The sequence below is a fragment of the Pimephales promelas genome, chromosome 15 (assembly GCF_988280905.1).
Source record: "Pimephales promelas chromosome 15, fPimPro1.hap1.1, whole genome shotgun sequence".
Classification (NCBI taxonomy): Eukaryota; Metazoa; Chordata; class Actinopteri; order Cypriniformes; family Leuciscidae; genus Pimephales; species Pimephales promelas.
The window spans coordinates 8,559,649-8,703,827 of record NC_142783.1 but is presented as its reverse complement, the minus strand read 5'-3'; the positions used below and the strand labels follow the sequence as shown (position 1 = coordinate 8,703,827).

Here is a 144,179-nt window from a genome sequence, read left to right as displayed (position 1 = left end):
CCAGCAGTGTGGGAATTATACCACGGCCACGCGGCCATTGCCGCCGTTGCCCTACACTTTGGCCATCATGCCCCATGAAAAAAAATCATCGTACGGCCACAGTGGCCTGTGTGCCCTAGCCCTGTCCAAGTTCCATGTATAAAGCGCGAGTGCGGCATAGAGGGCTTGCTTTGAATTACAGCGAGCCACCCAAGAAGTCTCTGAACTTCAATTAGTTCGTGGATTCACACAGGTGCAGTGTCATAATCATATTGATGATCTCACGTCTAGAAGAGCAGCAGTGCAAGACAGCAGTGCAAGAAGCACGTATTGTCAGCACCAACAGAAGAATGACACTCAGGTAAATATTAGCATAGCAAACGAGCTAAGCCGGTTTGATATGATACGTAACTGATTAATGTGGTAAGGTTAGGATTTGACTGAACGTAACACGGTATCTTAAACCTGTTAACCATCGGCGCACAAGCGTTTTTTTTTTTAATAGTTCAAAGTTACTATAAGATTTAATGTTTTTACCTTGACAAACTATACATCATTAAAAAGATATAAGACTCACGTTTTAGTATTTGACCACTATTGTGTTCAGATAAATTTATATTGACAGACAGTTATGTCTTAATTTGCGTCAGACGTCCCATTCATAAAAAAACGTCTCGGGTTATGACTATAACCCTTGTTCCCTGAGAAGGGAACGAGACACTGCGTCGATAAAATCGACTCTTTGGGGACGCTCCCTAAGCGTGCGCCTCTGAAGTATGAATGAAACTAATCCAATCCTGATTGGTGTTGCGTCGTGACGTAACATGTGACGGCATACCTGGAAGTATAAAAGTGACGCTGTCACAACACACACTAGCCTCGCGATGAAGCAAGGCGCTCAAGGGTCTAAAAAGGGGCGTGGCAACACGACGCAGTGTCTCGTTCCCTTCTCAGGGAACAAGGGTTATAGTCATAACCCGAGACGTTCCCTATCGAGGGAACTCAACACTGCGTCGATAAAATCGACTCTTTGGGGAATGAGTACCCACTAGGCCACGCACCGAACAGACCCGCCCCAGAGTGAAACTGATTAGGCACTCAGCAAGGGCCGAGTACGTGTGCACCGGGCGTATTGGGAAGGTTGAGACTATAAAACCTGATGAAAGTATGTGGGGTAGCCCAGCCGGCTGCCTCACAAATCTCCTGCAGAGGTACCCCCGACAGAAGGGCCCTAGAGGAAGCCATGCCTCTAGTCGAGTGAGCCCTTAAGGCCAAAGGTGAAGGAACCCCGCGCACCTTGTAAGCCTTAGTAATAGCCTGGACAATCCAGTTACTTATAGTTTGTTTGGTCGCCGGGAGCCCCCTCTTAGGTGACCCAAAGCATACTAACAACTGGTCAGATCTTCTCCAAGAAGCGGACCTTTCCAGGTATACACTCAAAGCTCTGACGGGGCAGAGCAAGTGAAGCCTCTCTTCTTCCGCCGACACATGAGGTGGAGGATGGAATGCCTGAAGGACTAAAGAACGAGCCGTATTCGAAGGAACTTTAGGCACGTAGCCCGGACTCGGGTGCAAAAAGGCCTTTACTTTGCCAGGGGCAAACTCCAAGCAAGCTGGCGTTACCGCCAGGGCCTGGAGATCTCCCACCCTCTTAAGAGAGGTAATCGCTAAGAGAAAGACCATTTTTAGCGTTAAGTCCTTAGGCGAAGCCGACTCTAAAGGTTCGAAGGGAGCGAGGGACAACCCTTCCAGAACTATCGCCAGGTCCCAGGCAGGAACCCTGGACCTGGTCGCCGGCCTTATCCTCCAAGCACCACGGAGAAACCTAATGACCAATTGGTGCCTCCCCAGAGGTCCACCATCTACTGGCGCGTGGAAAGCCGAAACGGCAGCCACGTACACCTTAAGAGTGGACGGGGAGAGACCCGCAGAGAAACGATCCTGAAGGAATTCCAGAACTGAGGCCACTGGGCAGTTTACTGAATCCAACCTTCGTTCTCTACACCAAGTGAGAAACACCTTCCACTTGAGGCCATATAATCTCCTGGTAGATGGAGCCCTAGAGCTAAGTATGGTTTCAACCACCTCAGCTGATAAGCCAGCATTCAGGTACTGAACCCCCTCAGAGGCCAGACCCACAGCTTCCACAACTCTGGGCGAGGGTGGAAGATTGTGCCCTCCGCCTGAGACAATAGATCCCTCCTCAGAGGAATCGGCCACGGCGGAGCTATGAGGAGTGATATTATATCCGAGAACCATACTCGTGTCGGCCATCTTGGGGCAACCAGAAGTAGACTGATGCCCTCTTGACGGACCCTCTCCAGGACCCCTGGGAGCAGAGCGATCGGGGGAAATGCGTACAGGCGAAGCTTCGGCCAAGCCTTTACCATGGCATCCAACCCCAGCGGGGCTGGATGTGAGAGGGAGAACCAAAGTGGACAGTGGGACGTCTCTTGAGACGCAAACAGATCCACTTCCATCGGTCCGACTCCGAACCTCTCCCATATCGACTTCACCACCTCCGGATGAAGTCTCCATTCCCCGGGCCTCAGCCCCTGCCTCGACAGGATGTCTGCTCCCCGATTCTGAACCCCTGGGATATACATTGGTCTTATTGACAATATCTTCCCCTGGGACCAAAGGATAATCTGATGCGCCAGTTTGCACAGAGGGCGCGATCTGAGTCCCCCTTGTCGGTTCAGATAGGCCACCACTGACGTATTGTCTGTCCGTATTAGGACGTGGCGACCCTCGATGTCTGGGAGGAAGCTCCTCAAAGCCCTGAACACAGCCATCATCTCCAGGCAATTTATATGCCAAGTGCGATGATGGTCCTGCCACAGACCCCTGGCAAAGCGGCCGTCCATGACCGCGCCCCAGCCAGTAAGGGAGGCGTCTGTCGAAACGGTTTCCCGGCGACATGACACCCCCAACACTGGCCTTTGGGATAGGAACCAAGGCTTCTTCCATATCTGCAGAGACTGAAGGCACCTGCGCGTTACTCTGATCATACGGAACGGATTTCCTTTGGGTGAGAACCCCTTGGTCTTCAACCACCACTGGAGGGGCCTCATGTGAAGGAGGCCCAGAGGAATAATGTTGGATGCCGCTGCCATGAGGCCCAGCATCCTTTGAAAGTGTTTCACAGTGACGGCTTGGCCTAGCTTCACCCTGGATACCATCGCCAGAATTGACTCGATACGTGAGGGAGACATACGTGCCTGCATTGTAGTCGAGTTCCACACGACTCCCAAGAAGGTCGTACCCTGGGACGGTTCTAGCACACTCTTCCTCAAATTGAGTCTTAACCCCAATTTTTGAATATGGCCAAGAACGACATCTTGTCCCGAGAAAAATGGCGTTCGTCAGGTCCAGTTTTGTGTCCAGCCTCTCACGGGGATTTCGGATGCCCCAACGCCTGTGATGAGACGACTCAACGCCTGTGATGAGACGACTCAACGCCTGCGATATGTTATGGCGCCGTTTGATTCATAAACAATATTTATATTTAATATTTATATTTAAACAATATGAATGTAAGCCAGAGGAGAACTGGCCCCCGACTGAGCCTGGGTTCTCCCAAGGTTTTTTCTCCATCCAATCTGATGGAGTTTGGTTCCTTGCCACTGTCGCCTTGCTTTTGGCTTGCTTTGAGCTTGCTCAGTTGGGGTTATTTATTTAGTGTTTAGCAATGTTGTTGATCTGTGTTGTGCTACTTACATGTTATCACTGTGAAGCTGCTTTGATACAATCTGTATTGTGAAAAGCGCTATATAAATAAATGTGACTTGACTTGACTTGACATCTCGATGCCGAACTGCCATCTCCCGAGACTGGGCCAGAATAAGCCAGTCGTCGAGATAATTCAATACCCGAATCCCCTGAAGTCTCAGTGGAGCAAGGGCCACATCCATACACTTGGTAAATGTGCGGGGAGAGAGTGCTAGGCCGAACGGAAGAACCCGATATTGGTATGCTTCGCCCCCAAAAGCGAACCTCAGGTACCTCCTGTGACATGGAAGGATGGAGATGTGAAAATAGGCGTCTTTCAGATCTATCGTGACAAACCAGTCCTCGGACCTGATTTGACTCACGATTGTTGGAATGGTCAACATTCTGAATGTGAACCTTCTCAGAGACTGATTCAACACCCTGAGATCCAAAATTGGCCTTAACCCCCCATCCTTCTTTGGAACTATAAAGTACCGGCTGTAAAACCCGGACTCCCTGTCTACCGGAAGAACACGTTCTATGGCTCCTTTCGACAGCAGAGTCTGTACTTCTTGTTCCAGCACCTGAGCCTGCTCTGGGACCACCGCAGTGAGCACCACCCCAGAAAACTTGGGGGGGCGGTGCGCGAACTGCAGTCTGTACCCAACTCGTATTATCTGCAGGACCCATGGAGATATGTTGGGAAGATGATACCATCCCTCTACAAAATCTACTAAGGGTACCAGCCTCTCGAGGCTGGCCTCTGGTGTCTTCAGGGTATTCTTTTCGACTACCTGAAGCTGAATATTGGCTGGCTGTAGTCGATTCGGTCCCTGCGACCATAACCGACGTTTTAAAATCGTCTTTTCGCTGGAAATTGATGCGGCCCGAAACGCTGTTAACGGCGGACCTGCATCTTTTCCTAGAGGGCCCCGCTGTGAGAACAACCTCGGTTGTCTCACTGCGGAGGGGGCAGCCCTCTGAAGTCCTGCCGTGGCTAGGACCTCTTTTCCGAAGTCCTCCTAGCCTGAATGACGTCCCTCAGGTCGCCCCTCTGGCCGGAGGACTTCGGTTTTTGGGAGCGTTTCCTCTGTTGCCAAGACCCCGGAGGGGGGGCTCTAGAGGAAACACTCTCCTTCTGCTCTGCCCTGTGGGAGGAGCTGGCTGATGGCTGGGGCTGATCGCTTTGCCCCACCCTACTAGATTTGGCCTTCGCTTTCCGGGGGAGGTACTGCTGGAACGCCGCAGAACACTGCTGTTTTCTCGACTCCTGAAACCTGTTGACAACCGAATTAACGGCGTCGCCGAACAGGCCAGAAGCCGAAAGCGGCGCATCCAGCAGGAAGGACCTATCCTTCTCCTTAATCCCAGATAAGTTCAGCCACAGATGCCTCTCCGTGGCCACCAATAGCGCAGGCTGCTTCCCTAGTGGCCCGGAGAGACAAATCTGCGGCCTTCCTCAACTCTGAGATGTCTTCAGGAGTAGGCCCCTCCCTCTCATCCAAATCCTTCAGGAGGTCGGCCTGGTATGCCTGCAAAATCGCCATCGAGTGCAGGCATGAACCAGCCCGACCCGCCGCCATGTAAGCCCTGCCCACTAACGCAGATGTTTCCCTGCAGGGCTTACTAGGCAACACCGGGGTCTTTAGGGAAGACGCCGATTCGGGAGAGAGATAGCTCGCTAAAGGCTACTCCACCTTCGGCATATCCCATATCTCGAGCCCCCAAAACATTACTGTAATCTATTATACTGGGACTCGAAACACGGGATGAATGCGGTCTTTCCCACGTTCTCGTGATCTCTTTATGGAGAACGGCAGACCCCGGCGGTGAGGCTGTGACCTGCGCTGCAGGTAACGCTCGTCCATTTTACTTGTGACTTGCGTTTCCTGCTCATGTTGTGGCCAGCTGATGTTTAGTCTGGCCACAGCGCGCGTCACAACCTCCACCAGCTCCTCATAATTCCGGCCGCCAATTCCTCATAATTCCGGCTGAGATCACGGTCGTCCGCATCAATGCTGAGCACGTCCACTTCCTCAGAAGCAGACAGCTCAAGCATCGGGACCTGATCGCGGGCAGGAGAAACCGCAGCGCGGGCTCCCACACCACTCTCAGAGGCCGCGGGATCAGCCGATGGAGAGCGAGAAAATGCCTCAGCATTCTCACTCTCCTCCGCCTGATCCCGCTGCGAACCCCAGGATCTCAGTCGCCGCATCGCCTCGACAAATGCGGGACCGGAACCCTGGGGAACGCGAGCCTGACCGTGCTCGTCAAAGCACGCCAGCCGGGAGCGCAGCACTCTAATAGGCATAGCCTCACACATTTCACAAGCAGCCCCTTTTTCGAGAGCTGCCCGTGCGTGCTGCACTCCCAAACAATTCACACAGAGAGAGTGTGCGTCCCCACCCGTGATGTAACGAGGGCAGGGATGCACACACTTCTTGAACTGCTCACTGGCCATTCTTCTCAATAATAAGACAAACAACACCAAATAAGACAGACAGTTTCAACATAAAGCGCTTGCTGAAGAGCGAAAGCTAGTGTGTGTTGTGACAGCGTCACTTTTATACTTCCGGGTATGCCGTCACATGTTACGTCACGACGCAACACCAATCAGGATTGGATTAGTTTCATTCATACTTCAGAGGCGCACGCTTAGGGAGCGTCCCCAAAGAGTCGATTTTATCGACGCAGTGTTGAGTTCCCTCGATAGGGAACTCCTGTGCTGTCGTCATGACAGCGATTCACAAAACAACGTCCCTCACGGCTTTTAGCTCAAAAGTGTTCAGATTTGGCAAAATATTGATTCTCAGTTTACATCAGATTTTTATTGACAGGAATAATATTTTATTGAATTTATAGCCAAATGCGTCGATGTAATCATTATGAGCGCTGTAGGCTACTGATGTGCGGGCGCTCTTCTGAACATTATAGTCCATATTTGAAACACATGAAGAAGAGCATTTGACAATGCATGAAAACAAAACATAGCTAACAGATCACTGTAACATGGAGATTGCTGTTTTGAAGACAATAAACATTTTTGCCATGATATTTGTCTTACCTGTGTTCGAGCCATGTCAGACATTTTCATAATAATAGATTATATGTATTATGTTATGATAATCGATAGACTTTATCATCGTTGCATTATACATAAAATATAATATTTTCTGTCTGATTTTTTTACCTTCTAGAATGTAATGTCGCGCTCTCTCTCTCTTTAAATTTTTTTTTTATTTATTTTTATTCAAAAAGTCATAATTCATGTCTTATTCCAAATTAATAATAATAAATAATAATACGTTTAATTTATAACGCACTTTTCATCCAAGGATCTCAAAGTGCTACAGGTTAAAAACAATAAAAGATAAACAGTTCTTTAAAAAGAGAGGGAGAAAAAAAAAAAGAAAAAAAGAGAAAAAAAAAACAACAAAAAAAAAAAACATCTAAAGGGTATCAAAAGCTTTGCTAAAAAGGAATGTCTTAAGGCCTTTTTTAAAACATTCAGTGGATTGAGGTGCCCTCAAGGTGTCAGGGAGTGCATTCCACAGTTTTGGGGCAGCAGCACAAAAGGCCCTATCTCCCATTGTCGTAAGTCTGGTTCTGGGTATGTGGAGGAGGTTTGAGTGAGTGGAGCGGACAGAACGTGTTGTGTTATGTGGGTTGATAAGTTCTTTGAGGTAGGGGGGGGCATGACCATAGATGCACTGATGTGTGAGAAGAGAAACCTTGTACTCAATCCTGGTGGAGATGGGAAGCCAGTGGAGTGAGTGGAGAATGGGGGTAATGTGCTCATGTTTCCGGACTCTCATCAGGATCCTAGCTGCAGAGTTTTGGATGTACTGAAGCCTCTGCAGACTCTTTCTAGGAATCCCAATGAGAAGTGCGTTGCAGTAATCCAGTCTGGAGGAGACAAAGGCATGAACCAGCTTTTCAGCATCTGAGAGGGAGAGAATGGACCGGACTTTGGAGATGTTACGGAGATGGTAGAAAGAAGTCTTACACAGGTGATTTATATGGGCTTCGAAAGTAAGTTGGGGGTCCATTTTTACACCAAGATTAGTGACTGTTTGTGAGAGGGGGATGATGGTGCCAGAAAAAGTGATGCTGGTTGTGAGTGATGATTTAACCTGGTGAGGAGTGCCAACCAGGATGGCTTCGGTTTTGGAGCTATTTAGTTGAAGGAAGTTGTGTTCCATCCATACCTTTATCTCCTCCAGACAAGTGATGAGTTTTGATGTGGATGACTGTGAGCCGGGGGGGTCAGCTGTGGCATTTACATAGAGCTGTGTATCATCGGCATAGCAGTGAAATGAAATTTTGTGACGGCTGATGATTTGGCCAAGTGGGGTGAGGTAGAGGATAAAGAGGATGGGCCCAAGGACTGACCCCTGGGGGACACCACAAGTAACCGTGTGTGGTTTCGATTTGGAGTGGCCCAGGGAGATGTATTCTGTCCGGTTTGTGAGGTATGATCTGAACCAACTGAGGGCAGTGTCATTTAGTCCAGTAGTGAGGTGGAGCCGGTTTAAAAGAATGCCATGGTCGACAGTATCAAATGCAGCAGAAAGGTCAAGGAGGATGAGAAGGGAGGGAGAGCCAGCATCGGATGATATGAGGAGGTCGTTTGTGACTCTGACTAGGGCAGTCTCTGTGCTGTGTGCAGAGCGAAAACCTGACTGGGATTTTTCAAAGAGGTGATTATGTTTGAGGTGATTTTGAAGGTGGGTGGCAACTGCTTTCTCAAGTACTTTTGATATGAAAGGAAGATTGGAGATGGGCCTATAGTTGGATAGGACTTCAGAATCAAGAGTGGGTTTTTTGAGCAGTGGTGTGATAATGGCATTTTTTAAAACAGGGGGAACGTGACCAGTTTGGAGAGAATTATTTATAACAGAGGTGATCAGGGGACTTAGGACAGTGATATGGGTTTTTACCAGAAAGGTTGGGAGAGGGTCCAGGGGACAGGTGGAGGATTTCATTTTCCTAATGATGTTCTGCAACTCTTCAGATGAAATCTCAGGAAAGCAGTTTAAGGGTTTGGAGACGGTAGATTTTGGGGGGACAGTTTGGGTGGGAGGACCAGAAAGGGCTGAGCGAATATGTGCAGTTTTTGATGTGAAGAAATCCATGAATTTATTGCACTGCTCTTCTGTAGTGGTGGTAAGTGATGGAGATTGTGGTTTGAGAAGATGGTTTATAGTGGAAAAAAGCTGTTTGGAATTTCCTGGGCTATTTCTGATGGCATCGGAGTAAAACTGTGACCTTGCCTCATTGAGGGACTGTGCATATTTTTTTTGTTGTTGCTCCCGGTAAATTTCTTTGTGGACAGTGAGGCCAGAGGCTCTGAAACGGCGCTCAAGGACCCGCCCTGCTGCCTTCATTTTACGAAGCCTGTCTGTGAACCAGGGTGCTGAGCGGGTGAAGGTGACTGTTCTTGTTTTAACAGGGGCATGGAGGTTCAGGAGGCTGCTCAGATGGCTGTTGTAGTAGTCCACTGCTTCGTCGGCTGATGAAAAGTGAGTGGAAAGATGCTGAAGGTCTGCTTCCAAAAGTTCTTGGTTAATGTTTTTTAGTTTTCTGAAACAGATATTCCGCTTAGGCTTGGAGAGGCTGGATGGAGATGGCAAAACCATAGAAATGGCCTTGTGATCAGACACACCCAAGTCATACGCATGCAGGTTGGTGAGAGGGGCAGAGTTAGTAATGACCAGATCCAAGGTATGCCCCCTGGTGTGTGTGGGAACACCAACAAGTTGTTTTAAATTAAAACAGTCCAGTAGTTGTAGAAATTCAGCCGCAAAACGGCAGGAGGGGGTGTCAACATGAATGTTCATATCACCTAAAATTATAAGATCAGCAGAGGATGTGCAAAATGTTGTGAGTAGATTTGACATCTCAGTGATAAATAGTGGGTTTGGTTTTGGTGGTCGGTACATGAGGAGAAACAGCACAGGGGAAAGGGACTTGCATTTAAATGCAAGGCATTAGGATGTTATGGTATTAATCTGAATGGGAAAACCATCGAATTGTACTCAATGGCCTTTGTGCCCTGTCATATGCCCTTGGTTCCCCTAAAAAAAAAAAGAAAAGGTGGAGGCCAAATGGCCATGCCCCTAAAATTACATAATTTTCACCCTGGTTGCCAGGTCAACGTCAGATCCATCACTGAGAGATGTACCAGTGACTATGACGGCTCCCTCTACTGCCACTGTTGGAGTCTGCACCGGTTCCACCAGATCGCCATCTCTGGAATGAAAAAAACTTCAACATATTTACATGACATAGGCGTGTCTTCTGTCTACGGTCAGGTGTACGGATGATATAATTGGTCTCTGAAAGCTTCCTTGCCACAACATATGGCCCTGAGAATTTTGCAGTGAGGGCAGACCCCGGGACAGGCAGCAAGACTAACACTATGTCACCTGCCTTGAACTCTCGTTCCACTGCCTTTTTGTCAAACCGCAGTTTCATACGCTTTTACGTGGAAGACAGGGATTCCCTTGCCAGCTCCACAGGACGATGTAATCGCTCCCTGCACCAGGAAACAAAATCCAACACATTAGTTTTGGAAGACTTATCATGCATCATTCTCTCTCTCGGCATCTTTAACGGTCCCCGCACATTATGGCCAAACACAAGCTCGGCTGGGATAAAACCTAAAGACTCTTGCTTTGTGTCACGAGCAGCAAAAAGTACAAAAGGCACCCCTTCATCCCAGTCTTTACATGTTTCATGGCAATATTTCTTGAGCATGGATTTCAATTTTTGGTACCAATGCTCCAACGCTCCCTGGACTCGGGATGATAGGCACTAGACACTGAGTGAGCGATTCCCAATGAGCTGAAAGTTTGTTTAAACACCTTCGAGAGGAAATTAGTTCCCTGATCAGTTTGAACCATCTTGGGCAAACCATAGGTAGTAAAAAACTAGATCAGGGCCCTAGATACTGACACAGCAGTGATTCTACGCAGGGGAATGACTTCGGGAAATCGGGTGGCCACACACATCATGGTGAGTAGGAACTGATTACCTGCTTTGGTTTTAGGTAACGGACCCACACAATCAACCATGACGTGTTCGAATGGTTCACCAACCACAGGAATGGGCCGCAACGGGGCCAGGGGGACAGGCTGGTTTGGTTTTCCGACAACCTGGCAGGTCTTACAGGTTTTACAAAAATGGGTTAAATCACTTCTTAAACCTTGCCAAAAGAACTCCTGTAGTACACGGTGGTAAGTTTTACTAATACCCAAATGACCTGCCCATACGTGCTCATGTGCTAATGACAGAATTTGCTGCTGACAGTCAACAGGTGCAACTACCTGGTAAACTACTTTCCAATCACCATCCGACTCCATCCCTGCCTCATCTGCCTGAGAAACCCGTCGGCGCATCAGTACTCCGTTATCCACAAAGAAAGGTTGCTTACTGTTACACTCTGTTTTATCTGTTTTTACTGATGCCAAACATTTAATCAATGACGGATCACACCTTTGAGCTTTTACCAGCGCATCCGTAGTGAGCGGTAAAAGTGCAGGATTTTACTCACCCACGGATTCCACTACCCTCTCCGTTCCGTCCACCTTGTAACTCACCGGATCATCATGGGGCAACCCTTTTTCAGAGAAAATGGGGGCAAAAAGTGAGTCAGACAGGTTAATTTCCTGGGTCCGCTTACGAGACTGTGCTCTCGTAGTCACGCTGGCTACAAAAATATGAGGATGGTCTTTCCCCAACTCATCCTTTTCAGACTCGGGTATAGGCTTGTTGACTACTTTAGGTATAGGAAACACTTTTCCCCCAGCAATGTCGTTCCCCATTATTATTTCAATGCCCTCCATCGGAAACTCTGCACGTACCCCCACCGTGAAAAATCCAGTCACTAAATCAGAATGGAGAAAAATCTGGTGTTGTGGCACTGGTACAAATCCCATCTCAATACCTCTCACAACTGCACTTACATCTGAACTATCAGGGAGAGTGCCAGATAGCAGGAATTGCGAACAGGCTGTGTCCCGCAGTATCCTCACTCGCTGCTGATCTTCTGCTTTCCCTGTCAGAGAGACGAAACCTTCAAAGATAAAAGGTTTAAAACAATCACCTGCTGCCTCACGCATATTTGATCGGGGAGAAGTTTTGATTAACCCCACACCCTTTGGTTGCTTTTGACTTGCATTAGGTTGCTGTCCCTTCCAAGCCCTGCAGTCAGTAATTAAGTGTCCAGCCTTGCGACAAAGCTAACCGCCGTCACTCTCTCACTTTCCCTTGCTCTCCTACCACACAGTCCCACACACACACTTGCCAGCTCGACGCACACACCAGCGCAAATGTATAATCAGGCCACCTGACAACTTCATGCGTTTTCACTGATCGGATCTGATTTATCAAAATACGACCTTCAATTCCCGCACTATATGCAGATTTAATGGAGTGCACATCACCGAAAGCAACAGTTATGAGCTGCATTTTACGATCATCAGGTAAAATAAGATCAGTTCGTTTATTTACTTTTAATGAAGAACTGTGAAAAGCGCTGTGACTTACTTTCACTTTGATTTGCGATAGTTTGCACGTTGGCTTGATGAAGAGATGTTCAGCTGTTCAGCTGCTCATCTGCGGTGATGCATGTTGCAGTCGCACGCGTCATCATATCTGGCCATAACATGACAAGCCTGTAACGTTCTCATTTTTAGCGTTTTTGAAAGGAGTACATTTTACATATGTGGTTTCAACAACGAGATGCATTTACATTTGTCCAGTTTCGACTGAAATGCGGCCCAGACCACCTCCTGAAGTGGTTTGGATTCAAATACGTCACAAATGCGTTTCACAGGGCATTTACACCTTGTCTTTTCACGATCAGATAGCTAGCTATCCGGTCAAAGAAAACGCATATAGTGGCGTTTATTTTGCATAGTGTGTTCTGTAGACTTGCTATTTATTTATTATCTTTTACACTGTAGCCTAGTGTACAGTAACATGTCCTGTTCTGTAGACATGGTTATCATTTATTTATTCATGCTGTACCAGTCCAATATGACTGTCAGTTGAAATAAATCTTATGTTGTAAGAAAACTTGTTTTATTTATTAATCTTTTTGATGCATTTTCCAATAACTTTTGTAGTTCCCTATCGAGGGAACTCAACACTGCGTCGATAAAATCGACTCTTTGGGGACGCTCCCTAAGCGTGCGCCTCTGAAGTATGAATGAAACTAATCCAATCCTGATTGGTGTTGCGTCGTGACGTAACATGTGACGGCATACCCGGAAGTATAAAAGTGACGCTGTCACAACACACACTAGCTTTCGCTCTTCAGCAAGCGCTTTATGTTGAAACTGTCTGTCTTATTTGGTGTTGTTTGTCTTATTATTGAAAGAAAGTATGGCCAGTGAACAATTCAAGAGGTGTGTGCATCCCTGTCCTCGTTACATCACGGGTGGGGACGCACACTCTCTCTGTGTGTATTGTTTGGGAGTGCAGCACGCACGGGCAGCTCTCGAGGGGGCTGCTTGTGAAATGTGTGAGGCTTTGCCTATTAGAGTGCTGCGCTCCCGGCTGGCGTGCTTTGACGAGCACGGTCAGGCTCGCGTTCCCCAGGGTTCCGGTCCCGCATATGTCGAGGCGATGCGGCGACTGAGATCCTGGGGTTCGCAGCGGGATCTGGCGGAGGAGAGTGAGAATGCTGAGGCATTTTCTCGCTCGCCATCGGCTGATCCCGCAGCCTCTGAGAGTGGTGTGGGAGCCCGCGCTGCGGTTTCTCCTACCCGCGATCAGGTCCCGGTGCTTGAGCTGTCTACTTCTGAGGAAGGGGACGTGCTCAGCATCGATGCGGACGACCGTGATCTCAGCACGCCATCACGCGGCCTGGGTTATGAGGAGCTGGTGGAGGTTGTGACACGCGCTGTGGCCAGACTAAACATCAGCTGGCCACAACATGAGCAGGAAACGCAAGTCACCAGTAAAATGGACGAGCGTTACCTGCAGCGCAGGTCACAGCCTCACCGCCGGGGTCTGCCGTTTTTCCCTGATCTCCATAAAGAGATCTCGAGAACGTGGGAAAGACCGCATTCGTCCCGTATTTCGAGTCCCAATGTAATAGATTACAGCAATGTTATGGGGGCTCGAGATATGGGATATGGGAAGATGCCGAAGGTGGAGGAGGCTTTAGCGAGCTATCTCTCTCCCGAATCGGCGTCTTCCCTAAAGACCCCAGTGTTGCCTAGTAAGCCCTGCAGAGAGACATCTGCATTGGTGGGCAGGGCTTACATGGCGGCGGGTCGGGCTGGTTCGTGTCTGCACTCAATGGCGATTTTGCAGGCATACCAGGCCGACCTCCTGAAAGATTTGGATGAGGGGGAGGGGCCTACTCCTGAAGATGTCGCGGAGTTGAGGAAGGCCGCAGATTTGTCTCTCCGGGCCACTAGGGAAGCGGCCAGCGCTATTGGCCGCTCTATGGCGGCCATGGTGGCCACGGAGAGGCATCTGTGGCTGAACTTATCCGGTATTAAAGAAAAGGATAGGTCCTTCCTGCTGGATGCGCCGCTTTCGGCTTCTGGCCTGTTCGGCGACGCCGTTAATTCGGTTGTCGACAGGTTTCAGGAGTCGAGAAAACAATCTGCGGCGTTCCAGCAGTACCTCCCCCGGAAAGCGAAGGCAAAATCTAGTAGGGGGGGGCAAAGCAATCAGCCCCAGCCATCAGCCAGCTCCTCCCACAGGGCAGAGCAGAAGGAGAGCGTTTCCTCTAGAGCCCCCCCTCCGGGGTCTTGGCAACAGAGGAAACGCTCCCAAAAACCGAAGTCCTCCAGCCAGAGGGGCGACCTGAGGGACGTCATTCAGGCTAAGAGAACTTCGGAAAAGAGGTCCTAGCCAAGGCAGGACTTCAGAGGGCTGCCCCCTCCGCAGTGAGACAACCGAGGTTGTTCTCGCAACGGGGCCCTCTAGGAAAAGATGAAGGTCCGCCGTTAACAGCGCTTCGGGCCGCATCAATTTCCAGCGAAAAGACACCAGAGGCCAGCCTCGAGAGGCTGGTACCCTTAGCAGATTTTGTAGAGGGATGGTATCATCTTCCCAACATATCTCCATGGGTCCTGCAGATAATACGAGTTGGGTACAGACTGCAGTTCGCGCACCGCCCCCCCAAGTTCTCTGGGGTGGTGCTCACTGCGGTGGTCCCAGAGCAGGCTCAGGTGCTGGAACAAGAAGTACAGACTCTGCTGTCGAAAGGAGCCATAGAACGTGTTCTTCCGGTAGACAGGGAGTCCGGGTTTTACAGCCGGTACTTTATAGTTCCAAAGAAGGATGGGGGGTTAAGGCCAATTTTGGATCTCAGGGTGTTGAACCGGTCTCTGAGAAAGTTCAAATTCAGAATGTTGACCATTCCAACAATCGTGAGTCAAATCAGATCCGAGGACTGGTTTGTCACGATAGATCTGAAAGACGCCTATTTTCACATCTCCATCCTTCCTTGTCACAGGAGGTACCTGAGGTTCGCTTTCGGGGGCGAAGCATACCAATATCGGGTTCTTCCGTTCGGCCTAGCACTCTCTCCCCGCACATTTACCAAGTGTATGGACGTGGCCCTTGCTCCACTGAGACTTCAGGGGATTCGCGTATTGAATTATCTCGACGACTGGCTTATTTTGGCCCAGTCTCGGGAGATGGCAGTTCGGCATCGAGATGTCGTTCTTGGCCATATTCAAAAATTGGGGTTAAGACTCAATTTGAAGAAGAGTGTGCTAGAACCGTCCCAGGGCACGACCTTTTTGGGAGTCGTGTGGAACTCGATTACAATGCAGGCACGTATGTCTCCTGCACGTATCGAGTCAATTCTGGCGATGGTGTCCAGGGTGAGGCTAGGTCAGGCCGTCACTGTGAAACAATCCCAAGGGCCAGTGTTGGGGGTGTCATGTCGCCGGGAAACCGTTTCGACAGACGCCTCCCTTACGGGCTGGGGCGCGGTCATGGACGGCCGCTTTACCAGGGGTCTGTGGCAGGACCATCATCGCACTTGGCATATAAATTGCCTGGAGATGATGGCGGTATTCAAGGCTTTGAGGAGCTTCCTCCCAGACATCGAGGGTCGCCACGTCCTTATACGGACGGACAATACGTCAGTGGTGGCCTATCTGAACCGACAGGGGGGACTCAGATCGCGCCCTCTGTGCAAACTGGCGCATCAGATTATCCTTTGGTCCCAGGGAAAGATATTGTCAATAAGGGCAATGTATATCCCAGGGGTTCAGAATCGGGGAGCAGACGTCCTGTCGAGGCAGGGGCTGAGGCCCGGGGAATGGAGACTTCATCCGGATGTGGTGAAGTCGATATGGGAGAGGTTCGGACCGATGGAAGTGGATCTGTTTGCGTCTCGAGAGACGTCCCACTGTCCACTTTGGTTCTCCCTCTCACATCCAGCCCCGCTGGGGTTGGATGCCATGGTACAGGCTTGGCCGAGGCTTCGCCTGTATGCTTTCCCCCCGATCGCTCTGCTCCCAGGGGTCCTGGAGAGGGTCCGTCAAGAGGGCATCAGTCTACTTCTGGTTGCCCCGAGATGGCCGACACGAGTATGGTTCTCGGATATAATATCACTCCTCATAGCTCCGCCATGGCCGATTCCTCTGAGGAGGGATCTATTGTCTCAGGCGGAGGGCACAATCTTCCACCCTCGCCCAGAGTTGTGGAAGCTGTGGGTCTGGCCTCTGAGGGGGTTCAGTACCTAAATGCTGGCTTATCAGCTGAGGTGGTTGAAACCATATTTAGCTCTAGAGCCCCATCTACCAGGAGATTATATGGCCTCAAGTGGAAGGTGTTTCACACTTGGTGTGGAGAACGAAGGTTGGATCCAGTAAACTGCCCAGTGGCTTCAGTTCTGGAATTCCTTCAGGATCGTTTCTCTGCGGGTCTCTCCCCGTCCACTCTTAAGGTGTACGTGGCTGCCGTTTCGGCTTTCCACGCGCCAGTAGATGGTGGACCTCTGGGGAGGCACCAATTGGTCATTAGGTTTCTCCGTGGTGCTTGGAGGATGAGGCCGGCGATCAGGTCCAGGGTGCCTGCCTGGGATCTGGCAATAGTTCTGGAAGGGTTGTCCCTCGCTCCCTTCGAACCTTTAGAGTCGGCTTCGCCTAAGGACTTAACGCTGAAAATGGTCTTTCTCTTAGCGATTACCTCTCTTAAGAGGGTGGGAGATCTCCAGGCCCTGGCGGTAACGCCAGCTTGCTTGGAGTTTGCCCCTGGCAAAGTAAAGGCCTTTTTGCACCCGAGTCCGGGCTACGTGCCTAAAGTTCCTTCGAGTACGGCTCGCTCTGTAGTCCTTCAGGCATTCCATCCTCCACCTCATGTGTCGGCGGGAGAAGAGAGGCTTCACTTGCTCTGCCCCGTCAGAGCTTTGAGTGTATACTTGGAAAAGTCTGCTTCTTGGAGAAGATCTGACCAGTTGTTAGTATGCTTTGGGTCACCTAAGAGGGGGCTCCCGGCGACCAAACAAACTATAAGTAACTGGATTGTCCAGGCTATTACTGAGGCTTACAAGGTGCGTGGGGTTCCTTCACCTTTGGCCTTAAGGGCTCACTCGACTAGAGGCATGGCTTCCTCTAGGGCCCTTCTGTCGGGAGTACCTCTGCAGGAGATTTGTGAGGCAGCCGGCTGGGCTACCCCGCATACTTTCATCAGGTTTTACAGTCTCAGCCTTCCCAGTACGCCCGGTGCACACGTACTCGGCCCTTGCTGAGTGCCTAATCAGTTTCACTCTGGGGCGGGTCTGTTCGGTGCGTGGCCTAGTGGGTACTCGTTCCCCAAAGAGTCGATTTTATCGACGCAGTGTTGAGTTCCCTCGATAGGGAACGTCTCGGGTTATGACTATAACCCTTGTTCCCTGAGAAGGGAACGAGACACTGCGTCGTGTTGCCACGCCCCCTTTTCAGACCCTTGAGCGTCTTGCTTCATCGCGAGGCTAGTGTGTGTTGTGACAGCGTCACTTTTATACTTCCGGGTATGCCGTCACATGTTACGTCACGACGCAACACCAATCAGGATTGGATTAGTTTCATTCATACTTCAGAGGCGCACGCTTAGGGAGCGTCCCCAAAGAGTCGATTTTATCGACGCAGTGTCTCGTTCCCTTCTCAGGGAACAAGGGTTATAGTCATAACCCGAGACGTTTTACATCCATTTAAAAATATCGAAATTAATATCGATATCGCAATATTCATTATCGATATCGGCATATCGCAATATCACATTTTTGTCAATATTGTGCACCCCTAGACTATACGCACCAGCTGCTCAGTCCTTTGAAACCCTACTCGTGACGAAACCTCACGCTTAGAAAAAGTGGTCTTATGCAAAAGCGCAAACTCATCTGCAAATATGGCTGCCTGCTGTAGAAAAACGATCTTTTGTTCCCCTAGATATACAGCAGTACGTTCAGGCAAACTGTTCTTAAATTCCTTGAGCAAAATTAGCTCACGTAAAGCAGCCACATCATCTGTGTGACGGCCCGAGTGGAGCCCGCACAAGAGCGGTAGTGTTGATGTCAACACATGCACACACACACATACATTTACATGGACATTCATTTAAGAATAATTAAGTTTCTTTCTTTTGTCATTTACATTTTAGTATAATAACCACACAGAACAAAAATTTTCATAATTCTTTATTGTTAGGTTAACATTTATCACACATTTTTATATACATTGTTACTGATTTGAAGTGCACACAAATTAGTTACATTGTATCTGTTATCTGTTACTTTGTTTCTATTTTGAGTTTAAGTTTACCGGGATGAATTCAGACATGGGGTGCTTTTCATTTCTTATTTGTGCATCCTCGTTTCCTTTCCTTGCTTCCTTTCCTTGCGTCTCAGCTCCACCCCCTGTAGGACGTGAGGGAAGGAAGCGAGGAAAGGAAAGGAGGACAGAGGAATCGAATAAAAGCTTTTTTTATATCCATTGGAATTCTTGATCACTCGAGCGTCACCAGCAGCGCTAAAAGGATCTGCCCTTATGTTGTTGAAGTTTGGTAATTCATAATAAATAATAATAAAGATAGACTATACTGTTGAAATATCTGAGATGTGTGGTTTATATAAACTGCAAAGGTAAAGTATAAATTAAAATGATTGTGACCGATGTGAAGGGGGAGGAGAATTGACACGTGCGTCACATTTAGTCAATATAACAGTTCCGCGTAGGATGTGTATCCTCGCTTATGACTCCTCAGGAAGCCTCCTCGATCCTCGACTCCTCACGGTGCAATTAGAGAATTGAGATGTCCTTCAAGATGGCTGAGCTCGATCGGTTTCCGGGTCATGGGAGGGAGGACGGAGGAGCGAGGAGACGAGGAGGGATATTGAGAAGCACCCATGGTCCACAGCAGCCGCATGGTGTGACGGAGATTAGAGTCCGGGCAGGAGCAGAGTATTTATGTTATTGGTTCCGCCTGGCTATACCATTCGATGGGAATTGCCCGGGGAGGAAGAAACATCAATGTATTGTTAATTGATTACTTTAATTGTACATTTATGTTATTGACTATTTTGCTTTGCTTTGATTATCTTTATTTACTATACATCTTTGTTTGGTTTGATTTTGATTTGCTTAAGGTTGTACTGTATGTTAAATTTGTAGTTAAATTGTTTCCTCTCTTAATTTGTAATGGACCCATCCTTTCCTTTAAAAGCTGTTGCTTTATTCATTTGAGCAGGTCAGTTTTAGTTTGGTTTGGCTGGTTTTTGTATAACTGTTTTGATCTCATTTTCTGTTCATTTGTTTTATATTTGTTGCAAATTTATGAGTTTGTAAAGTTGATTCCTTTTGGGTTCAAATAAAGACCCATTTTCAGTTAAAGCTTGTGTTCCTTGTTCCTGACTTCTCGGTCCTTCACAATCCGCTTTACACGATGCACACCATCGATCAAAAAGGACCCCCTTTTCACGAGCAAAATCTATAAAGGTTTGATCGGGACTTTTCCGAAGACCGAGAAACCGCTGTCGGTAGGCTTCCGGGCTCCGGCACTTACTCGTAAGTAGAGACGCGCAAAGTCATTTTTGGTAGGGGGTGTGTTGGGTGCTGACGATCGGGGGGGGGGGGGGGTGGGGTTGGGTTGATGGGTGGAGGTTAGGGGGGTCGGGGGGTCATTGCGACGCCGCGCGTGCTGTTACAATCCACAAGTTTCCTACGCCCCATGAGGCCTTGCGTCAAAAGTGGGCGTGACTTACGGTTGGAAGTAAACAAAGCGCGACTTGACATTGACACTCGTTCATTCAACAGTTGACAGTCATTCAAGTTATAGCGATCCAAACTTGCTAACGATGTGGGAACACAACCTCAACGAAATTAAAAAGGGTGAAATAACAGTACCTTTACCCTCCACAGTAGTTGATTGGGAGTATTATAACATTATTAATAATCAATACTCATCAAGGCATGGTGACAGACAGTTGTGCGAGCTGACAAACAATTAAAATAAAAAATACACACTTAGTCATTGTGCTTGGAGTTTATTCAAAATTATAAATGAATGTGCTACTTGAATACATTAACTGGCACATTTGGTATTCTGTCAACACAGGCTTTGATCCTGAGTTTAGGTGTAACATCAGTAGCGAACAGCCAATCACATGCTGATAGAGTTTATAGAATATTAAGAATTTAAACAAATGTACACAGGAAGATTCATCGTCTTTTGGGAGGTGATGGAAACTACAGTCGTTGGCAGGATCAGAGACGGGCTCTGGCAGGATCACTCTGATTTCGTTTTCAGCTTATGTTCAAAACAATCACGTTTAAGCCACTGAATTAGTTTAGTCTGGTTATACATACAACCGCGAACAGTACATGTTGTCCCTGAGCTCCGTAACGACATCTCTCATAAAGATTTGCGTCTTTAAATAGTAAAATAATTATCCGAAAAACAGCTAGCCTCTTCGCTAACTAACACACAAAATACCATTGGAATGCTATTTCCACCGGATGTTTCACCCACTTTATTTTTTACAGGAGCGCCCCTCGGAAACTTGTGGATAAAGCTGTGCACAGAGCCAAGCACGAGGTCATGTCGGTCGAGTTGTCATAGTCGAGTACTATAAAGCATAAAGGCTTTACTCCGTGTCAGCGTGCGCTCTGCTAGCGCACAGATGACCTCTCCCAATCAATTCCAGCAGAAGCAGCCTCCGATCGCACCACTCTCCGCCTCGGTTTCCCTTGTAATCTGATATTAGTATTTAAACATTCTCTATGATATTTTTGTTTTTTAAATGACAATGTCTCTTTCTCTCGCATACACACACACATACACACATACACTGTCTTTTTCTCTCTCACACATAGGCTTGTAGTTATACACTCTTTAGACTTTTAATGATTAGTGCTTATTTTATACACTCTTTAGACTTTTAATGATTAGTGCTTTAATTTAAAAGTTTGTGGGTAAGAATCGTGTAAAAAAAATCCCTTATTTTGGGGATGGATGTGAAATCTCCCTTATTTTCAATGTTGACAGCTATGCACTCGAAACGCATGCTTGCTCAGGCGTATAGGGGCTGTAACGTTACCTCTTGTCTGGATGAGGAGTCAGTGAGAATTCTTGCTAGTCCTCGGCCTCAGGTTTTGGGGGTTGGATTGAAAAAAATCCAAAATTCTCTTTAGAGTCATTGCTAACTAATTATAGTGATATACAGTAGCGCTGATATTGATATAGACTAACTTTACGATTAGCAATCAAGTGTCTTGATGCGAATCACGCAATTACTAAAAAACAGTAATTGCGTGATTTACGTCAAGACACCTGATTGCCTAATACACACTGAAGATAAATTAAATAATTTTTAATTAAATAATTACTAAATGAACCCTCTTCATTCCACACCCAAAACATGACATACAAAATGTTGTGGAACCGAAACAACACCCAGATTTATATCTATAAGCTATCATTTTTTGAAGTCACTGTTTGCCAACAGGGGGTGCACCCCTACTTCCCGCGTCCATGCTCGTAAGCTCTCCGAATGGCATTTTTAACTCATAATCATAATTCAAGCCTTCCTCTACAGACTAGGCTGCGCACGCTTCCTGGGCCTTACCGGTCAATTTACACTGGAGTAAGATGGCCCACACCTCTTTAGGCCAGCGTAGAGCACCAGCAACACGCTCAAATGCACCAAATTTAGACCTCCACTTCAGCCTCACGAAACACAGACACCAGAGAAATATATTTACTCACATTATACTCACTGGCAGGCTGGGGAGATATTTTATCAGCAGCGGGAACAGGACGAGCAGCGTCAACAGTGGTTTGTAACTACAATTGTCTCATTTTAAAAGCTGTATCTGCCTCTAGTTTTTTAAGTTCCAGCTCTCTGTGGAGTTGTAAATCTCTCTCTTTCTCTCACTTCTCCATCTGAAGCCACACCACTACGCCGCGACTTTTAATTGGCTATCCTGCTTAAGAGCCAGGAGATGACTCAACTGAAAATGGCAAAAACTGAGGTATCGTAATAGGCTTCCTAGTTGGTATTGCCTGCCGGCCAGCAGGAGTTCCTCCTCAAGTAGCCCCTCCCCCTCTTTCAGTTCTGGCCCAGGACTGCCCATAGTCACCGGTATTATGATAACCCCTTTTTTAACGAGTCCATCTAAAACGTCTCGGATACGGATGTAACCCTCGTTCCCTGAGTAGGGAACGGAGACGTTACGTCAGAAGTGACAGAGAATGGGGGTTTCGCATAGAAAGCCAATCCTCTTCGAGTATTTAACAACGAGCCAATGGCATGAAAATGCCTTGGGGCTGTGGAATTTGCATAGCGTATCTCCGCCCCACGCAGTGGGTATAAAAGGAGGAAGTGAACGCAACCGCAGTATGTCTTCGCTGAGGAGCCAAGGCTGAACTCCGGCGTCTACCCAGCGATACAGCTGAAGTGGCAGGGAGACGTAACGTCTCCGTTCCCTACTCAGGGAACGAGGGTTACATCCGTAACCGAGACGTTCCCTTTCGTAGTCACTTCGAGTTACGTCAGAAGTGACGGAGAATGGGGGTCAGTGCCATCACGCCATCTTCAAGCTGCCCAGTGGACCCCTGAACCTTACCTTTTTTTTTTTTACAGGGATCCCACTTTGACACAGGATTACCAAGGTACACTGGGAAACATATCCCGGGAGGGACATGCTACCAGATGCCTACCGAAGGAGGATTAAAAAATACACATATGGCCGCAAGGAACGCATATGGAGATCACTGGAGCACCAACCGCAGGTGGCTACTAGAATTTAACTCCAGGGGTGGCAGATGGCTTGCCAAGGGAAGACACATGCTCAGAGAGGCTTACAGTGGATAAAACACATAAGACAGTTACCATAGGGAACCGTGCACATGGAGGCACCTAGCCGGCATCCAGAGCAACAGCAGTGGTGCCCGCATCGTCGGTGCTGGAGGACTCAAGGCTTCAACGGAAGACACTGAGGAAATATCACACTTATCCAATCCGAGGAGTGGAATGGCGAGCAAGCGAAGACACCTAAGCGGGTCCAGTACTGGCGGAAGCGAGTACGTGAGAGGACACCGGCTGAATTCGCAGATTAAGAATGTCGCGAAGGTGTTTGGTGTCGCCCAGCCTGCAGCTCTGCAAATGTCTTTTAGCGAGGCGCCGTGCGCAAGAGCCCAAGAGGAGGCCACACTCCGAGTGGAATGGGCCGTCACACCAAGGGGGCACGGACGGCCTTGCTGCTGGTAAGACAAAGCAATGGCGTCCACTATCCAGTGAGACAGCCGTTGCTTTGAGAGAGCCCTTCCCTTCTGGCTCCCCCCATGACAGACAAGAGCTGGTCTGAGGTCCTGAACACCACGTTCTGTCGACGTAGGTGCGGAGTGCGCGTACTGGACAGAGCAGTGCAAGGCTGGGAGTGCCTCCTCCAGGGGCAGCGCTTGCAGGTTCACCACCTGGTCCTGGAAGGGATTGGTAGGAACCTTGGGCATATATCCAGGCCGGGGTCTCAAGAACACGTGAGAGTAAGCCGGCCCGAACTCCAGGCACGCTTCGTCAACGGAGAATGCGTCCAGGTCCCTTACTCTCCTGATGGAGGCCAATGCAATCAGGAGTGCTGTCTACATAGGACAGGGCAAAAACTCTACCGACTGCAAAGGCTCCAGGGGAGGCCTCTGCAGAGCACTTAGATTTAGACTGAGAGGTCCCCAGAGGGAACGAGGGGAAGGAGGCGGTTTTAGCCTCCTCGCTCCCCTCAGGAACCTGATGACCAGGTCATGCTTCCCTTAGACTTACCTTTCACTGCATCATGAGACGCGGCAATGGCCGCGACATGAACCCTAAGGGTGGAGGGCGACAGCCTACACTCCAACCCTTCTTGCAGGAAGGAAAGCACGACCCCGATCAAACATCTCCGGGGGTCTTCTCCGCGAGAAGAGCACCAGTTGACGAAGAGGTTCCACTTAAACGCGTACAGGTGTCACGTGGACGACGCTCTAGCGGAAGTGATGGTTGCCGCCACCGCAGGTGGCAGCGAACTCAAACCTGCCCCGTCCCGTCCCGGAGCCACACGTGTAGCCTCCAGGATCGGGACGAGGGTGCCACAGAGTGCCCCGTCTCTGAGTGAGTAGATCTAGTCTCAGAGGAATAGGCCAAGGAGGTGCTGTCGCGAGGAGCATGAGTTCGGAGAACCACGTCTTGGTGGGCCAATAGGGGGCTACCAGCAAGACCTGCTCCTCATCCTCCTTGATCTTGCACAACACCCGTGCAAGAAGGCTCACTGGGGAAAACGCATAGGCCCCGCGGCCAGCTGTGCGCCAGTGCATCTGTGCCGAGTGAGCCCTCGGACAGGGAATAAAACTGGGCGCAGTGGGATGAGTCCCGGGAGGCGAACAGAAGTATCTGTGCCTCCCCGAACTGGTCCCAAATCAGCTGGGCCGTCTGGGGATGGAGACGCCATTCGCCGGAGATAGGGCGGACCCGTGACCGCTCGTCGGCCGCCAGGTTCCGGTCTCCTGGAATGTACACTGCACGAAGGGACCTCAGGTGCTTCTGACTCCATATCAGGAGGTGGCGGGCGAGCTGCGACAACCGGCGTGAGCGTAGAGCAACCTGGTGGTTGATGTACGCTACTGCAGTGGTGTTGTCTAAACGGACAAGTACGTGTTGACCCTGAGCAGTGCTCGAAAGCGGTGCAGGGCCAGGCGTACTGCCAGCAGCTCGAGGCAATTGATGTGCATGAGGCGCTGGGGTCCTGTCCAGGAACCCGCGGCTGGATGCCCATTGCACATGGCACCCCAACCCGTGGTAGATGCATCCGTGGAGACAACGAGATGCCTGGAAACTCGCTGAAGAGGGACACCGGCCCGTAAAAAGCTGAGGTTCGACCACGGAGAAGGTTAGGTGGCACGCTGGAGTCACTGGAACTCGGAGCGAGCCGCGATGCCATGCCCACCTCGGGACTCGATCGCGAAGCCACAGCTGAAGCGGTCTCATATGAAGCAATCCGAGCGGTGCTGCCGCGGCTGCAGATGCCATATGCCCCAGGAGCCTCTGAAAGTTTCAGTGGAACCGCACTCTTGCCCTCGAACAGTCGAAGACAAGTCAGCAGTGAGTGCGTGTGCTCATTCGTGAGTGCGCGTGCTCATTCGTGAGCCGCGCGGACATGGCGACCGAGTCTATCTCCATGCCGAGAAAAGAGATCCTCTGCACGGGGCAAAGTTTGCTCTTCTCCCGGTTGACCCGAAGGCCCAGACAGGCTAGGTGCCGGAGCACCAGGTCTCTGTGTTCGCAAACCTGTTCTCGAGAGTGTGCCAGTATCAGCCAATCGTCAAGATAAATCAGGATGCGAACCCCGTGTTCGCGAAGGGGAACAAGGGCTGCCTCGACGATCTTCGTGAAGACGCGAGGTGACAGAGCTAACCCGAAAGGGAGAACCGTGTACTGATGCCTGGCCTCGAGGCAAACCGAGAACGGTCTGTGTCGAGGCAATATGGAGACATGAAAGTACGCGTCCTTCAGGTCAATCGCTGCAAACCAATCCTGAGGCCGAACGCATTCGAAAATGCGTTTGGCTGTGAGCATTTTGACGGTAGTCGATGGAGAGAACGGTTCAAAATGCGCAGATCCAGGATCGGTCGTAACCCACCGGTCTTCTTGGGGACAGTGAAGTATGGGCTGTAAACCCGGACCTCACCTCGGCTGGAGGGACCGTCTCGATTGCACCCTTCGCCAGCAGGGTCGCAATCTCCGCTCTCATGACCGGGGCATAGCCACCGACCACCGTGGAGCGAACTCCCCTGAAACGGGGAGGAGACCTCGCGAACTGAGTCACGTAGCCGAATCCGATCGTTCTGATGACGCAGCGGGACAGGTCGAGGAGCTCTAGCCAGGCTCCCAGGAACTGAACCAGCGGAGTCATGCGAACCACAGACGTCCCCCCGGAGGGGCAGCGGTACAGGGAGACCGGCATGCACACAGGAGTTACCCTGTGCGGATGCCCAGTCGAGCCCCGTTCCCCGACAGAAGAGACCAGGGAAGGACCAGCGTTCCACGGGGGTCTGTTCTGCCGGGGGTCTGGCGATAGAGGGGGAGGGGAGTGGTGTAGTTGAGGGACGACACATGCTCCCATCCGCACCCTCAGAGACAGAGAGGAATGAGCGGGGCGACGCACTGGACATCGTGTGCGTGCATTCCAGTCTGTGTGCTCAATGATAGTGTCAGTTTTTCTTCAACCAGGCTGCTGCTTGGGCCGCGTGGGAGGGAAGGGAGCCGCAGGGGGGCGTCCTCGGCGGCGAGTGGGCGGAGGCGTCTGAGCCAACGGCTGGGTGGAGGCAGCAGCTGGCCGTCGGGGCAGAAGTGTAAACCCGCCTCAGTCTGCTCCTAGGCGGTCGAGAAGTGCTGGCCAAAGTCCTGGGCCGCACCGCCGAAACATTTAGATGATGCTCCTGGACCACAGCGGTGGGCATCACCTGACCAAGGGAGCGAGCGGCCGCTTCCGTCGCCCGTTTGAGAGCAAGGTAGGCGGCAGGCTCGCAGCTCGCTTGGTCCGTCCCCTCCTCGTGCACATTCCTGAGCAGCTAGCAGGTGCTCATCATATGCAGGGCGGAGGCTGCCTGTCCCGCCGCTCTACAGGATCGCGCCGCCATAGACGACGAAAACCCATAGGCTTTGGATGGGCATCCGGGAGCACCGCGGGAGGACGCGCCCTGCGGACGCAGCTGCATCGCAACAGAGCGCTCCACCGGAGGAGTCCCAGCGTACCCACAGGCAACCGCGTCGCCGAGGGGAGGAAAGGCGGGGAAACTGAAGCACGCTCTCTGGGCTTTTTTTTTTTTTACCCAAGTGCGTGTCAGTTCCGCATGCAACTCGGGGAAAAAGGAAATTGGGGTTGGCCGTGGCCGTAAGGCGGCAGCGTTACCCAAAAAACAATTATCCAGCCGCAAGAGATCGGGACAGGGCGGAGTTCCTGTAGGTGATTGTAGGTGATATAATAGTGACTTTGACAAACACACACACACACACACACACACACACATATATATACATATATATATATATATATATATATATATATATATATATATATATATATATATATTAGTATTAGAGATGGTGGTATCAATGATAGTATTTATAATGATAATATTCATGACAACAATAGTAACATAGGCTCTAGCAATCTTCAACAGTAGTGACAATAGTACTATGACAATAATAATATATTTCATGCTTCTTTATATATAATACATAATAATACATTTAATTTCTACATTAAATTAAATAATAATACATTTAATTACATTGTACATCTGCTCTAAACTCTAGGTCAGAGGGCTGATCCAAAACTGCCAGTGACCAACAGACATAGTAAACAGACCAACAGACAACAGAAATAGTATACTTTAATTGAGAGAGAGCTTGCCAGGAGATCGATAAACAACACAAATATTCTCACTAAAAACTTAGCGCTTCTTGTTGAAGGAACACATTCAAATAGTCTCTGCTTGAAGAAACAACTTAAACAGCTGACAGCCCAGTAAACGGTAATTATTTTTAGAGAAGAACTCCGTCAGGTGATAGAGGCACGGCTGAAGACGCTCGAGGAAGACTAGTGGCAAACAGCGATTCTCCAGCTCAGACAAAAACTCTTTACGTTAATCAGCTCTCTGATACGACAGGACTGAGACAAGACAGAAGATAACATTGTTATAATAGTGTCACTATATCACCTACAACCACTCTGATACTACCCACTTGCGTCACAGAAAGGATCTTGTGTGCCTACATATACCACTTTGTCGATGACTGTGTGGGGCTGTATTGTATTTTTCTGTTCCTTGTGTTTTTCTTTGTTTGTTTTTTTTTGTTTGTTTTTTTGTTTTGTTTTTTGTTTTGTTTTTCCCTTTCCTCCTTCAGTATTGTAGATGTGTCTCACTGATTTCTTACCTGGTATGTGTTACTGTTTTGTTAATTTGCGATTAAAAAAAACACAAGAGACACAGACATCTCCCCTCGATTCAATAACACGATTCCCCTCCACCGCCACCAGTGACACCCAACTCCCTTCGTTAACCTTCTGAGCTACATAAAGTTTTTCTTTTTCTTTTTTTTAAAGCCAGCCGGGGACCAACCAAACCAAGCTCCCCCAGTCTGTTTGTGACCTGACATAGCCAAGTGTTATTTTTTTTCCTTTTCTATTGATTAGCGTCTCTATTTCTTCCCTTTCTTCTTTCCTGTCTTTGCCTGAGCATTGCATTACTGTGTGTGCGCCCTCAATGTGCCGTTCAACATTGTTATCTTCTGTCTTGTCTCAGTCCTGTCGTATCGGAGAGCTGATTAACGTAAAGAGTTTTTGTCTGAGCTGGAGAATCGCTGCTTGCCACTAGTCTCCTTTGAGCGTCTTCAGCCCGTGCCTCTACTCACGGAGTACTCCTCTATAATTACCGTTTACTGGGCTGCCAGCTGTTTAAGTTGTTTCTTCAAGCAGAGACTTTATTTGAATTTGTTCCTTCTACAAGAAGCGCTAAGTTCTTAGTGAGAATATTTGTGTTTTTATGTATCGATCTCCTGGCAAGTTCTCTCTCTGACTCTCTTACCTCCACAGTAAGCTTAACATCACTTTGAGAAAAACAAACCAGAGAAAATTTTCTCTGGTTTGGTTTTCTCAAAGTGAACAATTTACAAAAACATTTCAAATCTCTCACCTCATTTTCCCAGCGCCACACCCAATACAACAAGGCTGCCTCTAACCTTTTCCCTTACACCAGTGGCCTACTGTCACATGCCTGTCCTGTCTTGTGTTGCACAAGGGTTTTTTTGTTATTTTGGGCCAAATGCTGTTGTCATTGTCTTATCCCTCCCCCTCGTTACCTGATTATTGTTTGAGTTCTCCCACCTGTCCCCTCTTGATTGGTTCCCTTTTTAAGTTATAAGTCTCTTCTTGTTTGTAGTCTTTGTTGGATCCTTGTCATTGTCTCCCATTTCCCTGTGCTCGACTTCATGTTCATGTTCATGTTCATGTAAAAGCCTCTAAATTGGCTATGCAATTTTTTTTTGAGAGGTGGACGGATACGGAGGCGAGAGGACGCTGGCACTGTCTGTTGCCGCTTCTCCCTTAAGAAAAACGTCTTTGTGGATCTTTTTGCGCTCTAGAATCCACATTTTACAAACTTTTTTACTTTTCCTGAACGGATTTATGGATGTATGGATTTTTGTATCATACCTATTGTGGCTGGCAATCTTCTTCGTACAATATCGGCTTGTACCTGAGCCGCTGCATCAGAGTTCTTTACTATTGTCCACTTGCATTGTGGTCTTGATATCTCTTACCGACACTAGCATCAACATCAGCATAACATCTCCCCGGCTTGGTGATCAGCCACTTGCTAGCCGGCTGGACAATCTTCGGATCTACACTGTAAGCGACATGAGGCTAAAGTATTCCATCCCACAACTGCTTGACTTGAGGAAGAACAGCAGTCCAACATATATCTCAGCCATTAAACAACTTAAACTTCAAAGCCGACCACGCTACATCCATAGAAGCTGCCGTAGAAAGTTTGTTCTCTCCCAGTCTGGCGACTCGATTCCATCCCTCTGGTCAGCCGAGCGCTCTGTCGCACGGCATCTACGTCATCAGAACGCCCCTCTACCTGGAGTAAATAGCGTTGAGGAAACCACGGAAACTACTTGGATAAGACCCGTCTATATGGAGCGGAACATAAAACGTGGAGTGGATTTCAGTCCAGAGCCGGCTGCAGAAACAAATCAATGGACGGGCATTTAATATTGTAGGGGGGGCCTAATTATGACATCCAATACATTTTTCTATAGGACAAAAACCAACTATTACGCCGATTTCAAGTACCAGGCGTAATTTGCGGGTGGGATATGTCCCCACCGTCGATATTGTACCCACCACTTTTGAAACATTCCGGCACGAATGTACCAATACAAATAAACAAAACATCTTCAGTTAACTAGCAGAGCATTCGTTTCGTTCGTTTTTTTAAATAAGAGACGATCTAGCGCTGAAATGTGTTTTTAAAATCAACTGTTCAAATTAATGTTCGTTGCCGCTGGCGCGGATAGGCTAATGTGTTTTTTTTTATTGGCTTGCGCACAGTCTTCACTCCGACGCGCAATCCGTTGTGGAGAGACTCTATTCATTGCGGTGAAATTAAAACACAAAATGTTCTGAAGATGTTTTGTCTGTGCCTGATATACAACCACTGATAAACATAATCAGTTTTGATGGAAAAAAATGTTATTAGAACGGATTAGAACCCAGAATCTCTGGCACGCTTGGCAAAAGTTCTACCCCTGGACCATTATTTACATTCACGTTTAATAGAAATATAAAGGCGTAATTGAACGACCACATAAACCTAAATCAATAACTATTTAAATCGATTAAAGGATATCGTAATGTTATTGTACATATCTGTTTTATGATTTAGCATTGTGTCAGGGTTGGTGCAACTTAAGAAGAGTAATAAAAATAACTGGCCGACTCATGTTCTTAATACAGCTGAAGTCGACGTTTTTGGGAGTGGAATCTCCGCATGAGTTATTCAATACATTATTTTTATTTTTAAAATAAATTTCTTTTTAAAATTTATTAATTGCAAATTGCATGGAGAGGGGGGCACAGGCGCTCGGTAGGCGGGCCCGGCCCCCTAAGGCCCGCCCATAGCGCCGGGTGTGTTTCAGTCTACTTCGTTCTTTACAGCACATCACTCCAGCAAACATCAAAATTGAACTGTTTAACACACAGTCTCTCACAAATAAATCTTGTCTTATACACAGCCATATATTGGACCGGAATATTGATATCATGTGTCTTACTGAGACCTGGCATCAGCCAGGGGGCTTTTTTGTATTAAATGAAGCATGTCCTCCTGGTTATCAATACTTGGAGAAAGCCCGCCAATTCGGACGCGGCGGTGGTCTAGCAGTACTACACCGCAGTGACTTAAAACTCACCCCACTGTCTCTGCCCGACCTGCTCACTTTTGAATGCCTTGCTTTCAGATGTAAACCCCCTTGCTCTATGACTATTCTTCTCATTTACCGACCTCCCAAGCAAAATCCAGCTTTTTATCTCAGAGATAAATAATTTACTCACTTCACTCTGTGCTACATCTGCAAACATTGTTGTACTTGGAGATTTTAACATTCACGTTGACACCCCCTCCTGTCATTCAGCAGCTGATTTTCTACAGCTATTGGACGGTCTAAATCTCAAACAGCATGTTGACGTCCCAACCCATAACAGAGGACATACACTTGATCTGGTCATTACTGACTCTGCTCCCATTGAAAATCTGCTGTTATACGATCTTGGAGTGCCCGATCACAAAGTCATCTCAATGGAGGTGAACTTTTCTCATTACATCAAACCAAAACGTCAAATCTATTTCAGAAACATAAAAAATATCAACCCAGACACGTTGGCTTTGGACCTTCTAAAAATCCCATCGGCAAATTTTACATCAGTAAATGAATCAGTGGATTTTTATAACAGCACCCTGAGCAGTATTTTGGACCTCCACGCACCTGTAAAAACACGAATAGTCACTTTCTCACGTACATCTCCCTGGTTCACTCCAGAACTACGGAAAATGAGAACAGCTGGTCGTGTACTTGAGCGGCGTGTTTCAAAAACGGGACTTACTGTTCACAAAATAGCCTATCAAGAACATCAAAAGGCCTATTCAATGTCGCTAAAAAAGGCTCGGACACAGTTTTATTCAAATATCATTAGTAAAAATAAGGGAAATTCCAAGCAGCTTTTCTCTACCATTAACCATCTCACCAAGCCACAAACTATTTCGCACAATGACACATCAGAAGAGAAATGCAACAGCTTCATCACCTTTTTCAGAAAAAAAGTTGAGAACATCCGCTCTCTCCTTTCCAGCACCCCTGCTTTGTCTGTCCCCACTGCCGATCCACAGCCTGGGACCTTCCAGTCTCTCTGTTGTCTTCCTGAAATCTCTAAACAACAAGTTGAGGACATCATCAGCAGGATGAAGGCTTCCACCTGCATGCTGGATCCTTTGCCTACAGCCCTAGTGAAAACACACTTCAGCTCTCTTAGTCCTTTAATAACCAAAGTCATCAACCATTCTTTATGCACTGGTCACGTTCCATCTGCTCTAAAAACTGCTGTCATCAAACCCCTTCTAAAAAAACCCACTTTAGACCCTGAAGTTCTTGCTAACTACAGGCCTATTTCCAACCTTCCATTCCTGTCCAAAGTTTTAGAAAAAGTTGTTGCTGCCCATCTTCAGGATCATTTAAATTCAAATTTCCTTTTTGAAAAATTTCAGTCCGGTTTCCGTTCCGCTCACAGCTCCGAAACAGCCCTGATCAGGGTCACAAATGACCTGTTGATGGCGGCCGACACCGGCACACCATCGCTTCTCATCTTACTGGATCTTTCTGCAGCTTTTGATACGGTTGATCACAATATTCTCCTTCAGCGTCTCCATCATACTGTAGAGAATCAAGGCGAATCAAACACAACTTAATCAAACTAATCTCTCATGGGATTAATTCACATGGCTTCAACACTCCAAGTTCTGGAGCCCACATTCCAGAGTCACAGAACGGCGCCAAGAGTTTGTTTTGGGGGACAATAAACCCCCCTCCGAAGACTTTTATGGTCCTGCAGATAGCAACAGAATGCCACAGGAAGAAACATGTCAATAGGTTGGTGTTTTACTGAGACAGGTCAACTCCAAAATGGTGGAACAGAGGCTCACAACAAAGACCTCTTTTGATACCCTGACAGAGATGTTACACAGAACACCTTCCTCTACCCCTACTCCTTGAACCTACCACGACCTCACTGTTGAGATCGGAGATCTCACACATAAAATCATATAAACTCACCACAGAACAATTCTTGGACCTATAACCAATCATAATTCTTGTTGTTCCTACACTTCATGTGTTATTATGCTTAGATCACATAATAACCATGTAATTGTTGTTAACTATTAACTCTTGTAATTGTTATACAACCATTAGAAGTGTGAATGCCTCGTTTGCTCTTAAACGAACCGTATTCTCGTGATTCAAAAGATGGCTTGATTGAAATCTGCGTAAAAGGTTTTGTTTTATGATTATAATTATCATAAGGTTAAAACGATGGTCTTTTGTCTCTGCTAAGTGCTGGAGACCAGCTCACAGACCATGCATAAATTATGATAAGTAAAGAAGTAGATCCACCTCCTGAGATCATGCCATTACCCATTGGCCTGAAGTTTCTAGGAGGATGGACTAGAGTTTAAGTTAAAGATCCGAACAAAAGATTTCAGAAGATTTCAGATGATTTTTGTTTAGATTTTTGTCAGATTTTTGTTCTGTTCTGTAACTGTTAAGTCCGTGCCTCTCTCTAAAACCAGCAAGAGAGTGTTCTGTTCGTGCTTATCTCTGAAACAAAGAACATGTCCACATGCTTCTACATCGACTAGACCAAATTCGACCAGCAGACGAATAACCCATCAAGATCAGGGTTACAATTCAGCTCAGTCAAGCCATCCGACTCGCCTTGCTTTCATTTCTTTCCTTTATTTCCTTTTTCGTAAAAGTTTCGTTTCAAAGTTAACTTTGCAACGTGCTTCGAACTGGAAAAGACTCTCATTCGCTTGCTAATCACACGTGACCAGCGGCGAAACTTCCATCCCTGCACTTCAAAGACAACAAACTAAGGGAATTCCCTCAGCCACTACAAAGCGCAAGTACTCCAGGCTCTAACTGAACTGGTGCTTTAATGTTAATTGAATAACCTCTCTAAGAAACGAAGGTTCAAATTAATGCTTGGTGGTCCTTTCAGGTTATGTCTTACGTGCATATAGAAAGTTGAAACTTTCTCTCACTCTTTCCAACTCACTCTTTCCCTTTCGCGACTGTATGAATGTGTGTGTGCGTGTGCGTGATTATGTTTAGACCTTAGTTTTGTGCTTAGAATAGCTAATAAAGTCTTGTCCATATATTTGAAAAGATAAATCTTCTTGTGTCGTGTTTGCACATTTAATGTCTTGTACTGTTCGATTTAAAGTTACCTTGCTAAGAAGACATAGTGTTTCACTATAGATTTGGTTATAATTACGGCCCGTTCAAATGAATTCTAAGCGAGTCATTTGCTCGGTTCGGTGATTCGGTTCCATAGATTCATTGCAAATCAATGAATCATTTCCCTTTGAGCTAAATTGGCCTTCGGCCCCCTTAATACAGTTTATGTATATTATTATATGTTGCATTTGCTACATTAATTGGTGGAGGATGCGGGCAGTTCAACCTAAATTGTGAACATATATCAAGAAATTATCTTTTCATTTTTGGTTGCGGATGCGAGATCCGAACCTCCGCGAGTCTGTGTGTGACGTATGCGCCGCGCGCACGTTGAACGTTGCTGCTGCTGTTATCTGTGAGTGAAACTCCCAGAGAAAGCCGAGAAGTCTAGTCTGTCGCCTATTTTGTTTTCTTTATACCTGCATAGGATATAAATCTCACACTACAATAAGGTAGGAATTAAGAGTGTTCCTTATTTCCAGAAAAAAATACCTCGTTATAGCTGAGATATCTGCGTGTTCCAGAGTCTTTCAGAGAGCTATAACGTTGTGTGTGTGTTTATATCAGTCAGAGAAGCCGAACGAAATCAAACTGCGGTAATTAAAACTAACCCTGTGTAACATGACCCAAGGGGTAAATAATCAGGCGCAAGGCGGTTGTGCAGTTTCCATCAATAGGCACATTTTTATTCAAATAATTCAGCAGTTAAAGAAAATAAGTCCTTAAAAGCAAATACCCACAAAATAACAAATAAAAAAATAAGAAACAAAAACAACCCACAGATGGCCACAGGTTACCTATATCGTGAAGGCAGTAGTCCTGAAAAGTGCTCTCACCACAGCAAAACTCACAGCAATCACACTGCATCCCTAAAGGCAAAAATACAAATAAAGTGACCAACACCACACGATCCCAGCCACCTCACCACCGCCATCCATACAGTGAGGGTAACCACGCAGCCATCGTTGGGAAAAAAGAAATCTACAAAAAGGAAAGAAAAACAGATTAACCGTGGGTAATGACAGTAGGACAAACAAGTCAGCAGCACCATTGAACCATCACACTTAGTTTATGGTCTGGGGTTTTCCCACTTGGTCCAACATAAGACAAAATAATAAATAAACCAAAGAAAATTCAATCTAAAGTAAACGGTAACCGTGCATCCCTCAAACATCCGATATTTCTGACTGGCACTCAGGCAACAATCAGTCAGGCAATAATCCGGCAAAAACACTCCTAAATGGTGTGCAACAAGTACTCAGCTCTCCATGACGTTAACATAGCTGCTTATCTGCTACTATCCTTCTGAAGGGCTCAATCTTTGAAGCTTTAAGTGTGCCGCCTCCACAACACACACGACATCCACAACACACGATCACGGAAAGGAAGTGAGAGGACAAACAAACCTCACTACTTCCTTATATAGCGCTGGGGCTGATGGGACTTGTAGTTCCCCAACCTTGTCCCATTACAATCTACCCCTCAGATTAAAAAAATCGACGTCCCGTCGATTACGTCAATACTACAACCAGGGGCGAAACATTACGTTCAAACCATTGCTGGACAGCCGCATCATAGGGAGAGCAACCTGGTCATTAATCTGGACTTTGGTAGTAGGGGCTGACCGAGGTAGACGATATGGGTTAGGATGACATCCAGCTGTTGTCCTCCTTGTACGCCTTACTACAGCTTCCTCCTGTTGTTGAGGCTGATGGTTCTCTGCATGATTTACTGAAGTGCAGAAGTTGGTATTTTCTTCCTGTAAAGGTGGAGACGTATTAACTTGGTCCTGGGCAGATACATCCTCAGGGATTAGAGACAAAACTACCATGCCTTCGTCTCTTAAAGTGTCCTGATGGTCAAATAGATCTAGAAGTCCAGGATCGTTTGAGGGAGTATAAGCAGGACGCAACTCACAACGATGAATGTGTCTAATATTACCACCTCCATCTGCCGGGGCAATAGCATACACAGCTCCCTGTCCGTCGGGACACCGGACCACTTTATAGGGGGTTGGATCCCAGGCATCCTGGATCTTATTCCTGCCTTTTATGTTATGGGCTCTCTGATACACAACTTGACCTTCCCTTAATTGTCCATGACGCACCTTAAGGTCGTTTGATCGGGCACGGTGTTCTGTGGCACATTGAAGGCGGGCTCGGGCCTTACTAAATATTTGTTCCAAATTATCTCTATGGTCCACCACCCAGCCTACTTCACTCTGGACATGGTTATCTAATCCCAACAGAAAGTCAACAGGTAAATGGGGCTCCTGTCCAAACATCAGGACATAAGGGGAATATCCAGTAGACTGGTGACCTGTGGTATTGTAAGCATATACCACCTGAGCAAGATGGTCTGGCCAATGACATTTTTTCTCCGGAGGCAAAGTACGCAGCAAATCATGCATGGTTCTGTTAAAACGTTCGCATTGACCGTTCCCTTGCGGTCGGTAGGGCGTGGTACGAGATTTTGAAATCCCATACAGCCGGCATAATTCTTGGATCAGCCTACTTTCAAAACACCGACCTTGATCCGAATGAATTTGTCGTGGGACCCCGAATAGGTAGAACCAACGTTCCACTAAAACACGTGCCACTGTTGATGCCGTTTGGTCTCTAGTTGGGATGGCTTGTGTAAACTTTGAAAAAACATCAGTCATCACCAATACATTTTCAAGTCCATTTGATGCAGGTTCGAGCAGCGTGAAATCAATAGCCAGAATATCTAATGGCCTCTCTGCCATCAGGTGCCCCATAAAACTTCGTACTTTTGGTCGTACTACCTTGGCCAGGGTGCAGCGCTGACATTTCTTACACCATTCCTCAATGAATTTGAACATACCAGGCCAGTAACATCGAGATCTCACTAAACTTGCGGTCCGCTCGATTCCCTGGTGACCATGGTCATCATGCAAACCAATAAGGACTCTTTCCCTGAGAACAGCTGGTAACACAACCTGACGAATTTCACGATGTTCCTCTTGGGGACAGAACCTCCGATACAGTATGCCCTCGATCTTGACCAACTTCTCCCACTGTCTCACCAATTCCAGCACTTCTGGTGGTTCTGATCCCTTCTCCTGTGCATCTGGTGGCCTTTGACGATCCCAATAGACAAGGAATTGCCCAATAATGGGGTCAGTTGCTTGCAGAACGCTAAGATTTTCTCTAGGCTGTTCGGGGAGGGCAGAAATTGATTCGCTTACGACTATGCGTTGACCGTCATGAACATGCTGATGCAGTTCCTTTGGAAAAACAGTAGTCATAGCCAATGCAGCTACAGATGCAACATTCTTCCGAGACAAGGCATCAGCATTAACATGAGAACGTCCAGGCTTATACCTAATCTCTAAATCGAAGTCTGCAAGCTGGTTAGCCCATCGTTGTTCCAACGCTCCCAATTTCGCTGTCTGCAAATGACTGAGTGGATTATTGTCTGTAAACACCAGGCATTTCTGACCCAGCAAATACTCTCGGAATTTTTCGGAAACGGCCCATTTAAGAGCCAAAAACTCCAACTTCGTTGAGCTGTAATTCTGCATGTTGCGTTCAGATGGTCGCAGACCTCGACTTGCAAACGCGACTGGTCGGCATTTGCCTCCATGTTCTTGAGATAAGACTGCGCCCAGACCTTGATGGCTTGCATCAACATCCAAGATGAAGGGCTTACTGAAATCAGCATAGGCAAGGACTGGAGCATTTATTAGAGCCGTTTTAAGCGTCTGAAAAGCATTTTCACATGGGTCGGTCCAACTGGTCTCCAGATTAATCTTTGGTCGTTTACTTTTCTGTCCCCTAATCATTTCTGCCACCAATGTGTTCAAAGGTCCCGCAATATGTGAAAAGTTTTTAACAAACCGCCGATAATAACTAGCGAAGCCAAGGAAGGATCGAAGTTCTTGAAGGCTTTGCGGACGATTCCATTTAGCTACAGCCGAGATCTTTTCTGGGTCTGTACTGACCCCTGTAGAAGAGACCACATGCCCCAAATAACGTACCTCTGGCTGAAAGAAGCAGCATTTACTGAGTTTTATCTTCAGGTTCTGTTGTCTCAGACGATCCAACACCAGCTCAAGTCGCTGAAGATGTTGCTCAATGGTGGTTGAGAAGACAATCACGTCATCCAAATAGAGCAATAAAGACTGAAAACTTTGATCCCCAAAAATTCGCTCCATTAACCTTTGAAATGTGCTTGGGGCATTGCACAACCCAAAAGGCATCCTATTAAATTCAAAGAGCCCAAATGGGGTGCAGAAGGCAGTTTTAGCACGGTCGTTGTCAGCTACTGGCACCTGGTTATATCCACTAGCCAGGTCTAAAGTCGAAAACCACTTTGCTCCAGTCAAGGCATCCAGTGACTCCTCTATCCTTGGTAGGGGATAGGCATCCTTGCGAGTTCTGACATTGAGTTGGCGATAGTCGACACACATCCTCAGAGAGCCATCCTTCTTCTGCACCAATACAATTGGTGAGGCATATGGGCTACAACTCTCCCTAATGACTTGACTGTCCAACAATTGTCTTATGTGTGCCTTCACTGCCTCAAACTGACTAGGAGGAATTCTACGATATCGCTGGCGCACCGGTGTTTCATCTATTAAAGGAATCTGATGTTCTATTAAATTTGTGCACCCCAGGTCACCATCATGCTTGGCAAAAACGTCAGAGTATCTTGTTAGCAATCTCACCACTTCCTCTTTCTCAGCCTCTGTAAGCCCAGGCAATTCTAAACCTTGGACCTCAATGTTTGACACTGATGTAATAGCTTGACACTGAACAGTCACAGTATTAGGGTCACATGGTAGATCTTCCTTGAACACAATGTCTTGATCTGATCTTATGACCACCTCAGCCCCAACCAAACTACCCAGTCTAATTCTTGGTGGCAAATATAAAGGTTCTGTACCAACATTAACTACCGGTACATGCACTACCCCTTGTCTACATTGCAATAAGGAAGGTGATATTAACACTCCAGCAGGCAGTCCCCCCTCACTGAAATCCTGGGGTTCTAAAAAACACACTGTACAACTTTTAATGTTCTTAGGGCACAATGCTGGTACTAACCTCATGGTGCCAGCTGGAATCTGCACAGGATGGCACGACTGCACTTTCACATAACCAATGAATCCAGGAAATGGGGAACCATCTGCCCGGTGACACTGTGAAAAGGCGTCTCTCCATCCTAACTCGGCCTCCCTGACCTGTGGAGCTGAAAATAGTGCTGGGCCATGCTTTTCAAACAGGTCATTATAACACTGTCCAATCACATTCATACCTAAAAGGCCAGGAGTCAGTTCTTTCCTCTGATGGAAAAAAGTATCGATAGGATCTTTAACAACCAAAATACCCTGCCCCAAAAGGGTTTGCCCCAACACAGTCACATCTGTTTCAAAATATCCCACATATGGAATCTCAAGACCATTAGCTGCTTTTAATTGAAGCCAACTACATTCTTTAAGTGCATCTACTCCTTGTCGGAAATGCTTCTCAAAAAATGACTGGGTTATCGTGGTCACCATTGACCCTGTATCTAGTAGACATGAAATCTCTACCCCCCCTATCTTGACATTTACAACAGGGCATCTGCCCACAAGACGCTGTAAGATGGTAGGGCAACAAGGTGATGGTGAAGTTTCACTATCTCCTATAACCTGGCTCAAGACTGCAGGTGCTACACTGTCAGGCTCCCCCACAGATGTCTCATTTACATTCACCTGAGGGGATCTAGGGTTTGACTCTATGGGCCATGGTTGTCGACAATATCTGGCTATATGCCCAACTCTATTACAGCGAAGGCACCGTCGTGAGTTATTTTGCCGAGTTGCATTAACAAAAGGTTCATTCTTTTGAGACATAAGGCTATCAAGACGCTGGGTCAGTTCAGTGATTTGGGTTTGTTGCTGTCTTTAATCTGAATCTGCATGTCTTTAATCTCTTTTAACTCTATAGACTCATGAAATCTAACCTTAGGTTCAAGCTCAACTACCCGGCCTTGAGTAACGTTACACCATGGCTGAACATATGAGGCTGCTGCTTCCTTATTCCCCTCTTCCACCCACCTAAGAGCTTCACTTCGAACCTCTAGCAGAGTAGAAGTTGGCTTCTCCCTTACCAATCGCTTTAATTCGCGCTTCAGCGTCACATCTCGAACATGTTCAACAAACTGATCACGAAGCACTCTATCAGAATTTGGAACACTGCCTGGGTTGCTATTGAGAATCAAGTCCATCAAGGACATTAAAGCATGAGAAAATTCAGTAAAAGATTCACCTTCTTTTTGTTTACGTTCATAAAATCTTTGTTGTAATTGCACAAATGTCTGTCTCCCCCCATACAAGTCTCTCAAAATATCAAAAACAGACTTTGGAGATTCTCTAGTAGCTGGTGGGCGGAGTTTTATCTCCATTCTGGCTTCCCCCCCCAGATGGTCAAGCAAAAACACCACCTTTTCTTTATCAGACCAACCCCTGCCCTCAATACACACCTCAGCCTCCTCAATCCAGTCTTCAATACTCAGAGTAGAGTCCATGTTCCCATAAAAACGTGGGCACTTCCGCTCCCGGGGGACATAAAGTACCCTACTAAAAGACGAAGGAGATGAAGCATTGGGATTAGCCACAGAAGAATGCGGTTGGTTAGAAGCATTGCTACTGGCCGGGGGGCGCTCTCTCGTCAGCTGCTCATTTTGTGCCTGCAGAGTCCGTATCTGCTCCCGCAAGTCTATTATTTCCTGTTCCATGTCTGTTGATGAATGGAGAAAGTTCAAAACGAAGAAAGGTGAAAATGGTCCCACGAAGACTGCGATGCTCGTCTTCACACACGATTACCGTTTACTTGAATGATATATGTAAAAAACAAGAAAAAAACACAAATATGCCAGAAAACACAACCACCTTCGCCAAACAAAAGTACCCTGCCGACTACGCCAATTGTAACATGACCCAAGGGGTAAATAATCAGGCGCAAGGCGGTTGTGCAGTTTCCATCAATAGGCACATTTTTATTCAAATAATTCAGCAGTTAAAGAAAATAAGTCCTTAAAAGCAAATACCCACAAAATAACAAATAAAAAAATAAGAAACAAAAACAACCCACAGATGGCCACAGGTTACCTATATCGTGAAGGCAGTAGTCCTGAAAAGTGCTCTCACCACAGCAAAACTCACAGCAATCACACTGCATCCCTAAAGGCAAAAATACAAATAAAGTGACCAACACCACACGATCCCAGCCACCTCACCACCGCCATCCATACAGTGAGGGTAACCACGCAGCCATCGTTGGGAAAAAAGAAATCTACAAAAAGGAAAGAAAAACAGATTAACCGTGGGTAATGACAGTAGCACAAACAAGTCAGCAGCACCATTGAACCATCACACTTAGTTTATGGTCTGGGGTTTTCCCACTTGGTCCAACATAAGACAAAATAATAAATAAACCAAAGAAAATTCAATCTAAAGTAAACGGTAACCGTGCATCCCTCAAACATCCGATATTTCTGACTGGCACTCAGGCAACAATCAGTCAGGCAATAATCCGGCAAAAACACTCCTAAATGGTGTGCAACAAGTACTCAGCTCTCCATGACGTTAACATAGCTGCTTATCTGCTACTATCCTTCTGAAGGGCTCAATCTTTGAAGCTTTAAGTGTGCCGCCTCCACAACACACACGACATCCACAACACACGATCACGGAAAGGAAGTGAGAGGACAAACAAACCTCACTACTTCCTTATATAGTGCTGGGGCTGATGGGACTTGTAGTTCCCCAACCTTGTCCCATTACACCTGTAAGTTAAAATATTTTCCTGACAGAGCGTCAAGCGTGTTCCTTGTCGAATCTAGTCATAAAAGCCTTAAAGTTATTTATCTGATCGCAGTGCGTGTTCCATTGCTTCTCCGTGATAAATGCTTAATGCTTTCTGTTTATTTTATTTGATCGCAGTGCGTGTTCCATTGTGATAAACACTTAATGCCTTCTGTTTATTTTATTTGATCACAGTGCGTGTTCCATTCTGATCTCCGTGATACCCACTTAATGCATCTGATCTGATTATTTGTTTGATCGCAGTGCGTGTTCCATTGTGATAAACACTTAATGCTTATCTGTTTATTTTATTTGATCACCAGTGCGTGTCCCACTATCCGTGATCCCCGTGATAAACAGTTAATGCTTCTCTGTGTATGTCTGTTCAATTATTTATCGTGTAAACACTGCGCGTGTCCGAGTGTAATTGAATAGGAGTTATTTTAAGTTTTGTCCAAGTAAAGCTTATTTTTGAAACTGAACCAAGTTAGACCCTGTTGCTTTGTGTGAAACTAAACCTGCACAAAGACAGAGACGAGATCATCATTGCTCTCATACAGCGCACCGCCGCGTGCTTATCACTCTCAACAAACTGAGTGAAGCCCCATGTCGTAAACCCAGCTACGAGTGGTGTATTTTATTTGAACAGTGTGAAATGCGCAGACATTTTCCGTAATATAATCGGTTTGTTACTGTACATGTTCTGTGAACATGGAAATGCGCTCACATTGCATGGAACTCAAACAAACTGCTTACCAACTGCAATTCACGGTTCGCCCACTAGCGTTCGCTTGATCGCTTTAGTTGCTATCGTGACACGGAAGTCTTAACCAACACTTCCGGGTGAACTCTGACCCCCTCGAACTTTGTAAACAAACCAAACAAACGCTACGCTAAGCTAAGCTAGGCTAAGCTAAAGCTGAGCGGTTGTTTGCATTGAGGCCTGTGCTAAAGCCTTTAGCATCAGTTACTATTATCAATACTAACCCCAGCGGTTAGCTATAGTGTCTGTTTGAACAATGTTAAAGTGATTTAACCATTTAGACACCTATCGATCTTTTCTTGACTATTCTTTTAACTTTATCACACTTTTCTTTAAAGTTAACCATATTTTTCCTGAAAGGAAAATACTGATTAACCATCATTAATTATTTTACCTGCATTTTACTTGAAAAAGAAAATGCTGGTTTATGATTATTAATTGTCAAATTTCGAATTTGATTTTAAAAGAACAAGAAATTGCAAAATTGAGATTCTACCTTTCTAAACAGATCATTTCTAATGATTTCTAGATTTATTTTTGTAATAATTCTAATTGCATAATTTTCATAATTTTTACATTTCTCTTTGAGATCTAATCACTTTAGGTGAATTAGTTTTTGAAACTTAAGAACTCTGAAAGTTAAAATTTGAAGGTTATTATTACTATTACAAAAATAGTGTTAGACTCAGATTTGCTTATTATTGTCATTGCGTTTTATCCTTTCGTCTTGTTGGTTATAAACTTAACCACTATATTGGAATAATTCATTTGCGTGACGCTTCAATAGGAGACATTACCATCTCAATACGAGTTTCAAATAAACCAGAGACAACTGTCTTTTACGAAGTTTATTTGTGTGTTTAGTTGTTCATCAACTACCAATTCTATACTACTCGTAGTAGATCTAAAGGTAGCGGGATCCAACCTCCTTGCTTCATTTCTCCCTCATCGCGTCTTTCCTGTTCTGTCCTGCTTTATTCCATCTTATTTTGCACATTTGTAGGGAACAAACCTGGAAGAACCATCAACCAACTCTAAAAAGAGACAAAGATAATCTTTCCCAACAAATAGATTATTAGGTATTTGATTTTTAATCAAACCCTCTTGTGTTCTTCTCACTCTCCCTGCATTTGTAAACGCAATTTAAACTTTGACATCTTATCCAAGATTAATTAACAGAGACAAGTGTTGAGCAAACTCCGCCTTCAAAGCATCCCTGCTGTAAGCCCTGCTGTAAGCGGTCCAACCGAAGGTGTGTGTGTCAATCCTGTCAAACTCAGAAAAGAGGTATCAGCATTATTATTGTATTATTTTTCATTGCAAACATAAACAGTAATATTGTTTACCTTTCTGGAGACAGATTGTCATTGATAGAAACATTTATGAGAAATTAATACTTTCCCTAGTTAATAATTTCCTTTTTGTTTCGTTTCTTTCTCATTTGAAATTGGTTGTTAACTTTTCTCTCTTCTTCTCTTACTCAGTTGAGTGACGAAGTCCTCACATCACGAGTTGAAACCAGCTTTCCAGTGATAGAAAATATTTACAAAAATATTTTCTTCCATTGAAAAAAAAGCTATTTCCATCTGAGATTTGTTTTAACCTCTCTCTTTTTCTTTCCTTTACCCAGTTGAGTGACGAGATCTTCACATCCCTAGCCTCACTGTGTACACTTAGACCAACATTTAGTCATCACGACACTTCACTATTGGTGCACACTTACTGAAACTACACTCAGCCGTGCAACCACATATAGGCTTATACCACACAGATCTGTGTCAGTCTCTTCACCGAGCGTGCCAACATGTCGTGGACGACAAACCCCACTGCCCAACGGGAAGACATGGACGCCTGGCTCAGAGGCATTACAGACTGCCTCACACCAAAGACAATTGAACTGTTATTATTCTTAATAATAATCATAATTCTGAGAAGATTCCTGACGCATGATTCAAGCCAAAACCAAAGCCATGTGGAACTAACCAAAATAACCTGTTCCTTAAGCAATGCCTTCACAGCCCAGCTAAACCTAAGCCACCAGCACGTCACCCACCTTCAGGAGGAGCTGACACGTGGCCAAAGCCGCATAGACAAGCTGGAAGTGAAAGTCCAGGACGACCTCAAGACTACCGGGTTCCTGAGAAAGCTGATGCACACTCAACACTGCAAAGACCAGCTCAAAGCGTCCGACGAAGCGGAGCATGAAACAAAGACCCAAGTTGACAAGCTCCAAGAAGCCCTTGCAGTCACTAAACGTGACAAACAAGAGTTAAAGACTGTCCAGAAGCACCTGGAAAACCAACTCCAGTCTGCTGAACATCAGCTCGAGAAAGCCAAAGCTGACATCGAAAGTAAGAACTCTAAACTCACTGCTCTGGAAGACCACCTGCGAAGGTGCAGCGTTGAAATTGTCCATCTGACCCAACAGCGAGACGACGCCAACGACGAGCTCTACGCGGTCAGAAATGAACTCCAACATGTCTTTACACAGAAACCAGAGTCAAGAAGGGAGAGACCTCCCTCAGCATCATCACTGCTGAGCAGAACAGAGTCCTCCATCCAAGAACTGTCATCCTACGGAAGAAGTGAATGGCCACACCCCAAAACGTCACCGGCCTTCACCACAGAACTCTTCCCTGCCAACCAACAAAGAGAGATCATCCAGCCAGATTCTAAAGCTGCAACTGGAATGACCTTCAAAGATCTCAACCAGCTGGCTAAGAACATCAACCAGTTCGACCCGAACTCCACGGAGGGCCACTGCATCCAGGCCTACCTCCAAGATATCGACTTCCTCCTAGAGGTGAGACCACATATGACTGACAGAGACATTTTATACCTCCTCAGATCCACATCCAGTCAAGAGGTACGAAGCGTCCTAGACCGACAACCTGCTCATGTCAAGTCAAACTACCAGCTGCTACGTGAGATCCTGATTAAAGAATTTACAAGTCCAGAGTCAGAACACGGTGTGTTAGTCGCCTTGGAAACCAAACAAGGTCGTCAAGAGACTCCCCAAGCCTATTATCACCGTTTCCGACAAGCCTACTTCGGTGCACATAGCAAACCTGAATCTGAAGAGGATCTGAACTTCAAAACCCTCTTCCTGAGAAACCTGCACCCAGGACTGAGTCGTCATCTCGGCATCATGGCCTGCCCAGTCACCATGACGCTTCAACAGCTACGTGACCTGACACACAAGGCCTACATCAAACAAAAGATGACTTCAAAGAAAGGTTTGAAAACATCCACAGTGTCAAACTCCAGCAGCCAAGACACAAGCCTTGCACTGGAAGACACCCAGTGGCATGACAACGCCACAGTCCTTCATCAGGAGCACAGAGAATGCTACTCCCATGCTAACGACAGCTACCACTCCAACCACGTGGAAAAGTCATGGGACCCACCAGAAGGAAACAACTGGAATCAACGAGTGCATCCAAAAGCATTCTATGTGGGTAAGCGACAACGAAACCCACCTCCACACCACACTGAGTGTGTCCAAGAACACGACAGTCTCCCCTCAGAGGACATGGAGCGACTACTGAGTCGACTGCAAGTGTTCTTCAAAGACAAGCTGAACACAGAAGACCAGTGATCACCTTGCACACCTTCCTGAGACGACCACCTGTTCTACAACAACACAGAACAAAGTGGCCTCTCACAGTCAACCACTGACAAACACCCAGAGGTACCAGAAAACACCATCCTGGTTACCCATCACACCACAAGCTCCAAACTCAAGAACCATCTGTGTGCTGCCGCAACACCAGTAAGCACAGAAGTCAGACTGTCTGTCACAACCAGAAGGCATCACAAGTGGAATGCAACAAGGAGACCACGTTTTGCACTACAGCTTCACGCATCCGTGCCAAACCACCTCCCAATGTCTGCCAGAGAACTTCCTGCCTTACTGGACTGACCCCCAGCAGATCACAGAAGATCCCTTTCCAAGGCAAAGATGTGACAAGCTCATCAAAGCTAAGCCATCAAGCAAAGGGGGGAGCAAAACAGACTGAGACAGATCTGACATACATACCGCATACATACAGTACATGCACTACACTACATTGTACTGACATACACAAGTTAAACACATCTACCATGAAAACATTCAACAAACATGTTTTTCATTGTATTAGCTACCCTTTCCACTGGAAACATATAGCGATACACCCAACAAGTATAACACCTCTCATCACATGTTGACAGCTGTCACTGCACAACAGTACCCATACTGGAGTCACTCAACTGCTTTGTTTTGTTTTACCTCTTCCTTCCCTTCTTCTCTTATTAGGTAAAATCCCTTTTACCCCATAAGGGTCACGGTTACAATATAAGGATTGACGCACCACGCCTGACGTTTGCAAGTCACCTTAGAACGAATGTTAGCCAGAGAACTCCCTGCATCATTCGAATCAAAATTTGGAAGGTAAATTGGTCTAAACCTAGAACAATTTAGAAGTGGATAACACAAACAAATCAAATTTAGTCACAAAGTTGATCAATCACCGTTTAACACAAACTAGAATAACGGTCCTAAAATTGAACTAAACTTTTTCCACATAATTGACTATATTGAGAGAGTGAACTCGTTAGGCCTAGATAACCTAATGCCCTGCACCAGTAAAGTGACCAGTCATGGAGGAGTTGCCTTGTTGTTTGCTGTGTGTGTTTGCTTCTTCTTCTTCTGTTTCTCCAGCGTTCAATGATGTCTTCTTCTCAACCCATCATCGATCGAGGGGGGAATATGTAGAGAATCAAGGCGAATCAAACACAACTTAATCAAACTAATCTCTCATGGGATTAATTCACATGGCTTCAACACTCCAAGTTCTGGAGCCCACATTCCAGAGTCACAGAACGGCGCCAAGAGTTTGTTTTGGGGGACAATAAACCCCCCTCCGAAGACTTTTATGGTCCTGCAGATAGCAACAGAATGCCACAGGAAGAAACATGTCAATAGGTTGGTGTTTTACTGAGACAGGTCAACTCCAAAATGGTGGAACAGAGGCTCACAACAAAGACCTCTTTTGATACCCTGACAGAGATGTTACACAGAACACCTTCCTCTACCCCTACTCCTTGAACCTACCACGACCTCACTGTTGAGATCGGAGATCTCACACATAAAATCATATAAACTCACCACAGAACAATTCTTGGACCTATAACCAATCATAATTCTTGTTGTTCCTACACTTCATGTGTTATTATGCTTAGATCACATAATAACCATGTAATTGTTGTTAACTATTAACTCTTGTAATTGTTATACAACCATTAGAAGTGTGAATGCCTCGTTTGCTCTTAAACGAACCGTATTCTCGTGATTCAAAAGATGGCTTGATTGAAATCTGCGTAAAAGGTTTTGTTTTATGATTATAATTATCATAAGGTTAAAACGATGGTCTTTTGTCTCTGCTAAGTGCTGGAGACCAGCTCACAGACCATGCATAAATTATGATAAGTAAAGAAGTAGATCCACCTCCTGAGATCATGCCATTACCCATTGGCCTGAAGTTTCTAGGAGGATGGACTAGAGTTTAAGTTAAAGATCCGAACAAAAGATTTCAGAAGATTTCAGATGATTTTTGTTTAGATTTTTGTCAGATTTTTGTTCTGTTCTGTAACTGTTAAGTCCGTGCCTCTCTCTAAAACCAGCAAGAGAGTGTTCTGTTCGTGCTTATCTCTGAAACAAAGAACATGTCCACATGCTTCTACATCGACTAGACCAAATTCGACCAGCAGACGAATAACCCATCAAGATCAGGGTTACAATTCAGCTCAGTCAAGCCATCCGACTCGCCTTGCTTTCATTTCTTTCCTTTATTTCCTTTTTCGTAAAAGTTTCGTTTCAAAGTTAACTTTGCAACGCGCTTCGAACTGGAAAAGACTCTCATTCGCTTGCTAATCACACGTGACCAGCGGCGAAACTTCCATCCCTGCACTTCAAAGACAACAAACCACGCAACGGACCCGGCCGGGAAACCCCCCCCTTCGACGCGACGCAGACAAAGGGAATTCCCTCAGCCACTACAAAGCGCAAGTACTCCAGGCTCTAACTGAACTGGTGCTTTAATGTTAATTGAATAACCTCTCTAAGAAACGAAGGTTCAAATTAATGCTTGGTGGTCCTTTCAGGTTATGTCTTACGTGCATATAGAAAGTTGAAACTTTCTCTCACTCTTTCCAACTCACTCTTTCCCTTTCGCGACTGTATGAATGTGTGTGTGCGTGTGCGTGATTATGTTTAGACCTTAGTTTTGTGCTTAGAATAGCTAATAAAGTCTTGTCCATATATTTGAAAAGATAAATCTTCTTGTGTCGTGTTTGCACATTTAATGTCTTGTACTGTTCGATTTAAAGTTACCTTGCTAAGAAGACATAGTGTTTCACTATAGATTTGGTTATAATTACGGCCCGTTCAAATGAGTTCTAAGCGAGTCATTTGCTCGGTTCGGTGATTCGGTTCCATAGATTCATTGCAAATCAATGAATCATTTCCCTTTGAGCTAAATTAGCCTTCGGCCCCCTTAATACAGTTTATGTATATTATTATATGTTGCATTTGCTACAATACTATTCGACTCTCTGACACTGCCTTGAGCTGGTTCCAGTCCTACCTGTCTGGAAGAACAGAGTATGTTTCCTTAGGAGGTGTAAAGTCTCAGACGCATACAGTCACTTGCGGTGTTCCTCAAGGGTCCGTTCTCGGCCCAATTTTGTTCATCATCTATACTCTGCCCCTTGGCCACATCATCGACAGACATGGAATATCATTTCATTGCTATGCCGATGACACTCAGCTATATATAAAAACTAACCTCATCCCATCTAAAGCCACTCTGGCATCTTTGAGCTCCTGCCTTGAGGAGATTGAGGCATGGATGAAGGCAAACTTTCTACAACTAAATAGCTCCAAGACAGAAGCTATTTTAGTTGGTACACCACATCAGGTCCAGTCATCACCCATAACCCACATTACCTTCTCTGGTCAAAACATTCGTCTATCATCAACAGTCTTAAACCTGGGCGTAAGATTTGATGCTCAACTCACATTTGACGCCCAGATAAAACATCTGTGTAAAACCTCCTTCTATCACCTCAGGAACATTGCTAAACTCCGTCCCACACTTGGTCTGTCAGATGCTGAAAAACTTGTCCATGCTTTTGTATCATCGAGGCTGGACTACTGCAACTCTCTCCTCTTTGGGATTCCTGGCAAAAGCCTTCAAAAATTACAATACATTCAGAACAGTGCTGCAAGGATCTTAATGAGGAAAAGAAAAATTGAACATATCACTCCCATCCTTCACTCTCTTCACTGGCTTCCTGTCTCATACAGGATTAACTATAAAATCATCCTACTTACACATCAATGCATCCACGGCAACGCTCCCCCCTACTTAAAGGAACTACTCACAAAGCAAAACTCTTCACGTAATCTCCGCTCTGGAAACAAGGTCCTTCTTCAACCACCGAGAACTAAGCTCCGTACTATGGGGGATCGTGCCTTCTGCTCAGCCGCACCGCGTCTTTGGAATTCCCTTCCAGAAAACCTAAGGGCTCCTCAAGCCATAGACTCTTTTAAGAAAGGACTAAAAACCCTGCTTTTTAAGCAAGCATTTTTTTACCTCTTGCTAACTTTTTAATTTTTCTTCCTGGTTTTTATCTTTGTTTATACTCTGTAGCACTTTGGGATTGTTTTTAACTATGAAAAGTGCTTTACAAATAAAATATATTATTATTATTATTATTATCATGTTCATGTTCATGTTCAGGTTCAGGTTCAGTTATTGTTCATCGAGTTCAGTTATTGTTTCATGTTTTATTTATTGGGTTTTCCCCTTCCTGGGTTTTTTGCTTTGTGTTTGTTTTCTTTTAGAAAAAAAAAATATATCTTGCTATACACTTGAGTCTTCACTCCCCTTTTTCATAACCGTGCCGTGACTGAACGATCCGACCTAATGAGGACTCAGTAGAGAAGAGGGGCCAAGCCAGAAACTGTTCACGTCATGTCTGTCCAGCCAGAGACGGTTCATGTGACAGAACGAATCTGTCACACTGAACTGAGTGATATGGCTTTTAACATCTCTTCCCCAGCCACCAAGCAGGAAAGAAGAGAGTTTTTCAGGGGGGCCCGATTGGTCAAATTTTGCGGAACCTGTGGAGGACGCAGTGGAGGAGGTGGTCGAGAGATGGTTCACATCCCGTCTGCCCAGCAAGAGACTGTTCACGTCACGTCTGCCCAGCGAGAGACTGTTCACGTCATGTCTGCCCAGTCAGAGACTGCTCACGTCCCGTCGGCCCAGCAAGAGACTGTTCACGTCACGTCTGCCCAGCGAGAGACTGTTCACATCATGTCTGCCCAGTCAGAGACTGCTCACGTCCCGTCGGCCCAGTCAGAGACTGTTCACGTTCCATCTGCCCAGTCAGAGACTGTTCACGTCCCATCTGCCCAGCCAGAGATTGTTCACGTCATGTCTGCCCGGTCAGAGACTGTTCATGTTCCGTCAGTCCAGTCTGGGACAGAGCAAGAGTTGCCTATTCACATGGCCGCCAAGGCTGTGCTGCACTATCTGGAGTGTCTGGCTCGGATCCTGGCAATGCCGGTGGCTGCTGTTCCGGAGCCGAAGGCAGAGCCAGTGTCTGCTGCCCAGTTAAGCTTAGTTCACACTACGTGATTTTAAGCCCGATTTAAGCCCGATTTGCAAATCGTTGAGTCGCCGACAAGTCAGGGTGTTATCGCGTGCAAATCGCGGGCGATTAGCGGACGATTAACGCTCGCCAATCAGTTAGTGTGAAAGAGCCAACAACGCATCAAAGACAGCTCGCAGACAGCTCGCAGACAGGTCACCGAGCTCAGAAAAATATCTAGCATGCTAGATATCTCGCGCAGTCGCGCGACTCAATCTCAGTGATGTCATGAGTACAGCCAATCATAGCAACGCATGGGTCGAGGACACCAGGTAAATCTTACTTTTTCTTTTTTGCATTTTTTTTTCTCAGAGCATATCGTCGAGCAAACAGTGTGCAGCACTAGTTTCTGTCTGACGTCCATATTCGCGTGTTGTGTTCTTCTCTGCAGTTTCGCGTCATTTCTGGTTCGTTTTATTGCGTGGTTTTTCGTTACAAAACATGGTTTCTAGACCAGATAGAATCGTGTTGTTGTCAACTCGTTATTTGTTTGATTATTTTCAGGATTTAGACCGTATTATAGTACTGAAACAGCTCTCATTGAGTCACAAATGATATGCTCTTATCATCCGATCGTGGTTGTATCTCTATGTAGTGCGTTGTTAACTCGTGTAGTGAGTTACCTCCTGTTGTGGATCAATCACGTTGTGTTGTGTGGTGTGAACAGCTAAACAACTTGAACACTCATGATTTCACTGAGAGCAAGTCATGTAGTGTGAACTGCACAGTTCAGCCCGACATTTTAAAATCATGTAGTGTGAACTAGGCTTTAGAGACTGTTCACGTTCCGTCTGTCCAGTCTGGGACAGAGCAAGAGATGCCCATTCGCGAGACTGTTCACGCCCCATCTGCCAAGCCAGAGATTGAGCTGGAGACAGAACCAGTGTCTGCTGTTCCAGAGAAGGAGACAGAACCAGTGTCTGCTGTTCGGGAGAGACTGTTCACGTCACGTCGGCCCAGCAAGAGACTGTTCATGTCCCGTCGGCCCAGTCAGAGATTGTTCACGTCCGGTCGGCCCAGTCAGAGATTGTTCACATCCCATTCACATCACATCCATTTCTTTTTGTAAATAAATATATCTTGCTCTGCACTTGAGTCCTCACTCCCCTTTTTCATAACCGTGCCGTGACACAACGATCCGAGCTAATGAGGACTCAGCAGAGAAGAGGGGCCACTCCAGAGAATGTTCACCTCACGTCGGTCCCGCCTGATGGAGCGTCTGGAAGCCGCATGCCTGGAATGTCACATGCCTGTCCTGTCTTGTGTTGCACATGGGTGTTTTGTTATTTTGGGCCATGTGCTCTTGTCATTGTCTGATTCCTCCCCCTCGTTACCTGATTATTGTTTGAGTTCTCCCACCTGTCCCCTCTTGATTGGTTCCCTTTTTAAGTCTCCTCTTGTTTGCAGTCTTTGCTGGATCCTTGTCATTGTCTCCCATTTCCCTGTGCTCGTCTTCATGTTCAAGTTCAGTTATTGTTCATTAAGTTCAGTTTTTGTTTCATGTTTTATTAATTGTGTTTTCCCCTCATGGGTTTTTTGCTTTGTGTTTGTTTTCTTTTTGTAAATAAATATATTTGAAATGTATCTGCTCACTTATGCGAGTTTGTTATAAACAGACACTTCTATAAACTCATTTGAAGTTTATTTACATGTGTTTTAATAAAAAAATAATAAGTAATTAATTAAAAAACATGTTGTACTTGATGGACTCAGGCTGCAGAAGACCTTCTTTAATGCCCACGTCGAGAAAAGAGACAATCCCACCTCTGTAAAACACACAGAGATGTTAGTCTGAATTGGTACATGATATCACATTGAAATGAAAAGGATCGTAACTCAAAGCTTGTTTAGTAAACTAGTCCTGTTTGCATAGGGCTCAAGTCGACTGGTTCTTGAGAAGTCTGACTCCATGCATGTACAAGAACAAGTATTTTTTTAAGAACAATGACTCACCCACACACCTTTTGTAAACATAATCTGAAACAGGTTTTTTTGAAAAATGAAACAACATAATTTGAATGTGAATGATGAGCCTGACTTCAAGAGATCATTTACTGTATCGTGGGTGCATTTCATACACAAACATCATGGTGTCTTAAAAGGCTTTTCTTTTAAATGCAATTTGGACCTCTAAGAGATTAAATTCCAGTCTTTGTTTTAATTTCTTTAAAACAAAACACTATAGAAAATACTTAGCCTAAGAAATTATACCATAAACCCATGTACTATAATGTGCTTTTTAAAAGAATATATAACTCATAGATAATACTAACCATGAAACTCACAATATCCAAACATTTTAGTGGCCACAGAACATTTTTAGTTTTAAAATGTCAGCCTAAAAGGTATCAAAATGATTTTGGAAAGAAATGCAATAGGCTAACCAGCATACATGAGATTCTTAAAAACTGAATCTGAAAGAATGGCAAAATGGCAAACATTGAATGTTATACAAAGGTGAAAAACAATATGCAACTTCTTTATAAACAAAACAACAACAACAAAAAATACAAATGTAGGATTTTCTTCTCAGCTCTCTTATTATCAGAGTTATATTGTTGTTGCTATGCAAGTCTTCAAACTACTATGCTAAAGCTATGACCTGTTGTTGGTTTGTCCAAATATATGCTGTAGATTAAATGCAGATGAGAAGCTGTCAACTTAACTTAACTGTCAACAGTAATTTGAAATTGTAAAAGAATCTGCCTTGCACACCCAAACAAAATTTAGGTGCAGATGTCTGTTTTTACGATTTGTGAATTGATTTAAAAAAAAATAAAAAATAAAAAAAAGCTTTTATTTGCTATAACAGGGTGCACTCTTCAGTCTGTATTGGGGAAAAGCAGAGGTGACAGGAGCAATAACGCGCATAAATATTTGCGCGCTATCAATGTGCGAATTACGGTGTTTAATGTAGCCTATCACCATGTTTATAAAAACGTATCTTCATTTACATATTTGTTTGTTTATAAAACTAGTGTCATTCATTCATTTTTATTGAATCCTTAAGATTTACCATTTATTTATTTATTTATTTATTTATTTATTTATTATTTACAAATTAGTAGGCTATTCTAGAAATGTATAGCCTAATACATTAATGGGAAAAATGTGAAATAGTAACAACGTTAAATGTTGTGAATGTGATGAAAGAGAGGGAGGACTAGAGTGTAGTGGGTGGACCTTGTCCTTTTGTTATGGTGTGTTGAACTATAGTTTCACCAGAGCTTAACAAGCTATGCGAGCGGCACACGTGGACCGCAGAATCTCCCGGCGACTTCACTCCGAAACGCACTATTCATGAAGTGAATAGTGCGTTAACTATTACTACTATAACTATTTCTTAAGGAATCTGCAAGGACAAGTTTGAGCTCGCACTAAATGAATTAATTTGAAGAGTGTTGTCACAGTTCATGTATTTTTTTTTTTAAGTCACTCCACCTAACTTGAATTCATTCATTATGGTGGACAAGGGTCCCCTTTTGACTTCAGCTATCATTTTCTACTTGTCCATTGGGGCAGCAATATTCCAACTCATCGAAGAACCGAACTGGGAGTTTGCAGTGAAGAAGTATAAAGCCGAAAAGGAGAAAATATTGAAACAGTTCCCATGTCTTACAAAGGCTGAACTGGACTACATTCTAGAGGTAGGAATACAAGTTTGAGTTACGTTAATTCTAACAAATGTGCAAAATTACTTGTTGTAACTCGTCTTTACGTTGGACTGCAGGAAACCGAGAGCTAAATGCTTTCCAATTGTATTCATAAATGTAATTGTGGTTGTAGCCCTCTGTGAGAAATCTGACTGTAATGCATGAGGTAGCCTATAGTAAAGACATTTATGAGTAAAGTACACATATTGTGCATTATGAAGTTCTATACTCTACTGTTTATTGCACCTGCTCTTAACCAATTAGGTATAACGTTAATCTATATATAATCTGTCGAAAAATGTGTCTCCTGTCCTACAAATATTTTATCTACTTACCATATAATGTGAAAACCAAAATATTTTGCATTTAATATAACTGAGGAAGCTCTCATGGGCTTTTGAGAAACATTTGAAACATCAATGTAGGCTAATGTTTGATGGTTATGGTAATAAAATAATTTGACTAGTGACAATAAGAAAGGTTGACATTTAAAATTCAGAGTTAAAATATTTTAGGATTGGACAACATTTACAGGAGAGTAAGTAGTCTCTCGGGACATGAATTTGCTTGAATCAAAAAAAAAAAAAAAAAAAAAAAAAGACATGTAGAAACAAGTTGTATGTTTTCCTGCCCCATCCCCCAAAGGAACATTACATTTGAGTGGGTTGGGTGTATGTTGCCCCCAGTGGGAATAACCCTCTCCAAACTGTGGTCATATTCACTTTCAGTTCTCTTTGTCCTCTTTTGTTTCAAGGGATGAGGGACAGAGAGTAGGGTGCACCTTCTGCACAGCAGCACCTTCTAAACGTATAACTCACAACATTGAATATTAAATAAGCCACATAGTTTGTACAAAGTATCAGCCATGATTAGGCTTTCTGGATTCCTAATTTAGCCATGTTTAATATTTCGGTTTTCATGGTAGTTGTTTGTGGTTCATAAAACTTATAATTTAAACAGCAATAAGCCTTATGTTTGAACCATTTATTGAAAGAAGTAGACAATTGGGGGACATATTGCTGCATTTGAGATGATTATAATTTGTGAATGCTGAGTTGTACAAAAAAACTTTTTTTGATCAATGTGTTCATTATTTTGATTATAAAAGACGGTTAACAGAGAAACACTTTTAAGATAGTCACAGTTATTTCCCACCAAGAAAACGCATCACTCTCTTCTCCCATACAGAAACACACAAAGGTATCAGACAAGCGTCATTCTAAATACAAAACTGATATTGCAAGGTACCCAGAAACCAAGTATACATTACTGTTCTTCACACATAAGTTTCATTTTCCTGCAAGACACCAAATTAATTAATAGAGAAAAAAAGAGGAAAAAATAGATAAAATAACAGCTACACCTCAATATTAGTAATTGCTCTTTCTGATTCCTGTTTTTTTGTACGCCAAGCAAGAAGTCTACCTGGTTTTTCTCCCTGATCGTAAAAATGTTGCTTTAATCTTAATAAATTGGCTGCTGCTTTTTCATGTTATTTCATTATATTGGGTTCTTAACAATAGTAATTCCTTTAAAAGATTATCAGTATTTTGGCCTGCTTGTATACTCTTTTCCTCAAGTAAACAAATTTTGTTTCAAGGGTTTTAGTTTTCTCCTTTTTCTCTTTTGTCTTCCTGCTCGTATAGCTTATAATTTGTCCTCGTATAAAGGCCTTAAAGTCTTCCCATCTAATTTTAGCTGATGTTTGGGAGGTGTTGTTGTGTATAATTTGTTCCTCTAAGAACTCAAGAAATCTTTTGTCATACATCAATCTCCATTTAGTATGCTATTAGTGAACTATTAGTATTCCATTTAGTGAAGCTTTGGTTCAACATATGTCAAGGATACAAGAGCAGGATTTTGACTTTTTGACTTGATACCAGAAAGTAATCTATTCATTAGTAACCTTTAAAAGTGCTCGACCAACATGAATATTCCCTTTTTAGTGGATTATATCACTAGGTTAAGTTCCTTTACACTGTAAAAAATCCAACTTACATTTTGTTTGACAAATTCTGTTTTTACAGTTTATTAAACTATTTAACATGAAAATGTTTTTTTACAACTAATGACCCTAAGTTTTGAAAACTCTAAAATGTCCTGTAGCTGGTTGCCTTAAACTTTTAAGTTTTCTCAACTTTTTTTTTTTTTTTTTTTTTTTTTTTTTACAGTGATATTGTAAAGCTTTCCTAGACCTTACATGAGCGTTATCGATACCAGATGACCGGTCCTTACTGGGCTGCAAAACACAATTGAAATCACCTGCCACAATGTGTTTTCCAGGCATTGTGGAGATTCTCAAAAATACGTCATTATAAAAATTTACGTTATCATCGTTAGGTCCCCATACACATTAACCAGATTAATTAGAGTTGATAGAATATTTCCCTGTACAATCAGAAATCTTTAGTGGGGTCTTTAGTTACTTTATCAATGCGCAGAGGAATAGACTTATGTATCATAATTATAACTCCTCTGGAATTAGAATAGTAAGCTGAAGACAGTACCTGATCTGGCCATCTACGTTTAATTTTAATTGTCTCATGGTCTAGCATGTGTGTTTCCTGTAGGAATACAATTTTGGCTCTTAGCTATTTTATTCTACCTACTACATGTTTTATTTTAGTATAAGTTTATGTAGGCCTCTACAATTCCAAGATACGCATTCTACCAAAACATCTGTCATTTGCTATTGTGACGATCAGCAGCCGTGGTGCCCTCGAGAGCCACTAGAGGGCACCCTCTCCCCATGTTTGTTTCCCCTGGACTCTTTGTGTTTCATTATGTTCAGCTGTGTTTCATCATTGGTTATTGAGTTCCGTATTTAAGCCTGAGTTTTCCCTGTGTCCCTTGCGAGGTCTTGCTACACTGTAAGCGTGCAATTCCGAGCGTTATTCCCTGTTCTGTGTCTCCGTGTTTCCCTGGACTCTTGACCCTTGCCTGTTTCCTGGACTGTTCACGAACCTGTGCTGCCTGCCTCGACCATTGCCTGTTTTGACCACGAGTTTCTGGATTGCCCCTTTGTTTAAGTGTTTGCCTGTGTTCATGTCTGCTTGTTTAAATAAAGTGCTGCACATGGATCCGACCATCTCTGTCCGTACGTTACAGCTATCATATCATTGTTAACATAAAGAGAGGTAAATTACCTTGGTGTAAGTATAGCAATACAAAGCTATAAAAGTGTACCATTTGGAATAAAACCAAAAAGAAAAGAAAAAGAGCGACCCACCCAAAAACCCAGGCCTGCCCCATTAGAACACACAGGCTCCCCCAAACCCCTGAAAAACGTCCCTCCATTATCGGGAATAGGTCCACACTATACTGAGGAACTCCTGTAAACCAAAACTCAGCGCAATTGCTTGTTTATGTACAAAAATAATCCAGATAAGATATATTTAATTAACGTTATCAACTGTAAATGAAATATGTGCCATACTATACGCATGTGCCATACTATACGCATTTACGTCTTCTGGTGCATTGAAGATGACAGTGTGGTCAGCGTTGGTCAGCAGGAGCCGTGCGGGGTGTATGATCCAGTATATGATCCGGTGCGGCTGCTTCCCGCAGCCGCTTACTTACTCCGTCGTACCTCCTCTGTTGCTTGTACACCTCCTTTGGCAGGTCAGGAAGAAATCTTATTTTGTTGTTTTGGTACGTCACCTCTTTCTGTATCCACGTGGCTTTCAAAATATTTTCTCTATCCTTGTGGTTTAAACATTTGATGATGATGGTTCTCGGATGCGTGGTGAAACTTTGGCTCACTGTTATCCGGTGGGCTCTCTCCAAAACCGGTGGCGTTATTTTCAGAATATCCGCTATCCATTTTTTCCATAAAGGAGCAGATGTCATTGCCTTCTAATTTCTCGGGTATGCCCAGTACACGCAAATTGTTGCGTCTGCTCCTCCCTTCTAAATCTTCGACTTTGTTAGTGAGGTTTTTTGTCTTGCTCTCAAGATTTTCGATTTTTTTTTTTTTTTTTTAACCAACCACCTGCCAGGTTTATTATTATTATTATAGTTTATTTAGATAGGGACAGATACAGATAACATAGATACACTTTGATAGTGATCTGATGCTTGTATCAATGTTTTTAGCCAAAGCTAATTTACAACATTAGTCCCTAGAAGGGCTTTTTTAGTTATGCAATGTTAACCAATAAGCTAGGTGGTTTCTTAAGTTTGATAATTAAACTGCTATGTCATGTTTATGACAGGTTTTGTTGTCTTAGTAATGTCAAGTTGTCATGACAATTCCTTTCAACAATTGGGCGACCTCTCATTTTTATTGAAGTGTAATTTTTCGATTGAAAAAATACCATTTAAGCTTGCAAAATTTCATAAACAAGCTCTCATGGCATGGACACTGGCCTACAAACATAACTTTTCACAGGAGATAGGCTATTCTATTTGGAACAACAAGGACATCCTTTACAAAAATAAATCTCTTTTTTTTGACTACTGGTTTGAAAATAATATTATATTAGTTAGTCAGCTTTTGAATAATGATGGAAATTTTTAGAGAATTTTTGAATAAATTTAAAATACCAGTTAGACCTAAAGACTTTGCAGTTGTAATGGATGCGATTCCCAGGAAACTATTGATCCTTCTTAAAAATACATCTCAAGAAGAAGATCTACATTTGACAGACATCATGGGTAAAATATTTTTGGGTAATACAAATATTTTACAAAATAAAGTCTCAAATAACTATGTCAGGAATATATTTAATAATATTGTTTACCCTCCAGCTCGCTTTTTCTGGTCATCTGTGTTTGGGGATGTAAATTGGCGTAATGATTGGAGAACAGTGGATAAATTCTACATTAATAAAAAAGTAAAAGAAGTCTCTTTTAAAATAATGCATAGAATATATCCAGTAAAGCATGTACTGGAACGTTTTAAATTAGATATTGATTACTCTTGTAATTTCTGTAAAGGTGAAAAGGAAACAATTTTTCATTTATTTTTCCATTGCATACATACCAACATATTTTGGCTTGTGGAGCGTTTAATTAAGAAAAAATTGTCCATTGACATTGGATTTGACATTATGATACACTTCATTGATCATGGGATTGAGAAATAAGGCATACTTTATACATTTGTTAATACTGATGGGGAAGTTTCACATTCATAAAATTAAATGGTCTGACTCCAAACCTAACTTTTCTTGCTTTAAAAATGATTTTAAGCTTTATTGTTATCTTTTGTGTAACTGCACAAATAAAAAGGCAATTAGAGCTTATAGCATTGTAAGCAGGTATGATGTATAATGTAGCACCCATTTTCTGTTTGTAATACTGTATATATATATATATATATATATATATTTATTTATTTTTTTCTTGTCCTCTGGCACTGTTCTTTTCATTTTATTTTATTTACATATTTATTTTTTTATTTATTTTATTTTATGTTTTTGTTTTTTACTTTCACTGAGTGAATGACAATTAATGACAGTTGTCACAAACATGCATAAAACTTCCTTCATATTCATAACATATGTCATGTCATGATTAGGAAGGTGTCATGTTATTCTTATGCACACCCCTTCAAGTAAAGTGTTACCAAACTGGGTAATAATTCTGAAATTGTCCATCTGTAAAATACCTGGGCCCATATTCATAAAGAATCTTAATGCAAAGAGTAGCTCCTAGTGTCGGAATTCTAAGAAAATTCTTAGAAATGTGGGCTTACTCTTAAAATTGAAGAAAAAATCCTAGTAAAGAAAAAAGTAATTCAGAAAGCATCTTAACCCTTAAAAGTGGGTATTAGAATATTTATGAATACGGGCCCTGTTTGCTAAATAATTAACTTTCATCTGCCCTCGGGGTTAACAGCATTCTTGGCTGTACTGTCATCCTTTTATGCATCTGTCGGCCAAGTGTGCAATGAAAATGCAGCGTTGGAGAAGTATGTTATATTTGATTAAGGTCATCTCTGGAAAACCTGTTCATATATGCGGAAATATCCATCCATTTGAAGCTGTGTGAACATTCCCTCCTCAATAATTTCAGGATTTTCAGGTTGATAAAGATGTTGGCATGATGAATGCATGTATATTCAGATGTAATGCACATTGCTGTGTAGGTGTGAATCAGCCTGTTTTCTTGAGTTTTTTCATAGACATTTAATTGGAAAGAGAAGAAAGTAATTGGTTAGCTTGTTTACCTTGGTAACCTGTTTAATGATATTTAGAGCTACGTAACTGTGCTGCTTTTGCTAATTTGCTGAAGTAAAAGTTCAAGAGGGGGAATTGATCTCGTCATAAAGTCGTTTATTAATCTTGCATGCTAGAGTGTTATATTACACCATTTTACCGAAGCTCTATATGAGTGTATCATTTACAGCACAAGCTGATAAGTGCTTTCACAAGCTGAGTAAGCAAAAACTATTTATTGTTTTCGTTATCATTTCCTGACACGCAAAAACAATTTTCCAAAGCAGAATTAAGTTTTGAATTTTGAAATTGATGATAAATTATATTTAGAAAATAATTAATTGTAATTAAAGAGGCCTGTGTTGTGATTACATGAGTATTTGTACCTTGCTTATCCACAAGTTTCCTACGCCCCATGAGGCCTTGCGTCAAAAGTGGGCGCGACTTCCGGTTGGAAGTAAACAAAGCACGATTTGACATGCTTGACACTCGTTCATTCAACAGTTGACAGTCATTCAAGTTATAGCGATCCAAACTAGCTAACGATGTGGGAACACAACCTCAACGAAATTAAAAAAGGTGAAATAGCAGTACATTTACCCTCCACAGTAGTTGATTGGGAGTGTTATAATAACATTATTAATAATCAATACACTGTAAACCCGGATAAGTTCACAGAACTCAAAAATTATTTTGTAACAGATTACACAAAAATATTTGAGTGATGTTTTTAAAAGTTTTAAGTTTACTTAAATTAAAAGTTATATTTAATGTTGCCTTAAATTATCTCAATGTTAACTTAAAAATATTGATATTTCTCAACTTAAAATTAGTGAGTAATTCACTCAAAAATTTCAATTATCTTCAAATCATAAAATGTTGGAAATACACTCAAAATTTTCACTTTTCTTAAACTCATAAAATGTCAGATATATACTCAATTTTCACTTTTCTTAAACTCATAATGTAGGAAATGCACTAAATTTCCTATAGTTTTCTACTCATAAAGTGGGATATGCACTCAACATTTACTCTAAACTAAAATCCTGATGACAGCCAACTACACAATTTTACTCAGCTAATAATGTCAGAAAAGATGAAGTGACACCACTGTGACAATTTAGCAACTTTTTTTATTCAACAATGTGCTTTTAAAAAGACACAAAAGGAGCTTGCAAGTATTTTATCCTTCACGACAGATAGTCTCAGGGCAGAAGAGGGCTGCATCAGTAGTGTTATCCGTTACGACTGTCAGGAGAGCCACTGGAGTATCGGTGAGGTCTGGACCAACTCCTTACTATAAAACAAATAATACAAGAATGAGTTTAGCCCCTCAAGGATACAAATCATGCCAATGACCTCTAAACATTACTGACACTTAGACTACTACTAAGCTACATGTTTAAACTATTTTCTTTACATATGCTTATATCTTATGTTAGTTTCACACCTATCTGTTGGCATACTTTTTGTGGAAAGCTTTATACTTACCTTTTCATTTATAATAACTTGAGAATAACAGTTTACTTAAGAATAACAACTCAGGTCCTGGGGGCTATTCCAGAAAGGAGGTTCAACAAACTCTAAGCCTGAACTCTGCGTTGACTTACCATGAGTTTTCAGTTGCAGAATAGCTGATCTGAGTTAGGTACTCTAAAATATTATTATTATAGTATTATTAGTTATTTCTCTTTTTCTGCCGGCTGGTGAAAAAAAAAAAAGCTAAAACAAAGACGATTGTTCTGATCTGAGAGCACATCAGCAATGACGTGTAGTCTGATATTCACTGTGCGGCCGAAGTATATAAATTGCGGACTGATGAGAGAGCGGTCTACTGTTCGGGTCAGTCCTTGTCAGGGAGTGAGAGCTCATCAAAATGAATCAAACTATGTGAATTATTTCTGCTTCAACATGGTTGGACTGAAAAAGAAAGGACAGCTGCTGTCAGGCAGCTCCGTAAGACTCAGGGTTTCTTCAAGCAAATCTTTAGGTTCACAACGTAAGTTACCACAGTATCAGACCCAGAGATTAAGTTAAATCTATGCTTCCTGATTGCCATGGAGAATCACAGTATCAGAGCTCCATTGATGGCTTTATACTGCTCGTGAAGCACAAGCTCAACTCAAGAGTTAACATACTCGGAGTTGAATTACCTAACTCAGATCAGCTATTCTGCAACTAAAAACTCAGGGTAAGTCAACTCAGAGTTCAGGGTTAGGCTTAGAGTTTGTTGAACCTCCTTTCTGGAGTAGCCCTCTGGAATGGATAAGTCAAGAGTTTTCACATAACCTGCTTTCTGAAATACCCGCCTGGTTTTCCTTTAGTTTTTGGAGAGATATGTTTAAGCTGACCGAATAGCAAGGCAAAGGGATTGACAGTGAGGACAGTACACTTACATTACAGGTCCTGAAGAACTCAAAGAATCTTCATGCAGGTAGACAGGAAGTGCACCAAGGATGAGGTCCCATCTCATATTTACATCACGTTGTTCCTAGATGGACAAAAATTATACATTACAAAAGTAATTACACAAATGCAGAACAAACAATTAAAAAAAAGAAAAGTGTTAAATAGCTCCATATTCTGATGGTGGTCTTTGCTATAGAATGGTAGATTCAGTGTTTTTGGTTCACCATTTCTTCATTAAAACATTTTTCAAATAAATTACTTTCTATTGTAAATACTTGAATAACACAAAAAAGGAAAAAAACTTAAAATTGTAAACAAAATTTCATGAATACAGACAGTAGTTATTTTGATATCTTCAAATTGAAACTGAAAGTATCTTTTAAAGGTACCTCTTTCTGATAGAATACATCTTGTCAGGATGTCTATCTCTGATTATATGACAATGTTGTTCATAGAATAATCTATTAGCCTCAGGGCACAGTCCAGGCAATTCACTATGGTTTCTTATAGTTGACTGAATATAATCTGTAAATAATCTGTTTCTGAATCATGTTAAGTTTAAAATTTACCTGAAGGTCATAAATCCTCATGAGTTTGGCTAGCTCCTCCACTGTCTTGACAGTCTTGGTGGCCTTGTCTCTGAACAAGGTGATGAGTTTAGGCGTGTGTCTGTCCAGCTCCTTGTAGAATTGATTCCGCAGGTTAATGTTGTTGATTCGGTGAAACTCTGCAATACATGGAGAGACTTGTGAACGTATTTTTAGTTTAAGTTTTCAGTTGCCAGGTAGGAAAAACAAGGGCAATTCTACTAGGGATGAGTCAGAACCAATGTCAAAATAGAAAGTTATTTGTCATTCTTTAATTTAAAACAGGCTGTATAATGTTATCAAATAGAGAATACTTTTCATTTCAATCTGCTTTAAAAAAAAAATCATATCAGTAAACAATTTACAAATCTCACCTATTGCCAACTGTCTGATGGTGAAACGCTGACTCTCTGTAGCACTCAAGTCCAATATCTATACACAACATGCACACAAAGATGATTAGTCAATGTTCTAAAAACATTTTTTAAACGATACATAATGGTAAATTAAATTTTAAAAAGTAAATTTACAGATAAAAATCCAAAATTTTCAAATCTATCAAAAACATTCATTGTAGGCTACAGTAATTTTAGTAAAATGAAAAGTTAGTTAATAACAAGCACAGCATCAAAGTTGTGTGTATATGCTATTTCTATTGATGTTTTGTTTCATTAATACTAACAAAGTATTAATAAAGGGTTCAAGTGATAAAAGCATCTAAAGAAATGGCAAAAGAATGACAGTGGAAACACAAAATAAAACCAATTGTTAATAACATTATTTCATAATACATCCTACCTGAACTTTTAAAAAAGATTCCTAGATGATCATCTCACAACCAAACACTCGAGCCTGGAAAAAAAATACACACAAAGACCTTGTTGGTTTCATGATAACACACTGACATTATGTTGTTTAGCATTGTTAGATTCACGCTGGCGCTACACAACACACAGCTCGTCAACGTGAAATACTTACTGTTTAACGCGGACACTTACAAATAAGTAAAACGTTACTTTACATGCATTACCAGCGAAAACAACAGCCGGCAGAAACTGGGAAGCAGGGATAAGTTAACGTTATGCTTTCGGACCATAGACAGTAGGAGCGTTTCGGACTCCACGAGAAAATTCAAACTCACGTCCGTTTCTCTACGTCGTCAATGTCCCGGGAAAACATGCATTATGTGAAATGTAGTTCTTCCGGAAACCCGCCAACTGTACACCGTTGTTAGATTCAAACATTTTTAGTTACAATTACTCGGTTTTGTATACTATTTACAACAAATATTCACTGTGCATATTATATACATGTATTCCCAGTTCCAAATGTAAGACTATTTATCGAAATTCAATTAAAAACAACAACAAAATATGTTAGCATTACTTACCAAATCAGGGCTGATAAGAAGGCGCTGATAAGACGGCGCTGAAATGACGGCAGGTCAAAGATGAAAAAACTGAGGTCTTGGTTTGAAGTGAGGGGATAAAAAATGCATTGCAAACGAATAAAAACAAATTAAACTGTAAAAACTTCCATGAAAACTTCTCCGCATGAAGGCAAATTCAAGATGGCTGACTCAGCTTTCCTGAGGCAGAGATAAGACCCACCCACCACGTCATGACGTCATGCCACTACTCCTAAACTTTTTGAGTGCTCCACACAAATTAACTATCAAATTTTGAGCCCTATTCAATTAAAGTGGCATAAATGTCAACAGAGCTCAATAATTAATAGTTTGTTCAACTGCAAAAGGACATTTGACTGTAATGACCTCATTAGTTATGAGCTAGTACAACTGTTAGGTTTTACAGTGTACTCATCAAGGCATGGTGACAGACAGTTGTGCGAGCTGACAAACAATTAAAATAAAAAATACACACTTAGTCATTGTGCTTTGGAGTTTATTCAAAATTATAAATGAATGTGCTACTTGAATACATTAACTGGCACATTTGGTATTCTGTCAACACAGGCTTTGATCCTGAGTTTAGGTGTAACATCAGTAGAGAACAGCCAAACACATGCTGATAAAAGTTTATATAATATTAAGAATTTAAACAAACGTACACAGGAAGATTCGTCGTCTTTTGGGAGGTGATGGAAACTACAGTCGTTGGCAGGAACACTCTGATTTCGTTTTCAGCTTATGTTCAAAACAATCACGTTTAAGCCACTGAACTAGTTTAGTCCGGTTATACATACAACCGCGAACAGCACATGTTGTCCATGAGCTCCGTAACGACATCTCTCATAAAGATTTGCGTCTTTAAATAGTAAAATAATTCTCCGAAAAACAGCTAGCCTCTTCGCTAACTAACACACAAAATACCATTGGAATGCTACTTCCGCCGCCTCACCGGAAGTTTCACCCACTTTATTTTTTACAGGAGCGCCCCTCGGAAACTTGTGGATAATGTTGTTCAGTCCCACATATATTACGTTTCTATAAGCACTAAAATATATTTATGGCATCTAAATCATAAATCATTTACGTACAAATTTACCAACATACAAAATGTTCACAAATTCTTATTTAAGCTTATTTGCACTGATGGTGAGAGGACCCTCAAGGAATTGGTCTGAATTGGTCTATATATATATATATATATATATATATATATATATATATATACATATATATATTATATCATTCTGTTCTGTGTGACTTCAGCTGCCAGCAAAAAAAAGTTTTAAACAAATTTAATATCATTTACTTTAATAATGTTTTTACTATACGTCTGTGCAGTTTTGGGGGGGATTTATTTTATACATTTTAAATTGTTTAAATAAATTAATAAAAACTTTTGAATAAAACAACTTGTGCAAAAATCTACTGGAAAACTATTTTAAAATTAAAATAACATGGAATTTCAACTACAGCCATTAGATGGCTGTAGATAAGCATGTGATCAATTGCATGTTGCAAATGCTGAAGCTTTTATCACTGTATACTGTATTATTATGATATTGATATAATCATAGTATTACGATTATAATACATAATAATACGATAATCGTAATAATACGATTGTGTCTCAACACTTGTGAAGAGATGACTCAACACTGGCAATATGTTATGCCCTAAATGAATACATGATTAACTAACTGTATTTTTCTATGTACAGTACATTTCTGAAATGCACTTTCTGTAAAGCGGCTTTGAAACAATATGTATTGTGAAAAGCACTATACAAATAAATTTGAAATGAATTTTAAATAATTTGCAAAAAAAGTGTTGTGATACTACAACAGGATTAATAACGTCTTGGTTATGGATGTAACCCTCGTTCCCGGAGTAGGGAACGGAGACGTTACGTCAGGAGTGACGGAGAATGGGGGTTTCGCATAGAAAGCCAATCCTCTTCGAGTATTTAATAACGAGCCAATGGCATGAAAATGCCTTGGGGCTGCGGAATTTGCATAGCGTACTCCGCCCCACCCCGTGGGTAAAAGGAGGAAGTGAAAGCAACCGCAGTATGTCTTCACTGAGGAGCCAAGACTGAACTCGGCGTCTACCCAGCGGTACAGCAGAAGTGGCAAGGAGACGTAACGTCTCCATTCCCTACTCAGGGAACGAGGGTTACATCCGTAACCGAGACGTTCCCTTTCGTAGTCACTCCGAGTTACGTCAGGAGTGACGGAGAATGGGGGTCTGTGCCATCACGCCATCTTACAGCTGCTTACAGTGGATAAAACACATGTGGCAGTTACCATAGGGAACCGTGCAACTGAGGAATATCGCACTTATCCAGTCCGAGGAGTGGAATGGCGAGCAAGCGAAGACACCTAAGCTGGTCCAGTACTGGCGGGAGCGAGTACGCGAGAGAACACCGCTCAATTCGCAGATTATAGAATCTTGCGAAGGTGTTTGGTGTCGCCCAGCCTGCAGCTCTGCAGATGTCTGTTAGCGAGACGTAGGGCTGGGCGATAAAACGATAATGATAATTATCGCGATATAGTTTCCCTCGATAAAACGATATCAAGAGGTCGATAAATGTTCGATAATGTTTATGCGTCAAAAGCGGAACGAAACTCATTTAACCGCGCGTGCCACACGGAGCATTTATCCGCTCGGGTCAAAGTCCAAATGGCAGCGCACTGAGTGCAGCGCGAGCTCACGCAGACGCGCCTCTGATCGTTTTGCTCACGAGATCCAGTGAGAAGCACTTGAGTTCAGCGAAGAACACCAATGTCAAGTTTAAACCAGTTTAAAGGCAGATGAAACACAGCTGACAAAAAGGAGAAACACTGCGTGCAACAATACAGTCAGAATCTGAATTGATACTGAATCCATTTAGCTTCCCATGGATTTACTGTAAGGTTAGCCTGGTAATATTAACTGCACCATGAAATGTGGGATATACATATTGTATAATATTATTAATGTAGACAATGTAATATGACTAATGGAATATAAGTACAGTATTTAATAATGTATTTAACTGTTAGGCTATTGTTTTTCATACAAAAAATACAGAAACCATAAAGTTATGCCATTATAGTGGGGAAAGTTAGGCTATAACTGGTTTTATCTGTGGTTATCATGATCTAAAAATGCATGATACTGGATGACCAATGGTTAATTTGAATACAACTCAAACAGTCAGAATATTACTTTTTACCACATAAAAATATGGTTGTTGCATAGGAAAAAAAACAACAACAAAAAAACAGATGTTACTGTTTTTGTTAATGAACATAAATTTAAAGAGTAGTTTAAAAACACAATTAACACTCTGGTTTATACAACTTTCACTTAGTTACAAAAATCTGCCTTTAAACTTAAAAAAATAAATATTTGACATATATCGTGATAATTATCGATATCGACTGATATAAAAAAAATTATCGTGATTTTTTTGGGCCATATCGCCCAGCCCTAGCGAGACGCCATGCGCTAAAGCCCAAGAGGAAGCCACACTCCGAGTGGAGTGGGCCGTCACCCAAGGGGGCACGGTCGACCTTGCTGTTGGTAAGCCAAAGCAATGGCGTCCACTAACCAGTGAGACAGCCGTTGCTTTGAGAGAGCCCTTCCCTTCTGGCTCCCCCCATAACAGAGAAAAGAGCTGGTCTGAGGTCCTGAACACCGCGTTCTGTCGACGTAGGCATGGAGCGCACGTACTGGACAGAGCAGTGCAAGGCTGGGTCTGCCTCCTCCAGGGACAGCGCTTGCAGGTTCACCACCTGGTCCCGGAAGGGAGTGGTAGGAACCTTGGGCACATGTCCAGGCCGGGGTCTCAAGAACACGTGAGTAACCCAGCCCGAACTCCAGACACGCTTCGTCAACGGAGAATGCGTGCAGGTCCCTTACTCTCTAGATGGAGGCCAATGCAATCCGGAGTGCTGTCTACATAGGACAGGACCAAAACTCTACCGATTGCAAAGGCTCCAGGGGAGGCCTCTGCAGAGCACTTAGATCTACTAAGAGGTCCCCAGAGGGCACGAGGGGAGGGAGGCGGATTTAGTCTCCTCGCTCCCCTCAGGAACCTGATGACCAGGTCATGCTTCCCTTAGACTTACCTTCCACTGCATTATGAGACGCGGCAATGGCCGCGACGTAAACCTTAAGGGTGGAGGGCGACAGCCTACGCTCCAACCCAGGGTTGCCAGGTCCCAGAAATATTTCAAGCCCAATGACAACTCAAAACCCGCCCAAATGGAATGAAAACTAGCCCAATTTTATATATATATATATATATATATATATATATATATATATATATATATATATTTGTATATATATATATATATATATATATATATATATATATATATACATATAAAAATTATGTAAATATATATATATATATATGTATTTACATATAAATATATGTGTGTGTATATATATATATATATATATATATATATATATATTCCCTCTATATACAGGTGAAACTTGAAAAATTTGAATATCATGAAAAGTTTCACCTTTTAATTTGAATTACTGAAATACATGAACTTTTGCACGATATTCTAATTTTTCGAGTTTCACCTGTTTAAATAAAAGTTAACCTGGTTATTTGAAAAAAAAAATATAGATAGATAGATAGATAGATAGATAGATAGATAGATAGATAGATAGATAGATAGATAGATAGATAGATAGATAGATAGATAGATATGTGTGTGTGTGTGTGTGTGTGTGTGTGTGTGTGTGTTAAGTTTAAAGTTTTGACCTTTTGTCTCACCCAAAATCTTAATATCACACTGAAACACAATCTCATACAATAAAGGTCAAGAACTTGTCCTCTCTGATATTTTCTGACCCTAGTAGTCACTTCCTAAATGATCAACAGTTGAAGTGCTTGAGTGACAAGCAACGTGGGCAGCCAGCTTCCTCTTTCAGCAACATTAGTTCTTAGAAAGCAACTTTGCCTGTGTCAAATAAATGTTTTTTTTATGTTATTCACTCACAGCATAATCCCTTTTAATTTTTTCTTTGTCTACAATTTAATTTGGCCCAAGCCCTGAAAGGGCGAAGGCCCTATTGTTTTCCTTCCGATTATTTATTTATTTTTAGGGCCCAAGCCCTGAAAGGGCGAAGGCCCTATTGTTTTCCTTAGGATTATTATTATTATTAGGGCCCAAGCCCTGAAAGGGCGAAGGCCCTATTGTTTTCCTTAGGATTATTCTTTTCTATTATTATTATTATTATTATTATTTTTCTTACGACTATTCGGGCACTTTTGGGGCCCTTAACATGCTCGAAAACTCTTGAAACTTTGCACACGGGTCAGAACCCGCGGCCATCAGAGCCGGGCTGAAGATGGTACCCGGGCGTGGCAGGGGGGCTCGTCAGCGCCCCCTGGAATGGGGTCCGAACACTTGGTCCATAACTCAAACACGCTTGCATGTAATAATATGAAACTCGGTACGCATGTTGATCTCATCGTTTCATCTATACCTCGCGCTTTTACTTTTTACCCCAGCCCAACAGGAAGTCGGCTATTGAGGTTTGTTTGTAAAACGCTCGCAATGTTATTTGAAATACTCCTCCTAGAGCTTTGATCCAAATTCGACGATACTCGGTCAGCGTAAAGTGAAGACATTGAGGATGAAAGCTTGTGTGGGGATTTTTGATATCTCGAACGGTTTGGCCGTGGCGAGGAAACGAAATCATGGCGAGAAACGTGAAACAGGAAGTTTGTTATAACTTCAGCATACATTAACTGATCTTGATGAAACTTCAGCAGTATGTTCGCTGTAAGAGGACGATCACATGGATGTGACTATTGTGAGTCAAAGTTATAGCGCCACCAACTGGCAGCAGGAAGTGTGTCACTTTCAAAATGCTTTGATATCACCCTTTTATTTTTACCCGATTTGCTTCAAACTTCATATGTATAATGTAAACATACGGCAGATGTAGACCTGTGAATGGATTCTTGATATCTTTGAAACTGTTGCCGTGGCGACGCATCAAACTTTACCCTTCTTTTAGGATGCTTTTAGGATGCTTTTGAGACCCTTAGCATGCTTCAAAATGCATGAAACTCGACAGACACATCACATTTATTAGCCAGTAGACACGTGCAATGTTTCAGAAACGGGCGTGGTGAGGGCTCAGTAGCGCCACCTTTTGACAAAAGTAGGGTTGTTAGTTTTATCTACAGTTACAAAAATCGGTATGTATATTGTACTCCTCGAGCCGGACAACTTTCTAATTGACACTCATTAGCTAGGACCCACAGAAAGTCAGATATGTTTGTTTGAATGTGGTCTTGCTTAATCTGAGCCTACATCTCTGTCTTTGCCTGTCTGTGTATGTGTGTGTGTTTGTAGGGGGAGGGGTCTTAACCATTTCACTCCTGTGTGTATGGCCTGCATAAAAAATAAATGCCTTAAGCCTGGTATTTTTTTTAATAAGTTTTTTATTTTTTATAAGTAAAGGCATATAACCAGTTTAATTGTAGTGCATTAATAGTTTTATAGGTTTATTAATTAAATTAACTTGGTCCATAAACTTGATCTGAAAATTTGGTCCATAAATCAAACACACTTGCATGTAATAATATGACTTGAGTGTTAATCACATCATGTTTTCAGTTTGAATATAAAATATATAAATTATGTAAAAAAAATAAAGTTGATCCAGCTGGAGCGCAGGCTGAGAATAGCGCTGTCATGACTGGATCACGAGATCATCAGTCATGCCCTCTCATACCTTACGCGCACACCACGCCCACTTACATCAGATCACATCAACATGTCAGCCGGAGGGATAACGAGGGTCGTCGTCGCTTTTGGATTCAAGAATTTCTTACAACAAGATGGCAAAAGAACAGCGCTTTGCAAGACATGCAACGTTAAGATCGCGGACAGTCAGATGACAACCTCCAATTTCGTCCGTCATTTGAAGAGCCATTCTGCCCACTGTGCCCAGTAAGTGCTTGTCAATTTGTTAATGTTATCTGGTTAGCTCGTTCGTAGTTAGCTAGCTAATGTAAGTTAAAGGAGAACTCCGGCGCAAAATTACACATTGTTACCTAGTCAACCGTTATCTGAGATTTGTTTTCATGACTGCCGAATGTAAATAGTTTTATCTATAAAAACAGTTTAGCCTATAAGTGACGTCCGACATTCTGCATATTGTGTTATTTTGTTAAGCCCCACTAAAGGCATAAAAAACTGTAAAGCACAATCAAGTTTTCACACTATATTCCAAGACTTCTAAAGTCATTCAATAGCTTAATGTGTGGTAAAATTAATATTTTAGTCTCTAAGTTAAAGTTAACGGAAAGTCATCTCGCCTCAGTCATTCTCCATGCATCAGCATTAGCGCGTCGCGTTCGGTTGCGACAGTAACACGACGACACTCTCTTCAAGATCAATGTTCCCAATATTATACTTTATTTGTAGATAAGGCATAAAGGTCTATGATTTGCATAAAATGACTATCTTGCTGGAGTGGAGTTTATTGCCCTTTAGAATACACTAAGCATTAGTGCTGCACGATTAATTATATCGCAGTCGTAATAGCGATCTCAAACCTATGCAATTATATAACGCAAAATGCCGCGATTTTATATGAAATAAACAAAGTAGGGCTATTAGCGCAGCATCTCTTCTTTTTTGTCATCCTTTGACTAGTGTTACAAGATCCCCCTCTTATTGGTTCAAATGCCTTTTCGCATTTTGCACGACAAGAAGTGAAAAGCTGCCTGTGAGTGCCCTAGATTAGAATAGATGAGACTCGCATAATGCGCATGCACTGACCGTGTGCCAGCCCAGAATAAACAGTTCTCTTTCGAGCTTGAACGAACAATAGCACACACAATTATGCCAAAATGTGATTTTGTCTAGTATCTTCATAACATAAGAAAAGTCTATGGATGAAAAGAGTTGTGCTATGAGGCGCGTGTGAGATCCGCGTCTCGGCAACGGGTGCTCTTAAAGGGCCAGCAGCGAATAAAGCGTTCTTTCAGTAAAGTTAAAAGAACAAAGGGAAATTAGAAAATTACTCACTGATCTTGAGTAAAGAACTTTTGTAGCTTTAATAAGGATTATTATATATATAATTTATGATTCAGGCAGCGCAGACTGTTTGATAACTTTATTCAATTTCTGTACCTGTTAAGACAGGAAGGGCACAGGTAAATATGTTTTTTATTATGGGTTTATGTGGGGATTGTTTGAAGTTCACTTAATTTAAAAGCTGTTATATATTTTTTTTAAGCGTAATAATTTTTTAAAAAGTTGATGGCTTTCAATTGATGGAATCACTGTAATGTTGGTTTGGTTGATGGTTTATTGATCATTATAGGTGTTATCAATCATTTATTGTTGTTGTTGTTTTTAGTTTGAGTTGAGAAATAAACATTAATCTGTGTGTGCATTTTACTTTAGAACCAAGCAAGTTGGACTCATGAAACCATTTTATTATATCGGAGTCGCAAATCGCAATTGCAATATTGGCTCAAATATGACATTTTCCCAAATCGTGCAGCCCTACTAAGCATAGATTATAGATACCATCCCTTCGCTATGTTCTTTTCAATGTGAAGCGTTGCGTGCTGTGACTTGGTGTTGCTTCAAGTGCATCATTCTGCACACGGGATGCGCATGATTGCTTATAATACTTTGGGGAGACAAGGGGGCGTGGCCTAAGGGAATAGCACTCGTGATGTTAAGTGATGTTACCCCGCCATCGCTGATACAACCTTTAGCAGTCATGTTTTTGCTTCTTGAGAGAGAGAGAAAGTGTGTGTGTGTGTGTGTGTGAGCAATGGCGGTTCTAGGCGGGGGCCTGGGGGGGCCAGTGCCCCTGCGACAACAAGCTTGGACCCCCTTGTGGCCCCCTAAATGTGGAGTCAGTGTGAAATATTTTTTTATAGTGTGTCACGCATTGAGCATGACAGTCACTCGTTTCAGTCTTTTGTCTCACACTCCCGTCACACATTGTATTTCTCATGCGGAAAAACTATTAATAATATATTTAATATACACAATTTCTCTGGCCGCGCCGCTCTCACGTGAGAATCAAGCGCGTCTCGCCTGGAGTTCAGCAGTCGACCCTGCTACGCATCAGCCAATCAAAAAAAGAGAAGTGCTACTACATTGGTTGTTAGTTTTATCTACAGTTACAAAAATCGGTATATACATTGTACTCCTCAAGCCGTACAACTTTCTAATACATAGTCATTAGCTCGGACCAAGAGGAAGTCAGATATTTTGGTCTGAATATGGTGAGCCTCTCTCTGAGCCTACGTCCCTGTATGGCAAGCCCTTTTAACATTTAAAAGCTAAGTTTGCCTGTCCGGAATTAACATTGTAGATATCAACAACGTCTTTCTGTCTAGTCGTTACACTTTGGATAGTTTGTATTATCATTTAAGATATCTGTAACATAATTGTGACTAGTCGAAATGACAGAGTATGGCAAGCCGCTTTAACATTTAATCATGAAAGGGCCAAAGCCTTCGGCACCGCCACCCGGGTGCCTTTAGGTAACTAAAGGAACCGGGGTTGCGGTGCCTCCGGCTTGGGCCCGCCATCGCTGCTCGCAGCTATATTTATTATTATTATTATTATTATTATTATTTATACGACTATTCGGGCACTTTTGGGGCCCTTAACATGCTCAAAAACTCTTGAAACTTAGCACACGGGTCAGAATCCGCGGCCATCAGGGCCGGGCTGAAGATGGTACCCGGGCGTGGCAGGGGGGCTAGACAGCGCCCCCTGGAACGGGGTCCGAAAACTTGGTCCATAAATCAAACACGCTTGCATGTAATAATATGAAACTCGGTGCACATATAGATCTCATTGTTCATATATACCTCATACTATTACTTTTTACCACAGCCCAACAGGAAGTCGGTTATTTAGGGTTGTTCATAAAACACTCGCAATGGAATTTGAAGTACTACTCCTAGAGAATTCAAACACACGGCACGAAACTCGGTCAGCATAAAGTCAAGGCATTGACGATGAAAGTTTGCGAGGGGATTTTTGATATCTCGAACGGTTTGGCCGTGGCGAGGAAACGAAATTATGGCGAGAAACGTGAAACAGGAAGTGTGTTATAACTTCAGCATACATTAACTGATCTTGATGAAACTTCAGCAGTATGTTCGCTGTAAGAGGACGATCACATGGATGTGACTATTGTGAGTCAAAGTTATAGCGCCACCAACTGGTAGCAGGAAGTGTGTCACTTTCAAAATGCTTTGAACTCACCCTTTTATTTTTACCCGATGTGCTTCAAACTTAATCTGTATAATGTAAATACATAGCAGATGAAGACCTGTGAATGGATTCTTGATATCTTTGATACTGTTGCCGTGGCAACGCATCAAACTTTAGAATTCTTTTTTTTATGATTTTGAGACTCTTAGCGGCTTTTGGGGCCCTTAACGGGTTTGAAAACTCTTGAAACTTTGCACACAGGTCAGATCCCACAGCCATCAGAGCCGGGCTGAAGATGGTACCTGGGTGTGGCAGGGGGGCTAGACAGCGCCCCCTGGAACGGGGTCCGATCACTTGGTCCATAAATCAAACACGCTTGCATGTAATAATATGAAACTCGGTACACATGTTGATCTCATCGTTTCATCTATACCTCACGCTCTTACTTTTTACCCCAGCCAAACAGGAAGTCGGCTATTGAGGTTTGTTTGTAAAACACTCGCAATGGAATGTGCAATACTCCTCCTAGAGAATTCAAACACACGGCACGAAACTCGGTCAGCATGAAGTCAAGGCATTGAGGATGAAAGTTTGCGAGGGGATTTTTGATATCTTGAACGGTTTGGCCGTGGCGAGGAAACAAAATTATGGCGAGAAACGTGAAACAGGAAGTGTGTTATAACTTCAGCATACATTAACTGATCTTGATAAAACTTCAGCAGTGTGTTCGCTGTAAGAGGACGATCACATGGATGTGACTATTGTGAGTCAAAGTTATAGCGCCACCAACTGGCAGCAGGAAGTGTGTCACTTTCAAAATGCTTTGAAATCACCCTTTTATTTTTACCCGATTTGCTTCAAACTTCATCTGTATAATGTAAAAATACAGCAGATGGATTATACCTGTGGATGGATTCTTGATATCTTTGATACTGTTGCTGTGGCAACAAATCAAACTTTAACATTCTTTTTTGATACTTTTGGGACTATGCTTGAAATTGCTTGAAACAGATAGATACAGATAGCTCGACAGATAAATCACATTTATTAGCCTGTAGGCATGTGCAACTTTGGCAAAAGATTAAAGTAATGTCAAAAAAGTAAACAGTAAACACTAAAAGCCTCATATCTTCTAAAAATGTAATTATACATCATTTGTTTCTAAATTAAATTATACAAATATTATAATTAAACCAGTTTTTCCCCTTTTTTCATTTAAGAATTATGTTTACGTTCAAAAACAGCCAGAATGGTTTTAAAATTCAGAAGAAGAAAAAATAATCTGAGTCATACGTAGTGCTATACTGCCCTCTTGTGTTCAATATCAGTTAGGCCTATTGTGTATATTCCCACCGGTTAATCAACGTGTGACTCCGCTGGGACTCGGGAACTTTTAAATCGCTTACTTAAAACCGAAAGTCAAAATATAGATATCCGCACAAGACATTAATGTTGTGGAGTAGAGCAAGCATTTTAAATAAATTCCTATTAAGTAGGATTGAACTAAACAGAATGAACGTTCACTCTGTTCTGCTGGTTCCTCGCTGTTGGCGCGCACAGTTATGAATGCTTGTGCAGCCATGAGTTTTAGTTTAATTTTAAAATTAGCGCAATTTCGGGATTTGTATTATTTGAATTTATTTTTAAAAAACACAATGTTGAGTTTTATTGTAACACTGTTTAATCGCGCCCACGGTTATATTTTGTATATTATATATAATTATAATGTATTATCTGTATAAAATAATACTACAATAAAAAACACATTTGTGACCGACCTGATCCAGCAAAATTAGTCACAGTGACCCAAATTTAAAAATTGAGATTTTGATATTAATGGAAAGAGGACACTGTAAGCTTTCAAATGATACCTTGGTCATACCTTGAATGGTTGTAACGATATACAGATTTGAATTCTGGTCGTCTGCCCTTTTTTTCCAATTGAAAACCTAAGAAAATCGCTTTTAAAGTTTTTTTGCCCGTTTTTTTTTTTTTTTTTTGATATCTTTCAAAATCCATAGCATTTTAAGGGATAAACTATTTATTTTATATAGCTTAATTTGACCAAATAGATTAACATTTAAATGCAATTTAACGAGGCTGAAACTCAACTTATTTTTAATTTTTTTGAAATAAATAATTAAAAAGTCACTTTTACAAAAATGTTCTAAAATCAGAAAGATTAAAGAGGAGTCAGAGAGAAATTCAGTTTTCATACGGATTAGCCCACATAAGCAGAGAGCAGTCTGTTTTCTTTCATTTTGAATGGTTGTGTTTAAAAGTAGACATTTCAATATATATGTCTGTGAGGATACCTTATACGCTGACTTTCGGTTCATGAGACAAGCTTCAGTTCACGTGCCGCGCGTCTCCGCGTCGTGATTAGGCCTAGCCTATTGTCTGCAATTTATTTCTTATTATTAAATCCTAGTAATTGGTTGATGAAACATTGATTTAAATTAAGATAATTATTTTAAAACGAAATTTACTTTAAAGAAAGGCTTTGTGCTTGCATGTTTAAGCTATGTGAAAGTTTTAGTGCTGCTTCCAGAGAACGGTCACGTTCGGATTGTTTTTCCTCATAAATGCGAACACGGAAAATAAAATAAAGATTTTATGTTCTGGAGAGAGTCAACCCTTCTTCATCCGGTGAGTATTACTTTTGGTTTGTGCAGTGTGGTTCACATAGGCCAATTTATTAAAATATTTAATTATCTGGGAATTGGATGCTGAAATTGCCCAATTTTAAAAAAAATTAGTAGCCTAATAATTTAAGTTTTGTGGTGTAAGTCTACGTATTTTATAGGCTAATGTTAACTTCAAATAATACTAATAGTAATTTAAAGATGTTGTAGCTAGCATTGGGTCTGGACGTGAAGGATAACTTCGGGAGTTGAAGGGACGTGTCGTGTCGTGATTCTGTCTTCTCACACCGCGACACAGGTTCGTGGATCTGAGTGTCGCGATCGTTACAGCCTTACATAGGCTATATTCTTCTTGCAGATAAATATACTCACGCAGTTTAGGTTAGAAGCCTCCAGTGAGTTCAACGTTTCAGGGGATACCCGGGAAATGCTCAGAGGTGACGAGGGGAGTTGAGAAGAGCAATGTTTATTTCAGCGAATTTAAAGCTTTGACAATTTTAATCGTTATTTAAATACCTTTACTCAATTATCTCGACTACAAAACCCTGTGAGATTATTTTTGAATGTCTGTTCTTTGAAATTAGCAAAAAAAAAAATATATATTTTTTTTGTTATTTCATGGTTTTTCCACATAATCAGCCCATATCTTAAAATGGAAGGTTGCAACTTCCGACTCATTTCGCCAGAGCGGGTCACATTTGATTTTTATTTTTTAAACAATGTAATGTGTAACCTAAAAATAAACAGCTTATTTGATAAATGATATATTTAAATCTCCATATTGTAGCCTAATATCTGCAGGGCAGCCTAGTCTTAATAAATGTATGCTTCATTTTTCATTAGTAAATTTGATCAATAAATTCAATAATTTAGAATAATAAGACACTATAGGGCTGTTACCCTAGGTAAGGCTGATCAAATTAAATCGGTTACACAATAATGTTAAGAGATTGGTTTAACAGGAGTCAATTAAAAATCGCTGTAAAGAACGATACTTTTAAACATAACCCTAAATCACCATAAGGTGTCGCCAGATGACCGTCTTAATGAACGAGTCATGGATTCAAAATGCTGAATCATTCAGTAATGAGAAAACACATTGCTTTGAGATGCGCGATGGGTCGCTGTGATCTTTGTTTAACTATTTTCTCTGCTGAAACAGAAAAAAGTCAATATTGCATCTAAAAAGTCAATATTGCATCTAAAATGTAAGTGACTTGACTTGTGTGTGTGACTATGTTTGTTGTAGTGATAAGAGTTGCATCCTTGTTAAAGTTTAAGGCCTTGTGTTTTTGGATATATATATCTTTCTTTCTTTTTTTTTTCTTTTTTTACAAAATATGCATATAACCCATATATTTTAGATTTATTATTTGTTTTAAATTAAATTAAGATTGTATTTTTGGTAATTGAACCTGAATGAATTTAAAAATGAATGTGCTATATTTCAGATCATATATTTGTTTTTCTTAAAATTTGAACTAACTTTATTCTCAGCTGAATTATAAATATTTTATTTCTGTATGAATTAAAAACACATTTGATTTTTCTTTTTTAATCAATGTAGAATGTGTAACTGAAATATAAACAGATTAGGGCTCTGTTCGAGGACAAGTAACTAAAACCAATGCGACATGATGAATGTTTGTTTCCCAAACCATCTGAGTAACAGCTTACTTTTCTTTCTTACTATATTCTTTCTTACTATAAACTGTGCTGTAGAGCTTGCATCAGTCAAAGCAGGGTTACATTTTGCATGTCGTGCACAATAAACCTAAAGGCACCAGGGTGGCGGTGCCACCGGCTTCATATATATATGTATATATACAGTATATATATATATATATATACAGTATATATATATATATATATATATATATATATATATATATATAGCTGTGATCCGCGATGAAGGGCCAAAGCCAGTGGCATGGCCACCCTGGTGCTTTTAGGTAACTAAGGAACCGGGGTTGCGGTGCCACCGGCTTGGGCCCTTCATCGCTGCTCGCAGCTATATTTTTTCTTTTATTTTTCTAACGACTATTCGGGCACTTTTGGGGCCCTTAACGTGCTCAAAAACTCTTGAAACTTTGCACACGGGTCAGAACCCGCGGCCATCAGGGCCGGGCTGAAGATGGTACCCGGGTGTGGCAGGGGGGCTCGACAGCGCCCCCTGGAATGGGGTCCGAACACTTGGTCCATAAATCAAACACGCTTGCATGTAATAATATGAAACTCGGTACACATGTTGATCTCATCGTTTCATCTATACCTCGCGCTCTTACTTTTTACCCCAGCCCAACAGGAAGTCGGCTATTTAGGGTTGTTCGTAAAACACTTGCAATGGAATTTTAAATACTCCTCCTAGAGCTCTGATCCAAATTCGACGAAACTCGGTCAGCGTGAAGGCAAGACATTGAGGATGAAAGTTTGCGAGGGGATTTTTGATATCTCGAACGGTTTGGCCGTGGCGAGGAAACGAAGCATACATCAACCGATCTTGATGAAACTTCAGCAGTGTGTTCGCTGTAAGAGGCCGATCACATGGATGTGACTATTGTGAGTCAAAGTTATAGCGCCACCAACTGGCAGCAGGAAGTGTGTCATTTTCAAAATGCTTTGAAATCACCCTCTAATTTTAACTCGATTTGCTTCAAACTTCATCTGTATAATGCAAATACACGGCAGATGAAGACCTGTGAACAGTGGTGGAGGAAGTACTGAATCTCAGTACTTAAAGGAACACTCCGACTTTTTGGGACTTTAGCCTATTCACCTTACCCCCCAGAGTTAGATAAGTCCATACATACCTTTTTCATCTCCGTGCGTGTTATAAGTCTGTTTGAGGCACCCACCGCTAGCCTAGCTTAGCACAAAGACTGGATGTGACTGGTTGCAGCTTTCATACTAATCCAAATGAGTGGCAAAACAACGCAAACGTTTTCCTATTTACATGTTGTGATTTGTATAGTCACATAATGTACAAATAACAACGTCAAATGAGACACAGACATCTTTTAACCGTATAAAACCTGGGAACTATTCTCTGAAGGCGAAGCACTGCTACTTTGACGGCGTAATAACCGCATCACCGGAGACACGCAGTGGTGAGGAGCGGACAGGAGAGTTCGCTCAGTGTTTGGGTAACATAGTCAGCAATTTATAAATAGTAAAAGCGTAGTTTAGAGTCATGGGTTTTCGCTCTATTGTAAATAGCTGCGACTGTAAACAGGGGAGGTAATACCATTTCACAGAATTCCAACTAAAAACGCTGACTGGATGAAGAAATGGCTAACTTACTCTGGATATTTATCCAAACACACCTAAGATTATCAAGGGACATTATGTTTGCTCGGTACATTTCAATGAGGACGACTATTTTGAAAAAATGGAATTTGCCACACGGACCATAATGTGCTGAAGGATACGGCCATCCCATCGATAGCACAGACAAGTAGATCACCTGCGGCTGAGGTAAGTGCTCCGTTATGTTTTTAGATGACCTACTGTAACAGTGCCTTTAGCCAGAGCTAATGTAACGTTAGTGACACTATTATATGATTAGGGTATGAATATGTTTTTATCTTGATGCGGTGCGGACGCGCTTGGAAAAAAACGAGCGCGTTCACTGCGTTGAACTTGCACCCTGCGCGCGGCGCGCCTAGTAGCCTAAATTTGAAATAACCATGGAAATAACGAACTTGAGCGTGCAAAAGGGTACGATAGGCTGTGAGTTCATTGTGCAAAAACAATTTGTGCTATTACTTTCCCCTTATTCTATCCTATAGTAATAATGCAATACTGTATTATATAGGCTAATGTTGAATACATTTGATTCAGCTAATAAATTGCATTTAAAATATATTGATTCCTGTAATAATAATTATTTATTCATGTGATATTTATAAATCTGGGTGCGTTTTTGGTTGGAAATCAATGAAACATGGTACTGTATAACCGGGTCTCCCCTGTTTATTGTCACAGCTCATACAATAGGCTAAAGCAAACACCCGTGATAAACTATGCTTTTCTATCTAACGTTAGTAATTGCTGACTCTTTACTCCAACACTGAGCGAAGCGAACTCTCTGCTCCTCGTCACAGTGCGTCTCAGGTGATGGTTATCACTCTGCCCAAGTAGCAGTGCTTCGCCTTCAGAAAATATAGTATTTATACGGTTAAAAGATGTCTGTGTCTCATATGGCCTTGATATTTGCACACTCTGTGACTATACAAACCACAACATGTAAATAGGAAAACGTTTGCGTTATTTTGTCACTCATTTGGATTAGTCTGAAAGCTGCAACCATTCACATCCAGTCTTTGTGCTAAGCTAGGCTAGCGGTGGGTGCGTCAAACAGACTTATAGCACGCACGGAGATGAAAAAGGTATGTATGGACTTATCTAACTCTGGGGGGTAAGGTGAATAGGCTAAAGTCCCAAAAAGTCGGAGTGTTCCTTTAAGTAAAAGTACAAATACCCAGATAAATATTTACTTTAGTAAAAGTAGAAGTAACACAATGACAACCATACTTAAGTAAAAAGTACTTTATTTTAAATGTACTTTAACTATTAAAAGTAAAAGTACTTGCATAACAATTTATTATCTTAATGTCTATTTTCTAATGATTAATAAAACATTTAATTCTAACTCATTCAACCTAATAGCCTACTCCTATAATGATGTTCAATAATGATGGAAAAAAATGTTGTCACTATTTCTGAAACAAGCTTGCAATTAGGCAATATAAACCATGCTTATCCTTACTATATGTTAATAACTCTGTTTGGCATTAAACGAGATTCATTTATGGTGTAATTCTGAACCTCTTGGCTTGCCATAATCCTAACCAAACCAAACATATATTACACACGGTGTGTTTCCTATGCACGTAAAAACAAATTTTCGCGTATGAGTTGCACGATAAACCAACGCGAGAACGGGCTCGATAAACACACTGCGTGCGAGACGCATTTAGTGTGACCGGGTTGATATACTGTATCTATGGCAACCAAACGTCACTGGTGAGACAAACGTGCAACGAACGGACGGTCAGATTACGTTTTGGCAGGGGAAAAACTGATCAGAAAATGTAACGAAAATGTAACAGAAGCTGTAGAAATGTAGTGGAGTAGAAAGTAGAATAATTGCTGCAAAATGTAACGAAGTAAAAGTAAAAAGTAGGCTCTATTTATTGTACTTAAGTAAAGTAAAGATACGTGAAAAATGTACTTAAGTAAAGTAACGAAGTATTTGTACTTCGTTACATTCCACCACTGCCTGTGAATGGATTCTTGATATCTTTGAAACTGTTGCCGTGGCGACGCATCAAACTTTACCATTCTTTTAGGATGCTTTTGAGACTCTTAGCATGCTTCAAATTGTATGAAACTCGACAGACACATCACATTTATTAGCCAGTAGAGATGTGCAACGTTTCAGAAACGGGTGTGGTGAGGGCTCAGTAGCGCCACCTTTTGACAAAAGTGGGGTTGTTAGTTTTATCTACAGTTACAAAAATCGGTATGTACAATAGTACTCCTCGAGCCGGACAACTTTCTAATTGACACTCATTAGCTAGGACCCACAGAAAGTCAGATATGTTTGTTTGAATGTAGAGAAAATCTCAGAATTTTGCCAGTCTCTCAGTGTCTCTCTGTGTGAGTGAGAGGAGGGGCGCCTGTCAGGTTAATTTTAACCCTTTATTTGCTGTGTGCGACTTCTCTGGCATTTTCGGGGGCCTTAACATCCTCTAAAACTCTTGAAACTTTGCACACGGGTCAGAACCCATGGCCATCAGGGCCGGGCTGATGCTGGTAACCGGGCGTGGCAGGTCAGCTCGACAGCGCCCCCTGGACTGGGATTCGAACATTTGTCCATAAATCAAACACACTTGCATGAATTAATGTGAAACTTGGTACAATTAAAGATCACATCAGGCCAAACAACTTTCGTGCTCTAAGTTTTACGACAGTTCAAACGGAAGTTGGGAATTATGGGTTATTTGAATAATTCTCCTTGGAGAAATACATCAAATTACAACGCATGTGTTTACCAATCACAACCAAACTCGGTGTGCATGAAGTCAAGACATTGAGGATGCTCAATTCCGGACGGATTTTTGATATCTCGAACGGTCTGGCCGTGGCGAGGAAATTAATTTTATGACTAAAAAAAGACATATAAAGTGTGTTATAACTTTGCTCATTTTACCTACAGTTACAAAACTTTCCACGTATATTGTTCTCGTCAAGCCGATCAACTTTCCAATTTAAAGTCATTCGCTCTGAGCAACAGAAAGTCAGATATTGTAGTTTGAATGGATTTATTTCCCCTGCGATCTCTCTCTCTCTCTCTCTCTCTCTCTCTCTCTCTCTCTGTGTGTGTGTGTGGGTGTGTGTGTCTGTGTGGGGAGGGGAGGGCTGTTGTCTGTGTTTGTGTGTGTGTGGGGGGGGGAGGGCTGTTGTCTGTGTTTATGTATGTGTGTGGCTGGCTGCGATTTTTCCTATAAGTCCTTGTCTCTAAGTCCTTGTCTTTTTCATAACAATTTTGTATTTTTTTTAATGACAAAATAGGCATACAACCCCCATCTTTTAAATGTATAGTTTGCTTTAAATAAAAGTAAGATTGTATTTGTAATTGAAGCTGAATGAATTTAAAATTCTTGTGCTATATTTCAATATATTTGTTTTCCTTAAGATTTTAAAACACTAACTTCATTCTTATCTGAATTACAAATATTTGTTTCTGTATAAAATAATACTCTGACTAAAAACACATTTGATGTTTATTTTTGTATTTTTATTTATTTATGTATGTGTGTGTGTGTGTGTGTGTGTGTGTGTAAAGTGCAGAGTTTTTTTAGCTAAAGTAGAATTTCTATAACTATGTGTTGAACTAATAAATCACTCTTGTGTGTGTTAAACACAATCTACTTAATACAGACAACTTCATTATAAAGATAAATAACAAATTCAAAAAAATATATGATTATAATTAGGGATGCACCGATCCACATTTTTTCACTTCCGATCCGATCCCGATACCTGACTTTGGATATCGGCCGATACCGATACTTTTCCGATACCAGAGCTGTGTTTGCTTTAATAGTATTTATCATTATTGTTGATTTTATATGATGCTGAAATAAACTCCTCTCTACAGGCAAGGATGATATACGTATGTATGTATGTCAATATATATATAAATATATATATATATATATATATATATTAAACAATAGATAGACAATTAAACAAAGATACACATTATACAGGCCTACACAGTGCTTTAATTTCAGGAAGGTCTACAAACATTATTCAGGTTGGTCTTAAAAAGAATTATAATAAAGTAATCAAAAGTAAAATAGCACTGCAAAGTTTATCATAGATAGATTTATGCTTATTAAAGCTGAAGTAATTCATTCAAGAGCTGTGAGTGATTTTCTCTTTGCCTTTGGTTGTTTGATTCTCAGTAATGTCGCAATCGTCACATTTATACTGCTGCCCCTTTAAGAACGAGTTCAGATTTCATAGTCTACTGATGCACCATATTTTCTCCCAAATATTTCCATAACTACGTTCATTTTAGACATAATAAATTGTTTAAGTGTTAATCTCCAAGTCGGTCGGTTTGACATTTTTGTGCAGGCTACATTTGATCGTTTAGACGCGCATATGAAGCCCAGAGTATAATTTGCTTGTCTTGTTGCGGTCTGTTTCGGAGCGCGCCGCACTGGGAACAGCATCTCTTGCGCAAATTTTGTGCTTTTAATAGCTCTTTTTATTATTAAAAGCGTCCCGCAATTTAGTAACAGCAGAGACTGCATTTTACTACAATCATCGATCGTGCTGATTCTGTCTTAAAGTTTGAGTTTTAGGGAGAAATGACAGCGCACCGCCGCGATGGGAAGGAAGTTGGCTAGACAGAATGCGGCTATTATTTTTAATGTTTTTTTTTTTTTTTACCTCAATATATTCTTTAATATTTGGAAATCAGACTAATATCACAGATCTAAAGTGTAACCAGGCTACGTACGTGCGTGCTGTTGCACCGCGTGAGAGATCTCTCTCTTTCTCTTCTGGACTGCGAATTGCAAACATGCATCAAATAGTTTAATTAATACGGCTTTGCAAACATTGCACTTTGCTGTCTTGCTCTGCTGCGGTGTTTCCAGTGTGTGAAGTATTTCCACCATATGATTTCCACACAGCGAACCTGCTAGCTGGCTGCAAACTGCGGAATGGATTTCCTGAGCGGGGGTGTGTCTCATTGAGCCCTATGTTTTACAGTCACTGATTGAGCTGCACCTCCGTTCAGGGTATCCATTCCACAGTTTGCAGCCAGCTATAGCAGACTAGCAGGCCCGGCGGGAATCACTTTTGGAGTCATTTCAGCAGCCAACGTTAAAGCGCAGACATGGATCATAAATATCGGATTTCTCCGCAGGTTGGATCGGAAAAATCCGATACGTGAATTATGCTGGTATCGGTCCCGATACCGATACTGGATCGGATCGGCCCCATCCCTAATTATAATCTATGACAAAAAAGCCATTACAAACTATATTAGTGGTAAATACACATTGCTCTTTGTATTGTTGTAAAATACATTCATGAAAAACAAGATAACAAAAATCAAAAAGATAAATTATTTTAGATAGAGCCATGGCTGTTATAAAATTGAGACAACATGTTTTAAATGTATAGCAGAGATGTTAAATGAGGCAGCAACATTCAAACTTTCTAGAACAACATGGACCTGAATAGCTGGTTTTTACGGAGGACAGTGAAGAGGAAGAGGGTGCAAATCAAACAGCTCATTCTCAGACTACACAGCAAACAGCTTAAGTTTTTAGTGATTTGTTTGAGGTCTTTAGTGCTCTGTCCTATCTATTATCAACATATAATAGATAGAACAGAACAAGAAAGCCAATTAATAATCTGTCATTGCGTCACTGTATTATGGTATGAAAGGCTCAGTACAGTGTGGCACAAAGCGCTTATGCGCATCCCGAGTGGAGAATGAAGCGCTTAAAGCCACATGGAGTTACAGTGCACAGCGCATCGAGTCCGCATTGATGCAAGCTCTAAAATACACTTCTTTTCGACAGTCAAAGCAGGGGTTACGTTTTTGCATGCCGTACAGAATAACCCTAAAGGCACCAAGGTGGTGATGCCACCAGCTTTATATATACATATATTTAAATATATATATATATATATATAATGTATAAATATAGCTGTGAGCAGCGATAAAGGGCCAAAGCCGGCGGTACCACCATCCCGGTGCCTTTGGGTAACTAAAGGCATCGGGGTTGCGGTGCCACCGGCTTGGGCCCGCAATCGCTGCTCGCAGCTATATTTATTATTATTTTTTTGGCCGCAATACATAATAAATATAGCCCAAAAAACCGCAACCCGCAACTCCATAATTTTTCCCGCAACTCTTTTTTAAAAATAGCCCAATTGTGCAGGAAAACCGCTACCCTGGCAACATTGTTCCAACCCCTCTTGCAGGAAGGAAGCACGACACCGATTGAACATCTCCGGGTGTCTTCTGACGGGAAGAGCACCAGTTGACGAAGAGGTTCCACTTCGACGCGTAGAGGTGTCTCGTGGACGACGCTCTAGCGGAAGTGATGGTTGCCGCCACCGCAGGTTGCAGCGAACTCAAACCTGCCTCATCCCGTCCAGGAGCCACATATTGGTGTAGGCTCCAGAGCTTGGGACGAGGGTGCCACAGGATGCCCCGTCTCTGAGAATGTCCTCAGAGGAAAGTCCAAGGAAGTGCTGTCGCGAGGAGCATCAGTTCGGAGAACCACGTCTTGGTGGGCCAGTAAGGGGCTACCAACAAGACCTGCTCCTCGTCCTCCTTGATCTTGCACAACACAAAGAAGGCTCACTGGGGAAAACGCATACTCGCGTAGCCCCGCGGCCAGCTCTGCGCCAGTGCGTCTGTGCCGAGCGTGACCTCGGACAGGGAATAAAACTGGGCGCAGTGGGATGAGTCCCGAGAGGCGAACAGGTCTATCTGTGCCTCCCCGAACTGGTCCCAATCCGCTGGACCGTCTGGGGATGGAGTCGCCATTCGCCGGAGATAGGGCGGAACCGTGACAGCTCGTCGGCCGCCAGGTTCCGGTCTCCTGGAATGTATACTGCAAGAAGGGACCTCAGGTGCTTCTGACTCCATAGCAGGAGGTGGCGGGCGAGCTGCGACAACCGACGTGAGCGTAGACCACCCTGGTGGTTGAGTAGTGCTGTAGCGGCGCGTCGATGATTCGACGTCAAAATTGCGTCTATGTCATATTTTTGCGTCGACGCTTCTTTATTTATTTATTTTTTGCATGTTCCCGGCGGTACAGCTTGCCACACTCACGTGGGAGACTGAAACATTGCAGAATAGAGGACGAAGACAACTAGAAGTGAATGTGCTCTCCATTAAATGAATCACACACAGTAAACAAACCCTTAAGAAAAAAAAATGCAATTTAGATGCGCAAACTGGGTGCCGGTGTGGTGAGACGTACAAGCTCGGGCAGATTCGGCTTGAAGTTGTTCCCGGACGCGGCGCCGGGCGCGCTGTTACAAAAAAGGACACACAGCCAGCCACAGTCTTCCTGGTCTTGCGCACCCAACGCATCATTTTTGCCGTGCGCACATTCGCGCTCGTGCGGACGTGTCGAGTATAAACAAGGCTTTACACCGTGTCAGCACGCGCTCTGATCAGTAGGTGCACAAACCTCTTCCGATTCATATCCAGTAGTAGCAGCCTCCGATCGCACCACTAACTCCGCCTCCGTTTCCCTCCTCAGCTGATATTAATATTTAAACATTCTCTATGATAAAAAATGTTTGTAAAAAATATTTTAATAACACGGTTTTGGCGGTTGTAGAGTTATAATGAATGATGGTGTTCAAATACATAACATTAGACTAACGTTAGCCACTGTATAGTATCTTGATTCAGTATGCTAGTATTTATTTGAGATATTGTTTTTTTATTAATTGAGCAGCAGAAAAAAATTCTTTATATTAGTCGTCCAATTAGTGATTAGATTAGTCGACTAATCGATAAAATAATCACCCAACTAATCGTTTAGGTAATAATCGTTTACCCCAGCCCTATGGTTGATGTACACTACTGTAGCGGTATTGTCTGAACGGATAAGTACGTGTTGACCCCTGAGCAGTGCTCAAAAGAGGTGCAGGGCCAGGCGTACTGCCAGCAGCTCGAGGCAATTGATGTGCATGAGGCGCTGGGGTCCTGTCCAGGAACCCGCGGCTGCATGCCCATGGCACCCCAACCCGTGGTAGATGCATCCGTGGAGACAACGAGATGCCTGGAAACTCGCTTAAGAGGGTAAAGTTGAGGTTCAACCAGGGGAAGAAGGTTTGCTGGAGTCACTGGAACTCGGAGCGAGCCGCGATGCCATGCCCACCTCGGGACTCGATTGCGAAGCCACAGCTGAAGCGGTCTCATATGAAGCAATCCGAGCGGCGTTGCCGCGGCTGCGGATGCCATATGCCCCAAGAGGAGCCTCTGAAAGTTTCAGTGGGACCGCACTCTTGCCCTCGAACAGTCGAAGACAAGTCAGCAGTGAGTGTGCACGCTCGTTCGTAAGCTGCGCGGACATGGCGACCGAGTCTATCTCCATGCCGAGAAAAGAGATCCTCTGCACGGGGCAAAGTTTGCTCTTCTCCCGGTTGACCCGAAGGCCCAGACGGGCTAGGTGCCGGAGCACCAGGTCTCTGTGTTCGCAAACCTGATCTCGAGAGTGTGCCAGTATCAGCCAATCATCGTGATAGTTCAGGATGCTAACCCCGTGTTCGCGAAGGGGAACAAGGGCTGCCTCGATGATCTTCGTGAAGACGCGAGGTGACAGAGCTAACCCGAATGGGAGAACCGTGTGCTGATATGCCTGGCCTTCGAAGCAAACCGAAGAAACGGTCTGTGTCGAGGCAAAATGGAGACATGAAAGTACGCGTCCTTCAGGTCGATCGCTGCAAACCAATCCTGAGGCCGGACGCATTCGGAAATGCGTTTGGCTGTGAGCATTTTGAACGGTAGTCGGTGGAGTGTGCGGATCAAAAGGCACAGATCCAGGATCGGTCGTAACCCACCGGTCTTCTCGGGGACAATGAAGTAGGGGCTGTAAAACCCGGACCTCACCTCGGCTGGAGGGACCGTCTCGATTGCACCCTTCGCCAGCAGGGTCGCAATCTCCGCTCTCATGACCGGGGCATTGCCACCGACCATAGTGGAGCGAACTCCCCTGAAACGGGGAGGAGACCGTGCGAACTGAATCGCGTAACCGAATCTGATTGTTCCGATGACCCAGCGGGACAGGCCGGGGAGCTCTAGCCAAGCTCCTAGGAACTGAACCAGCGGGGTCATGCGAACCACAGACGTCCCCCCGGAGGGGCAGCGGGACGGGGAGACCGGCATGCGCACAGGATTTACCCCGTGCGGATGCACAGTCGAGCCCCGTTCCCCGACAGAAGAGACCAGGGAAGGACCAGCGTTCCACGGGGGTCTGTTCTGCCGGGGGTCTGGTGATAGAGGGGGAAGGGAGTGGTGTAGTCGCGGGACGACACACGCTCCCTTCCGCACCCTCAGAAACAGAGAGGAATGAGCGGGGTGACGTACTGGACGTCGAGCACACTCATTCCCGTCTGTGTGCTCAGTGACAGTGTCAAGTCTTTCCTCAACCAACTCAGGGTGCTGCCCACTCGGGGGTGAGCAGCGGGGAGCTGGGAACAAAAGATTCTCCCCCGGCCCTCCACCGGGGGAAGGAGGGGCCCTGCTACCGCCTCCTGTGAAAAACCCTGACACTATCACTGAGCAGCCCGTCTCAGGAACGTCGCTTCGCCTGGTGTTAGCGGGGCACGCGGCCTGAGGGGGCTGTGATGCTCTCCTGCTGCTGGGGCCGCATGGGAAAGAAGGGAGCCGCAGGGGGGCGTCCTCGGCGGCGAGTAGGTGGAGGTGTCTGAACCGACGGCTGGGTGGTGGCAGCAGCTGGCCGTCGGGGCAATAATTGCCTCTGTCTGCTCCTGGGCGGTCAAACTGCTGGGTGAAGTCCTCGACCGCACCGCCGAAGAGGCCAACCTGGGAGAGGGGGACACCGAGCAGACGGGTCCGCTCGGCATCCCGCTCCGCCAGGTCGAGCCATAGATGATGCTTCTGGACCACACTGGTGGCCATCACCTGACCAAGGGAGCGAGCGGCCACTTCCGTCGCCCGTTGAGAGCGAGGTCGGTGGCAGCTCGCAGCTCGCCTGTCAGTCCCCAACCTTGTGCATATCCCTGAGCAGCTAGTAGGGTGCTCATCGTATGCAGGGCGGAGGCTGCCTGCCCGCCGCTCTATAGGATCGCGCCGCCATAGACGACAAGAACCTACAGGCTTTGGACGGGTGCGCGAGAGTACCGCGGAAGTACGCGCGCTGCGGACACCGTTGCATCGCAACAGAGCGCTCCACCGGGGGAACCCCAACACACCCACGGCAACCGCACCGTCGAAGGGAGGAAAGGCGGGGGAAACTGAAAACGCTCTCGGGAGGTCAAAAGAGCCCTCCAAGTGCGTGTCAGTTCCGCATGCAGCTCGGGAAAAAAGGGAATTGGGGTCGACCGTGGCCGTGAGGCGGCAGCCTTGCCCAAAAACCAATTCGGGACAGGGCGGAGTTCCACTCCAGCCCGACACTCGTGGCGGCCCGAGATAGCATGGCCATCATCTCGGGATCAGACACAGCCACGCTGTCGCTCCCGAGGGAGGCAACGCAGCCGCATCCTCACTTCCCGAGGAGTCAAGCCCGCCTTGTGATGCTGCGATCAACATCGCATCATCCTCTGGAGCACCGAACGAAACAGACGGTACCTGCGAAGAGGCAGACGCCTGAAGCAATAAAGCGCTCGCTGGTTTTAACACTGGAGCGGTGGGTGTGGCCCGAGGAGCTAGCGTCGGGGGTTGTGCCACACAATCACCGTCATATGACCCTGTCTGCGAGTCGAAGAGCTTCTAGAAGAAGAAGCAGAACGAGTAGCGGACACGGGGACTCTCACTTTATCAGATCATTGAGTCTAGATCGCAGTGTAGAGATGCACATGTTCCCACAGAAGGAACATGAGTCATCCACGAACGCTGCTACTGCATGCTGAATGCCCAGGCACACAGAGCAGCGACCGTGACCATCAGAAAATGACATGAATCGACCGCACCCAGAAGAACACGGGCGAATCGTCTTTAAAAAGACGTGCCTCGTGCAGCTCTTTCAATAGAGAGGAGGAAATTCACTCTTTCAGCGCTGAGGCGACCAGGGAGAAGCGCAAAGTCTGGCAGACCACTGCTCAGATCGCAGGCAATGCAGAGTCTCGCTGGGTACCACCGTCACACCAACACTGAAGAGGACGCTTGTCTCGAAGAGTCTTGAATCAGTGAGAATGGCTTGAGGAGTGAAGAAGTCTCTTGGATCTGAAGCGAAAACATACTGCGGTTGCGTTCACTTCCTCCTTTTATACCCACGGGGTGGGGCGGAGTACGCTATGCAAATTCCGCAGCCCCAAGGCATTTTCATGCCATTGGCTCGTTATTAAATACTCGAAGAGGATTGGCTTTCTATGCGAAACCCCCATTCTCCGTCACTCCTGACGTAACTCGGAGTGACTACGAAAGGGAACTGTTTTTTTATAACAAAAGGAACTAAACATTTAAATACAATACACAAAAATGTATAAAAGAAAAAAGTTTCACTTTAAGAATAAAAGTTATCACACAATAATGTCTCATTAGTATTGTTAGTTAATGCATCAACATTAACAAAGAGCAATATCTACATTTGTTACAGACGTTATTACTCTTTTTTAATGTTGGTTAAAAAATACAACTGATAATTGTTAGTTTTTGTTAGCTCAGATTTTGATTTAAATATTGTTAAATGTTGAAACTAGATTAAGATTAAGATTAAGATTCAACTTTATTGTCATTACACAAGTACGAGTACAAGGCAACGAAATGCAGTTTGGGTCTAGCCAGAAGTGCAATAGCAGCAAGTGCAGGATATCAGTGCAGTGGTTCCATAAGTGCAGTACATGGATATGTACTGAATCAATATAGAGTGGATACTAATTAAAAACAATTATTTTTCCAAATAAATTAGTTCTATGAATATAATATACAAATAACTATTATTGTGAGCAGAATTTACAGTTAGATATGTACAGAATATAATATACTATATGCAGATGAATATCACTATCAACAGAATTTTATGTACAAAAAATAATATACAGATAGTTATTACTATAAGCAACAGTGGATCAGTGAGGGTTAGAGTTCAGTAAAGAAACAGCTCTGGGGGAAAAGCTGTTCTTTAGTCTGCTGGTCCTGGTCCGGAGGCACCTGAAACGCCTACCGGAGGGCAGGAGAGAAAACAGTCTGTGGGCTGGGTGAGAGGAGTCCTTAAGGATGCCACGAGCTCGGTGCAGACAGCGTTTCTTTTGGATGTGCTCGATGGCAGGTAGTTGAGTCCCAATGATACACTGGGCAGTTTTCACCACCCTCTGCAGTGCCTTGCGCTCTGCAACAGAGCAGCTCCCATACCACACTGTAACACAGTTGGTCAGAATACTTTCTATTGCACAGCGATAGAAGTTCACCAGGATAGTTGAGGAAAGCTGATTCTTCCTCAGTGTCCTCAAAAAGAAAAGGCGCTGGTGAGCCTTCTTGACAAGGCAGGAGGTGTTAAACTAACATTAACTAAGATTAATAAATGCAAGTATTTTTATTGTTAGTTAATGTTAACTAATGGAGGCTTAATACAATTGGAGGCCGAACAATAATACAAATCCTAAAATGTTCCAACTGCATGTTTTAGTCCTGATTAAAATGTAAAAATGTTTAATTTTGTAAATAAAAAGCCTAGTAAGTCTAAGTATTTAAGTGTTTAGTGCTGGGATGAACACCTTTGTGAATACAAAAATCTGAATAACTGTTTAAAACATGTTATACTGTGCAGAAACAGAAAGTAGTGCAGCTGTTTTGTCTACAGGGTCAACAGGGTAATGGCTGCATTTCTGCTGTTCCATCAGAGCCATCCATTTCATTTCTGCTTCACTTTTTCTGCTACAGTATGTCATCATTCCAGATTACAATTTGTAAATTTTTTCAATATTTCAGCAAATGTAATTTGCGGTCTCAAATGAACCCCAACAGTTCATATTATTTATTGGTCCAAAATTAATAACATTTTAAAATTTAATAACATTTATAACATTTAACTGTTTAACTTTTACTTATCAAAAAGTTTATTCTGTTTGTTGTGGGACATGGCAAATTTCAGAAAAAAAAGACGTACACAAAATATTGGGGCTTGTTTTGAGAACACTATTTCCCACCCAAAACACAATGGCTGTGTCCGAAATCTCCACTCAAAGAACCCTACCTCCTATGTAGGGGGTAGGGAGTAGAGCACTATATAGTAAGCTCACCAGCATAAAAAAACACCACTTTCAGACACTACTCGATCGTCTTTCGGCGCCGTTGATTACGTCATTGCTGTCGCCCGTCCGTCTTTTTTACGATCAGCGCAATGCATGATGGTATGTAGGGCTTGGGGTAGTGACCATCGGTTGTACACTACTTTTCAAAATGCATTCTGGGATACATTGAGTAGACTATATAGGGTATAATAATCATCACTATACATTCGAACAGCACTACAAAATTGTGAGCTCACTATATAGTCCACTATATAGTGAGTAGTGGGAGATGAAGTCCAAGCCGGTTCCTGGCTGCCCTGGATGAGTTTATGATTGACGAACATAGCTGAATGGAGAAGTTGTGATGAACTGTTTGGTTGGCTGAGACCACAAGAAGGCTTCACAAGGTTGAGTTGAATGTGGTGGTCCTTCATCCAGCATGAAATGTATGGAAGCACATGGCTAGCAATATTCAATTTGAAATGCAATATGCTAAATGACAATGCAATATGTAATATGGCATTGCATTCTGTATTTAAATTTATATTTTACATTACCATTCTAGCTACGTTTGGTGCAAAATGAAAATGATATTACATTATTTACATTTGCAATTTCATACACTAGCTTTAATATGCATATTGAAATGCTTTATAAGTGGCAAAATTAAAATTAAAATGCATTACAGAAATGATTTGATATGTGTAACATGTTCAAGCAAAAACTGTGGCAAATGTTTCTTAATTGCATTACACTCACAGACAAGACACTTGCGATTGCATTTTCATGAAATGTCCCGCAATGAATGTTGCAAAACTCAATGTGCACATTAAAAATGCATTCCGAGCTGATCACGGAAGGCAGGGCTTGGCAACAACAGGTAAACAACAAGTTATGGCCATGTTACGTGTTTGAGGTGTTGGAAAAAAATACAGAGCTAATACAAGCGTTCAATTCTTTAGCAGATGAAGTGGACCGTAAGCAGAGACACAGTAATATTTCCGAAGATTAGTATGTAGGTGATAGAACAGAATGTTGTTGGAAATCTGGGAACATTTTCTGCCTTCTCGGGTGCCGACACCCGTTTGGCTGCTGACCTCTTAAAGGTGGTGGAAGAACAGTTGTATTCTGACAGGGGAGTGGGGAGACCACCCGCGAAGATCCCTGGCGAGGCCATAGAGGGGTATCTTATGTATGGTTTAAAAGTTAAAGATATCACGGCCTTGTATGGAGTTAGTCGATGGACAGTACATAGCGGAATGTAGCAGTGTGGACTGAAGTAAACTACAACTTAAATATATTTCCATATACGCTTAATAATCTTCGGAAATACTACCGTTTCTGTGTTCACGCCCCACTTCATCTGCTAAACAATTTAACGCTCGTATTAGACCTTAAAACACGTAACATAGCCATAACATGTTATGTTTACTTCTAAAGAAATTTTCTAAAAGTTTACAATTTAAAAGTTCACCAAACATCGCAAATACATCAAAAATGACTTTTGTGTTTGGTTGCACAAATCTTGACTAGATCATGTTGTAACACTTGTAACACTCATTACTAGTTAGTTCCCATGATCTTCACTTTAGAATACGGATCCAAATAATTACTAATTCATAGAAGTATGAAGTACCACTTTCATCTCTGTGCGCTATTACTTACTAATTGTAAATGTTCTAAATTCATAGGAGTATGAAGTACCACTTCCATCTCTGTGCGATATTACTTACTAATTTGTTCATCAGTGTTTCTTTTTAGTTAATAGTAGTGTAAGAAACTTTTCTTTCCTTGTAGAAAAGTAAGCAACTGAGGAGACCAGGAGACTTTTGAGGTATCTTTCACGCAGAAGTTCTTTATTGCGTCGCTGTAGTCATCTCAGAGATAGTCTGACTAAGGGAAAACATTCCCTTACAATTTATACATTTAGAGGGGAGGAGTTTACATTGAGGGGGGAGAAACTGAAACAAAGCAATGTAAATTATTCAACAGGCATCTCAGTTCATCAGCATAGCAGGTTTCTGTGCCTTGAGATGCTAATCTGGAGGAGTTACATTGAGAAGGAGACTGAAGAAGAAGGAACACACCCTACTCTGACCCTACACCCTGCCCTACTCTCATTACCAATTCAATTGAAACAGCATAACTATTCAAATGCTGATAGTAGCCAGGAACTCTGGTTCCAGAGAGCCATCCCAGTGCTAAAGACAAAAAGGTGGAAGTCTCCCTTATAGCTAATCCAATCAAAAACAGGACTATCGGGAAAGGAGACTCTCGCTGGAGACTCAATAATCATCTACTAAACTTTCAGGTTTCATACCATTGGAGACAAATTTGTATTCTTCCAATTCCCCCTTTGGGAGTTCTAAATAACTCCCACACTATATACAAATTTAAACAATTAAAAGTTCATTCTTGTAACTTTTGCTAGTTACAGGCACATCAACTCATGTTCTGTTTGCTTTTTCTATAATTGCGTGCTGACACAGAAAACAAACATGCAATTAGGGTCCGTGAAGTTCTTACGGATAATAGTCTTTACTGGTTGGAACGGTGATTTTCTCGTGAGAGGTGTGACGCATTTTTTTGGATGAAACACTTGATACTGTGGACACATAGATTGTACGCTAATAAGAGAAACAACAGCAGAATTGCTATTTCCTTCATCCACATCCACGGTTTACCAATCAAGTTTCCGAACCATGTCGAATTGTCTTCAGTCATTTTCTTTAATTCAGTTGAAAGATCAAGAATGTCTTGTTGGATTTTGGTCAAGTTTTCTGTGGGGTCCATTAACCCGGTGCAGCACTCAGGACCAATGATGGTACAGCCTCCTCCTTGTGATGCAAGAATGTAATCCAAGGCCACTCTGTTCTGTAAGATCATTATCTTGTGTGAAGCGAGAGTGTTTGTGATGTTACCCAGTGCTAATGCTGTATCATTGGCCAATTTTTGTACAGAATTCGATAAGCTTCTGACTTGATCCAAGGCCTGCATGACACCATAAGACGGTATTAATGCTCCAAGAGTTCTTGACCTTGTTTGTGCACAAGTGAGTCCAGGAATGCACCCATCTTCTTGGTTTGTGGTGGGAGCTGAATTTTGTAGCTGTGGGGAGCTTGAGGTGGAATGTGTATATTCTCTGATAGCTGGTAGAATATAAACCAGCGTGCATCTTCCGTTGAACTGGCTGGGGAGGATTCTGTAAACAGAAGTTCCACATAACCAAAAAGTGTCAGGTGGTGGAGGGATCATACACAACTGGTTTACTGCAAAAAAAATTGGTAGTGATGGGTTCCTTTATAGACAACTTTTCAAGTCATTTTCCTGTTTCTCTTCGGTTGTTAGAACATACACATGGGATTCTTCTTCTCCTCTTTTAATCACAAATCTGCAGCGTTCACGAGGAATTTCACCTAGTGGAGTCGATGCTGGAGCATTATTTTCCATGCACCTGTAGAACATCATCGGCAGAAGTACATCTGTCATGATGGGAGTAGCTGAAGTTAGGTTGCAGGATGGTAGTCCTGGAATGCAACATGAAGAAACTGGAGGAAGTGTTATGTTGTGGCATGTGTCCTTGTTGTATAATCCACTGGTATGATGATTAAATAAGTCGTGTCACATTTGGAGACAGGATGCGCCACCCATGGGATTCCTGCTCCTACTTAAGGTGCGTGTGGCATGAACACGTTCTTTCCTGCAAACAATGCATTTCTTGACATATTCATGAGTTCTAGGAATATGTTGTTTCTGACGTCCACACTTTGTGTGATGTCCAGGATGGTTAGTAGGACGACAATCTTGATCATGTTTAATGGATGACTGAAGGTTCTGTAAGTCTTTTCTCTGTGTTGTTTTTTTTTCTTTACTTTGGTGATGGTTGGCACGGCAGTGGGTCTCGTTGTTTTTCTGGAAGTGGTGTCTTCCTACACAGGTGACGGGTCGGTGTGTATGGGTCTCAGGACAGCCATCAAGTGGTATCTGCACAGAGGAAGACAAAAGACAGGAGAGCAGTATTTCTTCAAAGACAAGGGTTGTATCCTGCTGAGTAAACACTGAGTCTGCTATTGTTCCCTCTGCTATGGTTATTCCTTCTTTCCCTGTTTCTTATTTTCAGACACCTAAAGAAACACAGTGAGGTGAGGATGGACTAAATGGATGGGGAAAGCCTATGAGGGAATCTTCGCCCAAGGGGTGACCCCCGACGCATATGGCATTTCGGTTCTTCCCTTGGTTTCCTCACTGGTTCTTGTCCTATCCTACCCCTGTCAGTGGCAGAACTTTGCAGAATACTTTGCAATGTGACAGAACACTTTTCAATGTGACACATAATACCAAGCTTTTTCTTCCTTGACACAATACTGCCAATCAACATCCCTTGATGGGGCACATGCCACTTAGGCTCTAATGGCTTGACCTGTCCTGTGACATGTGTACTTTGATCTGCGTAACTCAATTATGAGTTATTTCTCCTTCATCCTCTAACAAAACATCAGTCATTGTAGACATCATACGCGAGAATGGGTGAGGGTAGTTAAACCAATTTCCCCAATGGTAAAATGTGACAAAATTGACTTTTGCTTCATTCATTAGTGCTAATACTGCCTGTGTATGGCGGCAAATCAAAGTCAAAAAGATTCGAGCGCACAACCGATGCTGGCGCATGCGGTAAATGACTTTCGCGAGAGGAAAAAAGGGGAGTCCCGCCCCTCGACTGTCAAAAATAACATTTGTTCGAGCGAGCAAAAGCAGCAGGCGAGAGCAGATCAAGTGCGAGAGCGTGTGGAATGATCATGCGCGCGCGAGGAAATGTCATGAGCGCGCGTGGTTTATGAATGAGCTCGCGAGTCCCTGTTTCCTCGCGCGTGGATCTGTTTTCTTCTCACGAAAGTCATTTACCACGTGCGCCAGCATCGGTTGTGCACTCAAATCTTTTTGACTTTGATTTGCCGCCATACCTGTGGGCATTTACAGTCTGACCTAACACTATTATTGATGAAAGGCCTGTGCTGTAGAATAACATTTAAGGCTGTGAGTTTACTTAAAGCAGTCCCCCAAAGGAAAAGCTGAGACAGTCACTTTCCTTTTGTTCCGTTAAACAAACATAAGTTGTTGTTTTTTTTATCTCTGTTATAAGTTACTGGGGAAATTAAGCACTCACAGTCCAAATGGTTAACACGTCAACAAGCTGCCCCACCCGTTTAAAGACGTGGGGAATGTCGGCTTCAGAGTAGCAAGCGAACTGAGAAGTTGGGCAAAAAGGTTGACTTCTTTAAAGTTCTTTCTTCTTTTTCTACACTCTCTGCTCCAATGTCCCGGCTGAACACAGTAATAACACCTGCCCTCTCTCTTAGGACATTTATGTTTCTGTGGGTTTTCTGTGCTGACCTTAAAAGAGGCTGCTGCAATTTGTACTCTTGCCTTAACATCACAATCTCTTTCCCAAGCAGTTAAACCTGTCCAGGTTACTTCTGTTCTGTGAGACCAAGTCAGATCCAAAAATGGCAAAGCTCTTCTGTAGTCAGCTATAAGGCCATCTGACCAGATGCGGACCAGCGGTCCTTTGTCATTGAGTACACTTTCAGAATCATCCACTATTCCACTGTACGTTACAGGTGACTGACAAAACCTCTCAGTGTATTCATTCACAGTTTCTTCTTTCTTTTGTACACAGTTAGTAATTCTAGACCAATCTATCTTGGGTCCTAGGATATTCTTTAGGATTTTCAAAACACCTTCTCTCAATTCATCTTTTCTGGCATGTTGTAGTTCAGAAGTAATAGCAGACTCAAAACTGTTGAATTCAGATTCAGTTAGAATTTGAGACATTAACTGTGCGACTTCTGTCAACGACATGTCGTAGAGACGCATTTTATTGACCAATGCTCTTCTAAATTCAGAAAACTGTGTGCGTGCTGAAGGCAAACTCTGTGACAATCTCTCTATGTCTCCAGGTCCAAGTGTTTTGGCAACAGTTTGGATATGAACAACAGAAGCACTGGAAGGAACAGTTTCTGACTCTTCAATTCCCTGCGATCTTTTTCTAGCCCCACACACGTTCACTGAATTTACATGCTTATCAGTTACTGATGGGATGTCTACATCTCTTTCAAAGAATGCTTGTAAATCAGGGTATGTTATCAGGCTGACTTACTACTTCCACTTCAGTTTTTTCTGCATCTTTGTTGCGGTTCAATTTCTTGGTCAATGCGGAAACTCTAGCCCGTAGCTCTTTGTTCTCTTTCTCTAGCTCTGACTTTTGCTCAGACTGTTGTGTAGCTAGTGCTAAACCAAACTCTCTATGGCAACAGATTATGCCTTTCATGTTTTTCTTTCTGATACATGCTCCCAGTACGTTTTTACACTCATCTACCGACCAAATCTTGTCTGGATGAATCTCATATTTCTGTGTTAGTTCTTTCCTCACTTTTTCAGTAACTATTAGGTTCATTTGTTCTCCTAATAGTGCTTTGGATTCACTATTTCTCAGTTGAACCAACCTAGCATTTTTCCTAACCATTTTGTGATATTCTTTACCACACACAAAACCTTAAAAAACGAACCTTTCTCTGGTCAACAGAGGCTACACTTGTTTACATAGATCGACTATTGTTAAAACCTTCTTTGACAGAGCAAAGGAAATCCACAATATTACTAGCACTTTATGCTAATCTTCCCTGCTTGTACAGAGGATCAAACTTTCATCTCTAAAGTAACTTTTTAGAGGGTAACACCACAAAATAACAAAAACACAAACTATTAGCATGTTATGCTAATTTTCCCTGAAAGAAAATGGAAAGGATCTTTCACCTTCCTAACTTTTAGAGGATACGACCACAATAACTAGCACAAAAATGCTAATCCTTCTCTGCGAACAGAGGTTATCACCAATATTAACACGTAATGTTAATCTTCCCTAAGTTTAGAGGATATCTTCTCTAGCAACGTAGAGGCACTATTCCGTTAAACAAACCTTCCCTGACTTATTCAGATGATATCTTACAACTTCCCTGACTTATTCAGAGGATCCCAAAATATCAACATTTAATGTCAATCTTCCCTGCCTGACAACAGAGGATACCTTTCATCTTTAAAAGACAACTTTTAAAGGATAACTTTAGTTAATCAGACACTACAGCTGTCTGATAACTCTCTGACGGCGCAGAGGCACAACTTTGGTACTGGTCTGGTTCTTTGAATAGAGTGAAAACTCACCGAATCATTGCTTGTATGAAAAGATTCCGTCTGGAACTCAGTCAAAAAAAAAGTTCTTTTTGTTCTTGTTCTGGAGACTCTCGCTGGACACTCAATAATCATCTACTAAACTTTCAGGTTTCATACCATTGGAGACAAATTTGTATTCTTCCAGTAGTTACTAGATTGTAAATAAATCTTTTTCAGTAGTTGTCTGGGAAGCATTAAAAAATAGTAGTTATTGATTAGTTAATAGTGAACTACCACCTTTATCTGTGTGCTATTACTAGTTAATTAATCAAAGTTTCTTGTTAGTTAATAATAATTACTAGATTGTAAATATTGTGTTGCTCATTGGTTCTTGTGTAGTTATTCATTAACGAACAAACCTCATTCTAAAGAGCCCATTTTCATGGAGGATCTTATACATTAAACACTGGTTTGTGTGGATTATCAGGTTTTTAAAATTGATAAAGTTGTATTTTACAAGAATATGACAATGATGGAATCGTCTGGCTTTCTTATCATGAATCTTTAGAGAACTTTTATATAATGACTCAAGTGGCCTGAGTGCAGATTTACAAGCCTGTGACCAACTTTTCATACAATAAAGAAAATGTGAAAAATCCATTGCATTTAAATAGGCTCCTGAGGGCTCGATTGTAAGGGAATTTAGAATGTGTCTATTTGGCAATTTCATGCTTTATACTTGGGCTAGCTCGTAACATCTTAAGTCATCTGTTCAAAATGAAGGACAACACAACTGTGATAGGCCCACATGGAATCTATGCATTGTTTTGTGCTGGTTTAAGAAAATATGCTGAATTGAAATAAATATATGCAACGGGTACAACTTTGTGAATGAAGGGCGGAAATTCTGCTGAGCTTTCAGTGGAATTCTGTGGGCTTGAATTCAGTGTAGGTCTACTGATTGCACGATTTATTTACAAAGTGAACATCAATCTTCCAGACCAGTGGCTCAGTGGTTCATGTAGGTTGTCTACAAACCAGAAGGTTGGTGGTTCAATCCCCAGTTCCACCTGACCAAGTGTCGCGGAGTCCATAAGAAAGACCTGCTCCCGACGAGCTGGATATGGCGCCTTGCATGGCTGACACTGCCGTCGGTGTATGAGTTAGTGAGTGAATGGGGGAATGTGAGGCAAAATGTAAAGTGCTTTGGTAGCCTTTGGGTCTGTGAAAGCGCTATATAAAAGCAGTCCAGTTACATAAATGACAAAACAATAATTACAAAAATTAAATTTTTATTGTGATATTCTTTTCATTTTAAAAATAATTGTTTTGACTGTAAAAAAATGAACAATCACAATTCATGCGCATATAACATGCGCGCTCCCGAACCTCTCTCCTTTTTATATACAGTCTGACGACAGCTGACGACAGTCTGATAATAACACCAAAAAACAACCTGCCTCCAGCACAACACAAACTCCAACACAAACTCCACATAAATATAATAAACAAAACAAAAATGTATCTGCTGAAGCTCGTCATGTGTGAGGTGAAATGTGAATCGGATCGACTTAGGATGAAGAGCGCTTGAATTGGAGAGACCTCCGCTATTTTTATTGTGACAAATTACAAGTTTTCTGATATGCTGAAATAATGGTAAACTGTAATGCAATAGCAAGGTAAACTAAAACATACATGAGACATGAAATTAATACTAAAGACTGTTCCAGGATAACAAAAGATAGGATTTTTTAATTTGGGGGGACCAAGCTGTCAGCAAATGATTTAAACTCTCTTTGTTATTTTGCATGATTTGGGCTTCAACTAGTGCTCAAGTAGTTACTTAGCATTATTTGGGCTAATGATTTGGACTAAAAAGCCAATGGGGGATTCTTATTTGAAATCATGGATTACAACAATGAACAAAGGTCAAAAAAATAAATAAATAAAAGGCCTTCCTGATCACCACTAGCAATGCATGATCAGACTGTTATTTGACTAGTATTCCAATCACCCATGTCAACTCAAGTCAAGTCACGTTTATTTATATAGCGCTTTTTACAATACAGATTGTTACGACCTCCTAGTCCAGGGTTAGGGACGCCAATAACAAAAAAACAATATAAATATCCCCTCTCCTGTCCCAGATCACAAACAGAGTACCACAACACAATATAGTGTCAAAAGAATAAGCTTTTTCATTTACGCAGAAATAAAGAAAGCAGAAAGTGTGAATCTTCAGGAGGGGTTCAAGCCAAAATAACAAACCAAAATGAATTCTACCTAACGCAGAATTAAATATAAATTACCTAACAAATGAAAATCCCCAAAGACAATACAACAAACTTCCCTTACTCCCTAACTAGTCAATAACCAAGAGAAAATGTTTAATAAAAAAAATGGCAACCTTCTTCCTACGGCTTTCTAAATAAACATTCAAACATTAATTTAGTGACATAAATCAAAAACAAAGACGAATAAATGCAAATCAACAAACACAAGGAAATAAACTTACGACAATCAAATCAAGAGAAAAAAGTGTCCTCTTAATCACACCGTGAGTATTCCCCACTAAGGAAACTCACTAAAAGATCAAAACATCAACATGAATGATCTCAACAACATGTCTGGGGCAGGAGACAAGGACCACGGAACTCCGCGACGTGTGTTCTAAGGAGCTCTGTATCACTGCAGTCTGTCTCCGCTTTTAAGCGCTCACGCTCCTCATCGTAATCGGCCGCAGCTGAACCCAATCAAGGCCTGCACAGAGGGAGAGAGAAAGAGAGAGAGAAAGAAAGAGAGGAACGAACTGCACACACATCAAATAACAACACCAAATTAGAAAAATAACATAACAACAAAACACATTACATCCTAGTACGTAACAAGATTGTATCAAAGCAGCTTCACAGTGATAACATTAAAGTAATACAACACAGACCAATAATATTGTTGAATATTAAATGTCCCCAACTAAGCAAGCCAAAAGCAAGGCAACAGTGGCAAGGAACCAAAACTCCATCAGGTGATTGAATGGAGAAAAAAACCTTGGGAGAACCCAGTTCTCCTCTGGCCAACGAAATAACAGTGATTACAAACCAAATTGGATCGAAACATTAAGAGAATTGTCCATTTCCATCTGTTTGGAAGTCGAAGTAATCACGCCGGTTTGGAGACGAGATGTTGGGAATCAATGCCGATGGCTGTAGTGTCGATGAGGCCGACACTTAAGGATGAGTCGGGATGGGTCCAGGCCCAGGTCCACAATAGAGGGTCCCTCGGGATAAACAGAGAAACTGATATTAGCATAGACGCCATCCTTCTTTTGATGTACCAAGTACATCAGGATTTACGGGACGTGTTCCCGGTTCCGGCTGATCTAAACTATGCAGCCTAATTTGAATTTAGGAAGTCTTGGAAGTTCTAGGAAGTTTTGTGTTATGTGTGTGTGCTAGGCCAAAGAGATGTGTTTTAGTCTAGATTTAAACTAACTGATTTATCTGCTTCTTGGACAATGTTAGGAAGATTGTTCCAGAGTTTTGGTGCTAAATAGGAAAAGGATCTACCACCAGCAGTCGATTTTGATATCCTAGGTATTATCAATTGGGCAGAGTTTTGAGATCGCAATAGACGTGAAGGACTATAATGCGTTAAGAGCTCGCACAAGTACTGCGGAGCTAAACCATTTAGTGCTTTATAAGTAATCAGCAATATTGGTAACCGGTGTAGATTTTTATTGTGCGTCAGCCTGCATCTGCCCCGATCTGATTCTGAAGCAGCAGTGGGCCGGGACACTACTTTGGCTAGCGAAAACACTGGTTAATCCTCTGGTTTACCGATTTTTGTCAACTTTCGTAGGGATAGAGGGCGGGGGATGGATCGGGTCACTATGAATCTGGGGAGGTCATATCCCCCACCCCCCTCCCTAGTGCCATCTGCGCCCTGGCCACTACTATCATATTGTTTATAATACACATTTCCAGACACGTTCAATACAGTAATGTTACTTCCTACGATCTTACTGTTACTGAAATTGTTTAGTCTAGTTCATTAACTGTTTTCATTATCATACATTCACCTATGTTGACATTGCTGATTGGGAAAGATACACAAATATTTAGTGAAATGCCTTATGCTAGATAGCACCACAAATGTAACGTTATCATGGTACAAGCATGGGGCATTAGTTCAACGTCAAGCTGATAAAACTAAGTAGCCTATTATCGTAATGTTGCAGTGGGAGTTTACATGATTTTCCAGCATGTTGTGTGATGCTTTCTCCGGTGTGTTGAATGTCTCAGTGTGGCCAAGTACCGTGAGTGCTCGCTCTTGTGTTCGAGCATGCGCTAGAGCACGAGCACTCTTGTAAAAATTGGTTGCAATCTGAAACATCACCGATAGAGGCTGCTAAAAATGCATACAGCACCTTTAAAGTTCAGAAAAAACAAATATTTTCTAAAGCCCTATTTGAGACATGACTATTTTTCCTGGAGAACGTTAGAGAAATCATCGAAAACATTCCCATCTCTTTAATAAACACAGAGATGTTAGTCCCCTCTTAATCGGTAAATGAAAACAGACTAAATTAAAGCTGCAAGCAGCGATGAAAATGGCCCTCGCACCCGTGCTATTCCCACCCGGTGGCTTTAGGAAGACAGAGCACGGTGGGCAATGTGCTTTTTATTAGGTAAATATACAGTAGGTGTAATATGTAGTATATGACACTTATAAAACATGTTAAATTTGGAGCACATTGGAAATTGCATGCTTAAGTTACAACAACTGCCTTTTGCATGTATATTATGTGTTAGCACTTAGCTAAGTGTTTTCTAGCATTGTAGTATGTTGTTAGCATGTTTAACATTTGGTGGCACTCTTTTATATGTTTATTAGGAGTCCATAACAGTGTTAAACATGTCCTTTCCTGTGGCCTGTAGGTGGCGCTATTGCTGTAACTAAATATTCTCATGTAGATGTGTTCAGGCCATGACTCTTATTAAACATTTGAAGTTTGGGGCAGATGGGACATTGACTTTTTGAGTAACAAAATTATAATTGTTTGAATTTGCATGCTTTATAATTAGTTAAGTATTGCTAGCATGTTTTGCAATGTTACAAGTATGTTGTTAGCATGTTTGGCACTTGCTGGCCCTTTTTATGTTATTAGGAGTCCACAACAGTGTTACACTTGTCACTTCCTGTTGCCAGCAGGCGGCGCTGTGACTTACTGAATATGAGCATGCACATGTGTTTAGGAGATAACTCTTATCAAATGTGTGAAATTTGGCGCAAATGGGACATTGACTTTTTGAGTAACAAATTATAATTGTTTCATTGAATTAGCATGCTTTAGCTAAGTTTTGCTAGCATGTTTTAACATGTTTCTTGCGAGTTTAGAACTCAATGGCATTTTTAACATGTTGTTAGGATGGCATCAACGTCTAAAACATGTCACTTCCATTTGCCTGTAGGTGGCGCTATTACTGTAACTGAATATTCTCATGTAATAGTTTGTGATGTGTTCAGGCTCTTATCATACGTCTGAAGTTGGGAGCAGATTGGACATTCCATACATGAGTTACAGCAAAATCCTATAAAATTGCAGTAATAGCATAGCCTGGATGCCAACCCGAACTCCGCCCACAACATTTTTTGGTCAGGAAGTTCGGTCTGGACTCGATCCATTGAGGAGTAATTATGATCAGACAAGAAACGTTCGGGCAATCAAATTGCCAGGGCGGGCTTTATACGATGATGGACAGGTGATCTGCAAGGACGTAATCATTACATTATCAAAGAGCTCTTAACTGGTTTCCCTGCAGAGATGACTGCAGCTGGAGAATTGAGATATGTAGATTCCGCTGTCACGTCTGTTGTGAAATAAATCGACAGCGCATAGACAAACAGAGAACTGCAATCAAGGCATTTGTCGATCGGAAAGATATTTATGCCATCCTTCCCATATGATTCGGCAAAAGTGTAACTTATCAGCTGGCTCTGACGGTCGCTAAGAAGATGGGACGGAATGAAAAGCCTGTGGTCGTTGTGGTTTCTTCTTTGGTCGCACTCATGGAGAAGTAAGTAAAGGAAGCAACACTCGTTATTTAAATTCTAAAATAAGTAAAGTTAGGCTACGTTCTGTAGTTGACAACTGAATGCAAATATTTCGGACTTACTGCGTTGCTCTGATTGGTTGTAGGTTTACCGACTATCCAATTGAGTGCATAATCAAAGCCCTACGGAGGAGTTTCAGACTCATATTCCGACAAGAAGGAGGAGTATTTCAAATTCCATTGCATGTGTTTTACAAAAAACCCTCAATAGCCAACTTCTTGTTGGCTGGGGTAAAAAGTAAGAGTGTGAAGTATATATGAAACGATGAGATCCACATGTGTACCGAGTTTCATATTATTACATGCAAGCGTGTTTGATTTATGGACCAAGTTTTCGGACCCCGTTGCAGGGGGCGCTGTCAACCCCCCCTGCCACGCCCAGGTACCATCTTCAGCCCTGCAAAATTTCAAGAGTTTTCAAACCCGTTAAGGGCCCCAAAAGCCGCTGAGAGTCTCAAAATCATCAAAAAAAAAAAGAATATTAACCCTTCGGAGTCTTGGGCTATTTTGGCCCTTTTTGAGTACTTTTTAATTTTTTTTTAATTTTGCGACATAAACAAACATTTACCATACCAATTTTTGGTATCATTTTTTTCAGCAAAACATCACCTATATGACCAGACAATTAGTTTATCACTTTGATGTACTGTATCAACATACTGGACCCAAAATCACACAAAAAACACAAAATCCGAATAGAAATATTATAGCTTTTCTACTACAAAAAACACAAACATGCTCAATGAAGCATTTTAAAAGGTTTAAAATGTAAACACAAGTTGTAAATGTCAAAATATACATGTAAAATTCAGATATAATCAAGCTATATACAAAAAAAATATGATTTACAAAAAAGCGAGTGTAGCCATAGGCTTTTTTTTATTTATTTTAGCTTTGCCACTTTTAAAAAAAATGTGCACACAAATATACAAAGAGCTATATTTAAGGCCTTGCATTCCCAGAGTATGAGGGTTCCCAAATAGTGCAAATACAACATAATAAAGGTCAAATTGGGATAAAATGAAACTATATACAGCAAAATGCAGGTGTGGCAATAGGCATTTTTTCTTTTCTTTTTTTGCTTAGAAAGTACAAAACACTTCATGTTCAATTACACAGCTAGCTACATTACAGTGCTTTCATTCCTTGAGTGAAAGGGGTTCCTCAATAGTGCAAATATACCACACAAAAGGTAAAATTAACACAAAATCAAACCATACATTCAACTATTTACAACAAATATCAGGTGTGATTATTTGTGGTTGTTTTTTATATATATATATCTGTGCCAATCCTCAAAACAGTTCATCTAATCTACTCCTAAACTACCAATCTACACCACTCCTAAATTACTCTCAAAATCTACTCAAACTAGCAATAATGTCTCTCTTTCTCTCTCTCTCTATATATATATAACGTATATGTGTCTCTCTTTTACTACTCCGTAAATCTCCTGCCTTTCATTTTCGCGTCTTTGCCTCAGTTGGCTCCTCCTCCTTCATTCCGTAAAATGTGCAGCCTGAAGAGCAGAATCAGCAGATTTACACATTTTTCTCCGTTTTGTTTTATGACAAAAACCGACAAAGTTATTAGAATAAATGCAACGTCTGTCAAATCTCATCTTGCATTCTTTTACGAACGTGTCAATATATGCGTACATTTTTTCATATAAAGTTTAAATTATCATATCTCCGTTCTTACTTGGTCTATCAACACAAAACAAAAAGTAAAATAGAGTTTCAAGTCAGCACTTTCGACAGAAGTGGACGGCAGCACTCAACGTGACTTTGTTTTTATGCTTCGACGTCTTAAACTGGACATGTAACTTGATCACGCCGGCGTGATCGGCGACCCCGAAGTGTTAAAGTTTGATTCGTTGCTATGGCAACATTATCTTAGATATTAAATAATGCTTTCACAGGTCTTTATCTGGCGTGTGTTTACATTATACACATGAAGTTTGAAGCAAATTGGGTAAAAGTAAGAGTGTGATTTCAAAGCATTTTGAAAGTGAAACACTTCCTGCTGCCAGTTGGTGGCGCTATATATTTGACTCACAATAGTCGCATCCATGTGATCGGCCTCTTACAAAGAACACACTGCTGAAGTTTCATCAAGATCAGTTAATGTATGCAGAAGTTATAACACACTTCCTGTTTCATGTTTCTCGCCATAATTTTGTTTCCTCGCCACGGCCAAACCGTTCGAGTTTGAGATATCAAAAATCCCCTCGCAAACTTTCATCCTTCATCGTCTTGACTTCATGCTGACCGAGTTTCAGTGAATTTGGATCAGAGCTCTAGGAGGAGTATTTCATATTCCATTGCAAGCGTTTTACAAACAACACTCAATAGCCGACTTCCTGTTGGGCTGGGGTAAAAAGTAAGAGTATGAAGTATATATGAAACGATGAGATCTACATGTGTACCGAGTTTCATATATTATTGCATGCAAGCGTGTTTGATTTATGGACCAAGTTTCAGGGGGCGCTGTCGAGCCCCCCTGCCACGCCCGGGTACCATCTTCAGCCCGACCCTAGTGGCCGCAGGTTCTGACCCGTATGCAAAGTTTCAAGAGTTTTTGAGCATGTCAAGGGCCCCAAAAGTGCCCGAATAGTCGGTAGAAAAATAAAAGAGAAAAAAAAAAGAAAAATAATCCCAAGGAAAACAATAGGGCTCTGCGCCCTTTCAGGGCTTGGGCCCTAATAATCCTAAGGAAAACAATAGGGCCTTCGCCCTTTCAGGGCTTGGGCCCTAATAAACAGAGCAATTCCAAGAGGGTCCTCTCACCATCGGTGCTCGGGCTCTAAAAGTTATAATTTTTTTATTAACTATTTTGAAATATTTTTATGAAATAAAATATTATTATGAAATATTTTCCTTATAGTGCTAAATACTGTACATTGCTACAGAACCTTTTTTTATTCCCTGCCTGAAACCCTCTGTTTTAGTTCCTGTCCAAAAAACCCAGTGTACTCCCATTGGTCTCTTATCCAATCTTTTAGACTTGGAGTATTTGCTCACAGGTGTGAGCCTTGAAATATCCCTTTCCAACAGCAACTTACAGTCTTGAATAATCGTATCTCTTTTGGCATGACAAGAGTCTAAATGAGTTCATCCGTCAAATCTTTATTAACCGACAGCAGCTTTTATATCTGGGTGGAGAGCAGAGCATTTGATTTGAGTCACACGCAGAATGCAATACTGACTGGAACAGCCTCCGTGGAGAACAGTGGCTACACCTAAAATCATTAGATGACACAGCTCATATCTCCATCGCCGATAAGTTACTGAAACCACACATGGAAAAAACCCCAATACACGGTAGAAACGCAATTGTGCAGCGCAGAGTGACTCTCGCCCTGTATGATGTGACAAACAACTGTAGTCTGGTTCTGTTCACATAGTTTTTTTTCAAAGAATGTGATAGTGGTTACTGAAAATTTACGGATATGGCTTTGGTTATACAATGTTGTCATCACTCCCTTGAAAAATTGTATTTCTGTCATGACAACTCTCGGGAGATTGGTTTGGTACTAGAGATTCATTGGCATGGTAATGGATATGGCAATGTTAATGTATTTGATCTTGAGATCTGCTACGCTGTTGTTGCTGAGCAAGTACCAAGACTTGCTTCTGCGAATGCCTTTACAGACATTGCTGTAAGACTACATGCTGTAAGACATGCTGCTGTACATGTAACATAAATGAATTAACACTGTGGCAGAAATATACAAGTGGAGCGTTTCTGAAAGCATAGTAAGACTCTAGTCAGACTGTAACAGCAAACAATGGCAAGTATTTGAATGCTTGGACAGCAAGCTCATTGACCTCTGATCCAACAGCAATCAAACAGCTGTGCTACGTTGATAAGTTCTAGACCTATCAGCCTGTACCATTCAGAGTTTCATGCCAGAACTATGTAATGTGTGTGAACATAACCATATTAAGGACTTGGATAAGGGATTGTACTGTGTACAGTACTGTGTTCTGTTTCTGTGTGAATTTGGCAATATTTCAAAGGTCCTTACAGCCTACAACAGGAAAATAACCTAAATCCACAATGACACTGACCAGGCAAACAATAAATAGTTTTTCCAACTATATTACCTTTTATTAATTATTGAAAGCACTCTATTTCTATCACTCGCCCACAAATGCACACACACACACACACACACACAGAAACATTATTGCGAACAGGAACTTGTCAGTGCTGGCCTGCGACTTTATTAATAAAATACTTTTTACAAATGAAAAGCTCAATGACCTTTTTCAGTAGAAACATAGTACACTTTTGTTTTCCTTTTCATTTTTACCCTGCATGAATTTTATAGTGTTGAATTTTGGTTTCTGTTGGCTGGTAGGCGAGTTGGGTGTGGAGGCAGAGACATTGTCCTTGCGCAGTGGCTTTAAGTGTGTAACTGCTGATAACAGTGGAGAACTTGCTTGTTTGACAGGGGAGGTGATAGGCCATGAAAATATTTGATCTGCCTCTCACATGATCAAGGCTGACGTGGTTTCTTTGAAAGCGCAGCATTTTGTCAATTAGTTGATTATATGTGGCCTTGTAGTGAAATGTATAGTGGCCTTGTAGAACTAAATGTATAGTTCTTTCAAGTGATCTCTCTGGGGTTACCCTAAAAACATACATGATCTACGCAACAACCGGTAGCTTGAAGTGTTTTGAATGCTTTGATGTTAGGCATAAACTGCACCCTTGCCTGCATAAAGGCATTGCTTTTAGGATTAGAGATTAGCGCTACATCTAAACTTGAACCTACTTCTGAGGTAAGAATGTCAGAAGTCTGTGTATATGCATCTGTGAATATTCAATTAGAAAATGAGGGGAAAACAACAATGACAGTTTCTGGCTTTAGGAAAAAATTGATGTGTATGGAATGCATTCTGTTCCAAGTATAAGTGGTAATTCACCGGGTGGTTTAAGTGGAAAGGGTGTGGTGAAAAAGGAGCAGTTGGAGTTGATCTGCCAACAAAGTAAGAGTGTCATGGATGTAGCATTGTCAGATGAGATGCCATCTCTACATGATATGGATTTGTGTTCACAGGGAGATTGTCTGTCTAGTGTTGATATGAACTAAAGAGCTCTCACAAAATGTTGGAAGAGATTAATGCTTTTCTAGACATTGAATTCTATTTGGGAATCAAGTTAATGTGCCCCCCACGACTGCATACAGTTTTTATATATTTAAAAGCTACATCGATAATGGCAGCTTGAGGCTGTCTGCACTGGAAAAAAGCACATTTAAAAAAAAACATTTGTTCATTAGCAAACAGGGCATCAGTTTACTGGCGACAGTTCATCCAGTGTAGACAAAATTGCTATAGTGCGTTCTATTGGCTTCTGATGCATCTTGTCGCACTTCTTACATCCGGTGTAACATAGCACATTCTAAAGAGATATCCAAATGAGGACTGAGGTACTGCCAGAAATGCCGCCCACAATTAAAAGCACAGCAGGCTTGTTTGAAATATTGTGAATACGATTTTTTTGACACATTGCTTTCTGACGCAACTAGTCCCTCCCTTTACCTCTGTAGATAAAATGCAGACGCTACAAAAATGTCTTTATTATTAATTAAGACCAGACATTTTTAAGACCAACTAGTTTGTTGAGGGTTGATTTGTGAAGGACTACACGCCTGTGCAAATATACTGTATATTAAAACGCGAATACCTATGGACTGAACATGTGATGCGCATGTGCGTGCCGTCTGCGTTTTCACGGGTTTGCGTTTTTGAGGTTTGTGCAGAGATAACGGATAATCGTTTGCACCTTCAAACCTATTTCAGAGAGTGCATTCTCGAGAGACCAGGATGGGCGGATGGGCGTCCAGAGCGCGTTAAGAGTTTTTCTGTTAGAACAGTGTCGTGTTAGCGGCTCCTAATTTAATAACTAATGATCTTTGCAACGGAAGTAATTTCGGTAATTCGGTAACAACGGTAATTTCTATTATAACTGTAAAGCTGCAATGAAACAATCCATACTGTTAAAAGCGGTTTATAAATGAAGGTGACTTGACTTCAGAGAATCTTATCCATCTGTGTGGAAGCAGAAAAATGTCTTGCTAAGAACAAACAAGGACATGCAACAAGGCAAACCTACTAAGTTGTCAGATCAAAGCTGTATAAATGTTTATTCTCTAATTCTCGAATAATAATTTTATTTCATGGAAGGTCCCAGAGGAGAGAGGAAACTCTTGTTTAAGTGAGCTTTTTTTTTTTATAAAAATTGCACTGAACCGATTATTTTATCTGTGATTTCAGGGGATGTATTAAGCCTCGTTCACTAGACTTCTATGATATCTTAGCATGGTCTGATCTCAGATCCATCGTTGAGAAACTTTAGAGGTATGGCCCACTCATGTCCTAGAGAAGCAGGCTCATCAGCATTCTCAGAGGGCTGTTGATAATTTAATTTGCATGAGAGGATATAAGGTCTTATCTCAGAGTGACTCAGTTACATGCTTCTCTAGAAAATAGACTATCTTGATGTCACACTGTGTTCAAATTGAAATGTGTGGCTGTTTTCATCAGTTGGTTTAATTTTTAAATAGGTGGTGTCTGATGCTGCAGGACAAGGCGTCACCATAACAGGGGACAAAGCCTTCAACAACTGGAACTGGCCCAATGCAGTCATCTTTGCAGCTACAATTATCACAACTATAGGTAAGGATCTGGTCCATTGAAGCAGTATCTTGGAGAAATAAAAATTAAAAAAAAAAAAAAAAAAAAAAAAAAAACATGCAGTGAATTTATTTATGCTACTGTCTTTAACACAAAAATAACTTATAATAATGAAGAGTTATTATTATTATTTCCCATAATTTAGAGCCATTCTGGTATGTCCTCCTTACAAACAAGGGTACTGTTTTTTGATTGTTTGCGTAATACTAAAGGAATGGCATTCACAATAAACTGCAATCCATTTTCACCCCCCAAAAATTTATTTCTGCAGGTTATGGAAATATTGCGCCAAAAACGCCTCCAGGGAGGGTTTTCTGTATATTTTATGGTCTTTTTGGAGTGCCGCTGTGTTTCACCTGGATCAGTGAGCTTGGAAAGTTTTTTGGTGGAAGAGCTAAACACCTTGGGAAATATCTTACTAAGAAAGGAGTAACATTGGTAAGGAGCAAACACACACTGTATTGTATTGTAAAAATGATTATCACTATAATAAATAACTAACAAAAATTGCTAGAACTTCTAACTGCATTTTGAAAATCTATTTTTGTGTTATAAGGTTGTTGTTTTTGTTGTTGTTTTTTTGGCTTCTCAAAGCGGAAAACACAGTTTACCTGCACAGCTGTCTTTCTGTTATGGGGTGTGCTGGTCCATTTGCTGATTCCTCCATTTGTATTCATGTCTCAAGAAGGCTGGACCTATATCGAGGGCTTGTATTTTTCTTTTGTCACTTTGACAACTATTGGTTTCGGTGATCTTGTAGCAGGTGGGTGTCTTGGTTGTTAAAACTCCTTGTTATCATAGATCATTTGAGAAAATTAATAGTGACTTAAGTTGGCTCTATCTATCTATCTATCTATCTATCTATCTATCTATCTATCTATCTATCTATCCATCCATCCATCCATCCATCCATCCATCCATCCATCCATCCATCCATCCATCCATCCATCCATCCATCCATCCATCCATCCATCCATCCATCCATCCATCCATCCATCCATCCATCCATCTATCTATCGTAGTGAGATCCAGTTGTAGTTGTAATTATATATTTATACATGCATGCATACATACATAATAAAATATAAATCAGGGATGGCAACTTCTGAAAGGATCACTAGTTTTTATCAGGGTTGGAGATAAATTCAGAACAGTGGCCATTGAGGACAGAAGTTGCCTATCCCTGATTTATATACTTTAATGTAATTTTAAATAGCCTACATAATCTCATAATATAATTGTTGTGTAAATAGATTTATGCCACCTTTGAGCAAGTCAGTATGTCATATGCAGCTTCTATGCCACCTTGGTAATGTAAAGATGGCTTTTGTTGACGCTGATCAAAATTTAATAGGTAAAAGACTATAGTATTCTGATTGATTTGTATTAAATGTATTGTAGGTAAGAATTTTATAAAAAAACTTTTTTAAACTTTAATTTCTATATATATATTGTAACGGTGGCTTTACCAAACCAGTATGGGTTTTCAATTAACCTAGGTTGGTTTAAAATTATTCGGGCGCCAGACAAGATCAACTTGTCACAAAAAAACAAAATATATATATATATATATATATATATATATATATATATATATATATATATATATATATATATGCTGGAGAGCTCTAACCACTGTTGCATACAAAAAAAAAATAATAATAATAAACCGATGCCCACAATTCAATTTTCACAGAGTTTGTATTATTATTTTTTTCCACATGACAAAACCAATGGAACAATTTTAAGTTCACATTCAGATTTTCACTCAAAGAGAAGTCAAAGTCATTGAATCACAAGTGTCCACAATTCCTCAGTCTTTCATGTTCCACTTAATCAACAACAACAAAAAAATGCAATAAACAATACAAAGAAAAAAAATAAACAAATACAGTTAGGTATTTGGTGTATGCGCGTGCGTTTTCGGCGCGTGTATGTGTGTGCGTGCGTACAATTTCCACGTGAAACAGTCTGTGCAATGGCCGGGAATCTCTGGCCGGGACAATGAGGGTTTTTCATGAAGTTAAAAAGTATGGAGAAGAGTTCGAAGGCTTTGGCGTGAGGTTAAAAGCGATGGGCAACAAGAACAGTAAGTTACCTGAAGCAGGCGAATCAAACTGGCTTATGTGGCTCCAGGCAACGCAACACCCCCGGCAGAGCTTTATCTCTCCGTCATTTCGGCAATCGCACCCAGCAGCGTACACACAAAATTTCCAGCAGAGTCCTTCAGGTAACTCGGATCTCCCGTCACTGAAGCAGGCGAATCAAACTGGCTTATGTGGCTCCAAGCAACGCAACACCCCCGGCAAAGCTTTATCTCTCCGTCACTTCGGCAATCGCACCCATCAGCGTACACACAGAATTTCCATATATATATATATATATATATATATATATATATATATATATCAATGCATAATAAATCTGATAAAAAGATTCTAAAAATCGAGTGACTCTAGACCGTTTAATCTGCACTAAACACAGCACATTATTTCCAACCGGGACGAAACAAAGGATTGGCTTAGGCGACTGACACTCTCTCGCAACCATGGCAACCACCCTTTTGCCACACAGGACCTGCCCACTTGCGCGTATCCAGATCCTACCTGTTCACATGCCCTTGTTTGAGCTTGAAGATGCAAAACTCGACACAGGTCCTCTTGTCCAAGAAGTGCTCCTTGCCCTGCACTTCGACCACCCCGTCCTCGGCCTCTTCTTCCTCGGACCCTAGTTGCACGGCCTCTTGCACGACCTCCTCTGCTTCGCCCTCGACCCGGATCTGTCCTTGAGCTGACGATGCGGTAACATGACATCATGACTTTTGCGTAAACATACACGGCACTTTCAAGTCAAGTGGTGGGTTATCTATATGCATTTTGAGCTATCCGTGTGTATCCGTGTGTGTGCGTGTATGTCTACGCCATTACGCTATTAAAGTCCGAGTGATTCCTCGTGTATGTACACGCCGTTAAATGTCCGAGCGAAACGAAGCAAAATGTAGATCTACATCTGGGAAGCGATATTTTTTTTTCCTAGGATGGTAGGGGAAGACTCATAAATGCTATTAACCCCAGTGACAGGTAGGTTTAGGGACGGGGTTGGGGTAGGTCACATATTTATATATACAGTAATAACGTTAAGTCAACGCCGATCATAAACATGCTGAGGTAAATAATGCGTCTTCTGCTGAGTTAAATAAGCTGTCGGAGTCGCGTGTTCATGTGGTTTGGGGGCGTGGCCTTGGAAGGAGCCCAGAAGGGAGGTGGAGTGAATGGAAATAATGAGCTGTCTATAAAACAGTCGTGAGAGGTCTACAGACACTCGATTTATATGATTATACTTTCTTTTTCAGAGTACTTACATTTTAATTATGCATTGATATATAGAGAAAGTTTAAACAAATTTGGAAAAAAAAAACGTTTTTTTTTTTATAAAATTCCTACCTACAATGCCTTTAAGTAATTACATTTGAATATTTTACTAAAACACAGATACAGGGTAGTTAAAAATTGCACTTACAGAGATAAAAAATAATAATAATAATGCGGTGACCAAGAAGGGACATGTTCAATTCACCTAGATTTGTCGTGTCCACGACATACAGAAGTAACTCTTGAGAACGTGGCCATGCGATGTGAAGTCATTAACCTTTATGTCGTGGCCATGCCATGTGAAATCATAGCCTCCTGTGTCAACCTGTGACCAAAGCAACCTGGGATTATCAGAAATTGATATTAAGAATGTTTCTTTTCTGTAAAATACATCTGGAAAAAATGGGGTCATCTTACATAATACTTCTTTATATAAATCTTAATAATAGTATAATAATATAAGAATAAATTGCTAATGCATTCAGAAAATAATTGAAAGGTTAATATAACTAGTCTGTTAGTTACAAATTAAAATAAATGGTTGACTAAAGAATAAAACTGAAGTATGCACATAATTTTTACAAAAAAAATATGACTTTATTTTCAGTGGGACACAATGCATAGTAGGACATTGAGACTGATAGTCTTGGGCACCATTAACTATCATTGAATTTTTTTTTATTTTAAATAAATTAATAATGTTTGAGATTGAATGCTCTCTCTCTCGTTTTTTTTTTTTTTTTTTTTTTTTACCCCTCACATTATAAAGAAATCTTACCTACCTTACCTTTAACATAAAGGACTGAGAAATGTAGCAGATTAATAGCTTTTCTTTATGAATTAAGTAAAGATCTTTGCTCTGGCAATGTTCAGTTATGTCCCTTTGTTATATTTGCATACATCCAATTCGGATATGCAAAATATGAAGGTGTTATTGGAGCAAAACAACTGAGCACCCTGTGACTGGTCAATTTGTAGTTGTAGAGAAAAGCCACACGTGTATCAGTAAATTTGAAGTAACACAGAAAATGGTCTTGTAGTTAGTATTTGACCCCCAGCAATGGACATATGGAACCGCGATTTGAATATGAAGTTGTTTGCATGTTTCAGGCACTGATGAAAGTTTATCATGTAAAGATGAGGCAGATGTGCTGAGACGAGGCAGATAAGAAACTTAAGAAATTGAGGAACCTGTCCAGTGGAGTAAGATCAGGGACGGAGTCATGGGTTTATATCCATTTTCCCTGTCACCAATGTCTTGGACAATGTTGATAGGGACCAAACATGGAGTGGTTCACTCAAATCTCTGTTCTGTGAGACAAATTGGGTCAATATATAGCTAAGTTTCATTTCTTTGAGTCGACTACAGTGCATATGGCCTTGATAAATGCACGCTCAGTTGTTAAAACATTTATTAATGGCTTTTATGTAACACATGGATTGGACTTTCTTTTTACTACTGAGACTTGGTGCTGATATGAGCTCTCTTGTTGAACTCTTATCCCCAGGTGTATTTTAAGTACCTTGAGGACAAGACAACTTGTCGAGGTGGAGGTTTGGCGGCAATTTTTAATAATATGATTAAGTGCAAGTTATTGCCCGTTGAAAGTTTCAAAAGTTTTGAAGTTTAATTAATGAAGATTGACCTTCCCTTAAGTGCTTTTACCCTGATGTATATGCCTCTTGATGCAACAAAAAAATGCAGGAGAAAAAAAAATTAGGAGTTATCTGTGGTTGTTCCATCTGCTCTGCTGATAGGATTTTGATTCTGGGTGATTTAATATCCATGTTTACTGTCCTTGTAAGTCTATGACCCAAGAATTTTTAGAATTTTGGTTGATTCTTTTAATTTCATCTCAGTGTGTTTTTGGACCAATACATAATCATGGTCATATGCTTGATTTTGTGTTTTCTTTGGAAATAAAGATTGAAAACATTTGGGTTGAGGAAACAGCTATTTTGGATCAGGTGTTTATTGGGTTCAATTTGACTTTAAGAAATATATTACCGACTCGATCTCATGGCAATTCGTACATATTTTAAGAGGTGGCTAATTTGTACAAATTCATACGACCTCACTCGTACACATTCGTATGATTCTTGCTAAATCGTATACATATTTTACGAGTTGCCCAATTCATATGAATCTGCACGAATTACCTACCCCTGACCCTGCCCCTAAACCTACCCATCACTAGGGGTTAGACAAATCATATAATTTTCTATTCGTAAAATGTTTTTAGAGCTGCTAGATTTTCATTTTTCTGCAAATTATACCACAAAATGTAAATAACCCAGGCATTGTTTGCAAATTGCAACCATATAAGGTACAAAGTCCATCCATCTTCTCTTCCCTGTGCAAGGATTTATTAGTTTTTTAAAAGGTTTTTGACCAAGGTTGACCTTATAAGGTTGAATATTTCGCCAGGGAACGTTGTAGTTGAAGCAATGAATCCTTCACTTGCTTGAGTAAATTTGAATTGATTTCCTGAGCTCATTTAAAAGACATATAGGGCCCTATTTTAACGATCTGAAACGCAAGTATCAAGCGCGAAGCCCAAGTAACTTTGTTGGCAGGTCTTGGGCGCTGTTGCATTTAACCGGTGGGATAAATGACCAGGTGCGCTACACAATCGGTTCACAGCCGAGGAGATCGATGTTCTCGTCAGGGCCGTAAAAGAAAGAGAAGTGACATTGGGGATGGGACAAATCCAGCCAAATTAGCTTCGGTTAAACATGCATATAATCATTTGGGTAAATGTGTAAGCTTTATTCCTATTTTTCCCATCGTCATGGACACAACAATTTGTCATGACACAACACTCTCGTGTTTTAATATTTTTCCTTATAATAATGTATCATTTGCAAAAAGTTAAATGCATCTGTGTAGATGAGAGAATCATCTACATTGTATGTGCGTTGTTCACATTGTGTATTATGGCCAAGCATGCACGCTTAATAGCATCTGAATGTACGCACAATGCGCTACTGACTTTAGACCAGGTTTTTTCTGTTCAGTGGCGCAAATGTTTTCTGGAACTGCAAAATAGCACTAGAGAATGTTTGCGCAGAAACACGGCTCCTTTTTTGCGCCGACCCGCCCAGGGAGTGCAAGTTCCTATTTACCGACGTGCTTCTGTGGAGGTAAAAGCCCGCTTTGCGCGGGTGCCAAATAGGAATGATAAATGCGTCGTGTGCAAAGTCATCTCGCCGGGTGCAAGATAGGGCCCATTGCTTTTAAAGCCAACTAACTCACTCTATGAAGTGCTTTCTTCGTGACTACTTTAGGGGGTCGTTGACATTATTAGTCCTAGTATTTTAATATCCTTTTATCTTATGGTACTGTGCCATCATTTGGGAAGCATGACATTGTTGAAACAATTTACAAAAGACGATCCTGGATCCACAGGTTTTTAAAAATGTCAGGTCTATTTCAAAACTTCCTTTTATAAATAAAATCTTAGAGAAAGACGTTCAAGTTTTTTTATTACTGGAAATAATGTTATGGATATTTTAGGACTAAACATAGCACAGAGTCAGCTTTATTGGAGGTTGCTAATAATTTTTTGTATTGCCTCCAGGAAAGGTGTTGCTTTAATGTTGAGCAACAACATGAATCCTTTTTCTTTTTTTCTTTTTTAAATAGAAAGCCTTAGATATTGTGTAGGTATCAAGGGTGTGGCCCTTGAATGGTTCTCTTATCTGCAGGACAGGACATGCTCAGTTAAGATTGGAAACTATGTTTCTGCATCAGCAACTATCTCTTGGGGGCTCCCAACTCTGTTCTATATGCTGCCCCTAAGGGTCAAACTTTAGTACTTTCCTTTATAGTTTGACTGTATATTCTTTATTCATTTTCATAAGTGTTTGACTGGGGTGAAGGGGTGTTTGCAAGTCATTACATCCTACAACTAAATAAGGATAATTACTGAGTTTATTTTGTTTGGGAATAAACAGCCCAAACATCACCAAACATCTCAGTCAGTCCAAAAGGACTGACTGAGAGTTATGGACTACTGTCTAGTAAAATGCAGATTTATGTAATAAACTTGGGAGTAATTTTCTATTCTGATCTCCGTTTTGATTGTCATTTAAACAGAGTCTAAGCTGTGAAAATTTAAAGTTGTGAAAATTGTCTACTGAAACATATTCTTTGAAGCCAGGATTTGGAGACTGTTGTGCATGCTTTCATTTCCACATGGCTGGATTATTGTAATGCTTTATATTTAGGCATAAGTGAAGACTTGGTGGCACTTCGGTATGCCCAAAATGCTGCAGCAAGACTTTTAACTAATCCCAGGAAAAGGGATCATATAACACCTGTGTTAATATCTCTTCATTGGCTACCTGTAAAATACAATACAAGGTAATGTTTGTTTACGAAGCACTGCATGATCAGTACAGTGAGGAAAATAAGTATTTGAACACCCTGCTATTTTGCAAGTTATCCCACTTAGAAATTATGGAGGAGTCTGAAATTGTCATCGTAGGTGCATGTCCACTGTGAGAGACATCTAAAAAAAATCCAGAATCACAATGTATGATTTTTTTAAAACTATTTATTTGTATGATACAGCTGCAAATAAGTATTTGAACACCTGAGAAAATCAGTGTTAATCTTTGGTATAAGTAGCCTTTGTTTGCAGTTACAGAGGTCAAACGTTTCCTGTAGTTCTTCACCAGGTTTGCACACACTGCAGGAGGGATTTTGGCCCACTCCTCCACACAGATCTCTTTTTTAGATCAGTCGGGTTTCTCGGCTGTCGTTGAGAAACAAAGAGTTTGAGCTCCCTCCAAAGATTCTCTATTGGGTTTAGGACTGGAGACTGGCTAGGCCATGCAAGAACCTTCATATGCTTCTAACAGAGCCACTCCTTGGTTATCCTGGCTGTCTGCTTCGGGTCATTGTCATGTTGGAAGACCCAGACTCGACCTATCTTCAATGCTCTAACTGAGGGAAGGAGGTTGTTCCCCAAAATCTCGCAATACATGGTCCCGGTCATCTTCTCCATGACATCTACAGTGCAGTCGTCGCCCTGTCCCATGTGCAGAAAAACACCCCCAAAGCATGATGCTACCACCCCCATGCTTCACAGTAGGGATGGTGTTCTTGTGATGGTACTCATCATTCTTCTTTCTCCAAACACGGTGAGTGGAATTATGACCAAAAAGTTCTATTTTGGTCTCATCTCAACATGACTTTCTCCCATGACTCCTCTGGATCATCCAAATGGTCATTGGCAAACTTAAGACGGGCCTTGACGTGCTGGTTTAAGCAGGGGAACCTTCCGTGCCATGTATGATTTCAAACCATGACGTCTTAGTGTATTACCAACAGTAACCTTGGAAACGGTGGTCCCAGTTCTTTTCAGGTCATTGACCAGCTCCTCCTGTGTAGTTCTGGGCTGATTTCTCACTTTTCTTAGGATCATTGAGACCCCACGAGGTGAGATCTTGCATGTAGCCCAAGTCCGAGGGAGATTGACAGTCATGTTTAGCTTCTTCCATTTTCTAATGATTGCTCCAGTGGAACACGGATTGCTCTTTCACCAAGCTGCTTGGCAATTTCCCCGTTGCCCTTTCCAGCCTTGTGGAGGTGTACAATTTTGTCTTGAGTGTCTTTGGACATCTCTTTGGTCTTGGCCATGTTAGTAGTTGGATTCTTATTGATTGAATGGGGTGGACAGGTGTCTTTATGCAGCTAATGACCTCAAACAGGTGCATCTAATTTAAGATAATAAATGGAGTGGAGGTGGACATTTTAAAGGCAGACTAACAGGTCTTTGAGGGTCAGAATTCTAGCTGATAGACAGGTGTTCAAATACTTATTTGCAGCTGTATCATACAAATAAATAGTTAAAAAGTCATATATTGTGATGTCTGGATTTTTTTGTTAAGATTATGTCTCTCTCAGTGGACATGCACCTATGATGACAATGTCCTCCATGATTTCTAAGTGGGAGAACTTGCAAAATAGCAGGGTGTTCAAATACTTATTTTTCTCACTGTATATAAAAGAAAGATATATCAGACTCTTCCTTTCCTCTCAGAGTATTTGTTTAACTGGCCCATAATCGCATTTGAGGCATAGTGGAGATCGCACCTTTACTGTTGCAGCTCCTGCACTCCTAATGAACTCCCCTTCTATATAAAATCCTATATGGTATGGACAGTATCGACACTATCAAAAGTGATCTAATGGCACTTTCAAAAGTGATCTAATGACTGACTTATTTCATCTGGCTTTTGGTGCTTGATTAGGTCTGATAATTGTAAGTAATTTGCTGTATGGTGGATGACTTGATTGTGATTTATTGTTGTTTTATGTTTGTAATGTTTATGCTATTTATGTACATCACTTAGTTTGGTCGATTCTTATGGTTTTGAAAGTGTTTAATAAATAACATTTGAGCTGAGTTGAGTTGATGTGCACAACTTTCATTGAATACATTTACATAGTGATTTGGGGATGCGTACATTTTTTCCACTACTTAACATTTTTGATACTGGGTAAATGTTTTGCACCAAATTCATTGCAGAAACTGTAGCAAAAAAGTGAGTCCATGGGTTTCATAATGTTTGTTATTCATAAAATAGAATTGGTGCACCTGCAATGATTAGAGTAACTTTTGTGTTGTATTTGTGGAAGAGAGAAAGAGAGAAAAAACTATGTTTGCATAACTTTGCAACTCGGTGACTTGAAATTTACTGATACGCGTGGTATTCTCTACAACTACACATTCCATTTTTTTTTAGTAATACTTTAAAAGAATATGGTAGTAGTCAGCAAAAGCAGAGAGGTTGGTGTGTGAACTTTAATCACTGTTACATACTGGAAAATCCCTTAGCATTCAGTGCTCTCCTCTGTTGAGGAGTTCTTCCCTAATGTAAAAAAAAAAAAAAAAAAAAAAACATAAATTAGTGAACCCATACTTGAAAGTGGGTCATTCATGATAAAGTCATGATATTACTTTTTAAAAGATCTCATTAATAACATTGCATATAAACAATTTATATTATTAATTGTAATATAATATAATATATTAATATTATTAAGCAATCTCACAGCCTTGTGAGCAAGAGCATATGAGAAAGGCATGAAACTGCTTTTTTCCAGTCGAACTGATCTTATTTTCTTACAGTTTAGAAAATATTAAGTTATGAAGTTATAAGTTTGTTAAAGTTGACAATTTACATTACTAAAACAGTTCCACTCATCGTTTACCTGCATGGACTGCCCAAACATGACAAACTTATGAATCAGAAAATTATTAAAGTTTTAAAATATAAAACATTTCAACTCTATAATGACATTTTACATTAAATGTGTAAAAATGACAATTTAAAGATATAATTAAGCAATAAAATAAAAAATGTTTCCCTCAATATACAGAAACAGCTGACCATTACGATTGTAGCAACATGTTAAGTCATGCTAGAAACATGTTAGCAATGTCTTAAAACATGTTATCAACATATTAAATCATGCAAACAGTTATAGCAATGTGCTAAACAAGCTAATTGCCATATTAAATGTTAACAATGCCTATATCTGCATGTTTTTTTACTGCATCGATATAACCATCACATTTTAAACTTTACTTTAAACTTTCAGAACTATATTTTCACGATTACATTTATATATTCAGAGTTTTAACTATATGGGGATTACGTTTATATATTCAGAGTTATAACTAAATATTCAGGATTACGTTTATATATTTAAAGTTTTAACTATATATTCAGGATTTACATTTATATATTCAGATTTATTCAGATTTTTGTGAAAACCATTGTAATTTGGCCGTGCGCATTCCGAGTCGTTTTACCAACATGGGGCACATAAAAAAATTCCAACATTTAAACTAAAGGAAATCACTTCAATGTTTTTTGTGATTGTGATATCATTTTGCAAACTTTTTTCTCTTTATCTGTATTTTGTTTAGGTGTTGATCCCAATGCTGACTACCCTACTCTCTATCGCTACTTTGTGGAGGTGTGGATATATCTTGGTCTGGCATGGCTCTCCCTTTTCTTCAATTGGAAGGTGCGCATGGTTGTGGAGGCACACAAAGCTCTAAAGAAGCGCCGTAAAAGGCGCAAACTTTCTCTGGATGAGTTAAAGTGCATCAAAAAAAGTCACAAGACTCTACACCTGCCACCTACCCCTAATGAAGCCAACATCTTCAGCTTCCTGTCCAAGAAAAAAGAAGATTACAATGACTTAATCAAGCAGATAGGTGTCGAGAAGGAAGGAGAAGATCAATGTGTCAGCTCCATCACTGGTAGCAGGAATAAAGCACCAAAACGCTCAAAGAGCTGCTATGATTCTCTTTCAGTAAAAGGAAATTCCATCCTCAGTCTAGACCGCTCCCCTCGACAGAAGCGCCGCTTCAGCTTCAGTGATAGAGTTGCTGTAGCCCTCTCAAAATCCAAGGGTTACCTTCTTAACAAAGAGGAATGTCTACTCATGAATGAAATGCATGGGGGAGGAGGGATAGACACTGACCTAAACTGTATGAGAAGCTATGAGAATCAATTGGACAAGGAGGAAGGAGAGAACCAAGAAGGTCTAGAACCTGCAGGCTGCGGTAATGGCCGGATCACGTTGGACTCCAAAGTTAACCAGATCCTCATGTTTCCCAATGCTAACATCACCTTCATTGATGAGGAGAATTTGCTGAACAACCTGGAGGATGATGATGATAATGACTTTCTGAAATCTGTCTCATCTGAAGCTGAGAATTTAGACATAAAGGAACAGGGCTCAGAATCAGAGACCTCTGTATTCACCACAGATGGGTCAGACCATGACCACTTCTATGAGCAGCTAGCGGAAGAGTATTCCAAAGAGGACAATACTGACATTTGATCCTGTCTCATCAAGGATTTGGTCTAGGATTCTCTCTAGGATTTGGTCTTCTTCTATCTAAAACCGTATGATTTTTTTTTTTTTCATGAACTTGAATTGGTGTAAACTATAAAATGGAAGTTATTTGTCACAATCCATTTCCATCTGTCTTCTAATGTGAGCAGACAATGTGATTTACATTATTATTACTGTTGTTTTTTAAGGATTTTGCTAGTGGGACAACAGACTTAAGTCTTACTTTGAACTGACATTAAAATTAAAAACCAATTATATAAATGAACGAACATGGGCAGCTGTTGGCATAGAGATGTATATCAATAGCTGACTTTTGCATTGGCTCTAGACTTGATTAGGTTTTTATTTATTGTAGCGTTTCTTCTTAAATTGTCTGACCTGCAGGGGTCTCATGATTCATTGTGAACCAGTTCACTGACAATATAGATTATTGATAGTAAAATAATATAGATTAAGATGTTTGCATGTTTTTTCACCATGTTGGTGAATTATTTTTAAGATGGAAAGGAAAAAAGCTTAATCCTTATTGGATGTTAAACCATATATTTTATTGTCTTCCATTTTAGTCTGAAATATTGATTTTGGGTAACCATATTGGCCTGTTGTTTTAACTTGGGATTTATTTATGAGATAATGTCATTTTACTTTTTTTTTATTCCAAGTCTTTTGTTGCATACATTGTTTTAATGTTCCTGAAATGTGTTGTTAACTCCTTTCCAAAGATAATCACAATATTTTTGGTTTTCTGAACTGGTAATACTGTCAATACAATCAGATGATCCACACTAAAATACTCTATCGACCTCCCTCAATGTGTCACTGTCAAGTAGATGATAGTTGAATCAGTCAACATTAGAAATGAGAAACCAATTGTTATTACAGTGTTCGTTTTACTAACATAACCACCGTTTTGGTGTCTGACTCATTTGTTGACATGCTAATTCTTTGTTGATATTTAACCAGCATACTGACAAAGTAACCATTACAATACACTAATCAAAAAAGAAAGATCCTGATTGTGGTTCCCTCTCCTGAGCTCTAGCCATGTGTGTTCTCACACTGTCATGCCACTGAGTGTGTGTAGAGCTGCATCCTGAGTCTGTTTCCTGTTTGTAGTTGGAATTGTTGTTTGTATTTTTTGTTTTTCAAGTGTGTTATAGGAGCGATCTCTCTTAATCTCATTTTGGCTTTCTTTAAAAAGTTTTTTTTTTTTTTTAACTTCCCATATTCATTGAAATATATGCATTTAGTGCTGTGTATATCATGTAAGTACATTTTGCACCAATTTGTGTTTCTTCTAATGAGGCCCTTTAATGTTGCATTTTGTTATAGGCAAGGTTTGTTATAAGTAGCCACTGTTTCCCCAGCTACATTTTAACCAGAGCTTTCTTTCATTCTCAGTGTGCAGTCTCTCATTTGAGAGAACAGTGTGTTTGCTATGTAAACATTGAAAAAGTAACTATCACTGTTGTTCTCCTGTAGTCTCGGTTCAATTAGCTATGAGCAAAATTTGGCATGAATAGATGACCAGAATTTCAATTGACTTCAGTGACCAAGTGTTAACTAACCTGAGGTTAACCTGCCAAGTCGTGGTTTTGGTTTTTGTTCATGCAAATGTTCGCCCCATTCTTTCACAGAAAAGGTATTTCTACTCTCCAAGTGATGTAAAGGTTAAAGTGCTTTGGATTTCTTTTCCTTTTTTTTTTTCATGTTATGCTTTGAATTTCCTGTACTTTGTAATCGTAATTGCTCCCTGGTGGTGCTTGCTGTTTAGATGATCTCTATATGGATTTGAATGTTGGACTGAATGAGAATTTTTCATTTGAAATAAACCAATTTCTGCCTTGTTCTTTTTCCCTCTTTAATCAACCATTGAGCAGTGGTTTTAGAAAGATACTTGGACTTATTTGAAGCAAAATTCCTTTGAAAGGAAATGTGAAAAAATGCATAACATTTGTGTGTATTTTCATGAATTTTACGCCAGCCTAAATTGATAAATACATTTGATTGTTTTGCTAACATTGTTCAATGGAAATAAAACATCTACACACCCTTGTTAAAACTATCTGAAAGCAAAATAAAAAAGGTAATTGCGTCTTTTTAACAATTTTGACTTTTTATCCCAGAACTCCATGATATAAACTTGCAATTGTGAATTATAAAGTCCAATTTTGTGAAAAAAAAGTCAGAATTGCGAGGTAAACCCGAAATATAAATAATTATTCAGGGTACCCCCATAGACATAACGAATTAAGAGATGTTTGTTCGAGAAGCCAACATATATGGCCATTATAGGCTACTATTTAAAATGATTAATTGTATTCATCCTTCTCCTAAGACTACGTTTTTGACTGCTACTCCTAGAGCTTTAATACAAGTACAAAACTGTGCTCTGACTGGCAGGCACAGACAAAGAGCCGATGGAACCGGGCGACTCTGAAGGCTTTCAGAGGCCGCAACGGAGCTGCAGCGATGATCCTGGACATAAGTCTCTTATTAATAATCCACATAGGCAAATATGAAGGCAAAGCATAGATATAGACATATGCACTTAATGTCAAATGCAGAAAAATCACTTAATCACTTAAAATTCATGATATCAAGGCTAGATTATTATGATGCTTTACTGGATGGTTGCCCTGCAGGGTTAATAAACAAACTCCAGCTGGCCCAAAAAGGAACAGTATGCCAATATATTACCATGCCAATATGCCAATTAACAATGTTAAGGTTAACACTGGTATCCCTTAATTTGTTCCTATTAAAGATTCTTTCATCTATTTGGATAATAATAAAAACATCCTTAAGATTGCCAGAGACCATTTTAAAAACATTCAAGTCAAGGTCAAGAGTGATACTCAAAGATGGAATATCATTTTATAAAAGTCTCTCTTCAAGTTAGAATCTCCACACTCAAAATGAATTTGTTTCCTCGGCTCAATTTTCTTGTTTCTATGCTGTCGCTTCCCCCCCTCCAGCTTATAAGGAGATACTTTAATACTTTCTCAGTTTATCTGGAATAAACGACCCGGAATTAAACTTGCCATATTGCAGCATTCTTTACTTTCAGGAGGATTGGCTGTGCCAAATCTGAAATTATATTATTGGTCGTTCCAACTTAAGGCTAGTCGTACTTGGGTTAATCCTCTAAAGTTTCATGGAGAGTTATTGAATAGGACAAGGTTAAACCACATAGGCTCCAAGACCAAGTTATTGGTCCAAGACCAAGTAAATAAAATTATAAATATAAATTCGGCCCGGTTGTGGCCAATTCTATTAGGATCTGGAAAAGAGTTGAACGTATGATGGAAGGACCTTTCAAATTTTGTAACAACACACCCTTATGACACAACTTTATTTTTTTGTGTGGAAATCGGTCATTTGTCCAGCCCTCTTATAGTCTTCACTAGCCATAAACACATGCAGTGAGTTATGTAATAACCAGGGACTCTGCTCACTTCAGGAGCTATTAACTAAGTTTTGTTTACCAGCATTGTCCTTCAGTTTCTCTGCTCTCAAGGCGTGGAGTTCCCAGGTCATCCCCCTTTTCATCTCATCCTATGTGTGATTGATTCGGACCGTACAGTGTGAGCACATAAATCCTGAACTTTGGCTTTGCATCGCATGCGATTTACTCGTTCAGTGTGAGTAGGTACCTTGCTGAAATCGCACAGACATCGCACAGTGTATGCCCGCCTTTAGCGATGTACGAAGAACGGGCCCCAGGTTTACTCCGCGCATGTGTGCAAAAACATTTCAAATTCATAGCCTCCTTGAAATTGTGACTTGACAGTCAAAATTAATTTGTTACCTCGGCAAAATTTTCTTTTTTCCACCCTCCAAGTTACTTTAGGGAGATCAACAGCACGAATTAACAAGGCTAAACCAAGTACCATTGATGCATATAGTGCTGAGAACAGGCTTGCTGAGAACAACCCTTTTATGTGTGCGAGTTATAAAGAAGTTATCAAATAAAGATGAAAAACCACACTCTCATATATATTTATCTCATTATTTGATGACACACATTGATGATGGCTTAAACGTGTCTGTGTGGACATGGTATTAAAGAGTGTGTGGACATGAGATATAACTAGAGAGCGCGGTTTTTCATCTTTAATGTTTTCTTTCAACATAAAATTATATAAAAGAATGACCATATAAACCTTTTTTCCTTCCCCTTTTCTTTCAGATTGTTAAATTATTGATAATATATCTGTTGCTCCACCTTTTGCCTGTTTGTTTGTTTGTTTGTTTGTTCAGGTGAAGACAGGTATATTTCACATGAGCTTGGTGATTTGTTAATTCTGAACACGGCCACATTCATTATATGAGTGTGCACACTTATGCAGTTAGGTTATTGTTATTTTAGTTTTTTTGTTATTTACGTTTTTATTTTAATTCTTTTTCAGTATCACTGTTTTCAGCATAGTTTGTATTTTTTACATTAAAGGTGCAAAAGTTCTGATTTGATTCACCTTTGTTTCATTTTTTACAATTCAAAAACCAGCTGTTTTAACAGGGGTGTAGACTTTGTATATCCACTGTAAAATGTAAAACTGAAGTGTTAAACTCTTAAAGTCCCATTTAAGGTCAAAATTTTGCAACTCCTCATAATTTCAACCAAGCATGTCCATCTTGCAGGATGAGCTCTATAATCTCTTCTATTTTATGGCCTTGTAAAATTATAAACCTTTGTCTTTTCCACGTCATAACATTCTCGCAATTGTTCTCTGTGTGAATTCTATTTCTAAAACAAAAGCCCACTTGTTTAAACTTAATGGTCATGAGGAAGGGATGTGACAATGGGAACGTTTGTTTGCGTGATACAACATCAAGGTATTTATTAGTCACGATATTTCGGTACAGGAAAAGTTTCTACTGAATTGTAAAACAGTCTTGCTTCATAAAGACACTCCTCAGAAGTCATAAAAGTTCACAAACAAGGTGATAAAAAGGTTACTTCACATGGAATGATAAAAAGTATTCCAATGTAACAGTACAAGTAAATAATAGATTCTGATTGGCTGTCAATGTTTGTTTTTTTAATCAGCTGAAATAATTCCATCATTATTGTTGTTGTGTGGACCCTGCTATTCTTTTATATTTAGAACTATTTTCAGAACTATATCTGTGTATCGTTATCGTTATAGTTATCGTTCTCTGTGTAAAGGGGCCTAAAAAAATTTACATTTCTCAGTTCAAGTTTCTTAGAGATCCTGGTTATTCCAGACTCCACTAAACTTCAAATCCCATATAAACATCCATCTAATTAAAAAAAAAATCTTCTATTTTGTTATATACTGATGAATTACAAACCCAATTCCATAAAAGTTGGGACACTGTACAAATTGTGAATAAAAACAGAATGCAATGATGTGGAAGTTTCAAATTTCAATATTATATTTAGAATACAACATAGATGACATATCAAATGTTTAAACTGAGACATTTTGAATTGCCATGCCAACTATTGGCTCCTTTTGGATTTCATGAGAGCTACAAATTTCAAAAAAGTTGGGACAGGTAGCAATAAGAGGCCAGAAAAGTTAAATGTACATATAAGGAACAGCTGGAGGACCAATTTGCAACTTATTAGGTCAATTGGCAACATGATTGGGTATAAAAAGAGCCTCTCAGAGTGGCAGTGTCTCTCAGAAGTCAAGATGGGCAGAGGATCACCAATTCCCCCAATGCTGAGGCAAAAAAATAGTGGAGCAATATCAGAAAGGAGTTTCTCAGAGAAAAATTGCAAAGAATTTGAAGTTATCATCATCAACAGTGCATAATATCATCCAAAGATTCAGAGAATCTAGAACAATCTCTGTGCATAAGGGTCAAGGCCGGAAAACCATACTGAATGCCCGTGATCTTCGGGCCCTTAGACGGCACTGCATCACACACAGGAATGCTACTGTAATGGAAATCGCATCATGGGCTCAAGAATACTTCCAGAAAACATTGTCAGTGAACACAATCCACCGTGCCATTCACCGTTGCCGGCTAAAGCTCTATAGGTCAAAAAAGAAGCCATATCTAAACGGGAACCAGAAGCGCAGGCGTTTTCTCTGGGCCAAGGCTCATTTAAAGTAGACTCTAGCAAAGTGGAAAACTGTTCTGTGGTCAGACGAATCAAAATTTGAAGTTCTTTTTGGAAAACTGGGACGCCATGTCATCCGGACTAAAGAGGACAAGGACAACCCAAGTTGTTATCAGCGCTCAGTTCAGAAGCCTGCATCTCTGATGGTATGGGGTTGCATGAGTGCGTGTGGCATGGGCAGCTTACACATCTGGAAAGGCACCATCAATGCTGAAAGGTATATCCAAGTTCTAGAACAACATATGCTCCCATCCAGACATCGTCTCTTTCAGGGAAGACCTTGTATTTTCCAACAAGACAATGCCAAACCACATACTGCATCAATTACAACATCATGGCTGCGTAGAAGAAGGATCTGGGTACTGAAATGGCCAGCCTGCAGTCCAGATCTTTCACCCATAGAAAACATTTGGCGCATCATAAGGAAGGTGGAAGATGGAAGAGGAAGATGCAACAAAGAAGACCTAAGACAGTTGGGCAGCTAGAAGCCTTTATTAGACAAGAATGGGACAACATTCCTATTCCTAAACTTGAGCAACTTGTCTCCTCAGTCCCCAGACGTTTGCAGACTGTTATTAAAAGAAGAGGGGATGCCACACAGTGGTAAAAATGGCCTTGTCCCAACTTTTTTGAGATGTGTTGATGCCATGAAATTTAAAATCAACTTATTTTTCCCTTAAAATTATGCATTTTCTCAGTTTAAACATTTGATATGTCATCTATGTTGTATTCTAAATATAATATTGAAATTTGAAACTTCCACATCATTGCATTCTGTTTTTATTCACAATTTCTACAGTGTCCCAACTTTTATGGAATTGGGTTTGTAATATAAATATAGTTTTAACAACACTTTCACCAATTTATTTATTTCTCCCAAACAACAACATTTGTAATTCTTTATACAGATATGTATTTATACTTTCTTACACTTTCATCTGTAATAATTATATATGTAGTATGTTGTACTTTTGGGATTGCCAGTTACAGCTGGATTTGACCTTATATGTCATATTAACCTTATATGAAATCACACACCACACAATTGAATTTTGACAGAGGGAGACTGGTTGTAACACTTTTTGCTTCAGCAACTGTAACTCACTGATCTTTTGAGCTAGAGTGCTAAAAACTTTTAAACAAATCAGGCAGATCACTTGCAATTTTGCAACTGCCTGTCCTGCCCATTGTTTGCTACAAAATCCACCAATTCAAACCTCTGCACAAATATCACAGCTCTTATGATTTTGTCAAATGGTGTGCCTTTGTTAAACAATCCACCCCACCGTGGAGGTTTGTAACATGCTGAGGTAAGTTTGTAACATGCTGGGGTAAGTTGTAACAATTAAACAAAAAAAGCAAAAACAGAGGCCACATTGTATGCTTAAAAATAGATTTATTGAAACAATCAAGAACAATCCAAAATAATACCTTTCTCTGTGATTGACCCTAACTTAAATCTATTCTCAGTTTGACCCAGGATTGTGTGCATTGTATAACTGCATTGGGCACATTTTACCCACACTTCTGGGTTTCAGTTACAAAATGGCTACATACAAACATCTTCATTCAACAATTTCATTGTCTGAGGTTTCACTATCCTCATTCCTCACCACTGGCTTTCAACATTGTTTTTGCAAATGATTTGCCTGTCCTGGCTGCCCATTGAATCCTCATGAGTTCCTTATTGTAAACACACACACCTCTGTCTGTCTTGGCATTCTGTCAAATTAATTTAAAAAAAGAAACTGTTCTTGTAAGGGGATGGTTGTAACACTTGCTGAGAAACGAAATTTAATCTAAGTTACATACAAATGTTTAAGTACTAAACTAAATATAGTTTGTCAAAAAAGTTTGAATTCTTTCCTCAAACTCGTTATTGGCTATATATTCATATGGGATCAGGTACGATTTGAGTATAAACACTGAATGATCATAGCCTACTCATAGGACTCCTAGATTTTTTGCTTTGGCGGTAGCATGTTACAACCACCCGGTCTCCCCCTACATTTATAACAATTTAATTTATAACATAAATATTTGATACTTCACTGTGAACAGGAGCCAAAACATTTGTTTAGTGAATTACATAATGGGTAAAATAACTATAATAATTATGGACGAATAATGCACTCAGCACGAATAAACTCAGACTTGAATGCGCAGATGATGATTTCCTAGGGCAAGACAGTGAGGCGAGTATGACCTCTACTGGTGATCTAAAATAGCTATGGTTAAAATGTATTAAATGTATTACATTTTTATGGTTCCCAAAATGGGGGTCGTGACCCACAAGGGGGCCTCAGCGAGCTCTGTGGGGGCGTTATATTTTGATATGTTTTAGGAGTATTAAATAAAAGTCCTTAACTGCTCGAAATTTAAATAATGTGCGAGTTCATCATGAACCACTATGGTACACCTACAATAAGTGTTTACATTGGGACTATTACACTGGTTCTGATCGCTGCCGCTGCGGAGTTGGGCTAGCCCAGTACCTGCGTGACTCGTCATAGACGTAGCCTACACAGAGAGAAGTAGGCTAGTTCCTGCTACAATGCTCTTCCGAAAGACGCATTATTCTTTTGCATTCTCTTGCAATTCAAATAGGGCCAATATTTGAAATGCAAGAGAGGCTTCTCCTAGGCTTACGTTTTTAAATTACAAAGGGCCTACTGCTGTTTTTGTCATTGTATTTTCAATATCAGCTATCTAGGCTATTATTTGTGCATAATCATTATGTCTGGTTATAGTAAATATGCCGTTTGTTTGAAAACAACATATTGTGTCATCCTTGCGTCAAGCTTACAAGAGCGATATCATTAAATGTGAAGGGGGGGGGGGGCTAAAATATTTTCGTGGGAAAAATATTTTTTGTCCGAGACAAAAAAAAGGTTGGGAACCACTGTTTTAACATTGGCATTGTAAGGCTACCTCAAATAAATAATAACGATCACAACCCTTATCTTCCCCGTTTCAGTTATATGTTGCTCATTAATCAACTTAGTTTTAACTGCTATTTCACAGCCTCGAAAGAGACCAAACAGCTTGTCATGCTTAACACATGGTATCACAAAGAGGAAGTCTAAACGGTTTGGTTTCGTTTTATAGTGTCTTAAACCATGGGATTTGTAGTCCATCTAGTTTGTAGTCCATTGAACTCATCACATACCTTTAACATATATAGCCATGTATTTACCATATAAACTTAGTTTAAATTATACATATGAACTTACTACTTTTGAAGTTACTAACTCATTTACGGAAACATGTTGTATAAGGTTAATTATTTGTAATTATTTGGTCCTAATGTTTGGTTCTGAAATTCTCTAGAGAATTTCAGAACCAAACATTAGGACCAAATAATTACAAATAATCATATTGGCCACTAGCCCATATTTGGGCGAGAACCTGTAATTCGTCTCAGGACAAAAACACGTTTTCTTTCCTTTTTTTTATTTTTTTTTTATTTTTTATCCAACCCTTCTTTCTCCTATACATAGCGACATTGATGTTTCTTGAACTGAAAGAAGAACCAGTTCTGCCGGTCTGCAGCACCGATGACAGAAAAACCGTTATCACAAAAGTCACTATGCAGATTCCCGTCCATTAAATGTCAGTTTAAAAAAAAAGTATTAATCAATGTCTGCGTAGTTGATCATTTGGAAAGAATTGACTTGGAAAAAGATTTGTTCATTTTGATGAACGAGTTCGAACAGGAGAGTCCCGAACGCGCATCACAGAACAGAACAGAACAGAACAAGGCGACCATTTGAGCTTATAAAACTTAACCCTTATGCTGCATTAGGGATATTTTTGGTCTTTTGCAGTTTAATTTCTTTGACCATTTTGGCTGTTTTAATGCAAATGATATGTAATTTGGCAAAATTGTGACTTTTTGGATAAATGTAAAAAATGTGATCCAAATTTGCAAAATATGTATCCACAAGTTTCCGAGGGGCGCTCCTGTAAAAAATAAAGTGGGTGAAACTTCCGGTGAGGCGGCGGAAGTAGCATTCCAATGGTATTTTGTGTGTTAGTTAGCGAAGAGGCTAGCTGTTTTTCGGAGAATTATTTTACTATTTAAAGACGCAAATCTTTATGAGAGATGTCGTTACTGAGCTCATGGACAACATGTGCTGTTCGCGGTTGTATGTATAACCTGACTAAACTAGTTCAGTGGCTTAAACGTGATTGTTTTGAACATAAGCTGAAAACGAAATCAGAGTGTTCCTGCCAACGACTGTAGTTTCCATCACCTCCCAAAAGACGACGAATCTTCCTGTGTACATTTGTTTAAATTCTTAATATTCTATAAACTTTTATCAGCATGTGTTTGGCTGTTCTCTACTGATGTTGCGCCTAAACTCAGGATCAAAGCCTGTGTTGACAGAATACCAAATGTGCCAGTTAATGTATTCAAGTAGCACATTCATTTATAATTTTGAATAAACTCCAAAGCACAATGATTAAGTGTGTATTTTTTATTTTAATTGTTTGTCAGCTCGCACAACTGTCTGTCACCATGCCTTGATGAGTATTGGTTATTAATAATGTTATTATAATACTCCCAATCAACTACTGTGGAGGGTAAAGGTACTGTTATTTCACCTTTTTTAATTTCGTTGAGGTTGTGTTCCCACATCGTTAGCTAGTTTGGATCGCTATAACTTGAATGACTGCCAACTGTTGAATGAACGAGTGTCAAGCATGTCAAATCGTGCTTTGTTTACTTCCAACCGGAAGTCGCGCCCACTTTTGACGCAAGGCCTCATGGGGCGTAGGAAACTTGTGGATAACACACACTGTGTAGATCAAATAGTAACACTCAGTACCATAAAGACCAAAAATGGCCCATTGAAACCCATTAAAACGTTGTTTAAATCCGAGGCTGTCATTAATACATGAAACATGATTTTTGCTCAAACATCCTTTCATTTTGAAGCAAAAGCATTATATTTTCATTATATAGTGTATTCCACCAGATGATGTCACTACATCTGTATTGCCTATGGGTGGAAATGCACCTTATTTTCCTGGTTTCCACTAGGGGCAGTATGGAGTGTGTTATGACGCATTTTAATGGCTCAATGATCTAAAATTATGTTTCTGAGTATGTGTGGATGTCTGAGAGCAATGTGTGTGTGTGTGTTGACAAAAGTGTGTGTGTGTGTGTGTGTGTGTAGGGCCTAAATATAATACATGGTGTTTGTGTGAGTGGCAAATCACAATATCCTAAAGGTCATATTTTACCCTTTCTGTTTACTGTCTCTATCTGTGTCCCCCTCTCTCTCTCTCTCTCTCTCTCTCTCTCTCTCTCTCTCTCTCTCTGTGTGTGTGTGTGTGTGTGTGTGTGTGTGTGTGTGTGTGTGCGTGTGCGTGTGCGTGTGTGTGTGTGTGTGTGTGTGTGCGTGTGCGTGTGCGTGAGTGCGTGCGCTTATAGCTAGAGAAAGCGCTTCTCACTGCATTGTTTTCTTTCGGTTTGATTCATGCATATTTTACGCACAAACATGAATCTTTTAAATTTTTCGCATCTTTGACATCTTTTTGGGCAGTCTATGTTTCAAAGTTAATTGATAACTTCGCACGTATGAAGAGGCACAAACACAGCCATGCAGTCAGTCCTTAGACAATAATAGACAATAATAACGAAATCAGCCTTTCATACAAGTGTGGTTGATGCAAAAGTTATAAAGGTATGCACATCTTTGGTGCAGCAATTTTAAACTCTAAAAGAAAAGCTAGTGGGTCTGCAGACACCCATGACAAGAGGAGGAGGGGGTGCAGTTTCAGCCCTAACAAAAAAAAAAGTGGCATTTTCATCTGTAAAGCTCAACTTCAGACAACAGCAAAAGAGGCAAAACGAGTGGGTCTTGAGGTCAACATTAAAAAGAAGGAAGCAACCAAGAACTTGCTGGGCCAGAGACGCCAATCCACCTATATCAATTCATCGAACTCGACGGACAAAAACTCGAATGGACAAAAGACTTCAATTATCTTGGCTCTGTCATTGCATCGAGCGAAACAGACATCAGAGCACGAAAAGGACAAGTGTGGGGACCATTCTGGAAAATGAAGGATGTATTTCTGTCAAAAACTCCTCCAATCAAACTCAAACTAAACATCTTTGAAGCAGCGTGCATTTCCATCCTCCTGTACGGCTGCGAAAGTTGGATTATCAACCAGAAAATCCAAAACTAACTCAACAGCTTCGCCACCAGTTGCTACAGAATCTTGGCATAAAGAAGATGGATCGAATAAGTAACCAAGCTGTATACAAAGCCGTCAAAAAGAACCAGCTTATCCTTCAAATCCAAGGCAGCTACGCTTTGTTGGCCACTCACTTAGAAGAGACCCAAATGACCAAATTAACAAATATGTGTTATATGCACCCAAAGAATGACATGGCAAACGAAGCAGAGGAAAGCCACGCACATTATACCATACATCGGCAAACTAATCAACAATGACATGCCACCAACAGCTGACGAGATGCGAAGAGCTGCTAGTAATCGAACAGAGTGGAGAAAACTTGTGACCGACTGCAAACCCGTTTTGTTCGCACCCGAATGATGGTGATTACATCTGTAAGGAGCATGCATTGCAATTCTGCAGCTCCTGCAAATGAGCTGAAGAATGACCCCATTTTGTTTTGAAGTTTTGATATGTTTTATGTTTATAGAATACTTTTGTTTTTTAGAGAATTCATGTTCATGGCATATTCAAGACTGTGATAATCCAAAGTCAAGGGTTTCTCTTTGCATTTAGTTTACTGAAAATAATTGAATTTTTGTGTTTTTTCCTCTTATACTAATCGATGGTTTCGCCACCAAAACTGGTAATTAAAGGGTTAAAATCCTGAAATTGATTAATTTTTTGGTAGTTATGATGAGGACTGATGCTGATTAAAAGATTTAACTTGGTAAAAGTGGAAAATAATAATAATATATAATATTTTAGGCAATATTTAATATGTGGCCATTTTTGGTCTCTAACGCGCTAAATGTCGTTTTTTTTTTTTAATCTGGCATAACACAAAATCTTTAAATGCACCAGAAATAATGTTGCTGCTGATCTTTGACATATTCAAGACTGTGATAATCCAAATCTAAAGTTTTCTCTTTGCATTTAGTTTATTGAAAATAATAGAATTTTTGTGTTTTTTCCTCTTATACAAATCGATGGTTTCGCCACCAAAACTGGTAATTAAAGGGTTAAAATCCTGAAATGGAATAAATTTTTGGTAGTTATGATGAGGACTAATGCTGATTAAAAGATTTAACTTGGTAAAAGGGGAAAATAATAATAATAAATAATATTTTAGGCAATATTTAATGTGTGGCCATTTTTGGTCTCTAACGCGCTAAGTGTCGTTTTTTTTTTTAAATCTGGCATAACACAAAATCTTTAAATGCACCAGAAATAATGTTGCTGCTGATCTTTGACATATTCAAGACTGTGATAATCCAAATCTAAAGTTTTCTCTTTGCATTTAGTTTATTGAAAATAATTGAATTTTTGTGTTTTTTCCTCTTATACAAATCGATGGTTTCGCCACCAAAACTGGTAATTAAAGGGTTAAAATCCTGAAATGGAATACATTTTTGGTAGTTATGATGAGGACTGATGCTGATTAAAAGATTTAACTTGGTAAAAGTGGAAAATAATAATAATAAATAATATTTTAGGCAATATTTAATATGTGGCCATTTTTGGTCTCTAACGCGCTAAGTGTCGTTTTTTTTTTTTAAATCTGGCATAACACAAAATCTTTAAATGCACCAGAAATAATGTTGCTGCTGATCTTTGACATATTCAAGACTGTGATAATCCAAATCTAAAGTTTTCTCTTTGCATTTAGTTTATTGAAAATAATTGAATTTTTGTGTTTTTTCCTCTTATACAAATCGATGGTTTCGCCACCAAAACTGGTAATTAAAGGGTTAAAATCCTGAAATGGAATCCATTTTTGGTAGTTATGATGAGGACTGATGCTGATTAAAAGATTTAACTTGGTAAAAGTGGAAAATAATAAAAATATATAATATTTTAGGCAGTGTTTAATATGTGGCCATTTTTGGCCCTTAATGCACTCAACGGTGTTAAAAATCTAATGCAGCACAAGGGTTAAACTTTGTTGTTGTTGTTTTTTTTTAAATGAGCGATCGTTTCTCTTGATAAGACCCTTATTCATCGTCTGGAATTGTTTAAAGCCCTTTGAACAGTTTGCAGTTTGCACTGAAACTGTCTTTTGGACCTTGAACCGCTTGGTTACCAGTAAAGTGCATTATGGAGAAAAATCCAGGAATGTTTTCATCAAAAACCTTAGGCCCTGTTTACACGAGACTGCTCGCGAGTGAAAGCGTAAAAATATTTAATCGAATGTGCCTTTTGTTTACACGGCGATGGTATTTTGGGGGCTTAAAAATGCAAAAAAGTGAAATCACCCTCCAGAGTGGAAATCTTAAATACGCTCCACCGCCGTGTTCCCGTGTAAAGGGTAAAAGGTAAAAACGCAAAAGTCTGCTTGACAGTGAAGGCTGTAGACAGGCGCGTGGACTTGGTGTTTGTGGTAAAGACAGTCTTAGCAATGGCCAGGCAGGCAGCAAGAAAAGGAAAAAACTCTGAAGTCTCACAAAGGTGATTTAATTTTCTTGTCAGGGCATGCTCCAAACAGTGTAATGTAGTTCCTTCCACCAAAATTCCAATACAGGAAAAACAAAAAAATACAAACAAAAAGGAAAAAAAAACATATCAAAATAAATTTACATAGGATAAATCAAACACGTTGGTTACTGGCCCAACAATCACTGTTTGTTCTCTTCTCCTCTCTCCCTTTTGTCCAAACAATCAGACTCTTTATAGTTGAGGCTCCTCCCCTCAAATTCAAACGTACCAATGGCAAGGCTGTCTCAAATACAATCTACATAACTTATTTATAAGATCATATTTAACATCAACATTCAAACATTGGTATTAGCATCTTCATTTTTAAGCTCTATTTTCATCATGAAAACCACCGAGAATCTTAAAAGACATGCATTCAATGTAAGAACATTCAACATTTTGAATACTTGAACTCCTCCTCCTTTGGGTGGTATAAATCAGGCTTCCTGTTCGCGAGCCCCTCCTTTCAGGAAGTTCCAGGGAGAAGGTAAGACAGAAAGATTCACCATTAACAAACAAATCATTATTTGTATACTTTACATTCACCTTTTCTCATTTACAGGCACAAACAGCTAAGACCATCATACAATGGATCGCAATGAAATGCACACCTTTCATTCGAGACATGTGTAAAACAAACAACAAATAAAATTATATTAAGCACAAAACCCACGGTTTGGTTCTTTGAATTGAAAGTTACATACCTCACTTCATCACATTTCTCCCTTCCTCCCTCTCTGGATGAGATTTGTCGGGCAACCGTGATAAGTAATCAGCAATGAGATTTTTCTTACCTGGACAATGCTCAATGGTAAATTTATACGGTTGCAGAGCCAGACACCAGCGCAGTATCCTCGAATTACTATTCTGCATGGTTTGCATCCATTTCAAAGCTCGGTGATCAGTTTGCAGGGTGAATTCCCGCCCAAGTAGGTAATATCGGAGAGAGTCAATAGCCCACTTGATTGCAAGGCCTTCCTTTTCAATTGTTGAATATCTTCTCTCTCGATCAAAGAGCTTTCTACTCAAGAACAAGACTGGCCTCTCACTCCCAGGCTCTCCTTGGGCCAAAACTGCTCCCAGTCCGACATCTGAGGCATCCACCTGCACAAGAAACTTCTTCCAGAAATCAGGGCTCTGCAAAACTGCTTCTTGACATAATATATCTTTAAGTGCTGTGAAAGCTCCTTCGCACTCCACTGTCCAGTGAAACTTAGAAGCACTCTTTTTGGTGAGGTTAGTCAATGGGGTAGCCAGGGTTGCGAAATGGGGAATAAAACGGCGATACCACCCAATTAAACCAAGGAACGATCTCACTTGTTTCTTTGTCTGTGGCCTTTGAATGTTTTGAATACACTTAAGCTTCTCCACTTGTGGCTTAATCTGACCATGGCCAATGAGGTATCCCAAATACTTCACCTCTGTTTGTGCCCACGAGCATTTGGTGGTATTAATGGTGAGTCCAGCTCTCTGAAGCCGTCCTAGGATATCTCTAAGATGATCTAAATGCTCCTGCCATGTTCCACTGTATATCACTACATCATCTAAATATGCAGCTGCATATTGGTCACACCCAGCAAGTACATTGTCCATAAGTCTCTGGAACGTTGCCGGTGCTCCATGTAACCCAAAAGGCATTACATTATACTGATAGAGCCCTGTAGGAGCACGGAAAGCAGTATATGGCTTACAGGAGGGGTGAAGGGGCACTTGCCAGTATCCTTTGCATAGGTCTAATGTAGTCATGTAACACGCTTTACCCAGTCTTTCAATCAGTTCGTCTATTCGAGGCATTGGATAGGAATCAAAGCAGGAGACACTGTTCAGTTTTCTAAAGTCTGTACAGAACCTCAGTCCACCATCTTTCTTGGGAACCAGAAGTATAGGACTTGACCACTCACTTTGCGAAGGTTCGATTATTCCCATCTCCAACATTGTGTCAATCTCCTCCTTCAGTTTCTCTACCATCCTCTCAGGAACTCGATAAGGCTTCTGTCGAATGGGAACTTCCTCTTTCAAGATGATGTTATGGGTGATCACTTCGGTACGCTCCGGTTTTTCCTGGAAAAGAGATGGA

At 41.4% G+C, this 144,179-nt stretch overlaps 1 protein-coding gene, 2 long non-coding RNA genes and 1 pseudogene across 3 annotated transcripts; 1 reads left to right on the top strand and 3 right to left on the bottom strand.

The window, feature by feature from the left end:
* Positions 1-34,911: 34,911 nt before the first annotated feature.
* On the bottom strand, positions 34,912-41,590 carry LOC148973474 (uncharacterized). Its single transcript, XR_016146641.1, has 2 exons — positions 41,373-41,590; positions 34,912-35,236 (listed from the first exon to the last, which is right to left on the bottom strand). It is a non-coding gene; the product is annotated as an uncharacterized LOC148973474 (long non-coding RNA).
* Positions 41,591-54,767: 13,177 nt separating this feature from the next.
* On the top strand, positions 54,768-129,187 carry kcnk5a (potassium channel, subfamily K, member 5a). Its single transcript, XM_089120089.1, has 5 exons — positions 54,768-55,178; positions 114,951-115,062; positions 115,352-115,518; positions 115,675-115,843; positions 126,398-129,187. Exons 1-5 carry the CDS (start codon positions 54,993-54,995, stop codon positions 127,321-127,323), a joined length of 1,560 nt encoding a protein of 519 aa, XP_088976215.1. The 5' UTR covers positions 54,768-54,992; the 3' UTR covers positions 127,324-129,187.
* Positions 63,769-65,501, bottom strand: LOC120469047 (uncharacterized). Its single transcript, XR_016146592.1, has 5 exons — positions 65,323-65,501; positions 65,143-65,196; positions 64,719-64,776; positions 64,327-64,484; positions 63,769-63,839 (listed from the first exon to the last, which is right to left on the bottom strand). It is a non-coding gene; the product is annotated as an uncharacterized LOC120469047 (long non-coding RNA).
* LOC148973473 (uncharacterized) lies at positions 117,683-124,098 on the bottom strand (annotated as a pseudogene).
* Positions 129,188-144,179: the final 14,992 nt, after the last annotated feature.

Bases quoted from the DNA above. Each gene is read 5' to 3' on its own strand.
- kcnk5a (XM_089120089.1), top strand. From the start codon at position 54,993: ATGGTGGACAAGGGTCCCCTTTTGACTTCAGCTATCATTTTCTACTTG. The intron at 55,179-114,950 runs GTAGGAATACAA...ATTTTTAAATAG, and splicing joins AACTGGACTACATTCTAGAG to GTGGTGTCTGATGCTGCAGG. The intron at 115,519-115,674 runs GTAAGGAGCAAA...GGCTTCTCAAAG, and splicing joins CTAAGAAAGGAGTAACATTG to CGGAAAACACAGTTTACCTG.